Genomic DNA, 144179 nt, shown 5'->3' with positions numbered 1-144179 from the left:
AGGATTAGCCTATGTGCTGAGATAACTGAAGAAGAGATATATGTTGGATTGCAAGCCATTGGAAGTGACAAGGCACCAGGTACAGATGAGTACAATGCTTTCATTGTTAAACATACATGGCAGATAGGGGTGTCAAATGGGCGGGTTGGGTTGAAATTGGAGATTTTAAAATGGGTTGAAATAGAAATCGGGTTGGGTCTTGACCCACCCAAGTTTACTTTGGGCTCAAATGGGTTGGGTTCAAATGGGCTAAAAAATGGGTTGGGTCTTGACCCACCCAATTTGACTTGATTAATCTCAATAATTTTAACATAGTGATATTTAACTTTTATAATAACAATTCGAATTTCAGCACAAGATTTTTTTTATAAAAAAAGTAACAAATGAATAGATAAATCCTAAAGATGTTAAATAAATAATAATTCATACCTTTAATATATGAACATATCTTAGTAAAGAGTTTTAAAACAAGTTGAAATTGGAGATTGAATTGGGCTTAATTGAGGATTCTCTTAAAATGGTTAGGCTTGAATGTGTTGAGATTGAACCCAATTCAAATTATCTTGAGCCCAACCCTTAAAATTTTGGGCGGGTTATCTACGTTTGGGTTCATTTTTGACACCCCTAATGGCAGACAACAAAGTGCAAAAAGTTTTAACTGCACTTTAGTAACCCTTGTCCCAAAAGTGCAAAGCCCAAAAACTATGAAAGAGTATAGACCTTTTGCATGTTGCACTGTCTAGTATAAAATCATCTCAAAAGTTTTGGCAAAATGACTACATGATGTGATCCTTATTGTCATTTGTGATTGTCAAAATGGATTCATTCCATGGAGGAAAATCTCTGATAACATAGTATTAGCTCGTGAACAGTCACTCCCCGAGGCTACCCCCTTAGAGTAACACATGACCTAGGATCACGTGACCCTAAGCTTACCCTGAATCTGGCATATCATGAACAAAATAAAAATAGCTAAGAATAGCTAAGTAAAACATGTATTATGTGAAAGCTAAAAATAGTGGACATCTGAAATGGGGAAAACCTAACTAGTCTAAATATATAAAATATACTAAGAGTTTAGTGATAACTGAAACAACCTGTAACACCTCGAACTTAAATAGAGGGTTTAGCATGTTAAAACGTCAAGGTGTCACCAGTCAAGGACCAACCAAGGGCCCATGAAGAGGCCCCAAGAAAACTGCCTAAGGTAGTGACCTAGGGCAGGACCCATGCCCCGTGGGTGTGTCCACGCCTCGTGGATGGGGGATCGTGGTTTGAACCAAAGTCCCAGTCACCAAACCACACTTGACTAGGATGGTCCGTGGTTTCATCCACGGCCCGTCAACGTGTCTCATGGATAATTACCTGAAGGCAGTTTTGGTGGTTAAGTTTAGGGGTACTTTGGGGTTTTTCGGTTTTAATTAGGATTAAGTGGTGTCATTTAGACCACCTAAATAGGAAGTTTAGACCCCTTAAATCAAGTCATTTAAGTCATTCTCTCAACTTACCAAAAAGAAACCCAAATCCCTATCAAATATTCTCTCTCTAGAAAGTTGAAGAAGAAGAAGAGGAATCAAGCTAGGTCAAGCCAAGTCTCCAATCTTCCAAGATTTGAGGGCTTTGGAATCAAGGTATGATGGCTCATTCATCCATGGATCCCTATCATCCATGGAACCCCATGATTTCCCCAATTTTGAAGAAGAATTCCCCAAGTCAATTTCGGGTTTCTTCTAATGTTATGGGTTATGATCCAATTGAGTGGATTAGAGTTGTTTATGATTGTTTATGATGGAAGTGCATGATTTTAGTATGATTATACATGTATCCATGCTTAACCTATGATTCTAAGATGAATTTGATATAGATAGGTTTTATGCCATGAAAGGGAAAATTGAGGGCTTAGATCCGATCTTCTAGGATTGATGAATTTCATTATAGATTGTTTGAGATTAGAGTAGATAGATATGAATTGCTTAATATTAAAGAACATAGACATGAATTGAATTAGATTAAAGTATACTTGATTGAATCATGATTAATAGTGCTTGAGATGGAGCCTATATGATGATATATGATAAGAATCGCTTAAGAATGAAACATGTGATTAAAATGTCTTGAGATTAGGCATATGGGATAACTATGACTAAAATTGCTTGAGAATAAGGCTTGTAGATGAGTCCACAAATTGGACTCATTAAGGGCTTTATTTTAATAGAAATAGTGTCCTCAAATGCTTATTTAGCCTAAATATCTGATGAAAACACTTAAGTTTCCGGTATTTGAAGTGTTAGTGGAAGCATGGATACTTAGGCGCAAAAAAGAACAAAAAGGCTGAAAAGAACAGAGAAGCTAAAGCCTGAGCATCACCAAGCATGCTTGGTGATTCGCCGAAGAGACGCACTCCACCCTCTGTTCCAGTATGCGAAGCCCTGAAGGAGAACGATAAAAAAAAAGATGAAAGGAGTAGTCGGCGTTTCGCCGATCAGTTCCGTGAAGCAAAAGTATACAACCCAATGATCCAGAATGCACAGATGTTGAAGACAAAGCAAAAATGGCGATGAACTAGAGAAGGGCGAATCGCCGAGTCATTCGGCATTCGCGACAAACGTCGCCGAGCGATCCGCCAGCACTATTTTCTGAAGTCTATAAATACTAAATTCTTTACTAGTTATTGTATGGAACATCAGAGTAAAAATATAATTGCAATTTTCACTTTAGCTTTCTTATTTTCTCTCAAGTTTGGAGAGGGTTTTTGGGAGACTTGAAAGGAGAAGGAGATCATCTTCCCCAAATTGGAAGTGGGTCTTATCCATTCTTCTTCCTTTGCTTATACTAAGGTTTAATTTCTTATACCCATTTGATTTCTCTATCAGTTTAGGTATAATTTCTTATTTCTTGATGTGTGGCTAAAAACCCCATTCTTAGAGTGTGATTTAGCAAATATGTGTTTATATTATTATTGGGTTTTGCTTGCTGATAGGTTAGACGTATTTTAACGGTGATTTCACCTAGTGGTTGTGGTTTAATTTAATGGGTTTGTAGTTGCAAATACAAAACCACCCATGTGTTTTCGGCTTGCTTGAGAGAGAGGTCGTGAAACCAAGACCGCTAGACTGATGGACTAAGGAGTGGGTCGACATTAGGTTCAGCCTGAGAAGGTGAGAACTAGTCCCATATCGTACTACTCAGCTCGAGAGACTGAGTGGGGTAAGGCGTAGTTTGGCCTTCATGCGGCAAATGGGTGTCCAAGAGGAACCATTTGAAACTAGGTAAGTTGCTCGAGAGAGAACTTATTTACATCTAAAGCTTAGCCTAGTAACTATCAGCTTACAAATTTCCTATTGAAAGCATGTACTCAGCGATTTATATCAATTTATATTGCAGTCACACCCCAAGAACTTCTCCCCATACTTGATCTCCCTTTTAAATTTTGTAGTTTTTATTACATTTGTGACAAAACCCCCAAATCGATATTTGACACTTTTGTGTACCCCTTTAATTTACAATGTTTTAAATTGTTAATATCTTTAGCTACGACTAGATTGAACTAAATTTTATTTTTCTATAAATTCTCAAAACCACTCCCTTTGGACACAACCCCAGTCCTTGGTTGAGTTACTATATTATCGACGATCGTAGCCACTTGAATCGAAAGTAGTGTCGTTGGTCACGATAAGCATCAAAATGGTGCCGCTCTCGGGGAGTGGTGTCACGTGAAGATGTAGATTTCTAGAGTTTTTGTTCTTTTTAGTGTAGTTTTTACTAATTTTACTATTAGTTTTGTTTTTCTTTGTTTATTGTTTGTGTATGCAGGTCCTTTGAGCATGACATATGGAGTGGGTGGCAAGCTAGTTGAGGCAGATCAAGAAGTCGAGGGTGACTTCACACTAGATGCACTGGTATCTCAACTAAATGTCTTGACCACCAAATTTCCGAGGTGGAAAACCAGCGCAAATGCCAAGGGATGTGCATACCTTCTCATGTGCGGAAGAAGTCTAGAGAAGATGAGAAAAGTCGTGTTGAGGACACACTTCAAATCATCAAGATCGAGTGTTGGACAAAATGAGAGAGAATGTTGAAGTGTTGAATCAATTGATTGGATCTCATTTTAGATCAATCTAGCACATTAGATCACTCCTGCTATTTGCAATGCCTCAGCTCCATCCAAATGATATATTGGGGTTACCTAGTGACACTAGGCCTAGCTCCAATAACAGAGAGTGAGGCAGGACCTACGTCGAGCCACCACGTTAAATAAGGCACTTCTTGGGAGTCAACCCAAGGTCATAAATGTAGGATTTTACTTTTATAAATAATAGTGTGTTGTTTGTAAAAATTGAGGAAGGAAAGTGCGTGAAAAGATGTATGGTGCCAAGCAACATGTCCTTTTGGCGGATCGCCGACAAGATCGACGTACCCGACCATTCCCTCCATTTGACTCAATACACCTCAAAGGCCGAGTCTGTAAAACTCGACGGAGTGAGAATTTCATCGGTGTATCGCCAACCTAGTTGGCGATCTCGATGAAGACCGCCGATGTGATGCCCACATGAACTGAAAATCCTAATATATTTGGCGAGGTAATTAGACATTTGGAGGTTCGCTGAGTGATTGAGCGAATTTCACTAACATCGTTGAATAAGCAGAAGCTAGACGACACTAGCCATATGTTTAAAAGTTCCATTTCATTCACTTTCTTTCACTTTGTCCTTTTCCACAAACTCACACTCTCACTCTAGTAGTTACATTTCTTGCACTTTTAGAGTATTTTAAGTGTCGGATTGTGCTCAGATTTGGATCGCATTGCCGCCTAGCACGTCAGTACTATCTAAATCGGCACAAAAGAAATGGCTAGACCAAAAGTCGCAGGGAGAAATGATCCACCTTGGCACATAAGAGCACGAGTGTTTAAAGAGGATGAAAAGAAAGCAGAGCTAGCCAAACAAAGGAAATATACCAAGGAAACCAAGGCAAAGAGACGAATTCCCATCGACCCTAATTTGCCTCCATAGGCTCGAAGTTTAGTTAATGCAATACGGGCCTTCGGAGAAGCTCATGAGATAGATGAGATGATTGCAGCTAATCTTGCTGCAGAGACCAAGGCAAAGATAAACTATTTAGACCAAAACAACAAACTCCGGGGACCATTGTTTTACTTCAGGGAGATGCATCGGGTATTGATGCCCCGACAGATACAGAGACTGCATAGACATGACCTCTCTACTTGTCTTATCTTTCTTCAAATCTGGATACTGTCATTATTTGCATTTGAGGACAAACGCTCGTATTTGTGGTGGGTTGAGGCCCACCTTTTTTTGCTTGTTTCAAATACTTGTATTTTGGTGTATATTTGGGTTTTCTGTTTTTAATTGTGTTATTAAAACTGCTTTGCGATTATTTGAGCTTATGACTCTCTTTTGGGTTTAATTGAAAAATAATTTTGACACTTCCGAAAAATTTTCATTTTTCAAAAATTTTCGCCACCTCTTGTGTTGAAAATGGCTGTTCTTGTACAAATTCTAGTATCGGTTTCGATCAATACCGATGACTTGAATAGTGCTCTCAATCGAACAAACATGTATGTGCGGCTATGACGAGAACAAATGAAGTTGCATAGCCAATATGTGAACTCTTTGCATCTCGTTGTGATTAGCCATTTGTCAAATTGATTCTCTTGTAATGACCGTTGCACACTTGCGAAAGTGTGTAGTGTTGTTTGACTTAAGTGTCGATGCCTTATGTGATGAGCTTACTTTGAACCTTGCATGAATAAAACTAGAGTTTGCCCCGTTAGTCAGATTGATATAGTAAGATGTGCTCTTGAGATGATCTTAGGCAACTTTTAAAGAGTGTGAGCCAATTTGACATATACCTCTTTTGTAGCCTACTCGTGAGCGTGTAAAACTCTCTTGAACACCCTTTGAGTCTTACCTTTCTTTGAAAGAACCTTGATGAAACCTAGACCTTACTTGATCCACTACCTATAAGCCTCTTGATTTGTGGTTTAATGAATAGCCAACTTAGGCAAAAAGCCTAAGTTGGGGGTATGGTGAAAAACGAAAAGGAGAAGTCAAGAAGTGCAAGAAAAGTCTCCCTTAACCCAGGGTGTTGCGGAAAAATGGAAACCTTCCATATAAAAAAAAGGAAAAGAAAAGAAAAAAAAAGAATGAAAAAGAAAAGTTGTGGAATAAAAGTACAAAAGAAATTGGGTTTCCAAGCAATCCATGGAGGTGAATAAAGAGATGACTTAGAAGCACTAGAAAAAGAATTGATAAAGATAAAGAAGGGGATGCCTTGAGAATACCACATCTCATGAGGAAAAAGTCACTGATCCTAAATGACCATAACTTTGCACTCAGCCCCATTACAAGCCTTAGAAAGACCTTTTACATCTTGGGTGAGCTTAACCAAAGATCGATTGGAAAATACAGGCAAGCCTATGGGTGAAAACATGCACTGTTTTCCTGTTTTTGAGTGTGAACATTGCATGTGATTCCTAGTCTTGAATTGATTATCATCTATATATAAATATGGAATCATTCTTTATGTGTGGGCAGTTAGATATTTTTTGTTGAGCTTGAACTTGCACAAGTAGTAAGTATTGTGAGCATGAGAATCTTTGGTATTCGTGTGTCATAGCTTGAATCTTTGAGTACACACTTTGCATGAGTTGTTTGAGTCTTGTTGTGTATGTTCATGATTTAGTCTTGTGTAGCACTATTTGAGACATCCTATTTGAACTACTAAACTTGAGTTTTACTTGAGGACAAGCAAAAGTTGAAGTTGGAGGTGTTGATGAGTCCACCAATTGGACTCATTTGGGGCTTTATTTTAATAAAAATAGTTTCCTCAAATGCTTATTTAGCCTAAATATATGATGAAAACACTTATGTTTCAGGTATTTGAAGTGTTAATGGAAGCATGGACACTTAGGCGCAAAAATGAACAAAAAGGCTGAAAAGAATGAAGAAGCTGAAGCCTGAGCATTGCCAAGCATGCTTAGCGATTCGCCGAAGGGACACACTCCGCCCTTTGTTCCAGTATGCGAAGCCCTGAAGGAGAATGATCAAAATGGCGATGAAAGGAGCATTTGGCGTATCGCCGATCAGTTCTGCGAAGTAGAAGTATACCGCCCAATGATCCAGAACGCATAGATGCTGAAGGCAAAGCAAAAATGGCGATGAACTAGAAAAATGGTGAATCACTGAGTCATTCGACATTCGCAACTAGCCTCATCGAGCGATCTGTCAACACTATTTTTTGAAGACTATAAATACTAAATTCATTACTAGTTTTTGTGTGGAACATTAGAGTAAAAACATAATTGTAATTTCACTTTAGCTTTCTTATTTTCTCTCAAGTTTGGAGAAGATTTTTGGGATACTTGAAGGGACAATGAGTTCATTTTCCCCAAATTGGAAGTGGGTCTTCTCCATTCTTCTTCCGTTGATTATATTAAGGTTTAATTTATTATATCCATTTGATTTCTCTATCATTTTAGGTATAATTTCTTATTTCTTGATGTATGGCTAAAAACCCCCAATCTTGGGGTGTGATTTAGCAAATATGTGTTGATATTATTGTTGGGTTTTGCTTGCTGATAGATTAGATGTATTTTAATGATTGATTTCAACTAGTGGTTGTGGTTTAATTTAATGGGTTTGTAGTTACAAATACAAAACCACCCATGTGTTTTCGGCTTGCTCGAGAGAGAGGTCGCGAAACCAAGACCGCTAGACTGATGGCCTAAGGAGCGGGTCGATATAAGGTTCATCCTGAGAAAGTGAGCCTTAGTCCCATATCCTTACACTCAGCTCGAGAGAGTGAGTGGGGTAAGGCGTAGGCTGGCCTTCATGCGACAAATGGGTGTCCGAGTGGAACCCATTTGAAACGGGGTAAGTAGTTCAAGAGAGAACTTATTTCCATCTAAAGCTTAGCCTAGTCATTATTAGTTTACAAATTTCCTATCGAAAGCATGTACTTAGGGATTTATTTCAATTTATAATGCAGTCACACCCCAAGAACTTCTCCCCATACTTGATCTCCCTTTTAAATTTTGTTGTTTTTATTACACTTGTGACAAAACCCACAAATTGATATTTGACACTTTTGTGTCCCCCTTTAATTTACAATGTTTTTAATCGTTAATATCTTCAGCTACGACTAGTTAGAAGTAAATTTTATTTTTCTATAAATTCTCAAAACCACTCCCTTGGGACACGACCGCAACCCTTCGTTGGGTTACTACATTATCGACGATCGTAGACACTTGAATCAGAAGTAGTATCGTTGGTCATGATAAGCATTAAAATGGCACCGCTGTTGGGGAGTGGTGTCACGTGAAGAAGTAGATTTCTAGAGTTTTTGTTCTTTTTAGTGTAGTTTTAACTAATTTTACTTTTAGTTTTGTTTTTCTTTGTTTATTGTTTGTGTATGCAGGTCCTCTGAGCATGACAGAGGGAGTGGGTGGCAAGCCAGTTGAGGCAGATCAAGAAGTTGAGGGTGACTTCACACTAGCTGTACTAGTATCTCAACTAAATGACTTGACCACCAAAATTTCTAAGGTGGAAAGTCAGTGCAAACGCCAAGGGATGTACATACCTCCTCATGCGCGGAAGAAGTCTAGAGAATATGATAAAAGTCGTGTTGAGGACACACTTCAAATCATTCTCCAAAAGATCACTGATCAAGATTGAGTGTTGGACGAAATGAGAGAGAATGTTGAAGTGTTGAATCAATTGATTGGATGTCATTCTAGATCAATCCAACACATCCGATCACTCCTGATGTTTGCAATGCCTCAACTTCGTCCAAACGATATATTGGGGTTACCTAGTGACACTCGGCCTAGCTCTAATAATAGAGAGTGAGGCAAGACCTTCTCAAGCCACGACGTTAAATAAGGCGCTTCTTGGGAGCCAACATAAGGTCGTAAATGTAGGATTTTACTTTTATAAATAATAGTGTGTTGTTTGTACAGATTGAGGAAGGAAAGTGCTTGAAAAGATGTATGGTGGCAAGAAACATGTCCTTTTGGAGGATTGTCGACAAGATCGGCGTACCCGATCATTCCCTCCCTTTGACTCAATACACCTCAAAGATTGAGTCTGTAAAACTAGGTGTAGTGAGAATTTCATTAGTGTATCGCCAACCCAGTTAGCGATCTCGATGAAGACCGCCGATGTGATGCCCACATGAACTGAAAATCCTAAAAAATTTGGCGAGGTAAGTAGAAATTTGGCGCTTCGTCGAGTGATTGAACGAATTCGACTAACATCGCCGAATAAGCAGAAGTTGGATGGTCACTTGCCACAGGCTTAAAAGTTCCATTTCATTCACTTTCTTTCACTTTGTCCCTTTTCAGAAACTCACACTCGCACTCTAGTAGTTATATTTCTTGCACTTTTAGAGTATTTTAAGTGTCGGATTGTGCTCTGATTTGGATTGCATTGCCTCCTAGCACATCAGTACTATCTAAATAGGCACCAAAGAAATGGCTAGACCAAAAGTCGCACGGAGAAATGATCCACCTTGGCACATAAGAGCACGATAGTTTAAAAATGATGACAAGAAAGCAGAGCTAGCGAGACAATGGAAATATACCAAGTAAGCTAGGGCAAAGAGACGAATTCCCATCGACCCTAATGTTCCTCCAAGGGCTCGAAGTTTAGTTAATGCAATACGGGCCTTTGGAGCAGCTCATGAGATAGATCATATGAGTGCAACTAATTATCTTGCTGCAGATGCTAAGGCAAAGGCAAACAATGAGGACCAAAACAACAATACACCGGGGACCATTATTTTACTTCAGAGAGATGCATCGGGTACTGATGCCCCGACAGATATAGAGATTGCATAGACAAAACCTCTCTCCATGTCTTATCTTTCTTCAACTCTGGATACTGTCATTATTTGCATTTGAGGACAAACGCTCTTATTTGTGGTGGGGTGAGGCCTACCTTGTTTTGCTTGTTTCAGATAATTGTGTTTTGGTGTACATTTGGGTTGTCTGTTATTAATTGTGTTTTTAAAACTGCTTTGCGATTGTTTGAGATTATGGCTCTCTTTTTGGTTTAATTGAAAAATAATTTTGACCCTTCTGAAAAAATTTCATTTTCAAAAATTTTCGCCACCTCTTGTGTTGAAAGTGGTTGTTCTTGTACAAATTCAAGTCTCGGTTTCGATCAATACCGATGACTTGAATAGTGCTCTCAATCGAACAAACATGAATGTGCGGCTATGACAAGAACAAATGAAATTGCATAGGCAATTTGTGAAATCTTTGCATCTCGTTGTGATTAGCCATTTGTCAAATTGATTCTCTTGTAATGACCGTTGAACACTTGTGAAAGTGTGTAGTGTTGTTTGACTTAAGTGTCGATGCCTTGTGTGATGAGCTTACTTTGAATCTTGCATAAATAAACCTAGAGTTTTCCCTGTTAGACTGATTGATTTAGTAAGGTGTGCTCTTGAGATGATCTTAGGCAACTTTTGAAGAGTGTGAGCCAATTTGACATATACCTCTTTTGTGGCCTACCCGTGAGCATGTGAAACTCTCTTGAACACCCTTTGAGCCTTATCTTTCTTTGAAAGAACCTTGATGAACCCTAGACCTTACTTGATCCACTACCTATAAGCCTCTTGATTTGTGGTTTAATGAATAGCCAACTTTGGCCAAAAGCCTAAGTTGGGGGTGTGGTAAAAAACGAAAAGGAGAAGTCAAGAAGTGCAAGAAAAGTCTCCCTTAACCCATGGTGTTGCAGAAAAATGGAAACCCTCCATATAAAGAAAAAGGAAAAGAAAAAAAAAGAAAAGAATGAAAAAGAAAAGTTGTGGAATAAAAGTACAAAAGAAATTGGGTTTCCAAGCAATCCATGGAGGTGAATAAAAAGATGACTTAGAAGCAATAGAAAAAGAATTGATAAAGGAAAAGAAGGGGATGCCTTGAGAATACCACATCTCATGAGGAAAAAGTCACTGAGCCTAAATGACCATACCTTTCCACTCAGCCCTATTACAAGCCTTAGAAAGGCCTTTTTTATCTTGACTGAGCCAAACCGAAGATCGATATGAAAATACGGGCAAGCCTATGGGTGAAAACATGCACTGTGTTCCTCTTTTTGAGTGTGAGCATTACGTCTGATTCCTAGTCTTGTATTGATTAACCTCTGTGTGTGAATATGGAATCATTCTTTATGTGTGGGCATTTTGATACTTTTTCTTAAGCTTGAACTTGCACAAGTAGCAAGTAATGCGAGCATGAGAATCTTTGGTAATGATGTGTCACAACTTGAATCTTTGATTACACACTTTATCTTTGTTTGAGTAATTTGAGTCTTGTTGTGTATGTTCATGATTTTGTCTTGCGTAGCACTGTTTGAGATATCCTATTTGAATTGCTAAACTTTAGCTTTACTTGAGGACAAACAAAAGTTTAAGTTGGGAGTGTTGATGAGTCGACAAATTGGACTCATTTAGGGCTTTATTTTAATAGAAATAGTGTCTTCAAACGCTTATTTTGTCTAAATATCTGATGATAACACTTAAGTTTTAGGTATTTGAAGTGCTACTGGAAGCATGGACACTTAGGCGCAAAAAAGAACAAAATGGCTGAAAAGAACGAAGAAGTTGAAGCCTCAGCGTCGCCAAGCATGCTTGGCGATTCACGGAAGGGACACACTCCGCCCTTGGTTCCAGTACGTGAAGCCCTGAAGGAGAAGGATAAAAAAGGCGATGAAAGGAGTAGTCGGTGTTTCGCCGATCAGTTCTGTGAAGCAGAAGTATACCGCCCAATGATCCAAAATGCATAGATGCTGAAGGCAAAGCAAAAATGGCGATGAACTAGAAGAAGGGCGAATCGCCGAGTCATTCGGCGTTCGCGACTAACCTCGCTGAGCGATCCGCCAGCACTATTTTCTGAAGTCTATAAATACTAAACTCTTTACTAGTTTTTGTGTGGAACATCAGAGTAAAAATATAATTGTAATTTTCACTTTAGCTTTCTTATTTTCTCTCAAGTTTGGAGAGGGTTTTTGGGAGACTTGAAGGGAGAAGGAGTTCATCTTCCCCAAATTGGAAGTGGGTCTTATCCATTCTTCTTCCTTTGCTTATATTAAGGTTTAATTTCTTATACCCATGTGATTTCTCTATCCTTTTAGGTATAATTTCTTATTTCTTGATGTATGCCTAAAAACCGCCATTTTTGGGGTGTGGTTTAGCAAGTATGTGTTGATATTATTGTTGGGTTTTGCTTGCTGATAGGTTAGATGTATTTTAATGGTGATTTCACCTAGTGGTTGTGGTTTAATTTAATGGGTTTGTAGTTGCAAATACAAAACCACCCGTGCCAGCTCAGACACCTCATGTGGACCTTGTTCCACCAATGGTTCCTCTTCCTAGACTTCTGAATAGATTGAAAGGTGATGGTTTGCGAACCATCCTCGAAGAGAAATTGTTATCTACGGAAGGACTAGAGGATAGATACTCCAGTGTGCAGGAAAAACTAAATTGGCACAAGTTTCAAATCTTCACCAGACCCCGTGGCCCCTATTTTCCTTCATTGGTCCGGGAATTCTACAATGCATATGCTATTTTGGTGCCAAAGAGTAAGAAGAAGGTTGGTGAGTTTAGACCGACTAAATCGGTCATGGTACGGGGTGTGGAAGTTGGGTGTTGCACCGATATCATAAATGTTGTTCTTGAGAGAGCTACAGAGTTCGAGCATGATTATGAGGGCCTAGTGACAGCCCAGTCCCTGGATGACTTAAAGGGTTGGCTTGCACCACTTTTATATGATGTCACTCTGAGGTGGATGGATGTAGGAGTACAGATCGAGAAGAAGGATCTAAATGTAGCTGCCCAGTATTGGTTTGGATTCATCAGCAGCTCCATTCTATCCTTCGGCATGCAAAGACATCTCGTCTAGGGTCTATATTAGGAAACAAACGGCTTAACTTGGGACTCATCATTGAACAGGAGATAGCCATGAGGGCCAAACATAGACAGACCTCCTTGCCATTATAACGGAGCTTTGCCGGCATGCTGGAGTACCCCGAGACACTACCAGAGATTTTGATGTTACCCCATCCTCCTCCACTGACATCCGGCATCAAGGCCTAGTGCACCAGAGAGAAAGCTGAAAGGAGGAGGGCACCCCCGGTAGACACCTCCCCGGAGGTGGATGTTGGCTCGTTACCTGCAGAGACACATTTGCCTACTCCAGCCCCCTGGCCTTCAAGTACTTCTTCCTCTACTTCTGCTTCACATGTTCCAGGCACGTCCACTTCTTCCCAGTAGCCCATGATTACTCAGGAGATGATACTGAAGATGGGACCTTGCTCAGTCAGCTGACGTGAGAGCTACTAAACTAGAGAGAGATGTCCCCTTGTATGATTGAAGCTAATATATTTTCTACATTGATGCCCCTACGTACTTCTGTTGATGATCTGACCGCAAGGGTCATAACCTATGAGAGCAGGCAGGGGGAGAGCTCTGAGGTTTTGGCTTTGAAAGCCAATGTAGCATACCTGAGGAAGGACGTAGACTATTTGAAGTCTACTGACTTCACTTCATTGATTCAGACTGCAGATGACGTAGAGGCCCCTGAGACCTTAGGGATTCCTCCGAATACCACCAGAGATATACATAGGGAGGAAGATGTAGTTGATGAGTCAGATACTAAAATCGACAAGAAGCAAATAAAGATGCAGGAGGCAAGCATATACAGAGATCTGCATGCCGTTAGGGAGGCTGAGAGAGACCTTGGAGACATTGATGTACCTGAGGAGATTCTGATAGGTGTCGTTGTGCAGGCCTCCATGGCAGGCACACTTTTTGTTAATCGTAGCGGAGCTGATACTTCTGAGGTGACTCATGGCACTGATGCCCAAGTCCAGATTGATACACCAAGCACTAAAGCCCCGACAGATGGAGAGACTGTATAGACAGGATCCTTTCTTTACCTCCCTCTCTGTCTTACTTTATTTTGACTTTTGGATTTTGTGTCATTTGCATTTGAGGACAAATACTTTTTAATTATAGTGGGGTGAGGCTCACCTTTTGTGTGTTATTTGTGACTCATGTTTTTGTGTAAATATTTGGGTTGTTCTGTTTAAAAAATTGTGTTTATACACTTTTTGTGGAAGGTTTGAGCTTGTGGCTCTGTGTTTTAAATCGCAAAATGATTTTGACCCTTCCGAGAAAAAAATTGCCACCCCTTCTGTGTTGAATATGGTTGTTCCTTCGCAAATTTGAGTATCGGTTCCGATCAATACCGATGACTTGGATAGTGCTTATAATCGAACAAACATGAATGTGCGGCTACAATGAGGCCAAATGAAGTTGCATAGACAATATGTGAACTCTTTGCATCTCGTTGTGACTAGCCAATGATCAAATTGATTCTCTTTTAATGACCGATGTACACTAGCGAAAGTGTGAAGTCTTGTTTGACTTTAGTGTCGATGCCTTCTGTGATGAGCTTACTTGTGAACTATGCATGATGGATCATAGAATTTACCCCGTTGGTCCAGTCAACTAAGTGATGCTATCTCTTGATATGATCTTAGGCAACTTCTAAAAGTGTGAGCCAATTTGACATATACCTCTTTTGTGACCTACCTTGTGAGTGTGTGAACCGTTTTTGAACACCCCTTGAGCCTTACCTTTCTTTGGAAGAAACTTGATGAAAACAATGACCTTTCTTTATCCATGACCCATAATCCTCATGAAGTTGTGGTTAATTGAATAGCCAACTTAGGCCAAAAGCCTAAGTTTGGGGGTGTGGTGAAAAGATAAGAGCAAGTCAAGAAGTGCAAGGAAAGTCTCATCTTACCCATGGTTTTGAGATAAATGGAACCCCTCCATAAAAAAAAAAAGAAAAAAAAAAGAGAAAATAGAAATAAAAAGAAAAAGAATGAAAAAGAAAGTTGTGGAATAAAGTACAAAAGAAATGGAGTTTCCAAACAATTCATGGAAAGTGAATAATAGGATGACTTATGAGCACTAAAGAAAATGATGAAGAAAAAGGAAAGGAAGTGTTGTGAGTACCACATTTCATGAGGAATAAAGTCACTGAGCCTAAATGACCATACCTTTGCATTCATCCCCATTACAAGCCTTAATAAGACCTTATTGATCTTGAGTGAGCTTAAGCAAGTTTTGATTGGAAAATACGGGAAAACCTATGGGTGAAATAATGCATTGTGTTCTTCTTTGTGAGTGTAAGTGTTGCATTTGATTCCGGAACTTTAAATGATTAAACCTTTGTGTGTGAATATGGAATCATTCCTTGTGTGAGGGCATTTGAACACTTTGGTTGAGCTTGAACTTGCATTTGAAGCAAGTATTATGAGCATGATATTCTTTGATATTGGTGAGTCACAACTTGAATCTTTGAGTGCACATTTGATCTTTGCATAAGTAAATTGAGTGTTGTTGTGTGCATTCATGATTGAGTCTTATGTAGCACTGTTAGAGATACCCTTTTTGAACGGTTGAACTTGAGTTTGCTTGAGGACAAGCAAAATTTTAAGTTGGGGGGTGTTTATGAGTCCACAAATTGGACTCATTTAGGGCTATATTTTGAAAGAATTAGTGTCCTCAAATGCATATTTTATCTCAATATTTAATGCAAACCCTTAAGTTTCAGGTATTTGGAGTTTGAGGAAAAGCATACACACTACTTAGCAAAAAAAGAACAAAGGCAGCTGAAAGAATGAAGAAATAAAGATATGAGAATCGCCGAACCTATTCGGCGAGTCACCAAAAGGCCTTATCCTCGCCCTTTTGTTCCAGTGTGCTGAGCCCGAAAAGAAAGGATCAAATCAGCGATGAAAAGAAGCAGTCAGCGTGTCGCCGAGCAGTTCCGTGAAGCAGTACTTTGTCGCCCAATGATCCAAAACACGACGATGCTGAAGGATAGCGCAAGACGGCGATGAAACCTACCAAAGGGCGGATCGTTGAGTTGATCGGCGATCTTGACTAACGACGCCGAATGATCCGCTGCAGCAAAGATTTTTGAAAACTATAAATACTCGTTGAGAGTTGTATTTTAATATTAGATTTTTAATATAGATATTTTTAACATAGAATTTTGAGTTCTATGTTTGGAGAGGAATTTGAAGAACTTGAATATTCAAAAGGTTTCAACTCCAAGAATTTGGACTTAGGTCTTATGGATTCTTCACTCTTTGCTTGTTTTGAGACTTAAATCTTCATACCCATTTGAATGCAAACTCATAGTGGTATAAATTTATATCTCTTTTACATGTCTAGCTAAAACCCCAATTCTTCGGGTGTGATTTTGTGAATAAGGGTTAGATAATCTGTTGGGTCTTGTTTGTTTATGATTATTTGTTGTGTAAATGTGATTTCGTTTAGTAGTTGTGTTGAAACTTAATGAATTGTAGTTGCAAATACTATTTCACCTTTGTATTTTCGGCTTGCTCGGGAGAGGTCGTAAAACTAAGACTACTAAATTGACGGCCGGTGGGATTGGGTCGACATGAGGTTCAAGTCGAGAGAGTGAACCCTAGTCCTTCTCCCACACATGCAGCTCGAGATAGTGAGTGGGCTAAGGCGGAGGCTGTTCTTCATGCGGCAACTCGGTGTTCGAGAGAAACAGAGTTGATTTAGGGTAAGTAGCTCGAGAGAGAACTTACCCCCACTATAGTCTAGCCTAGTCACAAATATTCAACTGATTTATCATCAAAAGCATGTACCCAATAGTTTAGTTTATCCCGTATCCCTACACATCCCAAGAATTCTGTCTCCTTGATTAGTACTCTTTATAGTTTCACTGATTTTTGTTTACTTGTGTCAAACCCCTATTGTTAATTGACATTTTTGTGTCACCCCTTAGATTTAACATGTTCTTATTCGGTAATTTTTTTAGCTATGACTAATTAGAACTTAATTTTATTTTTCTATTAATTCTCAAAACACTCCCTTGGGACTCGACCCCAACCCTTGGTTGGGTTACTTTACTATTGTACAATCGTAGACACTTGCATTGGAAGTTGTGTCTTTATTACGCAAACATCTGGGTACACCCTAGATGTAACATAGCGTATAGGACCCCGTGAGGCCCCATATAAGCCATTTAACATTCATAACATAAGAAATAGAACAAAGGAAATAAAGACAACATTTCGAGTCTAGGATTTTTATAAAAGCAAACAAGACGTCTAATACAATAGATAAAATTGGGCCTAGACCATACATTATTTCCAAAACTGAAAACAATGAAAATATGTCCTCGAAGCATGATGAATCACCAAAGCTCGGAAATCTCACAAATCAACCTCTAGCCACAAAATTGAGAGCCCTGATTGTAAGCCCCTATATTTGGGGAAATGTAGGAAAGAGTATGTGTTAGTACAAAATATGTACCAAGTATGATATCCATGCATATAAAATTTAAATAATGCTAAAATAGGACATTTGCATGAGCATACAATGATCAAGCTAAAAGATGAAACTTGAGAGTTAGAAAACATAAGTCGTAAAACATGATCAATGCAAGTGAATATCATCTTGAAACATACTTATGATACTCCTCGAAGTAACCTTGGTTCATCATAACTTTACTTGTTTGTGGGAAGTAGCCTTAACCAACATATAAGACTATGTGAGCTAGAAACATGGAATCCGGTGTCTACCCTACACCGAAAAGGGATGTCCTACTTGCCACGGTAAGGACATGAACTTCTAGCTATTCTTGATCTACTAGCTAATGTCTATCTAGACAATCCTATCTTGTCACATACTTATGGGACACGGGTAATTTCCACTTGTCCACTCGGTTCTAAATTTAACTTCCATGGAATAGTTTTTGATCCTATTCAGTTTAGCTCATGAAGGAACATGGGTAATCGCCTTTTGTCCTTACATCATGTGCATAGGTAATCGCCTATAGTCTTTCAATTATAGAGCATGTGTAATCGCCTCTTGCCTCATTATTACAATAGCTTCTTAGCATTGGTTCATTTTAGGTGAGAAAGTCTTTCAACCCTAAGAACCCTTATTATGTGAGAAAACCTTTCATAATTCATGCTTACATGTGTATATGAGAAATCCTTTCGACAACACAACCATAACAACATCATTGATACTCCACTCTTAAAGCATCCTTTAAACATTTAAATAAATTTCATAAGAACTTACATAATCTCATAATTCACCTTTCAAGGTTCAAAGCCCACTTTCAATCATCAATGTCTAGAAAACTTAAGTTAGACATGGTTCATACAAATTCATCATAATTTCATATAATTCTATCAATTCATACTTGATTTCATATAATCTTCTTTCATAATCCAAAACCCACATTATAGGATCTAAAATTGGAAAAACATAGGGAATACATGGGTTCATGGGGAATTCATCATAAGAACATGAAATTAACTCTATCCATGCATCATAGATCTTAAATCCATCAATTAGATCAACAATTAGGAGAAATCATAACAAAGAAAAAAAACCTAACTCAATTAGGGAATTCTAACTTTGAAAATAGGAGAATTTGGGAACTCCGTGAATGGATGAAATTCATGGATGAAAACTATCATACCTCAAATCCAATTGTTTATGTTCAATGGAGGAATGGAGACTTAACTTGCAAACCCTAGCTTGGACCTTTCTTCAATTTTTTCTAGACAGAGAAATATTTTAAGAGGAGGACTTGTTCTTCTTTTGTAAATTTGAGAAAATGATTTTCAATTGGGAAATTTTGGAGTTAAAACACTTATATAGGGTTTTTAGTGAAGGATAAAACGACATAGTATTAGGCTAAACTAATTAGGGAAAAGACCCACCTGCCCCTAGGAATAACTGCCACCAGTGACGATGGGTCAGACTGACGGACCGTGGTTTGACCAACGGTCCGTCCTGCACATCCGTTGACTGGCGTCAGAAACAGGAAATTGAGACCCTTGACCACGAAATTCATCCACGGACCGTGGACCAAATGATGGTTTGTTGGTCCAGGCCGTGGTTCCAACCTTCTGAGCAGTTTACCTGGACAATCAACGGACCAATCCCATGGTCCGTGGTTCACTTCACGGGCAATTGTTGGCCTCTGTCGGATGGCACCAGGAACTTCTGAAAACTACTATTTTTCCCTTTCTTGAATTTGAAGTGTTACACATACGGTAAAGAATCCAATTACGAAATAAAATGGTGTTCTAATCGTTTGTAGAAGTAGACATTTTCGAAACAATAAAGTAAATGACAAAGGGTTAACAATTAATGTCAAATGGGGGGATTTGAGTGAACAGTTAACAACTACGAACAAACAAGTAGAGATGGATCCTTGGGAGTGTGATCAATTGGATGCCAATTTCGCTAAATGTGTAGCGACCCTAAAAATAGATAGGTGAAACTAGAGCCTAACGTATGAAATTTTAAAGTTTAAGCATAAATTGGAGTTATGAAATTTTCCAAAATAAAAATTGGACTTTGCCTTAGTTTTATTTGGTAGGTCCATGTAGGCAAGGGGCGTTTTCGTAAATATTAATTTTAGTTAAATTAAAAAGTGGGTATATTTTATATTATTTCTAATTTCTATATATGGTATTAAAACTTTTTAAAAGGTTTGTTTTAATTCATTCTTCAAAAAAAAAAAAGGGTTCTCTCTAGAACACCATTGAAGGCAAAGGTCAAGTTGGAGCTAGGGTTTCGAATTGAAGGTTTCTTGCATCAAATTTTCGTGGGTTTTCTCAATACTAAGGTATGGTAGCTCTTTATCTAAAGCTAGTTTTCGCTTTAGAACCAATTTCAAAGGGTTTTCAAATTCTCAAAAGTTATGAAAAACTTCTATTTGTTACTCTACTCAAGGGTTCTTGCATTAAATGGTTTTAAATGATGGATTGTGATATTTTTGATATTAAATTGATGTTTTCAAGTGAAAAATCTCATGAACCCTTGATTTCACAAATTTCTATATTTGACTTACGAAATGGGTTTGTTGATAATGATTGGGTATTGATGAATTTATGCTTAGAATAGATTGTATTGTTGATGTTTATGATTTTCTATATCTATTGATTAATGTTGAGGATGGCTTTGGAGGATGGTAAGTTGGCTTAATCTCATATTATTGATATAATTGTTCTTGTTTGGTTTGATCCACTTATAGTGGAGGTGTTTAATTATGGATTGTATTATGAATATGGCCTTGAAGGCATTATCTATTGAATTAAAGTGTTATCAAGTTATGAAGTGTTATAGTACTATGTGAAGGTAAATATGTGAAGGTATTTTTATGGTTATAAGGTGATCTTGTACAAAGTGTTATTGTAGGGTAATTGAAAGTATGTTCTCTTTAAATGTCCATATGTGACGATTGTTGTTGGTAGGTTGAATCCACCTTTGGTAGAAGTGTTATATCTTGTTCTTGTGTGGTATTATTGTGAATTGTAGCCATGAAGGCATTGGGGAAGTTGTTGCATAATGTTGGAATATTGTATTATTGTGAATTGAGGCCATGAAGGGCATTATATGAGTGTTATTGTATTGTTATATTATTATATATGAATGAGGCTATATGTAAAGTCCTATATGAAGCTATATGTAAAGTTTTATGTGAAGCTATATGTGTGAAGGTATGATGTGAATGAGTTTATGTGATCTTGTGATGATCATATGTAAAGTGGATAGCATTGTGATTTAAAGTATGATTTTTTCTCATGATGTATATATGAAAAGATGTTGGATTATGAAGTATCCTTAAATGAAAATGTTGTGACTTGGTTGGTAGACTAACGTGTCCCTCCTTGTTACTTAAAGTCTTGAATGCATGAATGTGTGAAGTGGGCTAGAACTAAGAAATGGTGCCCTTTCTATAAATGCTAAAAGAGGAATTCTAGGCCAAGACTTGAATCGGCAGAACTAAGAAATGGTGCCTTTTCATAAGTCTAGCTTTCCTAAGTAAATGTATAACCTTGAAGGATGGGCCTTAGGGCGAAGTTCCCTTCTTGAGTGAGATGATAGACTTAGAGATGGATGGAGCCGGAACGGCATGAAAATCCTTATCTAAGAAAGTCAAATGAGATATCCTTATGAACCTTGATCGGCCATGACTTAGAGATGGGGCCTTTCTTGGGAAGAGGTACTATGAGTTGGTTGAACTAGAAAAGGAACCCTCTCTAAGTACATATGTGATTGAATACTCTATGGGAAACAAGGCTAGCACCGAGTGGATGTGGTTAGGAAGGTGGCCTAGTTGAGTATGAGATTAGGCACAATGAACTTCCTTGGACATCTCCTAAACCATGTGCCTACATGGGTTGCTTATTAGTTCTACCTTTGGCAAGTAGAACACCTTCCACATAGTAGGGTAGACTCCGGATTCCATACCTAGCTAGTATGGTCTATGTTGGTTATGCCTATTCCCATCATGTGGGATGTGCACTCTAGTTATTGGATAGGTTCTACAACGTGTAGGTAGTAGTATGAGATGCTATCTACACATGGCACAAGTAGGCTTTGAAGATACTAAAGTGAGTTCCCTAAGTCTAACGACTATTATATGAAAGTCCCCTTATGTGCTTGAATGTCTCCTAAATGGTTTCTTAAAGAATGTTGGCCTATTGAGGTTATGTTTTAAAGGAAATGTCCTTATCTAAGGTAATCTTGAGGAACTCTTAAGTGTGCTTGAAGAGATTGTATGGGAGGTCACTTCTTGTCTTACTCAAGTGTGTCTTAAGGTTATATTAGGTAGAGGTCCTATGGTAATGAAATGGCATGTGTTCCTTTAAAGTTAAGCATGGGTTGTATATGAATATATGTTGAGTATGTATACGGTTGGCTATGGTTTTATATGTGAACATTGACTTGTATTATGTCTCTTATACTTGTGAAGTGAAGGTTTTATCAAAATGATATGAAAGCATGCATTTCTTGTAAGTGTCCGTTGTGCATATTTTCTTGCATGGTCATCATATTTAGTACTTAATTGTGCTAATTCCATATTTCTCTATTTTCTACAAGTGTAGGTTCCGGAAAGTGAGCGGGTTCTATAGTAAGCTTGGAACTTGAAGTTCTTCCAAGATCTTGTGGTATGTCCTCATATGTCGAGGACAAGACTTTTCTATTCTAGTTTTATGATAAGGTTCTTGTAATAGACTTAATAGACTTCTTTTGATTGTAAAGGGGCGTGTCCCTAGTATGTTTTCACGTTTATGTCTAAGATGGCTAAGAGACTTAGTATTCCGCTTGTGTACTTTGAATGATGTTTTTAAAAGTGACCTTTGAGTCTTATGGGATTTTATTTAAAGAGTTTTTAATTCCGCACTATTTTACATATCTAATGTGATGAATGCTAAGGGCTTGTATGAGACCTCCGATAGGTCGAATACGCATGTTACGACTTGGGGATGCTCTCGGGTCGTGACAAAATGGGTGATTATTATTACTAGAATTCATTGAATATCAGTGGGTAGGCTAGGCTTTAGGTGTAATAGCCATTTCTCAATCAACTATCACTAATCAAGCGAGTTCTCTCGAACCTCGAGAAGCATAACACATGAAAACAACCCAACACCTCAATTAGGCTACTTTTTCAAGCTAGATTAGTAGGATTCAATTTAGATCCACTTTCTCAAGCTAAGTCTACAATAACTCAATCACTACACTCATCCATTAATAGTTTTAACTTTAAAACCTCTTTCTCAAGCAAGATTAGAATGCTAAGCTATAATTGCATTTGCAACTACAGTTCATCAATTAAAACTCAACTATTAATTGGACCCACTTCAAATCAATAATAAAATCAGTAAATACTAAAACCCATAAGGCAATAGAACATTAAATCACATAATCACACCCCCAAGAATGGGGGTTTTAGCCATACATAATAAAGAGTAAGAAATAGTTACCAATTATGTTTTCCATCAGCTTGGGCAACAATCCACAAGTCTTTAAAATGCTCAAATTGAATTTGAAATCAAAATAAACCCTAAATCTCTACTCAAGAAGTTAAAGAACAATGTTTAGAATGTTAGGGATCAAAAAACTAGAACTGGACAACGTGGGAAATCTAAAAAAGCTCCAAAACTCCGTTATCTTCTTTTGAAAATTATATTTATATGTTCCTAGAATTTCAACTTCGGAACCACTCGGTGAAATAATTCGGGCTTCACTGACCAGGTCGGTGATGCACCGAGTGTTCTGTTCCATCGCCTTCTTGGCTTGGCTTGGCTTTTCATCACTTCTTTGTTGTAACTTTAGGCGATCAAAGTCAGCATCGCCAATTCATTTGGTGCGTCGCCAAACCATCCATTTTCTTGCCGAATTGTTCTCGTCCATGTGCTGGCCTACTGTAACTTTTGGCAATCTGAAGAGCCACTCGGCGAGTCGCCGAGTGGCTGTGGCAAGTACCAACCTTGCTTTTTTTCAGCCTTTTCACTTATTTTTGCCTGGTAATGTCCTTAACTTGCCATTTTTCCTTCATTGCTGTAAATTAGCATTTTAATATCAGTTTAGAGCACAAGTCCTAAATGAGTCAAAATCCCCGCCTCATCAACACCCCCAACTTAAATTTTTGTTTGTCGTCAAGTAAAACACAAGATCAATCAGTTCAACAGAGATGTCTAAATAGTGCTACTCAAGACTCAACATGCTTGCACACGAGGTTCAATCTACCCATGCAATGTTTAATTGTGCACTACAAGTTTCAAACTATGACTAGCCATCATCAAATAGAACTCAAGCTCATAATGTTTGCTTCAAATGTGAATTCAAGCTCAACAAAAGTATTTGAATGCCCTCGCATCAAGAATGATTCCATGCCACACAAAGCTCATCAAAATTTAAGAATTAAAGAATCAACAATCAACTATCACACTCTAAAAAATGAACACATGAATAATTCTACCCATAGGCGTGCCTATATTTTCCAATCAACATAACATTAAGCTCAATCAAGATCACTAAGGTCATTCAAGGCTTGTAACGAGGCTGACAGTAAAGGTATGATCATTTTTGCTTAGTGACTTCTACCTTCATGAAGCATGGCTTGCATTTCACTTTTTTTTTCTTCTTTTCTTTCACTCTTTTTTTATTTTCACAAATTTACCCTAAGTTCTTTTGAGCATGATTCAGTGAATACCCCATTTCTTTCATCCATTGCGCAAAATTCATTGCAACATTCTTTTTCAATCTTTTTCAACTTTTGCTTTACTTCTCTCTTTTTTATGGAGGGGTTCCATCTTATTCAACACAACTCATCATAGGTAAATTTTTCACAAACTTCTTGACTTTCCTCATTTTTTACCACATCTTGCCTAAGTTGGCTATTCAAATGGACCAATGCTTCATGAATGTTTTAGGTGATGGGAAAGAGGGCAAATGAGTTCATGTTTCATCCAAAGAAAAGGTTAGGCTCAAATGGTGCCAAGCTAGGTTCACACTCTCACAAGGTGGTCACAAAGAGTTATAATAGAACTTTAGTTCACTCTCCAAAAATTGCCTAAGATCATCTCTATCATTCACCTACATTAGTCTATTGGACCAACATGGCAAGTTCTAGGTATTACCGAGCACATATTTCAAAATAATCTCAATACACATGGCATTCAATACAATCATCAATCAAGATTCCACAAATTTAACTCGCATGCAACGATCATCACAAGATTCATTCCAACAATCAGTCAGTCACAATGAGATGCTAAGAGTTCACACATGACTTATGCAACTCAAATTTGCCTCATTGGAATCGCAGACATATCGTTCAATCAAGAGAACTATTCAAGTCATCGGTATTGATCACAACAGACACATAAATATGCAAGATAACAACCACATTCACAACCATCAAGAGGTGAAATTTAAATTTGGATCAAAAACCAACATTCACATTACAAACCAAAAATCGATAGTCACAAAAAGTAAGTATTCAGAATAAGCTATCAAAAACCAATCATTCACAAAAGTAACCCAAAAGACGTAGGTATGAAGATACCTCGCCCTGCCAAACAAAACTAACCATTGTCCTCAATGCAAAAGAAATAAATAGTCTTAAAATAAAACTAAAAGAGAGTCAAGATCCCCTTGTCAAGCTAAGCCTGAGGTGAACTTTGCACATTCAGGACTCTCTCAATCTGGGCATCAGTGCCCGACTCATCTCCTCCATTCGCTCCAGTAGAGCCCACCATCTGTGTGTTCCAAAGAAAGGCCTCCATGGTTGTCTGTATCATTGCGCCCTCTAGGTCCTCTATAGGTTGAGCTTCTCCTCATCTATCTCGAGAGCATTAGACTTGACATCTCACAAATGGCTAGCAACTCTGTACTTGGAACCTCGAGAAGGTCCACCGTTCCAAAAAAACATAAACAAATCCATGGATTTAAGCTCATCCACATCACCTATCAAACTAGTAACATCGGCTCTCAAAGCTGTAACAACAACTTAATGTATCCATTCTGCTCACATGCATCCACTCGCACTGTAAATGCGTCTAACGCTAAGCCATGTGCAATGATATACTCCCGATTCTCTCTCAACTCAACTCGAATAGAAGCTAAGGCAGCATAAATGGCCCTCTCAATCATTCTGGGGACATCAGCCTCTACCCGGAAAGTACATACGTTAGCAAATTGCGCTAGATGACCCATCTTGAATAGCGGTCGGGCAGTAGTAGTAGTAGTAATAGACGAAGAAGGGACCATAGTAGAGGTGCTAGGAATACCTTAGGGCTCACCGGCTTGAGTAAGAAGGGTTTTTTCTGTCTCTAGCATCTCCACATCAACAATCGGGGAAGTTTCCACCAGTGCTGCTCTCCTCCTCTCAGCTTCTTATCTTGTACTCGGCCTCAACCTGAGCACGCCGGCACAACTCTATGATCAACACAGGGAAAGAAAGTGGAGTCTGACTCTACTTGGCTCTCATGGCCATCTCCTGCTCAATAATCAACTGGAGATTTGGTCTATCCCGATCAATGATGGATCCTAACAAGGCCACCTTAGGATGCCAGTGTATGGACTCATTCTGGGAAGGCATCAATGTGCTGCTAATAAACTTGAACCAATAATACACAGCCACATACAAAAACTTCTTCTCAATTTGAACCCCTGGCTTGATCCACAGCGGTGAGATGTCAGAAATCAGAGGAGTCTACCACACATTTAAGTCAACAAGGGTCTTCTTCTGTATCTGATCCACCAAGAATTGGATCACATTCATCGTACACCCCAGCACCTCATTAATGTATGTGCTGCTGCAATTCACCCTTTTACCACGCACCACCACATGATTAACCGGTGCAAATGAGCTTGCCTTCTTCTTCCCCTTTTGCACCAGCCTCCTATACTCTGTGTAAACTCTTGGACCCAGGAAGGTATGTATCAGCCTCGGGGCTATGTAAATCTTTCAAACCTATGGAACTTGATGGTGTTCTAATCTTCAAGATACCTGTCCACCACTCCATCTATAGACAACCTCTTTTCTTCCAAAATTGTCCTCAACCCGGCAGCCTTGAGTTTGTTCAGCGATCAAGGTACGGGTGCCCGTACCAGGGGCACTAGAGGTACTTGGTAAACCGTCTGTGTTGGAGGTGGAGGAGGTGTAGGAGTGACTGGTAGTCTAGCCAGGTCATGAAGCGCTTTTGAGCGCAACTCAGCTCATCTCCTCTCAAGAGTCTGATCATCCTGCGGCTCGGATACAAATGTTGGTGATCTAGACCCTGAGTTATCCTCACCTTCAGACTCTGAAGTGGTGAGGTGGGTGTTGTAGTTGCCCATGCTATCAGAGTTATCCTTAGTCGGACGTTGCTCCGGAGGACACTTGCATTTTCCTGTGATCCTCCCCCCCTTCAGAGGAAGTTTGGATTGTGTAGCTCGTGGGGGAGCAACACCATCATTGATAACTATACCCTTTGCTTTCTTTCGTGGTGGTAGGTTTCTCCCTGGAACTTTGGGTCTGGCCATATCTGCAAAATAACACATAACAAACCAATATGTTAGAAACAAGTCAACAAAGTATCAAAGTATAAAAATTGTAGAAAAACCTCACCGACTAGTTCGGTGAGTCACCGAACCCATTCGGCGGGCCAATTTGGGCTTGCCAAAAGTTATAGAACAAAATAGAACAAAAATCAGCTCAAGTCGATGAAGTCCAGGGTCACTGGGCGATTGCCGACTTCATCCAGCAAACTAGAAGTAGTTCGCCGAAAGTTACAAAATATTTAACTAAAATTAGGACCGGTAAAGGGTGATCGCAAAGACATTAGGCGAGTTGCCAAGTAAAGTCGAGGAGCTCAAGCATATCACCGAATGTTACATAATCAAACCATCAAATATCAAGAGTAAAATGGCGATCGAGGGGTCACTTGGTGAACCACCGAGTCATTCGGCGAGCTCGACTAAACTCGCCGACTGGTCTCTTGTGCCATTTTTTACCCCAACCTTCAATTTTCAACCCATAGCCCACGATAATGATATTAAAGGACTATTTTATAGAAAATAAACACAGACCCATATCAATATTGACCCTAGAGTACTCAGACTTCCCTCGATTTTTCTAAAATTGGCCAATCAACATCTTTTGCCATTTAGAATGATGTCACCCACTCTATCATTGGGAAAATTCAATTGATCAGTGCAATTCGGGTTACTCAGACTTCACCCTCACTAGACCCAACATATTAGCACTACACACCCACAAGTTCCAGCAATTTAAACACGGATTTTAACAATTATGGGCTAAAACACAAAAGCTTACATGATACTACAATGGCCCTCACTTGAAAATAAATCAAATCTACAAAATTATGCAATAGATCAAACAATATTACGAGCATGTATCACAAACTACTAAAAATCAAGCCAAGTTCGGGACACAAACCTCAAAACTAGACAGAAACAAACGCTAGGCAAGCAAATACAAAAGCAAAATGTAAAATTGCCCCGAGCAAATGATATCCACACGAAAATAACATGTAAAAATATGATCTAACTATGAATCTAAGAGTGCTAGAGTGGGAAAATGTGAAATTAAGGTGAATTTTGAATTTAAAATGGTTAAGGCCCTTTTTGACCCTTCAGCTCGCACCCTAGTTAGCGATGTCACTTATGTTGTTGACCCACTCGGTGTCGCGTAAACTGGTGCTTTTGCCCGCCAAAGTTTACAAAACTCCAGCCATTTAGTTGGTCAAAAAGGCGATCGACATCGAGCTTGCCGACCTATTCGGTGAGTCGCCGAACAGTGCCTAATTGCCTCTTTACCCCAAATTTTGTATTTTTAACCTGCACATCTAACAACCGTTATTCAAGCAACAATATTAAAAACTAAAAACTTGGGCTGTCTCCTAAGAAACTCCTTATTTAACGTTGTGGCACGAAGAAGACACGCTTTCAAGCTTCGTTCTTAACCATTGCATCACTTGGTAATCCTCATTTTGGTCTTGGATTTAAATGAGTCGAGATTCGACCCATCTGTATTTCCAGCTGCTTAATCGATACCGAATGTGAGGTAACTATTTGGTTCAGAGATGATACTTCGTCTTTCATTTCCTTTTAGCACATTGTCCAATACTTCCACTTTGTTAAGAATGCGTGCAAGCATATCTTCATTGCGAAAATTTACAGGATCAGCCCTTTGCTCTTTTGGCTTTTGACGCTCATGGGGAGGTACATATCGTTCTTTATCACCATCCCTCTCTCTCAAATTTGTACCACGGTCACGCCATTCCCTATCACGGTATGTCTAGCCTTTATCGTGATCTCAATTCCAACCTTGATTCCCGTCCGGCCTTGGATAGTTCGAAAGGAAACCTCCTCCCTGATTTGTTAGGAAATGTACTTCCTCATTGTACATAGCTTCAAAATGCGATTCATTAGGATTCACTACACTAACTCTGACCGCATTCATACCCTTAAACTCACTTCCCATGACGTGTTTTGATAATATGTCTATTTGGGTCATCATCTTAGCTATGTTTACATCCCGCTATTGGTCTTTTTCCATTTGTTCCTTTGTCATCCTGAAGCTCAAAGAAGACACTTGATCTTCTCTAGTGTACCAAGCACGGTTGATTTTTGTCATTTCATCAAGAAGAGTAGATGTTATTTCAAACAATTGTTGCATGATTCCTCCTCGAATGAGCTGGTCTGCCACACCCTTGTTGAATGAATCTAGACTTCGGTAGAAGTATTGTACCAACACATTGTTAGGGAGTCATGAGTTGGACATTGGAGCAACAATTTATGAAACATCAACCATGTCTCATGAATTAGTTCACCATCCACTCGCTTAAAGTTCTGAATATTATCTCTCAATGTCACCATTTTCGAGGGAGGGAAAAACCGTACATAAAACACATTAGTGAGCTACTCCCAAGAAGTGATTGAATCACTTGGTAAATCAGCCAACCACTTCGTTGCCTCCGCCATTATGGAAAAGGGAAATAAACAAAGTTGGACCGACTCCTGAGTGATGTTCTTGAAAGAAAATGGCCCACACACATCTACAAAGGTTCAGATGTGATCATGAGGATCCTCAGTAGCTAGACCTCCAAATGTACCCTTCATTTGCAACAGCTACAAGTTTAATGGTGATTTCATCTAGTGGTTGTGGTTTAATTTAATGGGTTTGTAGTTGCAAATACAAAACCACCAATGTGTTTTCGGCTTGCCCGAAAGGGAGGTCGCGAAACTAAGACCACTAGACTGATGGCCTAAGGAGTGGGTCGACATGAGGTTCATCCCTAGAGGGTGAGCCCTAGTCCCATCTCCTAACACTCAGCTCGAAAGAGTGAGTGGGGTAAGGCGAGACTGGTCTTCATGCAGCAAATGGGTATCCGAGAGGAACCCATTTGAAACGGGGTAAGTTGCCCGAGAGGGAACTTATTTCCATCTAAAGCTTAGCCTAGTCACTATTATCTTGCAAATTTCCTATTGAAAGCATGTACCCAACAATTTATCTAAACTTGTATTGCGGTCACACCCCAAGAACATTTCCCCATACTTGAATTTCTTGTTATTTTTTGCTATTTTTACTACTTGTGACAAAACCCCCAATCGATATTTGACACTTTTGTGTCGCCTCCTTTAATTTACCATGCTTTTAATTGTTAATGTCTTCAGCTACGACTAGTTATAGCTTAATTTTATTTTTCTATCAATTCTCAAAACCACTCCTTTGGGACATGACCCCAACCTTTAGTTGGGTTACTACACTATCGACGATTGTAGACACTCATACCGTAGGTTAGTGTCGTTGGTCATGATAAGCATCAAAATGGCGCCGCTGCCGGGCAGTGGTGTTATTTGATAATTTTTAGATTAGTAGAATTTTTGTTCTTCTTAGTTGTAGTTTACTAACATAATTTTTAGTTTTGTTTTGAGTATTTGTGTGCCACAACAAGACATATGAGTGCAAACGGTGAGAATAGTTGCCAAGCAGGCCACTCAAGGGGTGGTGTTTTTCATCGAGATGACATCGATGATGTCAATAGTGTTTATAACTTTGCTGATGTGGGTGAGAAGGGTGAAATTTGCATACCACAAGCTGAAGGAAAAGTAATGTTCGAAGTTACTAGCGCAACACTCCAATTCATACAGACCAGAGGTTTATTTGGAGAGTTAGAACATGAAGACCCACACGAGCATATACGAAGCTTTGTGAAAGTGTGCACCCTTTATCATTCAAGAACCTATCTGAAGAATCCATACGATTTTGCTTATTTTCATTAACATTAACTGAGGGAGCTACTAAATGGTTGGTTGAGCATCCCAACAACTCCATTAAATCATAGGAGGAGCTAGTTATGGCGTTTCACGAAAGATTCTTTCCCCATCAAGAATGATGAAGCTGAGAAATGATATTCAAAATTTCAAGTAAAATGAGGGTGAACCAATTCACGAGTCATGGATAAGGTTTAAGAGATGTTTACATAAGTGTCCAACACATGGACTGCCAGGTGAATTGCTACTCCAATACTTTTACCGTAGTCTGGACTCGGTTAATAAAGGGATAGCTGATCAATTAGTGCAAGGAGGAATAATGTTACAATCATTTGAAGTAGCCACATTTCTCCTAGAAGGTATGACTAAAGTGAACAAGGCATGGTATACCAAAGATGATCAAGTTTCCCCATTATGTTTCCGGTTAATGCAAGAGCAGATCGAAAAAGAAAGGGAGAGGGATGTCAACATCAAGAAGATGTTATCTCAAATGGAAATTCTACAAGAACATATGAATGGGACACGTGGAATATTTCGAGTTTAGGAGGGTTCTTCTTCTGGTTACTCAAGACCGAGAGAGAATCAAGGTTGGAACTCTAGAAGATACGAAGAGGGTTTCCACCCACGCTATCAACGAATGCAAGTAGTCCTACGGTAAATGATTTGTTATCGCGCATACTCGATAAAGTCAAGGGCTCTGATGATTTGGTAAAATGGATGAAAGATGACTTTTTATCATTGAATAGTAAAGTGAATTCTCATGTTGATGCAATCAAAATGCTGGAAGATAAATTGAGTATATTATCAAGTCAATTAACGTCCAAAACACCGATGGACTATAATGAAAAAGAGCTGGTTGTGGTTACCCGTAGCGGTAAAGTGGAAATAGGGAGTGTGATGGGAAATGAGGATCCTCAAAAACATGAAGAGGGCCAAGGTGTGGAGGAACAAGATATACCTATTCGACAAAATCGCACTAAAGAACCACAGGGGGAAGCAGAGCAACAAGTTCAAGTTCCAAAAGTCATACACCTTTTACCTAAGATACATCCACCATTTCCCCAATGTTTGAAAAATAAGAATGAAGATGAGAAGTTCAAGAAATTTTTTTTCAGTTTCAAGAGCTTATCGATTAACCTCCCTCTAGTGGAAGCATTGTTGGAAATGCCGGGATATGCCAAATTTATAAAAGAACTGGTTACAAAGAAAAGGAGCTTGCAATATGAAACGATTGAGATGCCCCATAGTTGAGTGAAATTATGACAAATGATTCAATCACTAAGAGAGAAGATCCTGGAGCATTCACAATCCCGTGCACGATTGGCATGCTCCAATTTGCTAAAGCCTTGTGCGATTTAGGAGCAAGTATCAACTTGATGCCCTATGCAATATACAAGCAACTTGGTTTGGGTGAACCAAAGGCAACCACAATGAGACTCCTCATGGTTGATCTAGAATGTGAGATCGATGCTGAAATTCCCATTGTTTCGGGAAGGCCATTCTTAGCTACCGGGAGAGCATTGGTGGATGTCGAAAGCGAAAAATTGAAGTTCCGTGTGAATGATGATGAAGTGACCTTCAATATTTGTAAGTCCATGAAGCAACCAAGTAACATCCATATGGTGTCCACTGAGGATGTGATAGATAAGGCAATGGCAAGTATGAGTCATTTAATGCGCAAGAATGATCCCATTGAATTTGTGCTTGCTAATTATGATGACTCCAAAGTTCAGGGTTACGAGGAAGTGGTAGCTGCTTTATCAAGATTAGGATCATATTCAAGGAATCCAATCAAATTGGATATCGATTTGAAAAATAGAGAAAGTCCCCCTGCTAAACCATCAACAGAAAAACCACCGAATTTAGAGTTAAAAGCCCTACCCTCTCATCTCAAATATGCCTTCTTAGGAGCCAATAATACTCTACCGGTAATTATCACCGCCAATCTGCTTGAAGGGCAGGTGAAATTGCTCATTAAAGTACTTCGAAAGCATATAAAAGCTATTGGATGGGCAACGATATAGTAAGAATTCCGCCTGGCATCTGTACTCACAAAATCCGACTCGACAATAAATGCAAACCTAGTGTCGAACATCAACGGAGATTAAACCCTCTAATGCAAGAGGTGGTAAAAAGGGAAATCATCAAGTGGCTAGATGCAGGGGTGATATACCCTATTGCAGATAGTAAGTGGGTAAGTCCGATGCAATGTGTACCGAAAAAGGGAGGCATAACCGTAGTCCCGAATACAAAAGGAGAACTTCTGCCAACAAGAACAGTGACTGGGTAGAGAGTATGCATGGACTGGACCGACAAAGACCATTTTTCGATGCCTGTTATGGATCAGATGCTTGATCGGTTATCAGAAAAAGGGTGGTACTATTTTTGGATGGGTACTCCGGCAACAACTAAATCTCTATTGCGCCGAAAGATCAAGAGAAAACCACTTTTACTTGCCCCTATGGAACTTTCGCATTCAAAAAAATGTCATTCGAGCTATGTAATGCCCCAGCAACATTTCAGCATTGCATGTTGTCTATTTTTGCAGATATGGTCGAAGACTCTATGGAGGTGTTCATGGATGACTTCTTAGTCGTAGGGGATACGTTCGAAGAATTCTTGACTCACTTAGGACAGGTACTCCAAAGATGCGTCGAAATGAATCTAGTTATGAATTGGGAGAAATGTCACTTTATGGTAAAAGAAGGTATTGTTCATGGGCATAAGGTGTCACAAAAGGGGCTAGAAGTTGACAAGGAAAAAATTGAGGTCATTGAGAAATTACCCCTGCCGATTTCAGTAAAGGGTGTTCGTAGCTTCTTGGGGCATGCAGGATTTTACAGAAGGTTTATTAAAGACTTCTCAAAGATTGCACTCCCATTGTGCAAACTCTTAGAGAAGGAAGTGAAAATCCACTTTAATGATGCTTGTATGGCTGCATTTCAGTGTTTGAAAGAGAAACTAATATCCACTCCAATCATCATCTACCCTAATTGATCCCAATCTTTTGAGTTAATGTGTGATGCCAGCGGTATGGCACTGGGGTTTTGTTGTGGCAAAAGCGCAACAAACTGTTTCACCCAATCTACTACGCAAGCAAGACTCTAAATAGTGCCCAGCAAAATTATACGGTCACCGAACAAGAGTTGCTTGCAGTAGTCTATGCATTTGAGAAATTCAGGGTGTACTTTCTAGGCACCAAAGTAATCGTACACACTGATCATGCTGCACTCCATTATTTGATGGCAAAGAAAGATGCAAAACCGTGATTGATTAGGTGGGTACTACTATTACAAAATTTTGATTTCGAGGTGAAAGATCGAAAAGGATGCAAAAAACAAGTGGCTGACCATTTATCAAGGCTGGAAGCAAGGGAGAATGTCGAGCATGAGGTTGACATAGATGACTCTTTCCCAGATGAACGGGTGTTTGCAATATCCCTTAAACATACGCCATGGTATGCAGATTTTGCAAATTACATTGTGTGTGGGCTGATGTCGGATGAGTTGACCTTTTACCAACAGAAAAAGTTTCTTGTTCGATGTTAAAAATTGCTTTTGGGACGAGCCATACTTGTTTTGAGAGTGTGTTGACCATGTCATTAGAAGGTGCGTTCCGGAAGAAGAAGTGGTAGAAATTCTTCATGCTTGCCATACACCTCCAGTGGGAGATCACCATGGTGGTGTTTGCACTGCTGCTAAAGTTCTCCAGAGTGGGTATTACTGGCCATCAATCTACAAGGATGCACATGAGTTTGCAAAGAAATGCTCTAAATGTCACCAGCAAGGCAGAGTGTCTAGAAGACACGAATTACCTCTCACTCCTATTTTAGAGGTTGAGCTATTCGATGTATGGGGGTATAGATTTTATGGGACCAATTGTGAGCTCGTTTGGAAATAAATATATTTTAGTGGCTTTATATTATGTCTCCAAATGGGTGGAAGCCATCGCACTTCCAAACAACAAAGGAAAAAACGTTGTCCAATTCCTGAAACGCTACATTTTCACCAGATTTGGCACTCCGAGAGAAATCATAAGCGATGGGGGATCCCACTTCTGCAATATGTGGTTCTCAATGGCACTGAGTAAATATGGGGTGAAACACAAAGTGGCAACCCCGTATCATCCTCAAACAAGTGGCCAAGTCGAAGTGTCGATTCGAGAAATCAAAAACATCTTGGCAAAGACAGTAAATGATAATAGAACTGATTGGTCTAAGAAACTCGATGATGCACTATGGACATATCGAACTGCTTACAAAACACCTATCGGGATATCTCCATATCAGTTGGTTTATGGTAAGGCTTGTCATCTACCCGTTGAGTTAGAACACAAAGCATTGTGGGCATTGAAAGCTTTAAATTTGGACTGGTCAAAAACATCAAGAGTGAGAATAGAACAGTTGAACGAACTGGATGAATTTTAGACTCAGATCATATGAAAGTTCAGCTATCTATAAAGAGAAGATGAAGAAATGGCATGATGCTCGGATACTCAAGCGAGACTTCAAGGTACGAGATTGGGTTCTGCTATACAACTCGCGGCTTAGACTCTTCCCCGGAAAGCTAAAATCCAAATGGTCTGGACTGTTTAGAGTAATGCGAGTGTTCATCAATAGTGTCGTAGAAGTTGAAGATCAGGAAGGACCTCCATTTACAGTGAACGGTAAACATCTGAAATTGTATCTTGAAGATTGTCAAGAGATTTCGTTGGTTGAAGTGGTATATTTGGAAGATGCCTGAAGGCGCTGTTGTGTTGTGCCGCGAAGTTAACTAAGGCACTGTTTGGGAGGCAACCCAAAAATCCCTTTAATTGCTTTATTTTCATTATTGTCAGTACAGTAATAGAATGGTATGTCATTTGTGCAGGTGAAAGTACTAAAATGAATTAAGGATGGCAAACAATAGATCTTGTCGGCGAGTCGCCGAAGGGGTCGGTGAATCTGACCTTATCTGCCGTTTGACTCAAAACATCGTAAACACTTAAGTCATTTACACTCGACGAGATTTGGAGATTATTTACGATTCACCAAAAATTTTGGTGATCTCGATGAAAATTGTCGTTTGGATCTTCACAATGACTGAAGATTCTGTAAAACTCGGCAAGTCGAGTGCTCACTCAGCAAATCGCCAAGAGATTCGGCAATTAGAACTAATATCGCCAAATGAACAAAAAAAATACTGGACGGATGCCATGACAGATGGAGCAACTGCATAATCAGGATCACTTCTTCACCTCTCTGTTTGTCTTACTTGCATTTAGTGTTGGATTCATATTATTTGCATTTGAGGACAAATTACTCTTTATTGGTGGTGGGGTGAGGCTCACCTTTTGTGTGCTATTTGTGATTCGTGTTTTGTATATATTTGGGTTGTTCTGTTTAAAATTGTGTTTACACTGCTTTTTGTGGATGTTTGAGCTCATGGCTCTCTTTTGTTTTTAAATAGCGAATGATTTTGACCCTTCCAAAAAATTTTGAATTTTTCGCACATTTTTGCCACCCTTTGTGAGTTGAATGTTGTTGTTCTTTCGCAAAAAAATTGAGTCTCAGTTTCGATCAATACCGATGACTTGAATAGTGCTCTCAAGTGAACGAACATGAATGTACTGTTACAATAAGGCCAAATAAAGTTGCATAGACAATATGTGAACTTGTTGCATCTCGTTGTGATTAACCATTTATCGAATTTATTCTCTTGTAACGACCGTTGCACACAAGCGAAAATGTGTAGTCTTGTTTAACTTAAGTGTCGATGCCTTGTGTGATTAGCTTGCTTTGAAACTTGCATGAATAAACCTAGAAATTGCCCTGTTAGTCTGATTAATTTAGAAAGGTGTCCTCTTGATATGATCTTAGGCAATTTTAAAGAGTGTAAGCCAAATTTGACATATACCTCTTTTGTGGCCTACCTGTGAGCGTGTGAAACTTTTGAACACCCTTTGAGCCTTACCTTTCTTTGGAAGAACCTTGATGAACCCTAGACCTTACTGAACCACCACCTACAATCCTCTTGAGTTGTGGTTTAGCGAATACCCAACTTAGGCCAAAAGCCTAAGTTGGGGGTGTGGTGAAAAGAAAAAGGAGAAGTCAAGAAGTGCAAGAAAAAGTCCCCCCTAACCCATGGTATTGCATAAGTGGAAACCCCTTCTAAAAAAAATAAAAAAATAAAAAATAAAAATATATATATATATAAAATAAAAAAATTGGGTTTCCAAGAAATCCATGAGGATGAATAAAAAGGTGACTTGAAGCACTAGAAAAAGAATCGATAAAGGAAAAGAAGGGAATACCTTGAGAATACCACATCCCACGAAGAAGAAGCCACTGAGCCTAAATGACCATACCTTTGAACTCATCTCCATTACAAGCCTTAGAAAGACCTTTTTGATCTTCATTAAATCAAATCAAAAGTCGATTGGAAAATAAGGGCAAACCTATGGGTGAAAACATGCATTGTGTTCCTTTTTTAGTGTGAGCGTTGCATCGGATTCCTAATCTTGAATTAATTAACATTTGTGTGTGAATATGGAATCATCCTTCATGTGAGGGCATTTAGATACTTTTTGTTGAGTCGAACTTGCACAAGTAGCAAGTATTGCGAGCATGAGAATCTTTGGTAATAGTGTGTCACAACTTGAATCTTTGAGTACACAATTGATCCTTGCATAAGTAAATTGATTCTTGTTGTGTACACTCATTATTGAGTCTTGTGTAGCACTGTTTGAGGCACCCTTTTTGAACGGCTGAACTCAAGTTTGCTTGAGGACAAGCAAAAGTTTAAGCTGGGGGTGTTGATGAGTCCACAAATTGGACTCATTTATGGCTTTATTTTGATAGAAATAGTGTCCTTGAATGCTTATTTTGTCTCAATATCTGATGAAAACTCTTAAGTTTCAGGTATTTGAAGTTTTAGTGGAAGCATGGACACTTAGGTGCAAAAAGGAACATAAAGGCTGAAAAGAACAAAGAAGCTGAAGCATGAGCATCGCCAAGAACCTTTGGCGATTCGCCGAAAGGACAGACTCCGCCCTGAAGGAAGAAGATCAAAAAGGCGATGAAAGGTGCAGTCGGTGATTCGCCGAATAGTTCCGCGAAGCAGTACTATTCAGTCCAATGGTCCAGAATGTGAAGATGTTGTAGGCAAGCACTCAACGGAGATGAGACAGAAGAAGGGCGAGTCGCCGAGTCATTCGGCGGACTCGACTTACTTTGCCGAACTATCCGCCTGCACTAATTTCTGATGGCTATAAATACTAAACTCTTTATTAATTTTACAAGTTCCGAACCATTATTATAATTTTTCAAAATAGAATAGTACGTTTTTAGATATTTTTCTCTCAAGTTTGGAGAGGGTTTTGTGGGAGACTCGAAGAGAAAAGGATTTCATCTTCCCCAAATTGTAAGTATGTCTTCTCCATTCTTCTTCCTTTGCTTAAATCAAGGTTTAATTTACTATACCCATTTGATTTTAGTATCATTTTAGGTGTATTTTGTTATTTCTAGATGTGTGGCTAAAAATCCCCATTATTGGGGTGTGATTTTGCAAATATGTGTTGATATTGTTGTTGGGTCTTGCTTGCTGATAGGGTAGATGTATTTTAATGGTGATTTCACCTAGTGGTTGTGGTTTAATTTAATGGGTTTGTAGTTGCAAATACAAAACCACCCATGTGTTTTCGGCTTGCCCGAGAGGGAGATCGCGAAACTAAGACCACTAGACTAATGGCCTAAGGAGTGGGTCGACATGAGGTTCAGCCCGAGAGGGTGAACCCTAGTCCCATATCCTAACACTCAGCTCGAGAGAGTGAGTGAGGTAAGGCGTAGGCTGGTCTTCATGCGGCAAATGGGTGTCCGAGAGGAACGCATTTGAAACGGGGTAAGTTGCCCGAGAGGGAACTTATTTCCATCTAAAGCTTAGCCTAGTCACTATTATCTTGCAAATTTCCTATTGAAAGCATGTACCCAACGATTTATCTCAACTTGTATTGCGGTCACACCCCAAGAACATTTCCCCATACTTGATTTTCTTGTTAATTTTTGCTATTTTTACTACTTGTGACAAAACCCCCAATCGATATTTGACACTTTTATATCGCCCCCTTTAATTTATCATGTTTTTAAGTGTTAATGTCTTTAGCTACAACTAGTTAGAACATAATTTTATTTTTCTATCAATTCTCAAAACCACTCCCTTTGTTACTATACTATCGACGATCGTAGACACTCATACCGTAGGTTAGTGTCGTTGGTCACGATAAGCATCACCCTTAGGCACTGTTGAGCTACTCCTCCACTCTAAAACTAGCTCATTAGGAAACTGAAACTTGACTACTTGAGTTCTTTAATCGACTGAGGCATAACAATCATGAAGCCAATCCATACCTAGAATGACATCAAAATCCACCATGTCTAGCTCAACTAAGTCAGTCATGGTGTCTTTGTGATAGACAGATATGGTACAATCACGATAGACTTTTTCTGCTAAAATAGATTCATCAACCGGTGTGGAAAAATTGAAGGGTTCTAGAAGTTATTCGGGTGAAATCTCAAAATTCTTAGCTACAAAAGGAGTCACAAAAGATAAACTCGCACCCGAATCAAGTAAGACATACACATCAATAAAAAGTCTTTAAGCATACCAGTGATAACATTTGGCGAGTTCTTATGATCCTGGTGACTAGCCATAGCATACAGACGGTTTGCTCCTCCGCCTGTCCCTAAAGTAGCTCCTCTCAAGGTGCATTCGTATACTGGACCCACTGAAGAAGATTGAGATCTGTTACCACCATTACCCGGCCTATTCTTAGGGCACTCTCTGATGAAATTACCCATCTGACAACACTTGAAGCAGCCATCAGATCCATCACGACATTCTCCCGGATGGGTTCTACCACACTTAGCACAAGGTGGGCTCCAAACCCCCTGTGCCACCACTACCATGTGACTGAGTACCATGAGCTTTGAAGAACTTTGATTCCTGTGATCATTCCTATTTCTTGGTGCAGGTGCACTAGCTGATAATGGAGCAGGTCTAGATGACCTTTGTTGGAAATATGACCGATGTCTATTCCCAGTCTTTTCCTGGCCAGACTCATGATTTGTTGTCTAAGCCCTCTTGTTGCAGAACTTTTCCCTATCTTTCAGTTTGTCCTCCTCTAGCTGTTGTACATGAATCATAAGCCTAGCTATGTCCATGGCCCCTATAAATATAGTTGCTCTCCCCTCTTTATTAGATAAACAGGATAGCCTAGACACAAACAAACTCATTCTAGTTCTCACATCAACCACCATCTCCAGAGCATAACGGGAAAGTTGAGTGAACGTGAGGCTGTACTCTTGCATACTCATAGACTCCTGCTTTAGATTAAGAAACGCTCTTACCTTTGATTCACTTAGCTCTTGGGAAAAGAAACGCCCCAAGAAACCATATTCCAACATAACCCAACTCAAAGATGGTGCCTCATCTGCCTTATTCTTCTTCCACTGATCATACCATGTCCTAGCAACACCTTTGAGTTGATATGAGGCTAACTCCACATGCTATGTATCAGTAACACGCATGAGCTCAAACATTTTTTAAAGTTCTTCAGATCCTCCGTGACCTTCGATCCGGTGAATTTTGGGGGTTCATCCTCAGAAACTCATGGATCCTAGATGTATCAGCCACATCCTGTCGACCTACAACTTGTTGACCAGCTTGATTTGCAACAACCTGAGTTGACATCTGGAAAGCATTCCTAAACTCAGCATTAGTGACATCACCCTAAGGGGGTTGCACTTCTGGTAGATTAAGAGCTTCTTGACCTTGAGGATTAACATTCCTCCTAGAAGGACATCCTCAAATAGCTCTATGTGGAGGCATGATCTGAAAATACATGTGTAAGCAAGAGTTAGAGGAAACTTTTATAGAGTTGAACTTTATCGCACGAACAGGAGTAACATGAAAGTGAAATGTTCCTAAATGGTGTAGCCTCCCAATTATAGATATGGCACACTTCACACCTATAACTAGGACTCTATAGACACGGCTTCATAGACACCATAGGACTCTTGAACTTTATGCTCTAATACCAAGTTTGTCACGCCCTAAGCCTACACCCTGGACGTGGCCGACACTCGAGAACCATTTCTAATCCCCAAGTGAACCCTTGGCCTGGCTGACTGTTTAGAAGAAGACTTACTCAAGGATAAAAAATCTCTAAAAATAAAATTTATAATATTCAAACTCAAGTAAATACTTAACGCAACTGTTTGAAAAATACTTAAGTGCAATAATAATAATACTTTGAAAAACAATCTCAAAACGTCTCAAATAAAAAGGGAAATATTGAGAGACTCATCAACTCTAACTATATATGAAGCCTCTTGAACTAGGATAGAAGTCGGTACAAGACTCACGACAACTCAACAATAATATGAAAGTAAATTACGAAATCCTCCGAAAAGCAAGGAGGCTCACAAAAGATGTCTGAAGCACAAAGTGATCTCAACGGAACGCTTATTGATGATCATGAACACTTGTATCTGCATCATAAAACATACAGGTCGAATGAAATCAGAACATTGAATGTACGAGTATGTAATATAGTTGAATAACGAACAACTCAAAGAAAGAGGTTGCAATAGATGTAGATATATACTCAACTAAAGGTAAAGAAATAAGGAAGTGAAATCATTAAAACTTTACAAAAAAATACTTTCTCATTCTCTTATCTTTAGCATAATAAGTGATATGTAAAAATACACTTTAACTCTATTGGGAGAATTTCTAACCGACAACCATCACTATGAGCTAAGTGATGATACAACGTCTTATCCATGCTGCCAGAACTGTCCTACATCGTGTCGGAATATAGAACACCTCAACTAAGTGGATCCACTAAGTTATGCCGAAGGCTCTAAGGATTCATCTAAAAAGTATGATCCTATACCCATGTTGGCAAGACATGGTTTATGAGGGTTGTGAGTTGTCTGAACTCTCCCTCATATCGGTGCTCAATACTACTCACAATAATATTTACCTTTATTCAATGTATAAAAACATTACTCTTTCTCTGGTTGAGATAATTGCCCAACACTGCTCTGAATTAACTCTGAACTCATTACTTCTTTAGAAATCAAAGTTTCTCTTTTCTCACTGTAAAAATGATAAATTTGGCAGTCAATAATTCCCTTAAGCTTTGCTCAAAATGCCTCTTTAAACTTTCCTCAAAAACTCCTTTTACCTTATGAGAAAATCAATTTAAGATAATTATTTGGTTAAATGATTCTCATCAATAACTCAACAAATACTTCATATAATAGGGTTCATCCTGAAAAATAGGCATGAATAATCAACTCAAGAATCTCAATACATAATATATAGCAACTCGAGAATTAGGAATAACAACTCGGAATTCAACAAAGAACTCATCTCAACAATTATCAAAACTAAGGATGTAACCCTAGATTATTCTTTACTGATAGAAAGTAAATGTAGGGCATGAGGACAAACTCACTCCATCACTATGACAGTCTTACATACCTAGGAAGAACAAAGTTCTTGGCGAAATCGATGGAATTCGAAGAACTATAGAAGACCTTAGATTTTCTCCTCATCAATTCTTGTTCTAAGTCTTTGAAGTGTTAAAGAACGTAAAATAATGTTTTAGCACTATTTAGACCTTAAGTAGGTGAAAAAAGTCGTGGGTTAGGCTTTGAAAGGATGGGAAAAGACTAAACTATCCTTTTTAAAAAGTTGTCAAAAATTGTCCGCAGGACTATCTACGAGTCGTGGTTTGAACCACGGACCGTTGATCCAATCTGTGGATTCTATATTGAGTTTCTAAGGCTCAAAAGTCCATTTACAGGTCTAAACGATGACCAATAGGTCCACCTACAGACCGTCGATTGGGTCCAAAAATTTGACCCCTAGTAATCTATCGATGACTTGACAGGATGGGTCATCGTTCAAACCATGGTCTGCCGGTTAGAGATGTCATTCACAGATTCAGAAAACTCTGGTTTGACACTTTTTGGTAAAACGGTCATAACGTTTTACTCCGATCATGAAATGAGGCAAACTTGGTGGTATTGGAAAGAGGATTCAAAGACATTTAATTTAATAGGTCATAGTTCACCTAATAATTATGTGCCTAGGGGGATATGATCATTTGAAGTTGACCTAAGTAGAATCTTATGTCAAAACTTAATCGGAAATGAAGATTTCAACTCAACTTTGTGCTAGGGGGTTCTTGTGACCTTAAATCATATCCAAATCCATTCGAACACCAAAAAAATGACATTTACACGTATTAGTAACTTAAGAATCACACAATTCAATTTTATAAGCAATTAAAGAGTGGTTCGGGCCTTAGCTTAGAAATTTTTGGGGTGTTACAACTAAGTTATCTGCATTTATGTTATTGATATTTTGAATTTCATCATTTCTATCCTCATGTGTTTTGGTTTTATAATGACTTCTCTTGGTGGGATAAGACGAGTGTCATCACACCCATTTTTCATTTGACAACTTTGGTATTCATAATCTACAAAAATTCTTATTATTATTATTATTATTATTATTATTGATGATATTATTTATTTATTGCTCTTTACTTTTATCAGTTCTTAATTTGAAATAAAGATTTCATTCTTTCAAATTTGACGTACCTATTTAGTATATAATATGTACAATATAATGTGGTGTATCTCTTTTATATGAAAAGATACTATCATTCATTTAAGGTTTTTAATATGTGTAGTAATTTTTAATTAGATAATAATATGTTTTCCTCTAAACTATTTAAGTCCTAGATCTTTCTATCTAATTTTGTTCAATTCAAACCTAATTAATCAATTAGCCCAACATAAAATTTTAACCCCAACTTTTAATCCTAAACGTCCATCTTATCTAGATCAACAAATCTTTTACCCTTCCCTATTTTATTCATCCAAAACCTAAATCACTTTTCATCTTTATCCTCTGTTGAAGACGAGCCGCCCCACACCCTCCCTATCCTCTCCCCAACCGCTGCTACACTGTAAAAATACCATGAAGAGCCTCCGGCTCCAGCAAAACCACAACATCTCCCTTCTCCTCATTTTCCTCATACGCGAACCACTGGAGAACAGGCACCAAAAGATTGCCGCACCTTGAAAACATGATGTTTTGGTTATAAGTCTTTTTTAATTGATGATTTTTAGAGGCGTTGATATTAGGTTCCTTGATAAAAAGGTACATTTCTTACGCTCACTTTTAAATTTATTTAATCTTTCTTATTTGGGGAATGTTTCAATCAATTTAATCTTAGATCTGTGATATCAAGTCTTAGCTTTATTTTTATTATCTTAGTGTATTTACTGATGAATTTATGATAAGACTCATTGAATTTCTGGAGTTGGATTTGAAATGCTTAAGAATATTAATTATTAATGCTATATGTGATCATAGACTAAAAATTAATAGTATTAGCAATATTGAAATATGAAGTTCATGTTAAATCTTGTCACTATAATAGTTACTTGATTTAGTTTATTAAGTATTGGTTTACATGAAGTTATTAGGTTGTGTAACATAAATTTTGATAAAATTTTAAGGTCCACTCAATTTAATTGTGAGAAAAAGTGAAATGAGATATTAATTTATTTCGGATCGTCTTATGTGGTTAGTTTGATATGCTTACTCATTTTAAACTTTTTATTATTATTATGAGCTTATCTTGATTAAGAATCTTTATTACCTTATCATTTAATTTTTGTTTGATTAGTTAAATCTTAAGAACAAACATACTCTCGCCTCTTTGAATATTGTTACATGTACATCATAATGAAATGAAGTTGTTTGGAGTTCAACCACGATTAATGGAGAATCCAACGCGTGAAGCAAAACTCAAGTGGAATCATCACCCCGATGGAGGCTATGTACGTTTGGTTAATGATGAAAAATGACAGTCTATAGTTGACTTCTTATATGAAGAAAACATATAACTTTATGAAAATAAAACAACTCCTAATTTACTTATAGCGTGTTTTGTATCGTTGTTTTGCCTATTTTACCATATCTTTTTTTAATTAATGACATTGTTTCGCCACACGCTTCGCGCTGATAAGAAGGAAGTATCCGCTAAAGTACGATGCTAGTAGTGATAGGAGAACATGATAAACAGATAATCTAGTTCATAATAATCTAATATGAATTTAATCAATTATGAATATGAAAGGTATCTAACACCTTCCATTCAAGGTAACTTGAATCCTTGCTGATATATAGTTTTGCAAACCTTTTAAATTAAATTATTTGTTTGTTTTGTGCAGAATTGTATCGAAACGCGCTTCTAATTCTTTAGGCGGTGTCTTTTCTCTTTTTTAAAACTTTAAAAATAATTTTCACTTTGTTTGCCCGTCTTTCGCAAGAAAGTTGGGGTGTGATAATTGTCATGTAGGGCCCCACCTTCACAACAAGTTCTCTTTGTTGTGGCAGATAGGAATGTGCATTAGATTTTTTCAGTTTATTTTTGTGTTATTCAATTTGACTTTTTTGATTTTTTGTTTTGGAAAAGTATAATCCAATTCAAACCAAAATAAATTTTGTTTGGTTTGGTTTTTCTCTTTTCAGTTTGACTTTTATTTTGCTAGACTATCTCATTTATTAATACTATAATCAAAGTTATAATTGAAATTTGAAAAAAAAAAAAAATATATATATATATAGAGAGAAAAGTATATAATTGAATTTCTTAATTATACTATCTAATATAACTCACAAGTTAAACTTAAAACACAATAATTAAAAGTATACCAAATATAGATTTTCAAAGAAAAAATATATAAACTAAATCATAATGAAAGACAAAAACTAAAAAGGGGCGAAAGTGATTAACTCCAACTTAATTCTAAAACTAAATATTATAAATGTAATTATAGATATAATTGATTTTTTCAGTTTTTTTATTATTTTTTAAATCCGAAATCAAACAAAAAAATCAAACAAAGTAAATTCTTAATAAAAAAATCAAACCAATCTAAATTAGAATTCCGTTCAATATGATTTGGTGTTTTGGTTTAATCCGAACAGTGCACACCCTTAGTGTAAGATATAATGAAAATAAAATCAATAGGAGAAAGGTATTAGAAATATTGCAAGGAAGGTTGTCCACAACATACATGATTTATGAATAAAAATTGATTCATCTTGTTGAATAGACCCTTAAATTGAAACTAGAGTCTTGTTTACCTTACAGCTCAGTTGTCTTTGAAATGTTATTGCTTACTGATCACCATGTAGAATAGATCAGATTATATCTCAAAATTTGCAGATATTACAAGAACACAAAGATGAAGTATATTTTTTTTGAATTTTCTAATATAATAATGAGAAGTACATAGCCTCATTATCGGTTGATTGTTTGGTTATTAAATGGGAGGTTATATGCTTGAAGCACCTATCTTCTGGTTACTAAGAACTGATACGCTCAAATTACACCTCCCTACAGAAGTATAAGTGATTGTTATCAAGTACAGAACCCAACTTGTAGGTTGGGGTTGATCCCACGAGGAAAATGATTTAGACTTTACTTTAACCAACAATTATATTCAATTAGTCAAATTACTTCCAGAAACAGGTAATAAAAAGAGGGGTTTTGTTTGTGTGAAACAAATAGTAAGAATTTAATAAGTAATCAGTAATCAAAACTCAACTTTGGTTGTTATCAAAAGACAAGAGAAATAACTAGGGTATATGTGTTCCCCACAAGCTCATAACGCAGTAATCCTAATAATAGCAATCATTTCCTAGTGTATTACATGCAAAGTGATAAGTTAGGTATCTCTAAATCCTTGGTTCGGCATCTAGAGAATTTCACCCCGCACCTTGGTCCAGCTACGTGTGTATAATTTACTAACCCTTATCTTTACCTAATATTAGACATCATAATCAATGTTTGGCTTACTTATTACTTCGCACCAATCGACACTGGCCTATTAGATAGTATCACACTAAATCTATGTTGATAATTCTTTTCTTGTTGATTACCTCCTTGGTCCGGCAAGTAGCAACAAGGCAAGTTCTAACGCGTGCACTCGTTAAAAAGACTTCTAAACGAAAGAATTAACAATGCATGTAAAAAACACTATTCCAGAATTGCTTATTTACTATTCATACTTTGTTAATCGTTCATGGTTCCCACAACCCTAGTTGTGGATTTAGTTACCCATATTAGCAAGAACACAATTCATAATTGTAGATGAAGAAATCATGAACTTACGTAAATAGAATAATGAACCCAGAAATTTAACTTGAATTGCAAAGCCAAAATCTTCAAAACGAACTTAGGAAATCAATAATTGCTAGGGTTGCAAATAAAATATCCAAAGTCACAATGTAAAACTAGAATAATAATGTCTCACCCCCAAAAACGAGGTTTACATGCCCTATTTATAGAAAACAAATCCTAAATTAAAAGGCAAACAAATTAAGGAAAGTTTGCTCAAGCACGTGTCTTCATTCCACGAGACTATCTTACGGACCGTCGATGGATCTACGGTCCGTAAGTCCCTTCCGTCAGCCAGGACTTAGAAAATATTTTAGCTTCCAAAAATCAGCTTCTCTGAAGCAAACGACGGACTTACAGTACGGACCGTAGATACGGTCCGTCAATCCCCTCCGTAGCTTTACACTTAGAATCTTCAAAAATCAAGTACTGGAACCCTCGCAGTATCATTCTACGGATCAATCAGTACGGTCCGTAGATCAATGTACGGATCGTCAATGGCCACCGTGGTTCCACACTTGGTCAGATTTTCCTGATTTGTCATCCATACCTTGCCTGCTGATCTACGGCCATCACCCACGGACTGTCAATAGACCTACGGTCCGTAGATCACCTCCGTAAATGCCCTTTTTCTGCATTTCTCTCATCTGCCTATATCCCTCTGCGCCTGAACATCTTTCCTGCAAAATACAATAAAAACACATAAAAACCAATACAAAAAGGCCCTAGACACACACAACTTGTAAGTGAAACATATTAGAAATACCGTAAACTCACGGTATATCAACACCCTCAACTTAAATTCGTTGTTTGTCCTCAAGCGACGCACTACGACTCTAAACGACACTTGTATAGAAGCAAGCATTTCAGGCCCAAGCAATCACATGACTCTATACCCCCCTCACTTTTCAGGTGCAATTTCGTTCTCTTAGACTCGACAAGCTAATCTATGCGGATCAAACAATGACACAGATCGACCAACTGACACACAACATACACCTTCTCACTGTCACCAAGGCACCAACTTTCCGACAATGTAACTAGTGCCCTTACTTCAAACGAAATCCCTTTTTCACAAAAAAATGCATGTCATTCATGGTACAAGAATTTATTCAACACTCACACTCAGAAGTAATTTCAAGTACAATTAGTGCTTAATACCATAAGCTTGCCCTTATTTTCACTGCTTAGACTCTCCCAACTAGATTCTAGGACCACTATAGGACTTTATTGGCTTGTAACGTAGGCTCAGGGTCAGGTGTGGTACATTTGGGTACTGCTTAGTGACTTTCTGCCCTCCTTGACATTACACTAGGTTTTTAACCTCTTTTTGCCCTATTTATGTCATTACTATTGTTTTACCTTCTTTCCCTTCATTTTCTTCAACCACGGATATGACTTTAGACTTTGTAGCTCTTTTTACTTTTATTTTTATTTTTATTTTGTCTTTCGACAAGTCACATCCTTTCCTCCCGTTTTCTCTTCTTTTTTTTTCACATCACTCTTTTTTTATACCCATTTTTCTTTCAGTTTCCTCTTTCATAGCCACCCTCAACTTGTGGATTAAGTTACTCTTTTTACATTAGCCACCCTCAACTTAGGCTTTTGGCCTAAGTCGAAGTGCACATGTCCAAGGAAGGACCGGGGCCAACATAGTAGATTATGGGAAGGTGAGTTCGGGGTTTGGAAAGAAAGGTTTACTTTTAGGCTCAAAGTTGGATCAAAGGGAGCAGTTATTTCATTTGGTTGGATCCTTCTTTTAGGCAATTTGTGGACTTTTCAGAACAATGGTTTATGATCACTTCCTAACCTCTAGATTGAATTGTCTTAGCAGGACTAACCGAGCAAGTTCTAGTTTGCACAAAAACTGTTTGAACACTCAACGATTCTCACCCACTCTTGGCACATAGTTTCATTATCAGATCATCAGATTAACTCAGTTCAAGTTTCAGCTCAAATCATGCCATCGAGTTGATTCGTTATTATGTCATACTCAGAGACAACATATTCAACTAATCGTAGCCTACAACTTCTAGCGTACATCCCAAAATCTGACGGGTATCATTTTTTATAAGCCATCATACTTCTTTCTTTATCATGCTGCTACACATACAATCCTAAGACATGCCGGTTCAACAAAAATTAAACAGTCCCTTGGGGGAAAAGAACACAGGCAAGAAAACCCCAAGAGAGGATTCATGAGTTGGGTTATTCAGACTTCACCCTATCACCCACAATCCATTTACCCCACCCCCAACAAAAATAGATGTAGTTGTCCCCAATGCATACAAAAACAGTGAAAGAAAATGGATTGGGTAAAGCAAACATGTGGGGCAAAGCGCCGGCAAATCATCAACAAGCAGGGGGTCCGGTTTCTCGAACCTGCTGGAACAACAGTGGGGGCACCCTCAGTAGTGTCCACATCAGCAATCATAGCACCCTTAGTAGTGCTCTCTATCAATTTCTCCGCACCATCAGTGGAGCTCACAACGTCCCCCAAAACAGGCTGGGCCGCTATCACTGGGGAGAGCTCGATGCCCCTACAACTCTCTCACGCACTCTCTGCTGGCGCAGCTCTTCATCTACAATCAAGGCCCTCCTTGCATCCTTCTCCTGCCTACGCTGTCTCTTGAGAGCTTTCTTCACCTCAGTGCAATGAGACCGGTGCCGCTTGCTTTGGCATGTGTAGAGGCAAGCTCCTCCTCGGCGGTCCCACTGAATAGAGCATCTAGCACTGTATCATCAACCAGTGCAGTAGGTGCAACCTGAGGCTCAACTGAAGGTGCGGCAAGGATGGCATCAACGTCAGTCTGGAGGCTGGCTAAGTCAGCCTGCAAAGCAATAGATCTATGGCCGGGGCTGATCGCTCGAGGACTTGCAGTTCAAAGGCATCAAGGCGCTTATTAACGGCCTGGACCTTCCGATCCATCATCCCCTCATCCTACGCTCCATTCTAGCCTCGGACTCGGCTATCAATTTTGCATCCACGGTTGGATGTGATGCAGCAGGGTGGCCATCTGAGCTTCCAACTTCTGTACTCTGGACAATGGGATACAGTAGCTCCTAACTGAGGTGTGGACCGGGAAGAACTAGGAGCCATACTAGTTGCCTGAGATGAGGAGCCCGAGACAGTGTCAGCGTGATCTGGGATGCTGGGGTCACCGCCTTGTGCCTGCCCCACTGTGTCTGCAAGTTGATACCGAAGGGAGGTACCTCAACCTGAGGCTCTCTGCGAGGCGCTGCCACATTTGTCTCATCTCAAATAAGGCCGATGTCCATGCCCCTATAGGGTGGACTAACTTGTCACAATGCCAGATCGGCACTCCAGAGTTCCTGCACATATGAAAATTAGACATGGAAAGGGTAAGTAGTGGAGGTCCTGAATGCCCTCTCGTAATCTCAGGCAAAGTCAATCTCCACTCCTGCTACCAATGTTGCGACCATGACCGCTCTATCCCACATGACTTGATTGTCTGCTTTAGTAGGTGACACCCTGTTACGCACTAGCAGCCAGAAGAACTTTGCCACAAAATTTTTGTGGCCTTCCGGATCCCCAACTGTGGAGCGGCTACCCATTTCGCACGCTCGCCATCTGCAGCTATATACCTGGCCAACCATAGTGGAACAGCCTCTCGCTGCTCAGCGTTCCTCTAGAAAGCGCCACTCCGCACGATGTCCCATCTGTAGTCAAACTTTGCTGTGTTGAGAGACCAAGATGACCCGTGGTAGGACCATAGAGAAAACGTCTGATCGTGGCAGGTGATATGTCCACCAGACAACCTCAAACCAAAGTGAAAGTGAGAGGATCCTGAGCTAGGGGCTTTGACCGCTTGGAAATTGAACCGCGGAGAGTGGCAGCATAGGAAGCATAGAATTCCCGCACAATCTCCTCGCTATACGTCCCTGGGTCACGAGCCATCCAGTCACACTTGTGAAGGTTAAACAGCCGCTGAATATCTGAAACAGTGTGCAAGCTCCGCGTAAGGACTCTACACTCTTCTGTAATTAGTCGAACCATCTTCTGTTTGTCGTTTCCCATCTTGGCATCCCGATAAATTTGCCATTGGCCTTCTACACACCACCTATTTAGCTTGCCGGCTACAGGAGTGGGGTCATCATTCCGTGGTGCAGGTATGGACTCCGAGCTAGTTGTCTCATCAGACGTGGTTGCTTGGTCATCCTCACCAGACCCTGTGGCTGATTTAGCATTAGACCCTTCAGCATGGGCAGACTCGGAGCCTGAAGCATGGAGAGACTTGGACCCGGACATAGACCCCTCTTAACTGGAAGCAGCCCCAATTGGTGCCCGATCAGTGTGTGCTCCTCATCAGACTGGGAGACAGTGACTATGTCGGGAAGCACCTTTCGGGGGTGCCTCTGGTGCCTCGAGTGCCGTGCGAGAAGTCTAGTGTTGAGAGGAACATATGTTGGATCTGTGTCGGTGTCTATGTCCTCATCGATTAACCGGAAACTAGGGGCAACAGATTTTGACTTGCCCCGTTTGGAGTAGGTGACCAGCTTTTCGGTGCCATTGTACCTGTGGGAGAGATATTAGTGCCCAAGACTAACCATAACTATACTAAGAAGAAGTTGAGAACTATAAACGAACAGTAACAAAGTCCAAAAAAATTTCAGACATAGGCACAGTGGTCATCCACGAGGGTATCTACGGTCCGTAGACTGATCTACGGTCCGTGGAGCTCTTCCGTGGATCAGGGAGCCAACTATATAAGTTGCAGATGGAAACCACAGATGTGCAGAACGGTCCGTAGATTTAATCTACGGACCGTAGTCCACGTCCGTGGTTTTACACTTGGTAATTTTTTTGTGTGCATCCAGTGACGATCCTCATCTACGGTCCTTAGATTGATCTACGTTCAGTAGACGGGATCGTGGATGCCATCTGTGCCAGGTTCACCATATTTTTCTGATCAATCATATTTGGCCTTATTTTCAACATTAACAAAGCCTCATCATGCATTTGAACATTCAATTATGCTAGTTCTTCATTCTTAAGATTCCGACTGGTCATTTTACCAAACAATTTGACAAGTTTTAGAACCCTAAGTCGAAACTTACATATAGACTTACAATCACATACAATAAAGCTACACAATCACTATCTATCATTCCAAGGCATTGTAATTATCAAGTTTATCATGCAATTTTATCTAACAACTACCCAAGGTCAAGACCCAACTCCCGACTTTCTATATTCAATCTATGAATCGAAATTCAAAGTGAGGGGAAAGTCTATTACCTTACAAGCAATGAGGAGTGGGGTGATTGCATGACGCCACTAAGCTTAGCCAGACCAATGAATCACCTCTTCGCTACTGACCAAACACCGGACCCTTTTGTGGAATATGGAATGGGTTGTAATTGAAATGGAAGGGGATTTGGGAATTTATGGAAGGGATGATATTATGGGGGAGTTATGGAGTGATTTAGGGAATTTAAGGGATGGGGGAAAAGGTTTTGGGAGTAATGGAGGGAAGGGGAATGGTTTAGAACACGGGAGTTTTTTTTTTTTAAATAGGGGGTCCGGGTCGGGTCAGACAGCCTTAGGTTTGGACTCACGAGACCCCGTTACGATCCGTGAGTCGATCTACGGTCCGTAGATCACTATTTCACTTAGAAAAATTTAGGGGCTTACCGGGATCTACGGACACCATTTACGGTCCGTTGATGAATCGACGGACCGTCAATGGGGTCCTAGACCTCTGCACCAGACCATTTTCTGCAGATTTATTTTGTGGTGTACCTACACATGTAGCAACCATTAGGCTATTATTTTTTTACATTTTCTGGACACTTTTTAGACACGGACCCTATACTAATTCTAGCCAACACTAAGAACTACAACACTAAACAGTGAAAGCTAAACTACTAAATGGGAAACAGAACCCTATCGTTGGCTAGATTGTACATCTTGGGTTGCCTCCCAAGAAGCGCTTGATTTAACGTCGCGGCACGACGCAAGTGTCTTGATTACTCAGACTTCATCAAGATTGTAGGCCTCAATCACTTCTTGCACAGTTTCAGCATTTCCCAGGTAGATCTTGATCCTTTGCCCGTTTACCATGAACCTTGTTCCATCCCTATTTTCAAGCTCAACCGCTCCATGAGGGAGCACTTTCGTGAGCAAAAATGGCCTGGTCCATTTGGACTTGAGTTTGCCTGGAAACAGGCGCACCTAGAGTTGAATAGCAGCACAAGATCGCCAACCACAAATTCTCGCTTTCAATTCTTTGATCATGATACCTCTTCATCTTCTCTTTGTACAAGGCTGAACTTTCATAAGCTTTAGGTGAAACTCATCAAGCATATTCAAGTCATTCATCCTTTGATTAGATGCGCGCCCCAATCCAAATTTAACTTCTTCATTGCCCACATAGCCTTATGCTCTAGCTCTACTGGTAAATGACAAGACTTCCCATATACAAGTTGGTAAGGGGACATACCTATGGGGGTCTTGTATGCAGTGCGATATGCCCATAGAGCATCATCAAGCTTCCTTGACCAATCCGTTCTATTAGCATTCACAGTCTTTGCCAATATCTGTTTGATCTCTCTGTTGGATACTTCAACTTGACCGCTAGTCTGTGGATGGTAAGGAGTGGCTACATTGTGACGGACACCATATTTTTCAAGTAGTACCTTGAACAACTTATTACAAAAGTGAGAACCTCCATCGCTAATAATAGCCCTCGGTGTACCAAATCTGGAGAAGATATTTTTTTCAAGAATGCGGTGACACTTTTACCTTCATTGTTGGAGAGCGCAATTGCTTCCACCCACTTCGATACATAATCAACCGCAACAAGAATATACTTCATCCCATATGAACTCACAAATGGACCCATAAAATCAATGCCCCATACATCAAACAACTCTATCACCAATATAGGATTCATTGGGAGCTCTTGCCTCTTTGAAATCCCGTCTTCTCTTTGGCAACGATCACAAGACTTGGCGAAATCATGAGCATCTTGGTGGATGGTAGGCCAGTAGTACCCACATTGCAAAATCTTATGTGCAGTCCGAATACCACTATGATGCCCACCAACAGGTGATGAATGGCATGCTTCAAGTACACTCAACATCTCAACCTCGGGCACACAGCGACGAATAATCCATCAGCACAACTACGATACAAGTAAGGCTCATCCCAAAAAAATCTCTTCACATCATGCATAAACTTTTTCCTTTGGTGAAAAGGCAAATCGGAGGCACAATATCGCTTGCCAAATAATTAGCAAAGTCTGCGAACCAAGGAATCAAATCATGAGAAGCAGCCAATACATGTTCATCTGGAAACGCATCATTAATTTCAGCCCTATCTCCAAGCTTTAGCATGCCTCTTCCTCTAATCTGGACAAGTGATCGGCAACTTGATTTTCGGTCCCTTTCTATCTTTTACTACAAAATCAAACTCTTGCAGCAACAATACCCATCTAATCAATCTCGGTTTTGCATCCTTTTTCGCCATCAAATACCTCAATGCAGAATGGTCAGTATGCACTATGACCTTAGTACCAAGTAAGTAGGATCGAAATTTCTCGAATGCAAAAACCACCGCAAGAAGTTCTTGTTCGGTCACCGTATAGTTCTTCTGAGCCACATTTAGAGTTTTGCTAGCATAGTAAATAGGGTGAAGAATTTTCTCTCGCCTTTGTCCCAATACTACACCAAGCGCCAATCCACTCGCATCGCACATTACCTCAAACGGTTGTCCCCAATCCGGTGAAATAATGTTTGGTGTTGTAACCAACTTTTTCTTCAACTCTCCAAATGCTCTAAGACAATCATCATCAAAATAGAACTTACACTCCTTCTTGAGCAGTTTGCACAACGGATGTGCAATTTTGGAGAAATCTTTGATGAATCTCCTATAAAAACCGGCATGCCCAAGAAAACTTCTAACACCTTTTACAGAGATGGGTGGTGGAAGCTTTTTATTACCTCAACTTTAGCTCTATCAACCTCGATACCTTTCTCTGAAATTCGATGACCCAACACTATACCTTCTTTAACCATGAAATGACATTTCTCCCAATTCAACACCAAGTTGCAGTCTTCACACCTTTTAAGCACCTCGGCAGATGATCTAGACAACGATCAAAAGAATCACCTACAACTGAAAAATCATCCATGAACACTTCAATAGTATCCTCACCATATCAGAAAATATCGACATCATACACCGCTAGAAAGTTGTTGGAGCATTGCACAACCCAAATGGCATCTGTTTGAAAGCAAAAGTCCCATATGGGCAAGTGAAGGTGGTCTTCTCTTGGTCTTCTGGAGCTATAGAAATTTGATTGTAGCCCGAATACCCATCAAGAAAACAATACCAACCCTTTCCTGCAAGTCTATCCAACATCTGGTCCATGAATGGCATGGGAAAGTGGTCTTTTTCAGTCCATGCATTCAACTTCCGGTAATCCATACAAACTCTCCATCCAGTAACGGCCTTATTGGAACAACTCATTTCTTTCATTTGGAACCACAGTCATACCTCCATTTTTAGGCACACACTGCACAGGACATACCCAACTACTATCTGCAATGAGATAGATGACTCATGCATCCAGCCACTTGATGATTCCTTTTTAACTACTTCTTGCATAGGTGGATTTAATCTTCTCTGGTGCTCAATACTGGGCTTATGATCTGGCATGAGTTGGATTTTGTAAGAGAAATACCGGGGGGATCCCAATAATATCTGCAATAGTCCACCCAATAGCTCGCTTGAACCTCTTTAATACAGTCACCAAGCACTCTACTTGCCTTGCATTCAAATCTGCTGCAATGATGACCGGCAAAGTATTCTCTTCGCCCAAGTATACATACCTCAAGTGCGGTGGTAGAGCCTTAAGCTCCAATTTCGGTGCCTCCACAATAGATAGTCTTGTGGGTGGGGACTCACGATTATTCATGTCTAGCTCATACTTCTTTGGTTTGGACCGATATTCACACTTATCAAGTGTGGCTACCAACTCATCATACTCTTCAATACCATCACTATCGAAATTCATCATGACTGCTGCTAGTGCCTCAACACCTAGTCGCTCTTCAATTTGCACTTCTGACCCACTCTCCACTCTGTAAGTTATAGCAGATACTGTTTCGAGCTCACCATTCTGCTTCATGGACCTACAGATATTGAAAGTTCTTCTTCATTATTCAGTCTGAACTTCATCTGCCCCTTTTCCATATCAACCAACGCACGCCTGTGGCAAGAAATGGTCTCCCAAGGATGATGGGAACCTCAAAATCAACCTCACAGTCAAGAATCACAAAATCCGCCAGAAAGATGAAAGACTCTACTTTCACTAGCACATCATAGAGCACACCAATGGGCCTCTTCACAGTTCGATCAGCCATTGTAACCGCATTGAGGTGGGCTTTGGGTCCCCTAGACCCAACTTCTTGTAAATAGACAAAGGCATGAGGTTGATGCTAGCACCAAGATCACACAATGCCTTAGCAAAGTGTAACAACCCTATAGTACATGGGATCGTGAAAGCACCAGGGTCTTCCTTCTTCTGCACCAGAGATCTTGTAGCAATAGCACTACAATGCTACAATCTATCATCATTTTCAAAATCACAGACCTTTTCTTTGTCACCATATCTTTCATGAACTTTGCATACCCAGGCATTTTCTCCAAGGCTTCTATCAAAGGGACATTGATAGAAAGTTGCTTCAACATAGTGATAAACCTGCGATATTTACCATCTTCAGTCTTCTTCACTAACCTCTGTGGAAAAGGTGGTGGAGGTCTAGGTATGGGGACCACTTTCTGAGATATCTCGTTTCTTGCTCTGTCGCAGTCTCAGACTCCTCTCTAACTTCCACCACATCATCTTCTTTTCTAATCTCAGTATCCACCACAGACGGCATAGGTGGATCTATGGTTTGCTTACCCCTCGAGTAGTAATTGCCATACAATGACCATCATCTTTGGATTCTGGATGGTGTTGCAGGAAGAGTGTCCAGGTTGACACGGGTTCACTGTAGTAGACAATTGAGTCATCCGCTGCTCTAGATGCTTTATTGACACTGCATGGGCATCACCTTTTGACCAATACAGACAAGTCGTTTCTCATCTCCTTCACATTCTCATCAGGTACATCAAACCTTCTCATCATCTTCTGCATCATATCTTCAAACGCGCCATATTACCTCCAGCTTCCCTAGCACCAGATTCCTGATTTTGAGGGGGAACATAGGGTCCAACCCGATCATTTCTGTTGCCATAGTTGTTCCTGTTGTAGTTGTTGTCGCGATTGAAGTCCCATCCCGGACATAGTGACCCTCTCGGTTGTAATTTCCATAGTTTCGACCTTGGTTCCCTTGACCTTGGCGCCAATTTTCCGTGTTGGATCCTTGGGCATTTGGTCGGAAACCCCCCGACTGATCATTCACCGCATAGTATCCTCTTCATAGTAACACTCCTCAACTGGTAGTGGAGTTCTAGTTAAGTAGTTTAAAGCATTTACCTTTTCTGCTCATCCGCTCATATGCTTCAGTACCAACCCCAACTTTGTCCTCATCTGGGCCATCTCCTCACGAATATCATCTACAGAGTTGACAATTGTATTATGAACGGCAAATGTGTTTCTCCCAGTATCTGACCTCCTAGTGCTCTATGCTTTATTGTTGCGACAGATCCTCTTCAGTTTTTCAGCAATCTGTGCATATGTACAATCACCATATGAGCCTCCAGCAATAGTGTCAAGAACTGCTTTATTGTTATCATCATGTCCTCCATAGAAATATTCCTTCAGCGACTCATCATCAATACGGTGATTTGGAACACCTCTTACGAATGCAGTGAATCTGTCCCAAGAGCTGCTCACAGACTCTCCAGGTAATGCTACAAAATTGTTGACCCTATCTTTGTGATTGAGCTTCTTGGACACTGGATAATACTTCGCTCAGAACACGTCCGCCAATTGGTCCCATGTAAATATTGAGTTATAAGAAGTTAGTGAACCATACTGCAGCATCGCCTGTCAGTGACAGAGGAAACACTCGTAATCTAATGACATCCAAATCCAAGTCTAGTCTACCTACACAACTTTTGCAAACCACCCTTAGCTTGGCTGAGTAAGCATGTGGATCCTCCGATGGCGATCCTGAGAATAAGCCTCTTGCTGTAAGCATCTGCATCAAACTACTAGTCACCACAAATGTGTGCCCAGGAGGTAGAGGGGGTAAGACAATAGGTCCATCAGAGTTTTCTATATTCATGCTACCCCGATAGTTGTCATGTTGTCGTGGGCCTAGTGGATCTTGTGCCCTCAGCGCATCCCCCAATCGATTTTCAGTTGGAACCTGGTTGTCCCCACCAACTACCCTTTGTTGTTGTAACTCAACTGCATCATCTAGATTTCCTCCGATAGGATCATTGGATCTCTTGGATTGTTCATTTTTCGCAAATCGCGGTTCAGCTCTGGATCGTAAGGAGTAAGTGGTTCACCCTGGCTCCGTGTACTTTGCATACACTAGAGTCAGAACCTGAGAGAGACAAAAACAAAGAGAAAAAGTAAAATTAGGAAATATTTGACTAACGTTCAATAATGTAGTTAAAATAAATCTAAAAGCCAACTTCCCCTGCAGCGGCGCCAAACTTTGATACGCTCAAATTACACCTCCCTACAGAAGTATAAGTGATCGTTATCAAGTACAGACCCAACTTGTAGGTTGGGGTCGATCCCACGAGGAAAATGGTTTAGACTTTACTTTAACCAACAATTATATTCAATTAGTCACATTACTTCCAGAATCAGGTAATAAAAAGGGGAGTTTTGTTTGTGTGAAACAAATAGTAAGAATTTAATAAGTAATCAGTAATCAAAACTCAACTTTGGTTGTTATCAAGATAAGAGAAATATCTAGGGTATACGTGTTCCCCACAAGCTCATAACGTAGTAATCCTAATAATAGCAATCCTTTCCTAGTGTATTACAGGCAAAGTGATAAGTTAGGTATCTCTAAATCCTTGGTTCGACATCTAGAGAATTTCACCCCGCACCTTTGTCCGGCTACGTGTGTATAATTTACTAACCCTTACCTTTACCTCATATTAGACATCATAATCGATGTTTGGCTTAGTTATTACTTCGCACCAATCGACACTAGCCTATTAGATAGTATCACACTAAATCTATGTTGATAATTCTTTTCTTGTTGATTACCTCCTTAGTCCAACAAGTAGCAACAAGGCAAGTTCTAACGCGTGCACTCGTTAAAAAGACTTCTAAACGAAAAAATTATCAATACATGCAAAACACTATTCCAAAATTGCTTATTTACTATTCATACTTTCTTAGTCGCTCATGGTTCCCACAACCCTAGTTGTGGATTTAGTTACCCATATTAGCATAATTCTAGATGAAGAAATCATGAACTTACGTAAATAGAATAATAAACCCAGAAATTTAACTTGAATTGCAAAGCCAAAATCTTCAAAACGAACTTAGGAAATCAATAATTGCTAGGGTTGCAAATAAAATCTCCAAAGTCACAAAGTAAAACTAGAATAATAATGTCTAACCCCCAAAAACGAGGTTTACATGCCCTATTTATAGAAAACAAATCCTAAATTAAAAGGGAAACAAATTAAGGAAAGTTTGTTCAGGCACGCGTCTTCATTCCACGAGACTGACTTACGGACCATCGATGGATCTACGGTCCGTAAGTCCCTTCCGTCAGCGAGGACCTAGAAAATATTTTACCTTCCAAAAATCAGCTTCTCTGAAGCAAACGACGGACTTACAGTACGGACCGTAGATACGGTCCGTCAATCCCCTTCGTAGCTTTACACTTAGAATCTTCAAAAATCAAGTACTGGAACCCTCGCAGTATCATTCTACGGATCAATCAGTACGGTCCGTAGATCAATCTACGGATCGTCAATGGCCACCGTGGTTCCACACTTGGTCAGATTTCCCTGATTTGTCATCCATACCTTGCCTGCTGATCTACGGCCATCACCCACGGACCGTCAATAGACCTACGGTCCGTAGATCACCTCCGTAAATGCCTTTTTTCTGCATTTCTCTCATCTGCCTATATCCCTCTGCGCCTGAACATCTTTCCTGCAAAATACAATAAAAACACATAAAAACCAATACAAAAAGGCCCTAGACACACACAACTTGTAAGTGAAATGTATTAGAAATACCGTAAACTCACGGTATATCAAGAACCCATGCCATTTATAACATGACTCCCTGAGGAAAATAAGCTTCTCATTTATGGAGTAGAGAAGGTTATTCGGTTGTGGGATGTAAACTCTAGTTAATGTATAGATATAAATAGTGAAGTTTTTGGAACCCAAAAATCCATCTTGAATACAAATTCTTAGCCATATATAAAGGGAATAAACTAGAACGCTTTTTTGTACAGTCTTTCTTTAGTCCTAGATCAAGATTTCATTGCCAGTGGAATTGAGGATTCGCAGGTATATGACACCAGAATTCTCACTCCCACTGGCAATGAAAACTTTATCTAGTCCACCAAAGTAAGCCCGTACAATAAATTGTTCTAACTTATGCCCTTGATATGTGGCTACAAATTTCACGTTCCCTTATATACTCCAAAGCTTAATTTCTTAATTCCAAAGTCTTACATATATATATATATATATATATATATATATATATATATATTCACCAGAGTTCACATCCCATAGTCGAACAACCTCCTCTACTTCATAAGTGAGAAGCTTATTGTAATCAGGGTCGTATGATATAAATGACACAAGTTCCTCTCGACCAGATAATTATTGCTTCAACCATTACCTCTCATATAATAACTAAAAAATAAGCAAATGACGAGGCTAATTACTCCCCATTATGAGAGAACTGCAAAAATCATACATCATCTTTGTGTTCTTGTTATATTTGCATATTTTGAGATGGAATTCGATCAATTTCACACAGTGATCAGTAAGCAATGAGATCTCAGTAATCATGAAATAAACAAGACTCTGGTTACAATTCAAGTTCCTATTCAACAAGATGGGTCAATGTTTTTCTTTAGAATCATGATTGTTGCAGGAAACCGTCTTTGCAATTCTTTTAGTAGCTTTGCCCAATTGATTTTTATTTTCATTAAATCTGACAACCCAGAGACATCCCTTGTGAAGGTGGGGTCCCACATGACAATTCACAGAAGATACGCTCGAACTAATTTGTATATGCCACGTGTCTACTTGTTCAATTTTATGCAGGTTTATGTGACACCTCAGAAATTTTTTGAGCTAAGACTCGAACCATTCTTCGTAGTGAGTGAGATTTTTGCAAGGAATTTAAAATTTCTTGAGTATTAAGGTTACTAGATGTAGCACCTTGAGTTCTAAGAAGAACTAAAGAGAAAAGCATTCAAGTCATTCTTAAGTTTTCTTAAGTTTTGGGTCAGCTTCAAACGACCATAACTCCTAGTACAAGATGAGTTAGGTGAGCTACAAGATAGAAAATTAAATCCCTTCGAGTCCTCTTTCCAACTCTACCGAGTTTGCTAAATTTCGAGCACTGAGTAAAACTTTATGACTGATTTACTAACGATGCACAAACCTGGCAGCAACTCCGCGATGGCTCTGCGTTACGAAGCCAATACGGACCTCACTGCCTGGTGAAAAATTATTCCAACTCTCAGCTCGTTTTAATTATTTCTTTAAGGGTATTTTAGTCCTAAAATCCCTTAGGAGTTCATCTAAATTTCCCTAAATGTGTAGAAAACCAGTTTTTCATAAATCAAACCCTCTCATCCACTCCAAAATTCTACGCTCAAGGAATTCATGCTAAGGCTAGGGTTCATCTTTCAAGACTTTCCTTCAAGTTGCTTCAAGAAAATGGTTCTTTCAGGTATGTAAGCTTCCATTGTGTTGGGTTTATTCACCCACACGCCAATCATGTTAATTTCAGCGTTAAATTCGTTCTAGAAAGTTGAAAGTATGATGTTCTTGAAATTGACTTTAGTTCTTGAGTTTAGATGAAATTATTTAGTTCTTGATGAAATCATGTCGATTTTACAGTTTTTTATGAGTAGGCTTTTGTGTTCATGTGCTGGGTATCTAAATCTAAAGAGGAATTCAGAAAAAGAACCGAGATTAGGTGAATTGGGGTTAGAAAATGAAAAAGGAAAAAGTCGAGAAAATCTGGCACCTTGCTCTGCATCGCGGACCTGCCTCCTTATTTCATGAAGTTTGTTTTCGCATCGCAGAGAGGTCACAGACCTCTCTGCCTCAAAAGTTAATTTGTGACTCATCTCCGCGTTGCGGACTTGCTTCCAGACAGTGATTTCTTGATCATTTTTCATGTTTAACTATCTAAAAACACTCATAAACATCACGAGATCATTCCTATCACAAATTACAACCTTGAATTCATAAAACACATTCAAAGTGGAGTTGAGAGTCAAGTCTTGAGAGTTCTCTCAAACATTTTTGAGAAAGTCCCTTTGAGTCCTTTCAGGAGTCGTCTACAACTTCTAATAACTTGTTTCAAGACTCGAGTAAGTGAGCATGAGAGTGAGGAGAATGTATTCATGAGTCTACACTATCACCTAGATCTTTCATATCATGAACCATAACCCTTGATTTCATAATTCATATTCAAGAGAGAGTTAAGAGTAGAGTTCAAGAAGTCTTTTGAGTTCAATTGTGAATCCTTTGAGATCCACCATCGATTTGAGTTAAGTTTTGAGAAGTAAGTATGAGAATGAGAAGAGTCGTATACATGAGTTCCTTATTGATATTTTTACCCTTGAGACAAGTCGTTCATGCCCATAACTTCCGCATGAACTCCATAAGTTTAGTATCTTTGAAAGGAGTAGTATCTTCAAGTTCTCAGTCTTGAGTATTGAGTTCCTAACCCTTCCGAGATTATAATCCTAATCATAGGACTACTACCTATTACCCATGAAGTCCATGAGTTGAGTTGTTCATGCCCATAATTCTGCATGAACATTATAAGTCAAACAATCTTGAGATGAGAAGTATATTTGAGTCCTTGAGTTGAGTAGTTCATGCTCATAATTCCGCATGAACCCTCTTAATTGAGCATTCTTGAAATCTCTTAATTGAGCATTCTTGAAATTAGTAGTATCATTGAAGTTCTTGACTTCCAAGTATTTGAGTTCTATCTATGGTTATTGAAAACCTTGCATTGAGTCGTTCAAGTCCATAATTCAGCGTGAACCATATTTTAAGAAGTCTTTTACACATGTTTAAACTTTGTTTTAAGACTTAAGCTTTGAAGTTGAGTAAAGAGTAAGAGTAAAGTTCATTCTCTTTAAAATGATATATGGGAACTAAGTATTCCTAAGAGTAAATGTTTTCACATTTAAGATGAGAGGAAACTGAGATTTCCTAAAGAGTTTTGAACAAGAAAGGGAACATCGATTCCAAGAGAGCTTTTAAGCTAAGTTTATGAGTAATTATCTCAAACTAAAGAGAGATTTTTGTTTTTACAATATATGAGCTAAGTATATTTTGGGAGTAGTATTGAGCACCGATATGGGGGCGAGTTTAAGTTCAGATAACTCACCTCTCCATAAACCATGTAGCCATCATGGGTAGTAAACGATCATACTTTTTAAATGACTCCTTAAGATGCTTTTAGCATAAGCTAGTGGATCCACTAAGTTAAGCGTTCTATATGACGACAAAGTATAAGACAGTTCTGGCAGCGTGGGCAAGACGTTGTATCACCACTTGGGCTCATAGTGTGGTTGTCAGTTAGAGAAACTCCCACATAAACTATATTACTTTATTATATAAGTAAAGTTGAGTTTGTTATTGCATTTTCTTTAACGAACTAAGTTGTTTTTACTGTTTTATAAAGCTTTCCATATATTGCATGTGTATTGTTGCTTTATATTGAGTTGATTATCCAGAGTTGAGTACCCAAAGTCGAATATCATATCTTTGAGTTGAGTATCTTATCTCTAAGTTTGAGTAGTTTTGAGTATCCTTGAGTTGAGTAAGTTTGTGAAGAGGTAAGTATGTTTCCTTTTTATCAAGTTTCAAATTTATGCTTATGTTTTAGAATTCCCCTTACATGCTCGTACATTCCACGTACTGAGCCATTTGGCTTGCATCTTTTCATGATGCAGACACATGTATTCGGGATCATCAACAGGAGATTCGTTGATACATCCGGGATTTCGAGTTAGCTATGGTGAGCCTCCTTGTTTTCAGAGGATTTCATTTACTTTTCAGTTTAGTTAGGATGTTGTGGGTCTTGTCCCGACTTCCATCTTTATCAGTTAGAGGCTTCATAGATAGTTAGTATAGTTGAGAAGTCTGTATTATTCATTTATTTTATTAAATGTTGTAAAGACTTCAGTTGCCTATTTTATGGTGAGTTGTATATATTATTTTTATTCTAAGTTGTTCATTTGAGTTAAAGTTTTGAAAAGTTAAGTTTATTGAATTTTATTAAGTTTTTACTCTTTTGCATGCTTAAGTTAGTCTTCCGCTGGTAGTCAGCCATGATGAAGGTTCGCTTGGGGACCAGCAATGGTTCTTGAGTGTCTGCCATTTCTAAGATGTAGACTTGGGTCGTGACAGTTTAAGTGTGTGATTGTGTACACCCAAACTTGGAGGGTATATATGTAGATGAGGCTAATGACATTTCAGTGAATATTGAGTTATAAATTAAACAAGAATGTTGTTGCAATTGAGGAATCATAACACTTGCAGGAAGTAGACTTTGTAGTTTTTCTAGTTGAAATGATGTTGCTACTATTATTTTATAATGTAGGTGCAATTAGACTCTAGAACTTCAGAGCATGGCTAAAAAATTATAACTCTTATCCTACTTAATATTTGGTCAATATTGGTGTAGTTATTTGTTGACTATTGTGTCTTTCTTGCCATTTTTTTTTCAAACGATCTTTAACAAAGATAATTTTGGGGGCTATGTCCAACAGTTGATCTTATTATATGCTATGTAATGTTTAATTTTGGTAATGAGAATAATTAGTTACCTAAAAGAATTTAGTATCTTCAATTTTCCTCTCATCGGTATGAGTTCGATATCTTCAACTTATTCTTTGACTTGGATAGAAAACTATAACTTTATTTTTTGTCTTTCATGATCAGATAGCTGAACAGAATGAAACCATGAGAAAACTTCATCAATTTGAGAATAAGAACAAAATATATAAAATGAAAAGCATAAAGTTTTTTTGCCCTGAAAATTTCTAAGCTAAGACCCTGAAAATTTCTAAGCTAAGGCCCAAACCATTTTTTATTTGCGTGTAACGTCATATCGGGTGATTCTTAAATTTTTCTTAGGCTCTAAGGTGAATTCTTTATTTTTGGAATGGTCTTGGATATGAATGAATATCACAAGAATTCTCTAGCACAAAGTTGAGTTTAAAGCTTCCTTACCGATTAAGTTTTGACATAAGATTCTACTTAGGTCAACTTATAACAATCGTATCTCTCAGTACATAATGAATTAGGTGGATTGACCTATAAAACTGAAGTTTTATGAGTCATCTTTCCAATGCCACCATGTTTCCCTCATTTTGAGTTCGGAATAAAAAGTTATGAGTGTTTTACCAGACACTCCCACAGTAGAGTTTTCTAAGTCACTAACTATGACCTGTACTATCCAACTCATGGAAAACTTCAGAAAGTCAAATTTTGGGTTCGGATTCCTACGAATCCATCTACGAGTGATAGAAACTTCTACGGACCAAAGTTTGGAACCGTAGAATGAACATTTGAGCCTTAAAATTCAAGATGAATTCTACAGATTGGATCTACGGTCCATAGAATTTCTTCGAGTAATAGTTTGGACTCGCAAAATGAAATTATTATCCTTAGAATTCAATATGAATCTACAAATTGGATCTGCGGTCTATAAAAACTTCTATCGAGCATAGTTTGGACCCGTAGATTTAAATTATGAGCCTTAAAATTCATTATGAATTTCAAGGATAGAGCTATGGTTAGTCAATCAAACCATGTAATGTAGATGGGTCCGTGGAAGATTTTTCAACATCTCTTTAAGAGGTGTAGTTCATTCTTTTCCCACTCCTTCTTAGCCTAAACCCTGACATTTTTACACCTAAGTATGGTTTGAAATAGTATTAATTGACCCTATTACTCTCATTAACGCTTCCAAGTCTTAGAACAAGGATCCAAGAGGAGAAAGCTAGGGTTTTCAAGCGTTCTTCCAGTTTATCAGATAACTTTGTTATTCCAGGTATGTAAGGCTAATCATAGTGATGGATAGAGTTCGTCCTCTCACCCTACATCTAAATTCAATTAGTAAAAGTTTAATCTAGGGTTAGACTCTTAGTTTTGAGAATTCTTGAGATAAGTTATACTATTGATTCTGAGTTCTAAATTCTTGACTATGAATTTTCATATATTATGCATTTATATCTTTGAGTTGTTGTTCATATTTATATTCCCACGTAAACCCCATTTACTTAGTTTTTTGTTGAGAATCTTTCGATCAAACATTTTTGGTGAAATTGATTTTGAGAAGTTAAATGTGAGTTTAAGAGTAAAGTTTAAATTATTATATTTTAGTAGAGTTTAAGGTTACTAAATGACTTCCAAATGTATCATTTTTACATTGAGAAAGATAGAAATAATTTCATAAAAGTATAAGAGTTTTTCAGAGTTTTCAGACAGAGTTATTATAGAGTAGTTACCTCTTAAAGAGACCCTTTTGAAAACTTATCTCAACCCAGAGAGAGTATTTTTACTTGAGTATTGAGTAATATATTTTAGGAGTAGTTTTGAGCACCGATATGGGGAAGAGTTAATACAACTCACATTCTCCATAAACCACGTAGCCAACATGGGTTAGGATCGCACTGACTTTCAGTCGAATCTTCAGTGCCTTTGAGGAGACCTTTTAGGGGATCTGTGAGTTGGGTTTGTTCTATACCCCGTCAAGGTATATGATAGTTCTGGTAGTGTTGGAGAGAGATTATATTATCACGAGACTCATAGTGATGGTTATTCATTAGAGAAACTCCATTGTAAAGCAAAGAGTACTTTTATTTTATTTCTGTTATACTTTTACATATAGTTCTGTGAGTTATCATCTCTTTACTTGTGAAGTTTTGAATGATCTTATCTTTGTTTATGCTTTGCATTCAGCTAAGTATTATTTCAGTCTCTTCACTTCAGTTATTTTGTTTAGACTGCATACTCATACATTTAATGTGCTGATGTAATTCAACTTGCATCTTTTTATGATGTAGATACAGGTGTTCAGGATCATCACAGGCAATTTGTTAAGATGACTTTGCACTCCTTGACAGCTTTTGGAGAGTCCTCATTACATTCTGGGGGACTCCTTTTTTTCTTTCAATTTAGTAGTTTTGAGGAGTCACTGGTCTTGTCCCGACATCCATATTGAACTATAAAGGCTTCATAGGTAGATAGTGATGATGATTCTTTTAGTATTTCAGTTCCGAACCGTTTTGGCAAACTATTATTGTTTTTTCAGATTATTTCGGATAGTTTGAGAATAGAAGTTTTGAGACTATTAATTGAAATTATTTTTTAAAGCTTATATATGCTTGAGTCAGTCTTCTACTAAGTAGTTATCCAAGGCAAGAGTTCGCTTAGGGACCAGCAAATGATTCTTGAGTGTTGGTCACGTCTAGGGTGTAGGCTTGAGGCATGACAAACTTGGTATTAGAGCCTAGTGTTCAAGTGTCAGGGTATCTATGAAGCCTTATCTTGTAAATTCCTTCATATCGGTATAAAAAGAGCCACAACTATAATAGAGAAGCTATAGGATATTAGGATTTTTCTCTTTTCTTCATAATCTTGTACATGTAATAAATTTTAACTCTATGAGAGTTTTTTCTAATTTGTGCTTACGCGTATGTGTTCAGATCATGCCTCTACGAAGAAATGTTGGAGGGCGTCCTGCTAGGAAGAATGTGAATCCTCAAGAACCACTAGTCTAAGCTGGACCAAAGTGTTCCAATGCAACATGAGTGCAACCCCCTCAGGATGATGTCACTAATGTTTAGTTTCAAAACAATATTTTAATGTTGCCACGGGTTGTGATAACACAACTTGGTCTCGAAGGAGTGGGTCGTCAGGATGAGGCTGATACTTCCAGAGTTTGAGAGTTTTTGAGAATGAATCCCCCATATTTAACTAGGTTAAAAGTTAACGAGGTTCCAAAAAACTTTGTGGAAGAGCTTTAAAAAGTGTTTGCTTTCATGCAGGTTGCTGATACACAACATATGGAGTTGGCTTCCCATCAAGTCAAAGGAATTGCCATGAATCTGGTACGACCAATGGAAGAAGACAAGGGAAGAAGGAGCACCACCCTTAGGCTGGGCTGTGTTTGAGAATGCATTCTTGGGGAATTTCTTTCCCCAAAAGCTAAGAGAAGAGAAATTGAGGGAGTTCTCAATCTAAAGTAGGAGACTATGAGTGTGCAAGAATACAAACTCAAATTCACCTAGGTATCCCACTATGCTCTAGATATGGTGGCTGATATGAGGTGCAGAATGAGTTTATTTATGTCTGAACTCTCCCTCTATTCAAATAAGGAAGGTAAGATGGTTATGTTTATAAGGGACATAAACATAGCTAGGCTTATGATTCATGTATAGCAGGTGGAGGAGAATAAGTTGAATTACATGAAAGAGTTTCGCAATAATAGGGCTCAGACAACAAATCATGAATCTGGCTCGCAAAACACTGGAAATGGGAATCGATCATCTGGACCTGCTCCATCATCAGCTAGTGTGCCTACACCAAGAAACAAGAATGATCACAGGATTCCAAATTCCTAAAATTTTAGAGCCCAAGGAACTCAATCTCAAGGTAGTGTGACACAAGGAGCTACTTGGACCCCACTTGTATTAGGTGTTGCAGGAACCATCCAGGAGAGTGATATGAAGGAATGAGTGGTTGCTTCAAATGTGGTCATACAGATCACTTTATGAAAGATTTCTCAAAGGGGAGGTAAGGTAATAGGGGAAATAGAGCCCAATCTTCTTTAGTAGCTCTAGTAAACAGAGCTGCTCTAAGGGAAGCTACTTCAGGGACAGGCGGAGGTGAAAATTGTATGTATGTTATTGCTAGTCACCAGGATTAGGAGAACTCGCTAGATGTTTTCACTGGTGTGATCAAAGTCTTTTCTTTTGATGTTTATACCTTACCTGACCTAGGTGTGAGTTTATCTTTTGTAACTCGTTATATAGCCAAGAGGTTCAGGACTTGCCCCGACCAAATTCTTGATCCTTTGACTATTTCTACACCTGTTGGTGAGTCTATTCTACTAGAAAGAATCTATCATAATTGTACCATCTTTGTCTATCATAAAGACACTAGGCTGATTTAGTTAAATTAGACATGGTGGATGTTGATGTTATTTTAGGCTTTCACTAACTTTATGCATGTTATGTCTTAGTCGATTGTAGAACTCGAGTAGTCAAGTTTCAATTTCCAAATGAGCTAGTTTTAGAGTGAAGGAGTAATTCAGCAATGCCTAATGGTCGTTTCATTTTATACCTTAGGGATAGAAATTTAGTCTCTAAGGGGTGCATATATCACTTAGTCTGAGTTAATGACTTTAGTTTTGAGACACCACATCTTCATTCAGTCCCAGTCATAGTGAGTTCCCAAAGGTCTTTCTAGAAGATCTTCCCGGAGTCCCTCCTAAAAAGAAAGAAGACTTCGAAATAGATACCCTTCCAAATACTCAACCCATTTTATTCAACCATATAGAATGGCTCCAGCTATTTTAAAAAAGTTGAAAGAGAAATTAATAGATCTTCTTGATAAGGGTTTCATCCGACCATTGTCTTATCTTGGAGCATTTTGGTCTTATTCATGAGAAGAAAGATGGTTCCCTTAGGATTTGTATTAATTACCGTCAGTTGAATTAGGTCACCATAAAGAATAATCATCCCCTTCCTAGAATTGACGACATTTTTTACCAACTCCAGGGTGCCACTTTTTCTAAGATATATCTCAAATTTGGCTATCACCATTTGAAAGTGAGAAAAAGTGATCCCGAAGACATCATTCATGACACATTATGGTCAGTTTGAGTTCCTTGTTATATCCTTTGTTTGACTAATGATCCTACAACATTCATGGATCTCATTAACAAAGTATTTAAATAGTATCTGGATATATTTGTTATTGTATATATCGATGACATCATGATCTACTCGAGGAATGAAAAGGATCTTGTCAGTCCTCTCAGAATAGTCCTCTAAACCCTTAAAGATCGGAAGTTATATGCCAACTTTTCTAAGTGTGAGTTCAGGTTGAATCCATAGCATTCTTAGGCCACATCGTGTCGGGCAAAGGAATTAGAGTCCATACTCAGATTATTGAGGAAGTACAGAATTTACCCAGACCCATATCCCCAACTGATATAAGGAGTTTCAAGGTGTTGGTAAGTTACTATAGAAGACTAGTTGAAGGGTTTTCATCTATTTCATTTGACTCAAAAGACAGCTAAGTTTCAATGGTCTGAAGCTATTGAGAAACTCTTTCAGGAATTGAAAACTCGGTTAACTACTGCTTTATTATTGACTCTCAAAGAGGGTACAGAGGATTTTGTCGTCTATTGTGATGCATCAAGAGTGGGGCTTGGTTGTGTGTTAATGCAGAATAGTAAGGTTATACAATATACCTCTAGGCAACTTAAGATTCATGAGAGGAGCTACCCGAATCATGATCTCGAGTTGGGATCAGTAGTTTTTGCACTCAAGATATGGCGTCTCTATCTCTATAGTGTTCATTTGGATGTGCTCATTGACCAAAAGAGTCTCCAGTATGTTTTCAGTTAGAAGGAACTTAATCTCAGACAAAGGGATGGTTAGAGTGACTCAAGGATTACGAGATTAGTATTCTCTATCACCCAAGTAAGGCTAACATTGTTGTTGATGCCTTGAGGAGGTTGTCTATGGGAAGTACTGCTTATGTCGAGGAAGGCAAGAAAGAGTTGGCTAAGGAAGTGCACAAACTTACATATTTGGGAGTCTGTTTGTAAGATTCCAGTAAAGGTGGAGTCGTTGTGATGAGTGGGGCTGAATCGTCATTAGTGTCAGAAGTGAAGCAGAAGCAAGACAAATACCCCACCTTACTTGGACTAATGGAAAATGTTCATAAGAAGAAAATAATGACTTTTGAACAAGGGGGAGATGGTATGTTGAGATATCAAGGTAGATTGTGTGTTCCAAAGGTGGATGAGTTCCAAGAGAGGATCATGACAGAAGCTGATAGTTCCAGATATTCGATCCATCAGGGTTCCATAAAGATGTACCATGACTTGAGAAAAGTCCATTTGGGGAATAGTGTGAAGATGTGTATCGCAAATTTTGTTGCTAAGGGCCTAAATTGTCAGCAAGTCAAGGATGAACACCAAAGGCCATGTGGTGTGGCTCAGAGCATAGCTCTTCCAGAATGGAAGTTGGAGATGATTGATATGGAATTCATTATTGGCTTGCCACAAACTCGTATGAAGCATAATTCGCTTTGGGTGACTATAGATCGGATGACTAAATTATCCCATCTCTTACAAGTGAAGACTATCAATTCAACAAAAGATTATGCCAGTTTATACATTTGTGAGATAGTTCGATTTCATGGATTCCCGTTGTCCATCATTTCAGATATGGGTGCATAAGTCACCGCTCAGTTTTGGAAGTCATTTCAGAAAGGTTTGGGTTCAAAGGTAAGCCTTAGTACTCATTTTCTTCCTCAAACAGATGGTCAAGAGGAGTACACTATTCAGACCTTAGTGGATATGTTGACAACATGTGTGTTGGATTTCAAAGGGAATTGAAATGAGCACTTGCCTCTAATAGTGTTTGCACCAATATTCAGATGGCTTCTTATGAGGATCTTTATGAGAGAAGATGTAGATCTCCTATTGGTTGGTTTGAGGTTGGTGAAGCTGAGTTGATAGGGCCAGAGTTGGTTCATCAATCCATGGAGAAGGTGAAGATAATTCAAGAGAGGTTGAGGATAGCGCAGAGTTGTCAAAAATCCTATACATATGTTAGAAATAGAGACTTGGAATTTGAGGTTGATGATTGGGTATATTTGAGAATTTTACCCATAAAGAGTGTTATGAGATTTGGTAAGAAAGGAAAGCTCAGTCTCTGATACATTGGTCCTTACAGAATATCTAATATGATTGGTAATGATACTTATGAGTTAGAGCTACCACAAGAGTTAGCAACAGTACATTGATATTTCATATTTTCATGCTAAAGAAGTGTTTGGGCGATCCTTCCCTTATTGTTCCTACCGAGAATATTGGTATCAAGGAAAGTCTATTTTATGAGGAGATTCTCATTTGGATCCTTGATCGTTAGGTTCACAAGTTGAGAACCAAAGAGGTTTCATCAATTAAAGTCTTGTGGAAAAATTAGTTTGTTGAGGAGGGTACATGGGAGGCCAAGGAAGATATGAAGAAGAGATACCCTCATCAATTTTCCTCCAATTTAGTTCCAGTCTAAGGTATTAACTATTCCTAAAGTAATCATTCAAGTCAGTCCCTCCTTCAGTGTTTTGAGTTCATGAGTTTTATGTGTATTTTGCATTAAATTGGGTTGTTAAACATTTCCCTACCCTTTCCATTCTTAGTTCATCCAACATTCGAGGACGAATGATTCCAAGGAGGAGATATTGTAACGCCCCAAAAATTTCTAAGCTAAGGTTCAAACCATTCTTTATTTATCTTAGGTGAAAAGTTCAATTCCTTAGTGTGGGAATGTAGTTGGATATGAATTAAGGTCACAAGAACCCCCTAGCACAAAGTTTAGTTGAAAGTTTCCTTACGAATTAAGTTTTGACATAAGATTCTACTTAGGTCAACTTGAAACGATCCTATCTCCTAGCAAGAAACTAATTAGGTAACCTATCACTTATCAAAATGAAGCTCTATCATTCCTCCTTCCAACACCACCAATTTTTTCTCATTTCACTTTTGGAGTAAATAATTATGACTATTTTATCATAGACTACAACACTAGAGTTTGCTGAGTCAATTCCTACGAATTGCTTCTATGAACCGTAGAAATTTCGATGATTGTACTGTAAATTGGTAGAATACTTCACAGAAGTCAAATTCTGGGGTCGCATTCCAACGAATTCATCTACAACTCATACAAAATCCTACGGGTCATAGTTTGGACCCGTCGAATAAGTTTTTGAGCCTTAAATTAAATATGAATTACACGGATGGGGCCTATGGTCCATAGAATAAACCACAAACAGTAGATGAACCCATAAAATGTTTTTGTTAGTTTTTAAGAGGGATAGCTCAGTCTTTTCCCACTCCTTCTAATCCTAAACCACAATGTTTTTACACCTAGTTAAGGGTTCAAACAGTGTTAATCAATCTTTTTACGTTCATTAACACTCCCCAAGTCTTAGAGCAAGGATCCAATAAGAGAAAGCTAGGGTTTTAAAGTTGATCTCTAAGTTTCCCCCAAGAACATCATTCTTCTAGGTATGTAAGGCTACTCATAGTGATGAATTGAATCCTTCCTCACGCCCTACGTCTGCTTTCTATCAGTAAAGCATAATTTAGGGTTACATTCTTGGTTTTGATTATTTTTTAGATGAGTTTTGTTGTTGAGTTATGAGTAATATTTCTGATTTTTGAGTTGATATATCTTGCATTGACATTCTTGAGTTGATTTTTTTCGGCATGAACTCTATTATTGAGTTATTATTGAGAATACTTTAACCAAACTATTTTTTCTTAAATTGTTTTTCATAAAGTAGTGATGAGTTTTGAGTAGAGTTTAAAGAATAATTTGGAGTAGAGTATTAGGGGACTAATTGATTCCAAAATATATTGTTTTTACATAAAGAATGAGAACTTTTATTTTCATAAAGAGTTAAAAGAGTTATTAGAGATAATTGAGACATTGCATCTTAAAGAGGAGCTTTTGAGTAATTACCTCAAAACAGAGAAAGAGTATTTTTACTTGAGCATGAGTATATATTTATTGGGAGTAGTATTGAGCACCGATATGAGGATGAGTTCAGAAAATTCACATTCCTCATAAACCATCTAGCCAACATGGGTTAAGGATGTACTTTTTAGAAGACTCTTTATTTCTTTCGAGCATAGCTTGAGTTGATCCACTTAATTGAGATGTTCTATATCTCAACAAGGTATAGGACATTTCTAGCAGTGTGGACAAGACATTATATCATTACGTTGCTCATAGTGATGGTTGTTAGTTGCAGAATCTCCCAAAAAGAGTTTAAAATGTATTTTTTTTATCATATCACTTAATATGTTGAGTAGATGAGTAAGTATTGGTATAGTTTAAATGATTTCACTCCTTTATTTCTTTACATTCTGTTTAGTATATATCTATATCGATTGCAACCCTTTTATTCAATCATTTTGCTTTGACTATGTTACATACTCATGCCTTCAGTGTACTGGTGTCATTCAACCTACATCTTTTTATCATGTGTTCATGATCATCAACATGTGCTTCATTGAGATCAATTTGCACTCCTAGTTAGTTTTTGATGAGCCTCCTTGATTTCTGGAGGTCTTCGCTTTTTTGTTTTAGTTAGTTTCTTTGAAGTGTCGTGGGTCTTGTCCCGACATCCGTCTTTAACAATAGAGGCTTCATAGATAGTTGGTTTTGAGTATGTTTCTGGTATTCCTTTGTTAAAATGTTTTTCAACTATTGTTGTTTTTAGAGTATTTTGAGACAGTTGAGTACTTTGAGATTAAATGGTTTAATTTTGTTTTAAAGCCTAATTTGGGTTGAGTTACTCTTCCGCTAAGTAGTTAGCCAGGCCAAGGGTTCACTTGGGGATCAACAATGGTTCTCAAGTGGCGGCCATGTCCAAGGCATAGGCTCAGGTTGTAACATTTTCTTACCAATGTTAGTACATAAATTCGAGCTCTTTTTTTTAAATATTTTCCATCCGGTGTCCAGCACCCAGATTGGTGCCCCTCTAAATTTGAATTCATGCCGAAAAATCCTACATTAAGGGGTAAAGTGTTCCCTAACGAAGGAGACTCCATTCTCGGGGGGACTCGAACCTGAGAGCTCTGGTTAAGGATGAAAGATTACTTATCACTCTACCACAAACTCTTTTTCTTGATGCTACTCCCACACCAACTCCAATATTGCCTGCCATGGCACATTGCCCTAATGACTAGGATCCAAGTTGTGGAGGATGATACAAGCTTCGAAATTGCATAAGTCTCCAATATTCCCGATAAGTTTTGTTCCTTACAGTTATTCCATTCTAAAGTTTTGTCCTTTTTTTTTTTAGAAAAACGATTCTTTTCTTATTCATCTATTTTGTATTCTTTATCATATTACTTATTTCATCCATTGCTAGTTCTCTTTTCTCATTTTTTGATAGGAATACATTCATCAGGATATATTTTAAATTTTAAAAATATAGTAATACTATAATATTTATTTTACTAATTAAGTTTTCTTGTAAAAATTCATTGATGGGTTTCCTTTAATTTTATCTATTTGTGGAGTTCATATTTACATGGCATAAAAGTAAATTTTGTTTAACTATGTCAATTTTCTTAATGATAAATTTAGTTGAGTGATTTTATTGATACAAAACAAAGTTCGATGACTTTTCTAGATAAACTCTCAAGTTGAGTGACCTTACATACCTTTTCAGATATTAACCAACTACATTGGTGATATTTAGACATACACTAGCTTTTCGCACACATTCAAAATTATTCTTGGAAAATAAGAGTCATTTTGAATAGGTTAATTGATAAGGATCAAAGGTATATAGTTTATATATTTCATTCGTTTATTGGTTTGTAACCTATACCTGCTTGATTTAGTGAAGTTTTTAATCTAAAATTTAAACTTGATTCTTCAGTACTAAAATAACATGTTTGACCTCATAAAAGAAATTTGTGGAGATAGAGAATTGATCAATTAATAGAAGAGTTTATTACTCAATGGCTCTTTTGGTCAATTCAAATTCTCTTCAATTAAAGAAATGCTAATTGTGTTGGACTAATTCTTTGCACTTGATGTGTCATTTTAAGTATCCATCTTATAAATTAATTAAGCAAACATCCAAAGTAATCCTTGAACATACATGTGTAATGCACGTGAAGACAAATTTATAGACAAAACTTTTATTTTTTATTAAATTTTGTGACTAGTCAAACATGTCCAATAAGTTAAATTTTCTATGTCAAGTACATACCATGAGTTTCCAATTTTCTCATTGTTGCAGAAATACAAATGGCAGAAGGCAAATACGGTTGGAAAAAAAGTGACAAGTGGAATGGGTCTTGTCAATACTTTTACAAATGTAATTATCATTGCAAGCACTACTATGGAGCTAATTATGACATCGGTAAGAAGTACAAACCATGGGGTCACAAATATTACTGGGCAAAATATGTTTGCTACTGCTACTCACCTTGCCACTACTAAGACACTTCCACTATCTCATGGCATGGCTTTGACTAAGAAGCTATCTATTTTATGTGTGTAGCAATATAATAAGGCTGATTTATGTGTGTAAACTATTTTGGCCATGATTTGCGTTATGAACAGTTGTATTGTTTGCTTTTCTATGATATTAATTGATGTGAACTAAGGTATTTTTTATATCAATATTTAGTGTGTATAGTATCATGCAGGGCTAACCTAAAATGTGTAATAACTATATGACTCGACATACATGTGTAAGGCACGTGAAGACAAATTTATAGACAAACATTGGGATGATAGCAAAAGTCGGATAGATTAGAAAATTTTGAAAATATCTAATTTCAAAATATTTTTCGTGTGAATAAGTGATTCATGCTAGTAACTAGAAGAAAAAAGGGAACCGCTTCTTTTGGAGATATTTTAAAGCAAGTATAACACCCTACAATTTTTAAGGAAAGATTAAAACCATTCTTCATATACGTAAAGGCCATATCCAATTATTTATTATTTTTATGGGTATGCCAAGGCACATTCCATAGTGTGGGAAGTGTAACTATGTGGTTGAGGGTCACAAGGGACTTCTTGCACTAAGTCGAGTTCAAAACCTTTCTACTGATTAAGTTTTTTGCATGAGATCACACAAGAATAAACTACAAACGACCATAACTCTGAGATAGACTAATTTACCAAAGACGCTCCAACCTGAAATGTGTGATGGATAGAGTGACGGCCCATCACAAGTGTAACGACCCGTCACACTTGACCAGTAGTGTCATTGTTTTGCAAGTTTTGATTATATGTTTTAAATACTCATCTATTAAAGCTTCTGTGTATCCTATTGAGTTGTATGTACCATAGCCAGCTAGGCCAAGGGTTCGCTTGGGGACCAGCAATGGTTCTCGAGTGTCGATCATGTCCAGGGTGTAGGCCCCGGGCGTGACACAAAATCATGTCAAGAACTAATAAGAATGACAATAAAAAAACTTGCTAAACATAAAAAGGAAATACAACAATCAAAATACATAATCATGAGTAAGTAATTCAAGAAATCATGCAATTGGATCATAAAAATGGCAAAATTGGAAGTGGGTTTAAAAACCCTAATTATGGAACTAAATTCATAAACATTTAGAAGTTTTGGACATGAGGATGAAAGAAATTGTTCATTGGTGTCCTACATACCTTAGTAGAGAAGCTTGATGGAAGAATTTTGGTAGAAGAACCGCAACCTTGGTATTTTATGAAGTTCTTCAGCATAGAATTTTAGGAGTAAATGAGAGGACTTAATTATGAAAAACTAATTTGCTACACGTTTATGGCCATTTAGATATACTTAAAGATTTTTAGGACAAAAATACCCCAAATATTACATAATTGGAGCTGCCCGACGAAATTTTATTCAAGTGGGCAGTGAGGTCCCCTTTCTCTCCATATCGAGGAGCCATCGCGGAACGGTTGTCAGGTTAAAGCATCTCTAGTAAATCAGTCATAATATCTTGCTCTAAACTCGAATTGATGCAATCTTAGCGGCGTTGAAAAGAATAGTCATAGACCTTTAGGGCTCGTTTGGTGTGAGGGATAAGCATAAATAGTCCTGGAATAAAATTTAGATGTCTTGTTTGGTTGACATGTTTGGGATAACTTATCCCACCATTTATAGCATAGTGATGGGATAAGTTATCCCATATACATGGTGGGATAAGTTATCCCAGGATAACTAATCCCAGGATAGTTAATCTTGGGATAACTAGTTCCCAACTAAACGACCCCTTAGTTTCATACATTATGAGTCACTTAACTCTTTATAATCTAAAATATATAGTCATTTGAAGTTACTCTTACATGAACTCATGCGAAAACTTAGCCGATAGAAATGCATTGAACTGTGATTGGTGTTTGAGGTACCTTAGAACCCTAAACTACATACGATACACTTAATACACTTAATAGAGGACCTTAAAATAATGTAAAACTTAAAAATCATCAGATTCAGACTTATATGCATACGGAGGATGATTCGAATCTCTGCAAAGAAGTTGTGGGGCTTTACAAATTCCTTAACTACCAATTACAACTAAGTAACACACTTGTGATATGATATCATTTTATTGTTGCCAAAACAAGCCAATGATAAATGAAAATACGATTTTATATGTGTTAATTTTATAATCTATAACTTAACTATATGTTCTAACCTACTATACAACTTTATATTACAATTTGCCTTCGTAATAATAATATTTATATCAAATGCTAATCCATTAAAATGTAGTAATACTAATTTTGTAATAATTTACATGAAATATATATTAGCAATAATACAAATTTTATAATATTGTTTATATAAAAGTGAATGATTTTCTTACTTTTCAATTGGTGTCCACATAATAAGACAAGATCACCCATACTAATAAAACAGATTCAAATGTATGAATTATGAAAACTCAAAACACATACTACTACTTGAAAATATAACTAGATTACACAAAAGAAAGTGAAAACTAAAATGTAGTGAAATTATGAAGTTTGGTAAATTTGTTTCCAAATTTAGAGAGGGAATGCAGCAAATGACCATATCCGGCAACAGATTTAACACAAAGTCACCTAACAACGAAAGCTCCACATTGAAAGAAGACACCTCCAAAATTCATATTCATAATTCACAGACATCTGATCAATATTCCTCCGAAATTTCATAGCTACACAGTGAAAGAAGATATCAAAAGTTATAAGCATATTTCCTGACAATTATTTTCACTATGCATTCAGAAATTATGACATAGTTTTGAGTTTCATTATATAATCATCTCATACAAAAATAATTTAAACTTTCATATAACAAAGGTTGATCATTCATATTCTACATAAATTTAAGAAATTACTAAATTCAAAATTTACCAGTCTAAGCTATTTATGAACTCGATTATCTAAAAATATATAACCATATCCACTAATTAACTAGGGAAAGTGGGTAAACTGAACAAAATTTGTAGAGAAAACATGATAGTGTGTACAAGTTTTAAACTTTTATCAACTCTATTTTAAAAATATTTTTCTATATAACTAAACATAGATACATGAGAAACTACCTCAAGTTCTAAATTTTGGGAAACATAATGTCATTGGAACGATCTTTCCTCTGTAATAACTCCTCTATAATTTTCTTGCTATATAGTGAAATAAGATATTAAAAGTTGTAAGAATATTTACTGAAAAATATTTTAATTATGTATTAACAAGTTTTGATATAGTTACAAGTTTTGTTACTAAAAAATCTTATACAACATAAATTTAACATTATTTAACAGAGGTCAATTATTTGTCTATAAAAATGTTAGTAATGTAATTAAAAATTTACCGATCAAATTATTTTTTAACTCGTTTACTTTCAAATATGCTACCATCGCCACTAGTTGACCAGTGGAGGGAAAATTGGTAAAAGATAGACAGAGAAAAGAAAAATAATAGTGTGTACAATTTTTCTTATTCTCAACTTTGTAAATATAGTTATTGAATATAGTTTATGTTGGTTTAGCATTTTAATATTACTATTTTAATATATTAATTTGCTTTACTTTGAGTTAAAAGAGTGTTAGTGGGCATTCTTACATTGCATCCGTTGGTGAGGCATATATGACATTACTCACCTATCAATGCACATAGGCATTATTGCCCATTATTTTTTGGTTACAAAAATGTTCCACTGAACGTTGGGTCAACACCTTGGGCAGTTTTGCATTTGCACGTTGGTGCATTTGTTGCCCACACAATTACTTCTCCAAATTATTCCTCCATTACACCTTGTAACCTATGTAACTCCTAAGATCATTATCTTCACTATTTATTACACCATTATCTTCCTATTCATTGCTAGGAAGACTTCTTCTAGTATAGATAGTGGTGGTCTTCGTTTGGTTTGGTACACACAACACATAAGAAAAATATAGAGTGAAAGAGTTAGTCAAAAACAGAGTTCTTATTAGTTGAAGAGAGGTGTTCCTTTTTGTGGAGCTTTGGACTCAACTCTTGTCCAGAGTTGTTGAGTTATACTTTGTGAAGGTTGTTGTATCCTGGAGGGGACAAGTCAAAAGGACTACTACTGAACCAGTGAAAACATTTGTTGCAGTGGGCCTGAATCACTTTTAAAGAGAGTGAGATATCCGCGTCTCAGCCTGAAGAGATTTATTTTCTTCATATTTATTTTCAATTGTAATATTGTATTTTTGTTATCTTGTAAGTTTTCACTAACAATTTTAAGGAGATTTCATCATGGCTACAATTGAAAAAAATGCGGATGTCAAGATGGGAGACCTTAACAAGCCATTTCGGTTCAATGGTAATCATTTTAAGAGATGGAAAGGTAAAGTACTTTTCTACTTAAGTCTTCTCAATGTTTCTTATGTGTTAACTGAGACGAATCCTAATAAAGTAGACATCACCTCTATGAATGATGATGAAACTATTTCTCATCTAGAGAAAGTGGAAAAGTACGATGGTGATTTCTATAAGTGTTGGTATTATATTCTTAATTGTCTATCTGATAATTTTTATGATTATTATGATAGAACTAACTCTAGTGCAAAGAAAATTTGGAAAGCATTGCAGAGTAAGTATGATACCGAAGAGGCTGGAGCGAAAAAATATGCAGCTAGTAGATTTTTTCGTTTCCAAATGGTGGACAACAAATCAGTGGTAGACCAAGCTCAAGACTTTATAATGATTGTTGATGAGGTAAGGTCTGAGGAGGTAAAAATTGGAGATAACCTTATTGTTTGTGGCATAGTAGATAAACTTCCACCTTCTTGGAAGGAATTTCAAAAAACTATGCGCCACAAACAAAAGGAAACCTCCCTTGAAACCTTGATAATGAAAATCCGCATGGAAGAAGAGGCTAGGGGACAAGATGCACTTTTACAAATAGAAGAGAGCAACATCACAACGAAGGTAAATTTAATTACTTCAAATAATGCTACTCCTGAATCTCACAAAAATACATCTTTGAAGCCTAAGAAGAAAAATTCAAGAAAAATAATAGTAGACCTCCCAAGAAAAATAATGGTGAAAATAACCAAGTACAAAATCAACAAGCTCAAGACAAAGGACCATGCTTTGTTTGTGGCAAGAGTGGGCATATTGCTCGATTTTGCAGATTCCGGAAACGTGGTCCTAACCCTCAGGCAAACTTTACCGAAGAACCTTTTGTGGCGGTGATTACCGACATAAACATGGTTGAGAATGTTGATGGATGGTGGGCTGATTTTGGTGCAAATCATCATGTCTGACAAAGACTGGTTTAAGAAATATACTCATTTTGAGGAGCCCAAAACCATCATGCTTGGTGATGCTCACACTACTCAAGTGCTTGAAAAGGGAGATGTCGAATTGTGTTTTAGTTTTTGAAGGGTATTAACTTTGAAAGATGTACTTTATACTCCTTCTATGAGGAAAAATTTGATGTCTAGTTTTCTTCTTAATAAAGCAGGCTTTAAACAAATTATTGAATCTGATCAATATGTAACAGTGTAAAAGGATATTTTTGTGGGGAAGGGGTATGCTTGTGATGGGATGTTTAAACTGAATGTTGAAATAAATAAAGTTTCTACTTCTGTTTATATGCTTTCTTCTACCAATTTTTGGCATGCTCGTTTGTGTCATATTAATGATCGTTATGTTGGAATCATGAGTAGTTTAGGATTAATTCCAATGATTAAAAAGAATTTTGAAAAGTGTGAGACTTGTAGTAAAGCCAAAATCACTAAAAGGCCTCATTTTCAAGTTGAAAGAAAAACTGATTTGTTAGAATTAGTTCATACCGATATTTGTGAACTTGGTGGAATTTTAACTCGTGGAGGTAATAGATATTTTATCACTTTCATTGATGATTTTTCTAAGTTTACATATGTTTACTTGATGAAAAATAAAAGTGATGCTTTTGAAAATTTCAAAACTTATCTCCATGAGGTTGAAAATCAGTTTGGATGAAAAATAAAAAGAATTAGAAGTGATAGAGGCCGTGAATATGAGTCAAATGAGTTTAATTCTTTTGTTAGATCATTGGGAATAATTCGTGAAACTACTCCTCCTTACTCTCCTTCATCTAATGGAGTAGCGGAAAGGAAAAATAGAACTTTGGTTGAATTGACTAATGTCATGCTTATTGAGTCACATGCACCTTTAATTTTTGGGATGAAGCTATTTTAACTGCTTGTTATGTGTTGAATCGTGTGCCTCATAAAAAAACTAAATTGACACCTTTTGAATTGTGGAAAGGTGACAAGCCAAGTTTGGGATATCTAAGAGTTTGGGGTTGTCTAGCCTTTGTGAGGCAAATGGATCCCAAGATTACAAAATTGGGTAAGAAAGTTACTACTTGTGCTTTTCTTGGTTATGCTTCAAATAGTACAGCCTATAGATTTTTTAATCTTGAAGATAATATTGTGATAGAATCAGGTAATGCTATTTTTCATGAAAATAAGTTTCATTTTGATTCTAAAAATAGTGGGGGTCAAAAGATTGAACAAAATATTTTGTCACTACCTAGTTCTTCTACTTCTACTTTAAAAAATAAAGAAACTGATTATTTTGAGTTAAGAAGAAGTAAAAGAACTAGAGTAGAAAAAGATTTTGGTCCTGATTTTTATGTGTTTAATGTTGGAGATGACCCTCTCACTTTGAAAAAAACATTATCTTCACATGATTCTATATTTTGGAAAGAGGCTGTAAATGATGAAATGGAATCACTGATTTCTAATAAAACTAGGAGGTTAGTTGATTTATCACCGGGTTGTAAAACTATTGGTTGCAAATGGGTCTTAAGAAAAAAGTTGAAACCGGATGGATCTATTGATAAATACAAGGCTAGGCTAGTTGCAAAAGATTTTAAACAACTAGAAGGCCTAGAATTTTTTGATACTTTTTCACTGGTAACAAGAATTACATCCATAAGACTTTTAATTGCTATGGCTGCAATTTTTTATTTGCAAATTCATCAAATGGATGTAAAAACTTTTTTTTAAAATGGAGACCTAAATGAGGAAATTTATATGGATCAACCCAAGTCTTTTGTTGAAGCAGTCCAAGAAAGCAAAGTATGTAAACTTACTAAATCCCTATATGGCTTGAAACAGGCACCTAAGCAATGGCATGAAAAGTTTGATTCTTGCATGATTGAAAATGGTTTTAAAACAAATGAGTGTGATAAGTGTATATATCATAAGTCTTGGAATAATTCACATGTGATTATTTGTCTATATGTTGATGATTTATTGATCTTTGGCTCTAACATGAATGTTATTGATGAAGCTAAAAGTATTATTAGAAGCCATTTTGATATGAAAGATCTTGGTGAGGCAAATTTTATTTTTGGAATAAAAATAACAAGAACACGTGATGAAATTTTCCTTGACCAGTCACATTATGTTGAGAAAATTTTGAAAAAATATAACTTTTTTGCAAGCATGTTGCTACTCCTTTTGATTCAAGTGTTCACTTATTTCCGGTTGAAAGTGAAAATGATGTAATAAATCAAAAGGAATATGCTAGCATAATCAGAAGTTTGAGATATGTGACTGATTGTACTAGGCATGATATTGCATATGCAGTAGGAGTACTTGGCAGGTTTACAAGCAAGCCAGGTAATGAACATTGACATGCTGTAACAAGAGTTATGAGATATTTAATTGGAAAGAAAAATTGTGGTTTGTTTTATAAAAAATATCCTGTTGTACTTGAAGGCTTTTTGTGATGCAGATTGGAACACTTTATCAGGTGATTCATGTTCTACCACTGGTTATGTCTTTACTTTAGGTGGTGGTGCTGTTTGTTGGAGATCAAAAAAGCAAACTATAATTGTTAACTCTACCATGGAGGTTGAACTAATTGTTTTAGCTTCAACTAGTGAGGAAGCGAATTGGTTAAGAGATTTATTATTTCAAATACTTTATTTTGAAAAACCAATTCCTCCTATTTTAATTCATTGTGATAGCACCGCTGCGATTGGTAGAGTTCAAAACCGTTATTACAACGGTAAATCCAGACCTATAAAGAGGAAACACAGTAATGTAAGATCATATTTGACAAATGGTACCATTAATGTTGATTATGTCAAATCTTGTGATAATCCTGCAGATCCTCTTACTAAGGCCTTAACAAGAGAAAAGGTCTGGAGCACATGGAGGGGGATGGGATTGAAGCCTACAAATCCTTGAGTCATATATGAAGAAACCCAACGTGGGGACTAGAGATCCTATAACCAGTTTCAAAGGGAAAAACTAATCATATGATGATTTGTTGTGAAAAAAATGCACTATCTTTTTATTTCCCTCCCTATGATGTGAGTGCATTGTTTCCTGTAGTTTGTGAAGGTTGAGTTGATAAAAATCTTAATGAATATTTGTAGCCCGTATGGGTAGAGTGTTAAGCTTATAGGAGCACTCTCGACAGATTTCACCTATGTGATGTGTGGAAGTAGGTCGCTTCCTATGAGAATTGGGCTTATTCTCAAAAGCACTCATGAAACCGGGATAGCACATGGACATAACATGCTGGCTTTAAAGCTCATGTCAACACCTTGATTATTATGTGTGAGCAGTGATATTTTATTTTCCTTAAGCAGTCATAGTTCAAGTCTGAGACCACTACGACTCTGGAATAAAAGTTATTGTTTCACTAAGTGGAGGTTCAATGCAGAGCACACCTTCATTATGCATAGTAGTCTTCATTCAGCTGATAGACTCTCTTGATTAATATTATGAGTGGGGGATTGTTGGTTTAGCATTTTAATATTACTATTTTAATATATTAATTTGCTTTACTTTGAGTTAAAAGAGTGTTAGTGGGCATTCTTACATTGCATCCGTTGGTGAGGCATATATGACATTACTCACCTATCAATGCACATAGGCATTATTGCCCATTATTTTTTGGTTACAAAAACGTTCCACTGACCGTTGGGTCAACACCTTGGGCAGTTTTGCATTTGCACGTTGGTGCATTTGTTGCCCACACAATTACTTTTCCAAATTATTCCTCCATTACACCTTGTAACCTATGTAACTCCTAAGACCATTATCTTCACTATTTACTACATCATTATCTTCCTATTCATTGCTAGGAAGACTTCTTCTAGTATAAATAGTGGTGGTCTTCATTTGGTTTGGTACACACAACACATAAGAAAAATATAGAGTGAAAGAGTTAGTCAAAAAGAGAGTTCTTATTAGTTGAAGGGAGGTGTTCTTTTTTGTGGAGCTTTGGACTCAACTCTTGTCCAGAGTTGTTGAGTTATACTTTGTGAAGGTTGTTGTATCCTGGAGGGGACAAGTCAAAAGGACTACTGCTGGACCGGTGAAAACATTTGCTGCAGTGGGCTTGAATCTCCTTAAAGAGAGCGAGATATCCGCGTCTCAGCCTGAAGAGATTTATTTTCTTCATATTTATTTTCAATTGTAATATTGTATTTTTGTTATCTTGTAAGTTTTCACTAACAGTATACTATTACTGGAGATAAGTAGATGAAAATTACCTGAGGTTCCAAATCCGCAAAAGAATTACAGAGACTGAATGGACTTTTTTCTACAGTAATATCACCATGATTGTTTTGCTACATAGTTAAATAAGACACCAAAAGTTGTAAGTACATTTCATGAAAAAAAAAATCACACAATTTATTCACAAGTTACTATATATAATTTTGATATTTAAATTTGGATTATCTTACTCAATACATATTTAACTAGTCATATAATAAAAGTTGGGCATTTGTACAGTACAAAAAGGTAAGTAAAAATTAATTAATCAAAATTATTCCAAAATTCTTTCACCTCAAAATACAATCATCTCAACTAATTAACTAGAGTAATGAAAGTGGGTGGAAAGAACAGAGTTGTTCGGACGGTAACCATCACTCGAATATTACTAATGAAAAGAAAAATGACAGTGTGCGCAAAAATTCTTAATTAATAAAACTTTATGATAAGAACATTTTTAGAACATAATGCTCTATTATCAAACATAGGTCTATGAGAAACTACCTCAAGCTCTGGATGTGAAGGATTACAGTTGAGTTGGAAGGATCCTTCCTCTGTAGTAATACCTCTGTGATTGTCTTGCTACACATTGAAATAAAACTCTAAAAGTTGTAAGCATAGTTATCGTCAATTATCGCTATATATTCACAGTAATGATATAGTTTGTAGTTTCTTTATCAAATTATTCTATGCATCACAAAATTAACCTTTCATATAACAAAAGTTGATCATATGTTTTCTACAATAATTTAAGTAATAATTAAATAAAAAATTAACCAATCAAATTACAACATTTTTATTTCTCTCAACTTTGCAAGTATATTTTTAAATTATATTAATCTATGACCAAACATATGGATATGAAAATTTACCTGAGGTTCTGAATTTGGGAGAACATCACAGAGATTGAACAATATTTCATCTACAGTAATATCACCATAATTGTTTTGCTACATAGTGAAATAAGACACCAAAATTGTAAGAGCGTTTCATAAATAACAACTAGTGAACCAAAAAATAATAGTGTTTACAAATATTCTTAATTAATAGAAGTTTATTGTAATTAAATTTTCTGAACATAATCCACTATTATCAAACATAGGTAAAATCTCCCTAATTTTCTTGCTACACATTGAAATAAGATATCAAAAGTTATAAGTATGCTTACTGATAATTATTTGCACTATGTATTTACAGGTTATGTCATTATTGAATTATTTTATCTATCATAAAATTAATGATTTTCATATAACAAGAGCCGTTCATATATGTTTTACAAAAAATTAAGAAATAAAATTAAAAATTAACCAGTCAAATTGCTTGGGAACCCTTTCACCTCGAACAAATATCTTAAATTTATGCTCTGAAACATCTAAGAACAACTAAATTGAAGTTAATATGCCAAACTGTTAGGAAAATGCATTTATCTCAAAATATAAAATCATCTCTACTAATCAATTGGGGAGGAAAAGTTGTTAAAAGGATAATAGAGTGAAGAGAAAAATGATAGTTATACAAACTTTATTAATTTTTTTTTATTTAGTGAATTATATATTCAAAGTATAATATTCGTTGACTAGACATAAATATATCAAAAGCTACCTCAAATTCCAAATAGGGGGAGAGGTATTGGTGCTGGGACGATATTTCCTCTGTAATAACATCATAATTTTTTTCCTATACAACAAAATAAGACATCAAAAGTAATAAGTACATCCAGTTAAGTTATTTGTGAACTTGTTTACCTCAAATGCACTATTATCTTCACAAATTAATTGGTGGAGGAAAAGTGGGTGAAATGAACAATAAATGATGAAGAGAAAAATAATAGTGTGTACAATCTATGTTTATTCTCTCAACTCTATAAGTATATTTTTAGGATATAGTATTTTATGACCAAATATATGTATATAAAAATCTATATGAGGTTCTAAACTCGAGAAAAGTCACAAATTATTATAACCCGATAAAAAAAGAGTAATAACAGGTCCCCGTACATCAGAGTGAACTAACTCAAATAGTACACTACAATGACAAGATCCTTCAGCTACAGTAATACCATTGTAGTTATTTTGCTAGATAGTGAAATCAGTTGTAGGTACATTTCATAAAACTATTTTCACACTATTTATTGCAAGTTAGGATGTAATTTTAATATTTAATTTTAAATTATTTTATCCAACACATATTTAACCACCCATATAACAAAAGTTGATCATTTGTACTCTACAAAAGGATAAGAAAAAAGTAATTGAAAGTTGATCATTCATATTATTTAGAAACTTTATCACCACAAAGTATACATTCATCTCAACTAATTAACTAGATGAGTGAAAGTTGATAAAAGCAACTAGTAAAGAGAAAGTTGATAGTATGCCTAAAATTATTAATTCTTAGAATTTAGTCGTAAATACATTTTTGAAGTTGTGAGTGCTATTCTAAAATATTGGTATATGTGAAACTACCTCTACTTCTTGATTTAAGGGACTATAGTGAAGTTGGAAGGATCTTTCTGTAGTAAAATCTATATAATTTTCTTGCTACACATTAAAATAAGATATCAAAACTATCAAGCATATTTACTGATAATAATTTTTGCATTATGTATTCATAAGTTATGGTATAACTTTGAGTTTCATTATCGAATTAACTTATACATCACAAAATTTACCTTTCATATAATAAAAGTCGATCATGTGTGTTCTACAACAATTTAAGAAATAATTAAATTAAAAATTAACAAGTCAAATTGCTTAGTAATTTTTTTTATTTCACTTCAAAATATACAATTATCTCCATAATTAATTGAAGGACCGAAAAAGAATAAAAAGGACAGATAATGAAGAGGAAGAGAAAGATGATAGTGAGTATAATTTCTATTATTTCAATTATATCTTTAGAATAAAATATTCTACTTCTAGACATTGATATATAAGAAAAATACCTCAAATTCTGAATTTAGAGGAACATTATGCAGATGGAGTGGTCTATCCTCTGCCGCAATACATGTGTAATTTTCTTGCTGTATAATAAAATTGAACATTAGAAGTTGTAAGCATATTTACAAAATTACATTTTCAAGATATGTATTCACGGTTTATGATATAGTTTAATTCTCGTTTTGAATTGTCTTTATTTCATACATGTTTGATCATTCCATTATCAAAAGTTGATTAATTTTATTTTATAAAAACATAAGAAATTACTTATTGAAATTTAGCCTGCCAAATTAAATCCTTTCACTTAAAAATATACAATCATCTTCACTCATTAACTAGAGGGAGGCAAAAAGTTTTAAAAGAGAGTATAAAACCATGAAGAGAAAAATGATAATATGTACAAGCTTGATTAATTTGTTCAACTATAAGAAATGCTTCTTCAAAACATAATGTCCTATAATCAAACAAGCAAATGTATATGAAAAACTACCTCCAGCTCTTTATGAAAAATACTATGGAGGAATGAAGAGTCTTCTGCAGTAAAACATCCATAATCTCCTTGCTGCATAGTAAAATAAGACATCAGAAGTAGTAAGAATTTATACCGAAAGTGATATAGTTTTATATTTCATTATTTTATACAATAATAATTTAATATTTTATATATAAAAAAAATTGGAACTTATGTTCTACAAAAATTAACATGCCAAACTATTTGAGAAATCTTTTCATCTCAAAATATAAAATCATCTCTACAAATTAATCGGGGAAGAAACTTAGGTAAAAGAATCGTAGAATGCAGAGAAAAATAATACTGTGGACAAACATATTTAATTTTCTTTAACTCTATAAATTATATATTTAAGATACAATGATCGTTGACTTTACATAACAAAAAAAAAAAAACTACCTCAAATTTTGAACTGGGGAAAATGTTTTGGTGTCGAAACGATGTAGCTTGAATTATTTGTGAATTCATTTACCTCAAAATGTATCATTATCTTCACAATTAACTAGTGGAGGAAAAGTGGGTGCAACGAACAGTACGTAGATAATGAAGATAAATATAATTGTGTGTACAATTTTTGTTTATTCTCTCAATTCTATAAGTATATTTTTAGATATAGTATTTTATGACCAAATATAAGTATACAACAAAATTACCTGAGGTTCTGAACTCGAGAGAACATTACAAAAACTGAACGATCTTTCATCTGAAGTAATATCATTGTAATTGTTTTGCTATATAGTAAAATAAACACCAAAAGTTGTAAGTATATTTCATGAAAACTATTTTCACACTATTTTTTCACAAGTTAATTTTGATATTCAATTTCGAATTATCTTATTCAACACATATATAAACACTCATTTAACAAAAGGAGTTCATTTTTACACTACAAAAAGGTAAGAAAAAAGTAAATTAAAAATTAATCAATCATAGTATTTAGAAACTTTGTCACCTCAAAATACACGATCATCTCAACTAATTAACTAGAGGAGTGAAAGTGGATAAATAGAATAACAAGTAAAGAGTAAAATAATAGTGTATACAAAGATTCTTAATTTTAGAACTTCATCATAAATGTATTTTCAGAATATAATATGCTATTATCAAACATTGGCATAAGTGAAACTACCTCAACTTCTGAATTTGAGGAATTATAAATAGTTAAGTTGGAAGGACCTATATAATTTTCATGCTACACATTGAACTAAGGCATCAAAAATTATAAGCATATTTACTAATTATAATTTTTGCTCTATGTGTTCATAAGTTATGGTGTAGTTTTGAGTTTTATTATCGAATTATCTTATACATCACAAAATTTACCTTTCATACAATAAAAGCCGATCATCTGTGTTCTACTAAAATTTAATAAATAATTGAATTAAAAATAACTAATTAAATTTTTTGGAAACCTTTTCACCTCAAAACATAATAGTGTGTAAAACAACTTTGTTTATTCTCTCAACTCTATAAGTATATTTTTAGAGTGTATTATTCTATGATAAAAAAATAGTCAGATTAAAAAATGTTTGAGGTTTTATATTCGATACAAAAATTGAAGGATTTTTCATCTTCAGTAATATCACAATAAGTTTTTTGGTACATAGAAAAATAAGTTACCAGAGATTACAAATATTGTTAATTCATTTAGTTTTATAATTGTATTTTCAAAATTAAATGTTCTATTTTCAAATATAAATATACAAGAAATTATCTCATGTTTCAAATTTGGGAAATCATAATAGAGTTGAAATGATACTTTCTCTAAAGTAACTTGGAACAATTCTTCCTTTGTAGTAACACCTCCATAATTTCTTAGCTATGCATTGAAATAAGACAATAAAAGTTATAAAAATATTTACTGATAATTATTTACACTATGTATTTATAAGTTATGATCTAATTTTTGAGTCATTATTAAATTATTTTATACAACACAAATTTAATTTTTTATATAAAAAAACTCAATCATTTGTGTTCTACAAAAATATAAGAAATGATTAAATTTAAAATTAACCAGGCAAATTACTTGAAAATCCTTTCACCCCGACCAAAATATGTACAATCATCTCATTATATAACTTGGGGAGAAGAAGAGGGTAAAGTGGAAAGATAATGAAGAGAAAAATGAAAGTATGTATAAACTTTATTATTTTGGTTAACTCTAAAATTATAATAAAATATTCTATTAAAAACAAAGGTATATGAAAAATTACATCAGGTTCCGAATTTGGAAGAACATTACGGAGATCGAATGGTCGTTTCTCTAATGTAATACCTTCATAATTTTCTTGCTACATATAAATATAAGACACCAAAAATTGTAAGTAAATTTAGTGATAGTTATTTTAACACTTTATTCGCAACTTATGATATAATTTTAATCGTCAATGTTGAATTATCTTATTAACGATATGTTTATTCTTTCATTAAACAAAATCCAATTATTTATGTTCTAAAATATATAAGAAACAAGTAATTAAAAGTTATCCAATCATATATTTACAATCCTTTAACCTCAAACTATATTATCATCACCATTAATCAACTAGGCAAGGAAACGTAGGTAATAGGAATAATAGTGAAGAGAAAAATGATACTGTGTACAAACTTTCTTAATATGCTTAACTCATTAAATCACATTTTTAGAATATACTTCTATATGAAAAAATGTAGGTATAGAAAATATTACTCCAAGTTTTGAATGTAGTAGAATCATAATGGAGCAGGAACTATATTTCCTCTTTAGTAACACCTTCAAATTTTTCCTATTACATAGTGAAATAAGACAATGAATTGTTAAACAAATTTACGAATAATTATTTTCACTATGTATTCATATGTTATGATATAACTTTTAGCTTCTTTAATGGATTATCTTATACAAGTGTGGCCTTTCATATAACTAAAGTCAGTAGTTTGTGTAGTAAAAAAAAAAAAAAAAGAAACAAATCAATTGAAAATTAACTAGCCAAATTATTTGAGAATACGTCAACCTTAAAATATATAACCATCTATACAAATTAATAGCTAGGAGAACGGAAGGAGGTAAAAATATAGAAGTGGAGAAAAATGATAGTTTGTATAAATTTTCTTATTTTTCTTAAATCTGTAATTATATTTTTTAGAATAAAATATTCTATGACCAAATATAGGCATATGAAAAATCACCACAGATTTCATTTTCAAAGAAATATTATGGAGACACGACGATTTTTACTTGTAGTAATAGCGCCATAATTTGTTTGTACCCAATAAAATAAGACATCAAAAATTTTAAGAACATTTACAAAATATTTTTACAACATGTATTCGCATGCTATGTTATAGTTTGATTTTCATTGTTGAGATTATCATAATTCCATACATTTTTAACCTTTTCTATAATAAAAGTTGATTATTTTATTCTACAAAAATGTAAGAAATGACTGTTGAAAATTAACAAGATAAATTGAACCATTTCACCTTAAAGTATACAATCATCTAACTCATTCATTAACTCGAGGGAGGAAAATGTTTTAAAAGAATATGAAGTGAAGAGAAAAATTATAATATATATGAAGCTGCTTAACATTCAATTCTAAAAATTGCACTTTCAAAACATAATGCTTTATGATCAAACAAACACATGTATATGAGAAACTACCTCAAATTCTTGATTCAGAAAAATATTTTGGAGAAATGAACATTCCTCTTTAATAGAACTTCCATAATCTCCTTGTTGCACAGTAAAATAAGACATCAAAAGTTGTAAGCATTTTTATTGACAATTATTTTAAATATTTTCTTGTAGGTTATGGTATAACTTTTATTTTCATTATTGGATTATTTCAGTGCAAATTTAACTTTGCATGCATATAACGAAAATCGATCATTTATGTTCTGAAAAAATGTAAGAAATTACAAAATTAAAATTAATAATTAAAATTTTTAAGAACCCTTTGACCTCAAAGTATACCACCATCTCTACTCCTTGATCGGAGGAAGGGAAAGTGGAAAAAATAACAGAAAGTAAAGCAAAACAAAATGATTGTATGTTTGAATTGCTTAATTCGCTTTAAAATTTTAAACTGCATTTTCAGAACATAATGTTTAATGATAAAACACAAGTATATAGTAAAGTCTTGATGGTAAAATTAAGATGACATACTCTAAACTAGTGTAGGTCTAGTCCATGAAAAAAGACTTGTAGGTCTAGTCCATAAATTAAGCAAAGAATTATTTTCATCTCATTCTTGTTTTGCTTCAATGTGTTTAGTTTGTGGAGTAAATTGTACACTAAAAATCATCAAATTAATGCTTTAGAAAGATTGCAAACTTCTTGAACTTAAAGAATACCAGAAAATAAATACGAACAAATCTAAAAAATAAAAAAACGTACCATATTAGAAGATTGAACATTCAGTTGGCTTCCAGAAATAATTGGAGTAAGTTCGGTTGAATGTGGTATAGAATAAACATTGTCCAACATAGCAAAGCCATCTACTGTAGTACTAGTTCCTCCGTTTCTAGTACTTTCATAACTCTCTTGTAAAGTGGATAACTCTACTGAAGCCTCTCCAAATCCAATATGATGAGACTTTTGATTTACATGACGGCACAATATTCTTGCCAATTCTTTCTCCCTTTGACTAAACTGGGAGACTTGATGATCAACCTCTATAGCATGATCAACAAAATTCGAATTTTCTATCATAAGTTGTTGAACTCTAGTTGAAATATTGTCAGTTGCTTTCCTTGTGGATAATTCGTTAGCATTACTAAATGTGATTTTACTCACATTTGAAACCAACTCTGAACTATTGTTCTTTTCCAAGCCCATACGATATTTCTACAAAGTTTGTAAGCACGAGAATGATTACTTTGTTCTAACAATAAAAAAAATAATTATACAATTTTTTTCTTTATGTAAATTTCTATACAATGTTTATCTGACTTTGAAAATTTATTTTATCATGGAATTTCTAACATGAGCATAAATTAATATAACCAGAACTTTCAAATTTCATAGCTTTTATTCAAGAAAATGCTTAATATCTCATATATATGGATACTTGAGTTCCATTTAAGAGAAGTTACAATATTCAATGGATTGAAAATAATACACACTTCAAACTTTGATTTAGATATCAAACATCCCCTAAACTTTGCATAATAGACATTCTCTAACCACCACCTCACCTTTATTTCATGTCATCTCTATTTTACCCTCAACATTTCAATAATTCATTTATGTAATATTTCTCATATACAAAATCTAAGGCTACTCATTTATGATTGCTATTTTAATATAATATTGCATGCATTAAATATATGTTCTATCGTTGTGGTAGTCCTCAAAATTTATTTAATTAGATGGAATTTGTCGGGATGAGATTAGATGAAAATTTCCGATTATAATAGTTTTTAGCAAAAAATAATATGTTATAGGGTTTGAGAGTCATTTGTGATTCTTTAGTTGAGGTTTGATTGTTTTGATCCTCGATTATATTAATTAGTGGGAGGGGTTAGTGAGCGATAAAAACTTTCGAAATGAAAGTTAGATTAAGGGTGTGTTTGGTATGAAGGAAAACATTTCCAATTTTCTCATGCTTGGTTGGGCTAAATGTTTTGGAAAATGTTTTCCAAATCAACTCATTTTCCTCAAATTTAATGAAAATGACTTCCCTTCTAAACTTAAGGAAAACATTTTCCAAAACTCTCTTCCAACTTCAAATTATAATTATTTTTTTGTTGAAAAAATCAATTTATTTTGTCTCTACCCTCCAACCACCCCCTCCCCCCCCCAAAAAAAAAATAAAAATAAAATTTTAAAGCTTGTTTTTAAATTCAATTTTTTTACCCCACCCTCACCCCTACCCCCACCCCCTCCCAAAAAAATATTAAAAATTGTTTTTAAAAGATATTTCTAATTTCAATTTTTTATTTTTTTACCCCCCACCCATTGCCCTCGCCCCCCATCAACCCCCTATCATCCCCCAACCCCCTTCAAAAAGAAAAAAAAATTAAGTTTGTTTTTAAAAAATATTTTCAACTTCAAATTTTTATTTTTTCATCCCGATCCTCGATCACCCACCCCCCTCTCCGGTCACCCCCCCCCTCCCCAAAAAAAAAATTGAGTTTGTTTTTAAAAAATATTTACAAATTCAAAATTTCATTTTTTCACCCTACCCTCGACCCGCCACCACCTCCTACCCAGCCCCCACCCACCCACCCCTACCCCTCCCCCTCCCCCTCCCCCCAAAAAAAATTTAAGTTTGTTTTAAAAATATATTCTCAACTTCAAAATTTCATTTTTTCATCCTACCCTTGACCCCTCCCCCCCCCCCACCCAACACCACCAGCCCCCCTCCCCCCCCCCCCACAAAAAAATTATGTTTGTTTTTAAAATATATTTTCAACTTCAAAATTTTATTTTTTCAGCCCAACCTTCAACCCCCCCAGCCACCCCCTACCAGCCCCCCACCCCTCCAAAAAAAAAATTAAGTTTGTTTTTAAAAAATATTTTCAACTTCAAACATTCAATTTTTCACCCCTACCCTCGACCCCCCCTACCACCCCCACCCCTCCAAAAAAAATTAAGTTTGTTTTTAAAAACTATTTTCAATTTCAAAAATTATTTTCTACTCTAGTAAAAATAAAAGATATTTCTCAAAAATATTTTTCATTCATAAATCAAACACTAAAAATCTTTTCCGGAAAATATTTTCTACTCATCAACCAAACATGAGAAAATAAGTCAAAAATCAACTTGTTTTCCAGGAAAACATTTTCTAGGAAAACATTTTCCATGGAAAACATTTTCCTTCATACCAAACACACCCTAATAGAACTCACGTTATAGCAACTTTTGATGTGGGATATGCTTGTATCATCTAAGAAATCTTTAGTGCATTGTGAAATGGGGTGTATGGAAGAACTTTAGAAAAATCATTACTAAACTTCATCATAGTGAGACCCCATCGCTCTAGCAGAACGAACCGATACAGAAAATTGTTCTATCATATCATAGAGGCCCTGCAGGGGACCACTATAGAGGTCAGTTGGCCCACCATAGCGAACATGACATAGAAGGAAAGCCTGTTGTAGAAGACTTCAACAGATTTTATATCCAACACACTTTTAGACGTCATTTTCTCTCCAATTCCCAAAGACTCGTTCCTAAGCTTGAGAGATGCAATTTTTAACCTTCTAGGGTTTTTTCTATCATCAAGGTAAGTTCATTACACCCTTCTAACATCATTTAATTTGTTAGAACATACTTAGATTTATGTATATATGTATATACTTTTGAGCAAATTGCTTATTGATTGGTCTTTATACATGCTTGCTAGTGATGATTTATATGTATGTATGTATGTATCGAAGGTTGGGTACCCTGATATATGAACGAAGCTGGTCCCTGCAAATCATGGCTATTGACATAAATAAATCCCTTAACATTTATGTATACTTTGTTTATTTTTGTGTAGGTTAATGGTTCATTGAGCATGGTATTGTTGAATGACTTATTATTGATAACCTTGTGATGATTATATTTAATAATTGTGAATTTTTTATTTGTTCAAGTCTAATCTACTTGTTATTTGGTTTATGTGTTACTTTTTTTTAAAAATTTGAGTCAGTCTATGATGCCCACCAGTACATAGTAATACTAACATCTACTCTTCTTTTGTTGAGTGCAAATCTTATTCATGGGGTTCCTCCAAAACCCCATCTCTAGCGTAGACTGCATTTTTTTTATCACAGGGTGGTGTTCAGGCTACCAAGGATCATCTTACAATTCATGTCCATGTTTCATACACGGGGACATTCAATCTTAATTTTTAGTTGTTAGACATTTTAGTGGAATTGACTTAGTTAGGGGGGTTGTTAAATAAGATTTTAACTTATTTATGAAGTTTATTTATTTATAAAACTTTGTTAGACATAATATTGTTGATTTGATGGATTGATTTTAATTTGCTAAGTTTAAGTCTTAAGGGTTTCTCCATTGGAGGGCTAGTGAGTGACACACTCACGACCCCAATGTGCATGCATGCTAGTGTGTATATGTATGTTTCACATTTTTCTTATTATCTATTGTCTATATAGATAAATAATTTTTATTTATTGGCAGGAATGAAATATTTTTCTAAATTATAATTTCAAATTCATTATTGTATAATAGATAATTTTTTAGAAATTTATCATAAAAATATACCTCTATTTTAATTAATTCGTTTTTGTGTTACCTACTCTGAAATATATTTATAAAGTTATGACTTAGTTTTATTTTCTTACTTTTGTGTAATAAACATTAGAGTTTTGATTATTATAAAAAATAAAATTCCTCGCTATGCTCATTTATGTTATTATAGAATATCATTAACTCTATACTCAATTAGTATTTCTTATTGATGAGTTAACTGTAGTATACCTGCAAATGACTTGCCACATGTATTCTAGTCAATTCAGGAGTATCCATGAGGTCAAGAATTTTCCTTGGATGAGCTTCTGCAGAAAAAAAAAATAAAAAAATCAACCAAATCTAATGTAGTTTACATATAGATAACTAATTTTATGTGATCTCATATTTTTCAATATATAATGTTTGAGAAGACTTACTCTTCATGCCAAGTTTTGAAACGACTTCAACGAATTTGTCATGAAGGGGATCTGTCCAAACAACTCTACTCTTCTTTGACGGTGGAGATGAACTCTGTTCGCTTTCAGTCTCTCCACATTTTCTCACGGACTTGTCCCTCTCACTGTTCGACGATGAAGATTCAATATGAATTACTTCATGGGGGATTCTTTCATTGGTATTGTCTTGATTCTGTTGATTAATAACATGTTTGCCTTTATGATTCTTCTTTCCCACGGTAGCATAATTCCACAAATAATTAATATTGTTTTGTGATATGGGCTTCCCCATAAACAAAATAACTCCAGTACTCTCAAGCCCTTTCATAATTGTACTTTCTTTTTCATCAGCTGACAAAACTGGTCACATTCAATAATACAAATTTAAGTCATAGTAAAAACTAAATAAAAGGGACGAGGTTATATGAAAATAGCAAAAGCAAGCCTTTATATTTGGGGTGGGGTTAATTTAATTTCTTTCCATCAATCATCAACAATGCTCTTAGGGTGAGTTATTTTATATATAAATATGTTATTGATCGAGAGTTATCAATAAGAAACTATTTTTTCTCTTATAGACATCTATTATACAACATAATTTCAATTCTAAGAAGAATATAAAGAATTATAAACTCACAAGCAACAGGAATGATAAATTCTTTGGCTATTTCTTGTTGAAGTTGAAAGCCATTCATTTCGGGCATGTGGACTTCTGTGACCACAAGATCAAATGAGAGGCCACTGCCACGAAGAACACCCAAAGCATCTTTTGCACTCTTCACTGTCACAACTGAATTAAACCAAGAAATTATATTATTGTAAAACATATAAAAAGCTAAAATTATTGATAATACATATAGAAAATTTTCCAAAATCAGTTGATGAGAAAAAGAAGAAACTAAAAGAAACTAATTAGGTGAATTGATGACTAGGTTTGACTTATATAAATCTCGATCGACATAAATCTCAAATCAAAATATGATAACATGAAAAGAATAAAAAATATACTTTATTTTAAGATGATACAAGTGTCATCACAATATTAGATTTTAAACACTCATAAAATTTAGTAAAATGAAAAACTAAAGTTAAGTACCTTCAAATTTGGATTTCTTGAGAAAAGTAGCAGTAATGAGAAGACAAGTGACATCAACATCTACCACCAGACATCTGATTATTTCAAAGAGTTGATTGTTTTGTTCCTCCATTATTTCTTCTGGAATTTTTTTTTGATAACACTGATTTGTTTTAGATGTTTTTTTGTTGAAAGAAAACACAAAGTTAAACAGATAAGAACAAAAATGAAAGAGAACATTTTCTAATTATTATGTATACAAGTATTTGAGTCTATCTTGTTGCACCAAAAGTCTATATTAGATTTGCTTACCAAGTTTTACCACTTCCTTTTAGTAGCTTATTTATTTTCTTCACATTTTTATTTATTTATTTATTTTACCTTCTTTTTTTTTTCCTAAATAAACAACATCACAGTAAGAAGCTACACCAACTTACCATAAATTTGTATATATCCACAGTCTAATTCATGATATATATAATTAATATTCCATATATGTACTTCTAAATTTTTTTGAATTCTCACGGTCAAAGCTATATATTATCTTATCATATAAATATTTCTTTTAGAAGAAAAAAATATCTTCTTACTTTTTTCTTCACCTGCACAATATCTATCTTCAAGAATTTAATTATTAATATTCCATATATGTACTTCTAAATTTTTTAAATTCTCACGTTCAAAGCTATATATTATTTTATCCATAAATATATTTCTTTTAAAATATCTTCCTACTTTTTTTCTTGCACCTGCACAATATCTATCTTCAAGAATTTAATTATTTTTGAATTGATAACTATCGGCCTATCGTTTTCAATTTATTTATGAGTTATTATTATGAAATGGAAAAAAGAAAAGTTCAGAAATTATTTTTAAAAAAGTTCACTGCTGATATAGGGAAAAGATGTTATCGTATAAATTAAAAAATTGTTAAAGGAAGGAAATAGTTATTTTAGAAGAAGGAATTAATTGTCTTAAATTTAAACAAATCAAATAGTTGAGTAGTGATGAGAAAAATCTCAAAAATTAATTAAATATACTATTAAGTAAAATTCTGTAATATTATAGAGCAATGACACTCGATTAAAAGAGCTCCAATATTATACTACATCACAACAATGTGGACATCTTTTCCTTCATTGATCACTTGTCAAAATTGTCTTAAAAATTGCCAACTCAAATAAATAAAAGATGCAAGAATCCTGAATTGCAAATCTACCTGCACAAACATAATTATCTTTCCTCTCATGTGAGTAAAAAATATTCACAATATATAAATATCAATATTCTTTATGATATTTATATATATATAAGAAAATATATTATTATCTTTATTGTCATTGATGCACCAATTCAGAAAGTATCATACACTATTAATTGAAAAGAGAAGCATGTTTATTAGTAACCATGTGAAAATAAATACAAATCACAAGTGCTCCTAGGACTTCTTAGTTCTATATCCACTTCAAGCAAGGAGAATTTTTCAGTGAAGAGATGTCAGCATAAGAAATAAAGCACAAACGATACAAAATACTTCTTATATCACAAAATAAAATACCTTCTAAGGGTTTTTTTTCAATCTTCATAGAAAAATGCAAATGTTGATGTTCAAAAGTTAGTGTCACACCCTGAGCCTATACCCTAGATGTGACCGGCACTCGAGAGTCCCCAAGCGAACTCTTGGTCTGGCTAACTACTTAGTGGAAGACTGACCCAAGCAGATATAAGCTTTAAAAACAGAAGTAAATCATTGTCTCAAAAATAATCAACTCAGATAATTTAAAAGCAATAATAGTTTAAAGAAAATATTGAAAGAATCATCAACACTCTCTATCTATGAAGCCTCTATAGTTCAACATGGATGTCTAGACAGGATCTACGACACCTCAAAACAATTAAACAGAAAGATGAATAAAATGGGGTCCCCCAAAATGCCAGGTGGGGGTCACCAAAAGCGGTCAAGGAATACAAAGTGATCTAGACGAAGTGTCTGTTGATGATCCTGAGTACCTGTAATTTTAAGATGCAGGTCGAATGACATTAGTGCATTATATGTGCGAGTATGTAATATACCCGAAGTGAAATAATTGAACATAATGAGGGTGACTGTAACACCTTGGAAATTGGAAAGTTGGATTAAAAAGAAAAAATTCAGTTTTGGGCACTGATGGTGTGACCTACTAGTCTCATCTACGGACCATAAGAGGTTCTATGGGACGTAGAAGTTGAGTCATAGAACTTAAGTTGAGTTTTGGAAAAAAAAATTAAGTTTCTGATGTTTGACCTAATTGAACAAGACAAATCATAGAAAGTTTGGCAGGTCATAGGACTGACCTGTAGAATGATTAAGAGTAATTGGTTTAAGACCTCAGTCTACTAGAAGGGTTTGATGGGTCGTAGATGGTTCTATGGGACATAGGAGGGCTTCGTAGAAGTTCGTTATAAAACCTCAGAAGTTGAAAAGTCAAAAAGGAAAGAAAAATGCAGAAATTTGACTAAAGCGAGTTTCTACAAGTCCAGCCTATGGACCGTAGAAAGGAAGTCGTAGACCGAGAGTTGAGTTTTGGAAAATTAAGTTTCTGAAGATTGGACCTACGACTTGACATGACGAACCGTAGAAAATTTTACGGGTAGTAGGACTGACTCGTAAGATTGATTCCAAAATTTGATTTAGGTTCTCAGGTCTATGGATAATTTTGACGATTCGTAGTTGGTTCAACTAACCGTAAGAAGATTCTGTAGAAAGGTTCCAGACCTAGTGAAATTTTGGAGTGAAAGTTGAGTTCTACTGATAGGGTCTACAAACCGTAAGAATTTTGACAGACCGTAGAATGGTCTCGTAGGAAATGATTGAATATTTGGGTTTCTGAAGTTGGTTCTACGGTTGACCAGGACATAGATTCAAAGCATTTTTAAACTCTAATTTATTTTATCCTAGGAGTTTTGTTTTGATATAAACATTTTCTAAATGATTTTCTCGCGAATTGTAAGCTAATCAAATCAATATGACTGGTGGAATATGGTACTGTAGCTATTGGTTGGTAAGCTTGCAATCAAGTTATTGCTATCTTACGAGCAGCTTGCTATACTCTATTAGTGCCTTTCTCTGGTCTATCATAAGCAATCGAGCGGAAGTAGGTTTCTCTCTTTCTATTTACTTAATATGCAAACTCGCTTCGAGCCGAGTCAATGTTGGGGTTGGGTTGGTTGATCGCCCAAAATATGATTGAAATTCCTATGGACTGTAGGTCACAATTGTAGGTCTGTCCGACAGTTACTTTTAAAGTGTATTTGGGTCTTTTCCTATGCACTTAATGCTTATACTAGGCCGTTTTGACCCTAATTCTAAGTCCTATAACTACCCTTCACCCTTAGAAATTTTACAACTCCTTCATTCAATCAAATTCCAAAATTCTCTCTAAGGTTCTCTCCAAAATTTTCTCTCTAGACAAGGAAGAAGAAAATAGGGTTCTTTAAGGTCAAGTCTTCTTTTTCATCATTGATTCTAGGGATTCAAGGTCAAGGTATGTAGGGAGTTCATCAATGGGTTCCATTTACCTATTGAGTCCCTAAAGACTCTTCAATTCTCTAATTCAATGCCAACCAAATTGATTAAGGTTTTCATTGAATTATCATGGGTTCTATTTATGTTAATTAAATTTATTGAATTTGATCTTATTATGATTGCTTTGACTCAATTACATGCTTTCCAATTGAAATCACATGAACTCATGCATTGATCATGATTTTGACTATGAACCCTAATTTGCATAAATTTGAAGAAAAGCAATGAATCAATGAATGATGTTTTCATAAACTTATGCATGATTTATGAAAAGGAATAAATTATGATCTAGGTTGATTTAAGATGAACATCGATGAAATTGTGAAAGGTTTTCTCACATATGCATGAATTGTGAAAGATTTTCTCACATACTTAAGAAATCATGAATGGTGAAAGATTTTCTCACACATGGTTTAAGGAGCTACTCTATGATGTTATTAGCTTGGATTAGTAACTTAATTGTATTTTTCCATGAATGATTATATGCTTATATTTATGACTGTTCTGTTGCGATTTTTACTTAGCACCAGGAAGATATTGAGATGGAGGCTCACCCGTTAGTAGAGGTCGGGTCTCTACTATCAATCTTCTTGTCCCTAACTACCCCCCCTCCCCTCCAAAGGTTGTCTTAAGTGACATAGCTAGTAGATCTGCCTAAGCTATAAGTTTCAGGTTGTTGTCTTGGCAAGCAATGCCATCTCTTTTTTGTGTGGGAGCAAGACATCGGATTTCATGTTGTAGCACACATGGTCTATGTTGGTGAATAGTAAATATCCCACAAAATGAACTAAGTTACTTTCAAGGTTTTATGAAGTTTTCCTCATAATTGTTAGATGCATTAACCATGTTCATGATTATGATTCTTCTTTAAAGATTTACTTTATTTAGCTTGGTCATACCTATCATGTTATCGTTTATGTCCTCTTATGGTCATGTCACATGTTTTTATTGCATTCCCCTCATACTTAAAGCAGTCCATGTACTAATGCATACTTGTGCCTATTTTATTTCACTAATATGGGGCTTGACGATTCATCTCTCTTCTTTCATGGCTAGTTGATCTTATTGACGATCAAGAGTTGGTTTTGAGTCCTCATGTTTCGAGGACCATGATACTTTTATTGCTTTCCTTATGTTTCGGTTTCCAGACTTTGTATATGGTGTACGCGTTACGTTCCGACCACTCTTTTGATGTAATAGATGGCTTTTCAAGACTTTGATGTACTTCCGCTTTTTTGTCAAACTCTTTACATTTTTATGAGATTTCTTTATTTTCTCTATTATGTCGTGTATATGTATGTCAAGTTGCTAGTGTAGGGCCTTTTGGGGTCTTATATGTCATGTCACATCTAGGATGTACTTTGGGTCATGATAAACTTGGTATTCAGAGCACAATGGTTTAGAAATAGGTCATAGGAAGTCTGACAAGTTGCTTCATGAATGTGAAGCTCACCACATTTATAAATAGAAGGCTATAAAGTGTTTAGAAAACTCCGCTTCTTTCATTACTCTAAAGTCGTGTCATAGAGTCTATCTCTATAAAGAACCAAATCCTAAATTGGGTTTGATCCTTTTCAGGATATGGCCCCTCAAAGAGCTTATATGAGAAGGAATGCGGATGAGAATGTGGAGTCGGAGGTTCCTCAATTCTGGTTAACCTTTTGGCCGAGCAAGTGACTCATGCTGAATTACGAGTCGCTTTCCAAGTGTTGTCTCAAGCGTTGAAGGCTCAAGCTAATAGAAAGGCATTGAATGCTCTCGTGAACCCAAATGTGGGTACGACGACATCAAAGATAAGGGATTTCACAAGGATGAATCCTCTGAAATTTCATGGGTCTAAGGTTGACGAGGATCCTCAAGAGTTCATTGATGAGGTTTACAAGATAAGGTATTATGTGATTGACTACGGTTGAGAAGGAGGAGTTGGCCGCTTATCAACTCAAGGGTGTTGCTCAAGTGTGGTTTGAACAATGGAAAAGTGAGAGGGCGATTTATGTGGGTCCTCTTGATTGAGAGAAGTTTAAGGGTGCTTTTATTGATCATTTCTTTTGTCTTGAAATGAGAGAAGAAAAAGTGTTTGAGTTCATTAACCTCCGACTGGGAAATATGAGTGTGAAGGAGTATGCTTTGATGTTCACTCAATAGGCTAAGTATACTCCAACTAAGTAAGGTCTCACATTTTCTTTCTCAAAAGGAATGTACTCCTCCACTTTCTCATATTTCCATGAACAATGATATGATGTATGAGGATGAATACATCACAACACATACAACACAAGGCATAATCGATCCATCAAGGATTTCAAGTAGTATCAAGTTCCCAAACCTTGTAAGTCATGAAACGCGTTCTCAAATGATAGGGATAATGGAGGGATCCATTTGAAATCATGTTTACCACTTAGAAAGCATTTCCTTCATTTTAAAGTATTTCAAAAATCAACTCAAGCTCCTAACTCGGACATCTCAATGTCATATAAAAAGATAGACCACACAATCCCTCGCTCGGGCAATTACTCAACTATCACAGTTTTCAGCAACAAATAAATGTATCACACAAGCCCTCATACAGGCTAAGCATCACAAATAGGTATCATACGAAATAAATAAGGAGTTCAACACCTACCAACTTCTAAGACTCATACTACTACTCATTTCACAGTTAACTTCCTAAGAAAGGTTAATTACTCATCTCAGTCTAAAATAGGGATAGTCAAACGTACCTCGAAGGTCAAAACTTCACTCAAACAACTCTATCGAAGCACTTCCTCAACCACACGAATCTCCAACAATCAAGAATGGATAGAGTTCATCAAAAGGAGTCCAAATATACCCATATTAATTGGATTAGAAATGGGGATAAATTAGTCCAAAAATCACTTCGAAAATTGAAAGGATAAAATCAGATTTTTAGTTGAAAATCAAGTTCTACAAGTCAAGGGGGATTCATGGTTGAAAATTTCATTAAAATCGATCAAGCAACGAGCTCCAAATTAAGAAAATTACAATTTTCTAACTTTGGGGGAAAATCCCCAAAACCCACATTGAAATCAAGAATTAAAAGTTGTTTTGGATGATAAAAAATAAAGAAAATGATAAGGGGTTGGTAGGGGAACTTACCCCCACGAATATCACCAAGAAAAACTTTCAAGAATCGTCTCTCCTAAGCTCAAATCGAGTGAAAATTGGGAAGAATCCTAAATTTAATTTTTTTCCAGGTGAAATTGGTCATCGCGATTGCAAGCCACTAATTCTCGCGATCGCGAACGGCATGAAAGATTACATCGCGATCGTGAAGGCTAAGGGAGAGAAAGGTTCATCGCAAGCCTAAGGGCCGCGATCACGAAGGTCAAAATGACATGCACCAGAAATTGAAAGCCAACAACTCAACACAAGGAAAAATGCCCCATAATGGACACTCGAAAATCGTTCGGAGTCTGATAAAAATAAATTGGACATGCTACTCCACTAAATTCAACTTTCTGGACTCAACGGAATCGTCAAATTTATGAAAATATGTCAAATAACGGAATTACCCTTTCGAACCACTCTTAAGGTTTAAAACTTGACTTCTTACCCAAACGCCCAAAACTCATCCTAAGGCCTCGAAAACCTTACCAACCACTTCACTAACTTTAATTCGATGTTCCGGACGCAATGGAACTGACGAAATTCTCATCCGACACTCGAAACTAAAAATATTAAACAAAGTCAACCCTATCATGAATTCTCAACTCAAGAGAGGTCAAATCACCAAAAATACACCCGATCGCATCAGAGACAACACCAATCATTCCCGAAACACAAATTAAGCATGAAAATGCTAAGGGAAGGGAATAATGACCATTTCACAATTAAAAACAATTCACAAAAAATGGGACATTACAACCAAGCTACTGCTATAAAATGCACGAGTTTCATCCATTAGTTCCGCCCCAACGTGATTGAGGATGGGTTTTTGAAGACGATATTCCACTACTTCCAAATAGAATGTGACTATCATCTGAGACTAAGGCGTAATAATAGTAGTACTTCTTGTAGTAGTAGTATCGAACAATTAGCATAGATATACACTTTAAGAAATGACAAAATGTGAGTGATGAAGTGGTAAATATGCAAGTGCTTATGCTATTATTTTCAAATGCAGATGTTATTCATGCCACTATATAATATCAAGAATAATTTAAACAATCAGATTATAGAACTTCAAAGAATATATGTCTTCTCGAGTAGCTATGAATAAGTTTAAGTCTTTATTTTTGAATTCTAATTATGATAAATGCCAGAGATATTTTCCTAATTAAAGGTTTTTTATTTCTCTTTTTTTACACAGATGGAATGATGCTTTTGTCGAGAACTTTGAAGTCACTTGTAGGTTTTATTACCATCCTTTACTGGATATTTTGATTAGGGGTGTTCGTCAGTTGATTTGATATGATTTTGAGACATTGTGTTTCTGTATTTTGTTGTATTCAATTTTTCTCTGGTCTTTTTTTTTTATTTTTTACCATCCCTAGGAGCTCCCACCCCTTTTGCTCCCTTGGAGGCTCGAACTCGCAACCTTCGGGTTGGAAGTGAGGGGTGCTTACCATCCGAGCAATTCCTTCCCTCTGGTCAGTTTCAGTTAAATAACTTCAATTTGTTTGCATTGCTTACTTTGTTTTATATACATGAGTTTCTGGATACGTGTCCCATGTAATTTTTTTTTATATAGATTTGTTAGAACTATGTAAATTTTATAACAACATGCATAAGTAATAAAATGTAACAATTATAAATAAAGCTTAAAATGTGACAAGAAATTTCTTCCATTTTAGTAATACGTGATGATATTAATATTCAACTCTTTTTCTTCTCATATTACTGTTTTATTATACTTTGACTAAATCTCCTGTTTAACTTAAGTTAGTTGTAGTCCATGTATTTAATGCTTGACCAAGCCACACCAACAATGATACATCGATTTCGCACATGTAGTTCGATCCCAGCGGACAAGACAGATTTACCCTTGGAAATAGGCAGTCATGGTGATTTCCGTGGATATGCAGTGTTTTCTCTTTTGTAATGCATCATGTATTATATTAGACATGCTCCTCATATAAGGATCAACCAAAAATAAGCTAATTAGACCTGATAATCTTAAATTTTATGTACAACTCTAATAATGCATCAGAAAAATAGACTAAAAGGACAACATAAGCAACATGCTCAAACAAAAATGCTAAGTACCAAGTGATGATGACATCTCACCTCCTTCTATGCCCCTCTCTAGTATGAAACACAACCTTTTAATTTCTAGAATATTAAACAGCCATACAGACGATGCTTAGAATATGTACCTCACACGACAACATGGATACTGCTTGGAGTAGCCTGACATATGGTATCATAACATTTTCTAATCCCCCATTAATTATTGTTTAAAACATCTATCAATCCATGAATGCGCTTTCCGGTGAAAGTATAGAAAAGAAAGAAACAACTTCATTAACCACTTCAACTGAAGAATAATCAAAATGTTACAATTTGAGAACGTACGTCATCTATATATATATATATATATATATATATTACCTTCATGGGAAAACAAGTTCCAATGTTTTTCAATTGACCTTTAAAGACCAAAAGACAATAGCAGATTTACCTTATACTAGAAGTTGTTAAATTACATGTTGCACTCCCACGTAAGTCACATAGTTAAGGGATCCAGTGTTGCATCTCACAACTGTAACATTGTTCAACACATCATGAACGGATTTATCAGGTAAACACTAACTTGCAGCATCCACGAACGACCTCACACACAAAAATCAAACAGTTAAAAGAATATTAGCTAGCTTGCATTGGGTGATCAATCAAGAGAGAAAAGTGTACTAGTGACGATTCTTGAACAGACACATACATATGTTGCATGGCATACACACATGACACATGATTCCTTAATAGGCACATGCATATGCTATCAAGCTTAACACGAATCCCTAGTAAAATACCGTGTTGAAAACCATCTATAGACACCAAGAGGGAAACAATAATTTCAATGTTAAGGTGGATCATAAGTAAATTGCAACAACTGCGAGACTGCAATGCATTTAGTTTCTCACTTAAGCAAGAAACTTGCCAGCTTCTCACTAAAGCAAGAAACTAAGTTGCCACAATTTCTAATTACCAATCATCATATCATATATTACTAAAATTGGGAAAAAAGTTGAAAGTTGATATACCAAAATAACCCTATAAACTGAGATACTACAATAATAATTAATATATATATATATATATATATATATAGTAAAATTTAAGTTGCATTTTAATTTCAACATTGAATGTTACTTCAGTTATTTTAATTATTGGTTACCAATGAAAGAATAATAAATTAAAAAGCTTTTGATTTACTTATGTTACCAATTTAACTAGATAATGAATAATCTTATTTGTTATCTTAAATTTTTCTCACTAATCAGCTTATTATAAATGGAATATTCAACCCCTTCTTGACGCCTCGTTAGAAGAAATAATAGAGACAAGTTGAAGATTTCTAATAAAGGTATGTTCATTTTATTTGGTTATTTTCTTTGAATGTTTATGAAAATATATATCCCTTTTCGTGTATTTTTTAAGCACTATCCAATTTTTCTTTTATTGTACTTCTTTGTCTTTGTCAGATAATTATAATGGGCTCAATTTCTATGATGAGGAACCTCAAAAATCATTGCCAAGGATCCTTCCTCTTACATAAGCTTTTAGATTTCCCAAACGAATCTATATGTTGCACCTAATAATATGAAAGTAGTTATAAGAACTTGAAAGAAAAGAGGAACAAAGTTGGACCATCAAGTTTCTCCAAAGCAACATCTCTTAAATGATGACTCTTGAGTCATGACTAGCAAATTTAGACAACTGGAGCTTAGAGGATGAGAAGTACCCCATTCAGAATTATCTCGTGAAATTGGACAATTGGAGATTTAAAAAAAATATCCCACTCAAATTATCTCGCAAATTTGGATAGCTGGAACTTAGAGAAAATAAAAACATCCCATTTAGAGGCCATATTTAGAAAAGAAAAACCACAACAAACTGAATCCAAAGCATCCTAACTACATCAAGATGCTAATACCTCCATCAATTTCAAAAATAGTACACTCACATCTATATTGTTGTTTTATAAGTAAGCCATCCAAATTAGAAAATACAACAAATACTTTAAAACCAGGAGTCAGACATTATCAAAACCATTGTAGATGACTATAATAGACTGCTTCTTAGAAACCCAGTAAGCTTGTCCCTTCTCGTGTTTGGTGCATGAACCCACCTAACTAATTGTGTGCATAACACAATATCACTGTGCAACTAATACTTGCTCATGGTAGATAACACACAAAAATTCCACTACTCTAGCACATGTACTCCATTTAAAGATTCTAGGTAGATAAAGAAAACCAGAAAACTAGGGATGGAAACCTCTTCGTGTTGAATGAGCTAATTGCCCAACAACATGGGATACAGAGAGAAACATCTACAAGGGAAGACTCTAAAACTTCTGCTGAAGAGTCTTCCAGAGGAGAAGATGCAAGAAAAGACGATCTGCTGCAGGTACCAGAGATGAGGTTTACTTCATTACAAAGATTATTGACATCCAACAATAGAAACTGCATGGTCTATACCCTTATCATCATTAGCTCGTGTAGAACAAAAAAGAAATTGGCATAACCTAAACATGAAGTCCTTGGATGCCTCAAGAAACCAACAGAAGTGAGAGTTTACAGCAAAGTCAAATTTCAAAATATATCTGCAAACCTAGAAAGAGATTCCCTGCACCATAAGCTCACCATACCATTTGAATCTCACTTCCAAAACAGGAGACCAAGCATTCCGACACAGGAGACCAAGCATTCTGCCAGACTTCATTTCTGCAATTGACAGGTCTTCTCATTCCATAACTATATAGCAAAATCAGAGGACTTAGAGATATAACAACAACAACAAATCCATACAAATCCGATTCTTTAAATACCCAAAAATCATCAACCGTCTCCGGTCATCAGGAAAATGAACACACAAGACTAGTTGCATTATGGCAGAAACCTAAAAACAAATCCTTGACCCTGCCACCCCAACTTCCAAATGCCATAACCAAAGAGCAGAAAACTGCATCAGGGAAAAAATTAAAGCCTACCAGATCATATAAGACAATCGGCAGGAGAAAAGAACTTGAGTTGCCAGCCCTTCCCATTGTAACCAAGCAGGGATATTTATAGAGGGTAGCGGGATGGAATAATTGACTACAAGATTAAGTAGAGATATCAACTCCAAACCACCAAAGACAGTTGCAGCTTTGTGAAAAATGTAAGATCATGTCATCAAAATCGACAGCTCTACTCCCATTTGGAGGAAGGGGAGAAAGAAGATAGGTCTAACCGAAACCTGATTACACGGAAAATTCCAAGAGAACTCCTAGATTCATGGAAAATCTTCCAAACTTGCACGATGATAAAAATGGCAACTTCAACCATATGAAGAAAATTAGTACAAAGCTCAACTCGAAAGAGTATTTACAAGAACAAGAATCATTCAAAAACTTCCCAACTTGCACGTTGATCTAATATGTAATGGATTTACTAGGATATCTCATGAGAAGATCTTTTACACAAAAAAAAATAGGTACCTTTATGTTGATATAGATAGCATAAAGAGTGTACATGACCTGTTACACAAAAGATGAGCCAAGTTTTATACTTGATATATTCCAGATTCAATGAATTCCTCCCTCTTCGGTGCAAAGATTGTTCAAGTGGCAATGCCTTATGGAGAAAAAAAGTGTGATATAGCTCTCTTTTTATATTAAAGTTTTACAGAATAGTTAACTATCTGAAGCAACTCCTCAAATGATTGGATACCTAAACATAGTGTACACATGTTTCCAAAAAAAAGGTACAGGAGAGATCTTCAAAAATAAAAAAAGTTTTCATTTACCTAACAACAATTAATATGAAAATGATAGTGATTATGGCTGCAAATAGTGTGCCCAATAAATAAACCACAAATTAAATGAGAGAGAGTCGAAGTTAGATGGTGTCGGTACGTGTAACGACCCGAACCATCGTTAATTAAGAAGGAAAAATGTCGGGAAAAATTGGGTCTCTCGGCCCTCCAGAGCGGGCCAAATGCCGCCAGGGCGGCGACGCTCTAGCGGGATAAGTGGCCACCAGAGCGGGATGGGCAAGACAGAATGTAAATAAAGCGAAGTCTGATTTTCTCCTTTTTCCAAAAAACACCAAAAAAAGGCGAGGATCACCCCAGAAACCCTCAAAAGGCTGCTCTAGGCTTGGGAAGAAAGGAGAAAGAGATTTCTAGCATAAAGAGTTTGATAGATTGCGGACTTCCGGTCAAGATTCACCGTCCTGTCATCCGGAAACCAGATTTCGAGCTATAATCCCTCTGTGAATGCTTGGCGCCCAGGTAGGTTAGGTTTATTAGTTAAGTAGTTATAAATCCGTGACTCGCTGCGTAGTATATTGGTAATTGACGGTAGAATTCATGTGTAGGCTTTTGTGCACTGAAAAAAAATGATTATACGTATTTTCCTAGCTGTTACATCAGACGTATACCATAGGAGGAAGCCCTATCCCATGAACTAGGGTTATGTGATGGTTTGATTTTCTGTTGTGTGATATAAACTTGTTAATGGTTTCGTGATATGCATACGTGTATGGGATTAGAGATATTAAGGATTGTACCTAATGAAAAGACTGAATATGTACAATTGCATGCCATGAACCTAATACTTGATTGTATGGCCATAAGTATATGTGTTATAGATGTGATTGTGATTGTGATTGTGCTGATTGGACTGGGTATCACGTACAGACACACTAACATGCATTGGATCGGGTGTCATGTACCGATACACTAATATGCATTGGATCAGGTGTCACGTTCTGGCACACTAACATACATTATATCGGGTATCACGTACTGACACATATACATGCATTGGATTGGGTGTCACGTTCCGGCACACTAACAGTTTGGACGTGGGTTTCGTGAGAGGACCACTTGTGATTGATATCTTTATATATGCTTGTTATTGATAATGTGGATATGCATGTTGTTCTCAAACTAATAATTGGATTGCGCATTATATATATATATATATATACATACATGGACTGTTGGTGTCGTATGATAATTGGGTATATCTGGCTAATGTAAATGAACAATGAATGGCCAGGCCCAAATCGGGAGGTGGTATGGTAAATGGGGACCAAGGGTCCCGATGTTATCATTCGTTATTTAGATAGGTGGTGATGTGTATTGTCATTAAGAATTGGGGTGGGCTATGCCGTCAATATTAATAGTTGGGTTGAAACGGTTAACAAGCCTTGATAGAACGTACTATGGGGTCAAGGGTTGAGTGGTGACATGGAAGAAGTATGGGTGTGTCGTGAGTGGTCGGCCGGGTTGGTAGTGGTTACATCCGGAAACTCCTATAAGAGATAGAATGGTTAAGCTAGGATCAATGATGGATCGAGTAAGGGGTTAGAGTCCAGTGTACTAGTATATGTTTAAGTCTCACGAAAATATAAAGGTGGAGGAATGAACAGTCTTATTGCATGTTTCTTGCTAGTCGATTTCTTATATTATGCGTTGGGCATCAGGTTGACCGATGATGCCTACTAGTACGTGTGGTTGTACTGATATTACTCTTGCTATGCCTTTTTGGCATAGTCTGGTTGCAGGGTCAGTGATGTTTCATAGGTGAAGACGAAGGCAATCTCCAACAGCTTCTATTTTTCCTTCCATGTGGTGGGAGCTGCGTCATTTATAATTTTGATATACCTTGTACTCTTAGTAGCTCTTGTAACTATTTAAACTAGATCCGTGGGGTGTTAATTACTTTACAGGCCTTAACTTTGAATTGTGTAAAACTCTTATTTTATGGAAATCTACATGAATTTATTTCTATTCTTAGTTTTCTTAATATTCTGCATGTTTTTAACTGTTGGGATTCGAGGGTTCTCCTACTTAGGAGTTAGAGTAGGTGCCCGCACTGCCCGGTAGGTTGGGTTGTGACAGTATGGTCAGTGGAAAAATTAGAACAACACATCAAAGGGAAGAATCAGATGCCAACTTTGACCATTTTTGCCACTATAAATATGTTGTCACCATTACGTCAATTATTGAAATCCAAAATCAATTTTTTTGTTCTCTAATTTCAATTGGCCAGATTTATGACCATTTATTTAGGTAATAATGAGCAAATTCTGGGTTTTGCTTACTCATCTCCATGCTGCTCTTGCCGGGTACAAATTATTAATTGACTCTTCCATTTCTCAACCAGGGTTTAATTAATCATTTTCGTTTAACATGATCAATAATTTCTGATATTCCCTTTTATCTAAAAACATGCAGGCCATTGGTGATGTCTACCCTCTGTAAGTAATTCATCTGTTGAGTTCTTAAAAGATTTGTTCTATACATAATCGTGTATGAAAAGTTTAATTATCCAGTATCCTTAATCTTTTTCTTTTTTTGGTTATTGTGTAGATATGGATCAGTAGTATGGTCATGACCATGTACTGTAACCACCACTGACATGTAAAATTTTCAGTTAAGCTAACTACTAGAAGAGCACCATTTCAAGGAGAGAGTGGTAAGAAAAGATCATACTGATTAGTCAAGATAATAAAACTGAAAATCAGAAAATTGGACACACACAGGAGCTTGAACCAAACGAAACCTCAACAAAAATCAACAAACAAAGGCTGCTCCACGAAAAGAAGAAATTTACTTAAAGAGACCATAACTGCAAGCACAAAAAGAAGGAAAAGTTAATGCAAAACTGGCAAAAACCAAACTACTTGGGAAATCACTAGAAATGACATCGACAATATTTACAAACCTCATTTTTCTCAAAGCCCTAACGATATCCAGATTGCAGTGCAAGCACCTATGCTACCAGCTTACTGAACAACACTAACCTTTTAAATTCCAATACTATTCACTATGTGGTATATACACCACCTTCCTTCCAACAGTAAAAACTCAAACTGGTGTGATGAGCAAAAAAGAAAATGGAAGCAGAGAAAATAAGCAGAAAGAACACAAACCTAGATGAGCACTTCACGGGGCTATGAAAAGATCCAGAAATGAGTTAGTACTTACTAGATGCCCGCACCCATAAGAGACCTGGATCTGAAAAAATAAAAGCATCTGGACCCAAAACTGAAAATGCACTTGTGGAAAGACAAAACTTTTGACAATGAGACAAAGGAATCTCTATGACCAAGGAAGAAGACTAAATCGAAGAGCTAGATACTAATACAAAGCCTGAACTACGGAAACCTCAACACAAAGACAAACAAGGCTGCTTCATGAAAGGAAGACTTCATGGATATTTTAAGACCCAACAATAGCTGACACAAAAAGAAGGGAACAGTGAAAGTGCAAGCTGCGAAACCCATGCCATATAGGAGAGATCACAAGATGAGATTCCAGACAAGACTGCATAAATCCCTTGCCAGTGCCTGGGGATATCCACATTGTAGTGCAAGCGCAAGAACCAATATGGCAAAGAAACAGGGTGCAAAAGGAGAGGACACACTGAAACCAAACTTTGAAACTACCAAATCTAATTCGAACTTCGAAATTACCAAATCTGATCCCCTCACGGGTCACCATGTGGTCTACAAACATGCATCCAAACAAACAAAATCAAGTGGCATGATACACATAAGAAAATAGAAACAGAGACTATAAGTAGCAATAATACCACAGTGGACGAGATCTTAGGTCCATAAGAAAATCTAAAGTTGAGTTTGGATACTTCTCAGGTGTCTATAACAATCACCGATCTCGTCATATTGATCATTCAAGAAAATAATCATCTAGACTAAAAACTTTATGGCTACAGAGGACAACATACGTTAGTGGAAAATATCCATGTTGGGCACTTCCACTAGGTTTGACAAAGACAAAAGGGACCCACTGATTAGAAAGGAACTACATTGAAGTTCATGCTCTGGGAGACCCAAACAGTTACATGTACAAAAAGAACGTTACAGTTAATGGGACCCCATACCACGTAGGAGAGATCACTAGAGATGCCAAACAAGGCAAAGCGCCCTTTGCTTGATGCCTGATGATATCCAATATCCAAATTGCAGTGTAAGCACCAAAATGGCAACAAACATGGTCCTCAAGGATGCACACCGAAACCAAACTACAAAATTTCCAAATCTTATCCTTTTACTACCACCATGTGGCCTACGAACATTCATCCAACCAAACTTAATCAACTGGTAGGCTAAACGAAATCAGAGGAGGTAAGTACAGAGAACACGAAAAGTAGAGGAGTGTGTTACCGGGACATCAAAAGATCCACGATTGAGTTTGAATACACTTATCATGAATTGTCGATAGCCATGGAGATCTCATTAGTATCAGTTGAATCACCAATGAACATAAACATCTGGATTATTAAAAAACAAACTTGGTAACAAAATAAACACCAGTGAAGCTGTTTGACAACAGAGAAGGACACCATTCTGATTAGGCAAGAAAACTGAATTGAAGATCTCAATAATCAGTAGAAGCATCAACCAAAAAATGATAATTCAACTTTTAACTTTATTTCTTCCATCTTTAGTAATACATGATGATATTAATATTTAACTCCTCTCCTTCTCATATTACTATTTTATTATACTCTGACTAAATCTCCTGATGTTGGAGATAACAGTTTAACTTTAACTTAGGTTAGTTGTAGTTCATGTATTTAATGCTGCTGTAGTTTCGATATGATTATCTTTTGCCTCCTTCCCATCTCAATCTTTATACAAGTGACCGCAAAACTTATTCTGAAGCATGAGAAACACAGGGATTTAACATGAGGTCACCTGAAAGAGAATCTAGCAATCAATGGCTAATATTCATAATTCAGTCACTTGTAAAACTCAACCTTGCAACAACCTAAAGAGGTAAATTTCCAATGGAGGAGAATCTCGAAAATATTCATAATTCACAGTCACCTCATCAAGTTTATTACCCCAACATGCCATGGTCAGTTAGCAAGGTGAGTACACTATTTTGCACTGAAGTACTCCTACACATCCACCACATGTTGATTCCAAAAAGATCATTATAATTGCAAGAAAATGCATATGATGATGAGTAACTTTGATAGCTTGAGCTAATATTATTATTGGACTTAGTACCTTGGTACTGCAAAGATACAAGAGAACATAAGGATGAGTAATTACCTTGAAACATAAAAATGTAAAGCTACCAAATCAAGTTTATGAAATTCCATATGTCGAGAACAATTCAAAAATGTGTGGTGTGAAGTTGAGCTCAATTCAGAAATGTGTAGAGTGTGTTGACCAAGCCACACCAACACTAATACATCGATCTCCCACATGTAGTTCAATCCTAGGGACAAGACAGAACTACCCTTGGAGAAAGCCAGTCATGATGATTTCCATGGATATTCACAAAGATGCAAATGTTTTTCTTCTTTTGTAAGACATCATGTGATGTATTAGACATGCTCCTCATATAAGGATCAACCAAAAATAAGCTATTTTGATGAATTAGACCTGAAAATCTTACTTGTGTAGAACTCTAGTAATGCATCAGAAAAAGAGACTAACAGGACATCATAAGCAACTTGCTCAAATAAAAATGCTAAGTATCATGTGATGATGAGATCTAACCTCCTTCTATTACCCTCTCTAGTATGAAACGCAACTTATTAATTTTTGGAATAAAAGACCATACAGACACTGCTTAGAGTATGCCTCTCACATGAAAACATGGATACTGCTTAGAGTAGCCTGACATATGGTATCACAATATTTTTTAATCCCCATTAATTATTGTTTGAAACATATATCAACATGAATGTGCTTCCCGGCGAAAGCACAGAAAAGAAAGAAACAACTTCACTAACCACTTCAGCTAAAGAATCATCAAAATGTTACAACTTGAGAACGACATCTATATACCTTCCTGAGGACCTTAAACTAGAGGTTGTTAAATTACTTGTTGCATTCCCACGGTAAGTCACATAGTATAAGGGAGCTCCTACATCCAGTGTTGCATCTCACAGCTATAACATTTTTTGACATAGGAAGTTACATGAACGGACTAATTTGGTAAACACTAACTTGCAGCATCCATGAACGACCTCACAAACAAAAAGCAAATAGTTAAAAGAATATTAGCTTGCAATGGGTGATTAGTCAGGAGAGGAAACCGTAGTGACGATTCTTGAACAGACACATACATATGCTTCATGGCACACACATGACACATGATTCCTGTATAGGCACATGCATATGCTGTCAAGCATAACACGAATCCCTAGTTGAATACCGTGTTGAAATCCATCTATAGACACCAAGAGGGAAACAATAATTCCAATGTTAAGGTGGATCATAAGTAAATTGCAACAGCTGCAAGACTGCAATGCATTTAGTTTCTCACTTAAGCAAGAAACTTGCCAGCTTCTCACTGAAGCAAGAAACTAAGTTGCCACAATTTCTAATTACCAATCATCATATCATATATTACTAAAATTGGGAAAAACGTTGAAAGTTGATATACCAAAATAACCCTATAAACTGAGATACTACAATAATAATTAATAATTAATAACCCTATATATATATATAGTAAAATTTAAGTTGCATTTTAATTTCAACATTGAATGTTACTTCTGTTATTTTAATTATTGGTTACCAATGAAAGAATAATAAATTAAAAAGCTTTTGATTGCCTTATGTTACCAATTTAACTAGATAATGAATAATCTTATTTGTTATCTTAATTTTTTTCTCACTAATCAACTTATTATAAATGGAATAATCAACCCCTTCTAGACTCCTCGTTAGAAGAAATAATAGAGACAAGTTGAAGATTTCTAATAAAGGTATGTTCATTTATTTGATTATTTTCTTTGATTGTTTATGAAAATATATATTCTTTTTTGTGTATTTTCTAAACACCTAACCACTCAGGTTGAGAAGCCCCTAAGGCATATCTTTACATTTCATCTAACAGCTATGTACATTACTGATAAGTGATAATTGTAATTAGAGATTCCATAAGAGAAAGAGAATTACACTGACTAAAGGAGCACCTGTTCATTTTGGATTGCTCAAGACACAGATAAGGAGAAACGGTCATAGGCACTCCAGAAATATTTCTTCTAATTAAAAAAAAGAAGACAATTAATTGCAAACTAAAACACCTTCCCTCCTCCTAGTCCGGTCTTGGGACCTGGATTTAACAGGTGGAGTTACAAGGGTCACCTAACCACACAATGTAGCAACAAATAAACCATCACTACTATGAGAAATATTGTGAAAGAATATTATTGAATTGTTGTTTCTACAGTATTACAGAGAGACCCTATATATAGACACTACAATAAACACCTCTTCCAACTAGAACAGTACTACAATACAGTCCTTTTCTAAGTAGGACACTATATATCATATTATTATTTCTATTCTTATTCCTATTCTAAGTAGGATTGTATATACCTATTACTATTCTAACACTCCCCCTTAAGCTAGTGCATACAAATCATATGTACCTAGCTTGTTATAAATATAATTAATCAGGGACCGATGAGGGGCGTGGTGAGATATCTGCAAGTTGATCACTTGACTTCACAAAATTGAAAGTCAATCTCAATGTGCTTAGTTTTCTCATGAAATACTGAATTTGATACATAATGTCAGTCAATCTCAATGTTCTTGGTCTTCTCATGAAATACTGAATTTAATGCATAATGTTGATAAAACACAGAGTGATAAAATTACTGTGTTGACCTTCTCAAACCAAGCTCGCAAAGACTGTTTCAGACCATAGAGTGACTTATGTAATTGACATACAAGGCTACTAAAACTCCCCCTGAGCAACAAAATTAGGTGGTTGCTCCATATAAAGCTCTTCACAATATAGCGGTTGTCGGAAGTGCTCAAAATCTATTATAGAGTATATGGATCATGTTAGAATCAATAGACGAGTCAATATTAAACAAGAAAGTCACCAAATATTGGTCAAAACATGCTGATATGCTAGAGTATTGGTCACAATCTAACCAATAATATTATATGGGTATGATCAAAATGATAGCACGACCCAACTAGAAAATAGAAATTATATAGAAAAGATCGGATTGACTGCACGATCCTATTGAAAAAGAGAAATAATAGGAGTAGGGTCGGAATGATGGCCCAACCCTACGCAAATCAGATTTGAGGAGTCATCGAAAAGATGAATGGAATGCAAATCAAATCTGAGAAGTCACCGAAAAGACACACGGTGCTATGCAACTCAGATATGAGAAAGTAGTTTGGAAAAATCCACGGTACTATGTAAATTAAATATGAAAAGTAGCCCAAAAAATGGATGGTGCTACGCAAATCAGATATGAAAAAATAAAAGTAGTCACCGAAAGGATGGTACGGTACTACACAAATCAAATATGAAAACGGTGCTACACAAATTAAATATGAAAAAAAGTAGCCACCGAAAAAATGGCACGGTGGTACACAAATTAGATATAAGAAAGTAGTCACAGGAATGATGGCATGGTGCTACACATATTAGATCAGAGAAAATAGTCACATGAAAGATACATGGTGACCCCACTTTTGCTAACATAATCATTAGCAAGACGGGCATATATGAGTAATAGCCACCCACCGGAAGTGGAAGCTCTTTGATTCTCTACCAAATTGTAGATGCTCTTATACCATATAAGAAATATCAAAAAAGAATATTATTAAATTGTTGTTTCTACATTTATACAAAGAGACTCTATTTATAGACACTACAATAGACACCTTTTCTAACTAGAACACTACAATACAATCCTTCTCTAAGTAGGACACTATTCATATTACTAGTACTATTCATATTCCTATTTTAAGTAGGATTGTATATACCTATTACTATTCTAGGACCCGTTTGGCCATAGATTTCCCAAGTAATATTTGGAGAAAAATTTGGCAAATAGTGTTTGTCCATACAATTTACCATTATTTAGCAAATATTTTTGACAATTATTCCAAATTCCCAAAGACTAGTTTTTTCTGGTATTTGGACCAAATCTCATTATTTGAGATCTTTTAAAAATTGAAATTTTACACCAAACTTTTATCTTTTACAAAAACACCCTCTATCGTAGTTGTTTTTTATTGTATTAACATAATTTTTTATGTGAATGCCGAAGTAGTGATGAAATATTCAATGAAAATGAAAGTGATGATATGGTTATTGATGAAAATGATGAACAATCAGCTCAAGGTAATAAATTCATGTGTTTTGTCTATTTCACGATATCAGTATGGAATGATGCTTGTTGCACTCACTCCAAACTACCACATTGGTCCAGTGTCATGGACACTACTTGTTATTTATTGCAACGAAAATCCAATTGACTTGTAATACAAACTTATGGTTAGTTTTGATAGGTTTTAAAATTTATGGGTATAAATCATATTTTTCTACAAAAGTGAAATATGTTTTCCAAATACTATTGCCAAACACATGGTGAAATTTCACCCAAATTTTCACCAAAATAATATTTGCCAAAAATATTTGGAAATCTATGGTCAAACGCTAGCTAAGAACTACTACAAAAGAAACTGCATGGAGAATTACTATTGGTGCCGAAACAGTACGAGACCAAATAGAACTAACAAAGTAAACTTCAATAAAATTTCATCAAACACAAAGAATAGAGTCAGGGAACAACTTTGAAATAAAAACCGGGAGGAACTGACTGTGAAGTGACCTCCAAGGTCTATCTGAAAAGTCTTTCTGCCCCTCAAAGTTAAGAGGTAAGGTCTACTTACTTCCTACCCTCCCAGACCCCACTTATGCGATCACTTGTGGAATTGCACTGAGTATATCCGTATTGTTGTTGTTGTACAAGTAGACTGGGTTGGGCAGTTAAAGTGGTGGACTTGGCACTGCCCTTCAAGGAAATAAGTGAAGAAGAAAATTACACGTCAAAACCGAAATTCTTAGTCGTGTGCTAGAAAAGTACTGTATTCCATTATCTTCCAAAATTCTCAACTTAAAATTGGAGAACCGAACAGACTCATAGTGCTGGTACGTTGTTGCAAACCTCATTGAAGAAAAGTCTCTGTTAGAATACTTGGAACATTCTCACAACTTAATTTGGAGACTGTTGTGCTAAACAAATAATGAAATTCTCCCATATATGTTTTGATGTCACGTGATAAACAACTTTTGGGCCCTGACTAGCAAAACATGACCTTCAAATGACAAGATACTACTTGGAAGATACATAACAACTAAAAAGTAAAAATGTCAAGACAACTTTTGAGCCCTGGCTAGTGCAAAACATGACTTCAAATGACAAGATATTACTTCATAGATGCATACCATATGAAAAATAAATTTCATGGCTCCCAACTGGTCCTAGTTTTGTTATGAGATTGCCCAAGGGGTAATTGTGCAATGGAAGAACCGCTGGACCAGAACGTGAAAATCAATTCTATCTTACAACTCAACATACATCTCATACCATGAAGAAGTTGCATTTATGAACTCCACAATTTCATAGCACCACTAAAAATGTATATGTAATATCTAGAAAGCAGATTCTCCAGTTCTGGGACTACAAAGTATCTTCACAAAGAGAGAACAATATGTACCCTTAAATCAACTTTTTGCACCAGTTCTAATGCTACACATGGAATCTTGGTCCTTCCATGTTCTCGCATCTGCCAAATTCCGAGATGTTTCGTCAAATGCTTCTTCCAGAGTTAAACTTCCATTAGTCCATGTTTTGAGAAAAAATATCAACTTGTTTCCCCTGAACTCATAGCTTTATCACATCCAAGATACTAACCGACAGATACCAATCCCAAATCAAAAGAGAACAAATAAGCTTGTGAAATAAGAAACCCAAAACATAAGCTGCTTCTCACATATACTCATTAGAAAAATACATATACACCACCTACATTCAGTATCTGCATTCCATACAGGTGATAGGAGACAATAATTTTGAGAACATTCAGTTCTTACTCGATAGTTAAACTCGATCACCGACACTGCTGCTTGGTTAGAACACTCATCCTCCATAAACTGCAACGAGCATATAGATTGATAAATACTACACGTTATAGGAGAAAGCACATTAGATTAGTACCGAGTGACCAGAACACTCAAGTGTAATTGAACACACACTCACATAAAATAACCAGAAGCCCTTGTAACGTTGATCCAAAATAGATATTCAGATACTTCAAAACATCCAAAAAAATAGGTCAATGTATAAACAGAAATCCAAGTGATCATACCAGGACCTTGTCCTGATTAAGATGCTTCAAAGTCCACATCATACCACGACCTTTTTCTGTTAACATGTTCCACAACAACGGATCACCATCCTCCCAACTTCTCACCTCTTCTGGAGGGAACTAAATTTGTGTATTTTAACCTAAAAAGTATGTCCTTTAATCCTAGCGATATCAAAGTAGCTACAAGAACTTGAGAAAAAAAGACAAATACATCATTCAGTGGCCATATTTAGAAAAGAAAAACCACGACAAATTAAATCCAAAGCATACTAGCTACTTCAAGATAATACCTTCCTCAACTTCAAAAACAGTACACTCACATCTGTAGTGTTGTTCTACAGGTAAGTGATCCAAATTTTACAAGTAAGCGATCCAAATCAGCAAATACAACAAACACTAAAATAGGAGTCGAACATTATCAAAACCACTGTAAATGACTATAATAGACTCCTACCTAGAAACTCCTTAATCTTGTTCCTTCTCATGTTTGGTGCATGAACCCCGGACATTACCAAAACCACTGTAAATGCCTATAACAGACCGCTACCTTGAAACTCCTTAATCTTGTTCCTTTTCATGTTTGGTGCATGAACCCACCTAACTAATTGTGTGGAAAACACACTATCACTATGCAACTAATACTTGCTCATGGTAGATAACACACAAAAATTCCACTACTCTAGCACACGTACTCCATTTAGACCTTCTGGGTAGACAAAAGAAAACCAGACTACTTGGGATGGAGACCTCTTCATGTTGAATGTGCTAATCGCCTAACAACATGAAATACAGAGAGCAACATCTACAAGGGAAGACTCAGAAACTTCTACTGAATAGTGTTCCAAAGGAGAAGATGCAAGAAAAGACAATATGTTGCATGTATCACATATGAGGCTTACTTCATTACTGTTACAGAATATGTATAATAATATAGATAGATAATAGAGTTGATTCTTAGGGATTAGAATATGTGAGAAATATAAGAAAAGAATATTATTGAATTGTTGTCGTTATTTACATTATTACATTGAGACTCGATTTATAGACCCTAAAATACAATCTTGTACCAAGTAGGATACTATTTAGTATTCCTATTTCTATTTGTATTACTATTCCTATTCTAATAGAATTGTATAAACCTATTCTTATTCTAATAGCATTGTATAAACCTATTCCTATTCTAATAGGATTATATAAACCTATTCCTATTCTAATAGGATTGTATAAACCTATTCCTATTCTAACACTCCCCCTCAAGCTAGTGCATACAATTCATGTACCTAGCTTGTTACAAATGTAATTAACATGAGGACCGATGAGGGGCTTGGTGAGATATCTGCAAGTTGATCACTCGACTTCACAAAATTGACAATCAATCTCAATGTACTTGGTCTTCTTATGAAATACTAAATTTGATGCATAATGCCGATAAAACACAGAGTGATAAAATTACAGTGTTGGAACTTCCCAAACCAAGCTTGGAAAGACTGTTTCAGGCCATAGAGTGACTTACGTAATTAACTTACAAGGCTACAAAACTCCCTTTGAGCAACAAAATTAGGTGGTTGCTCCATATAGACTTCTTCACAATGCAGCGGTCGCTGGAAGTGCTCAAAATCTAGTACAAATTATGTGGATCATGATGGAATCAATAAACGAGTCGATATTAAACAAGTCACCGAAAAACTGGTGGAACATGCTCATATGCCAAAGTATTAGATTTGATGACTAAAAGTGGTCACAATCTAAGAAATAAAATTATATGGGTAGGGTCGAAATGATGTCACGACCCAACTAGAAAATAGAAATTATATAGGATAGATTGAATTGATGGAACGACCCCATTCAAAAAGAGAAATAATATGGGTAGGGTCGGAATGATAGAACGACCCTGCTGAAAAAGAAAAATTATACAGGTAGGGTTGGAATGATGGCACAACCCTACGCAAATGAGATTTGAGGAGTCACCGGGAAGACGAATGGAACTATGCAAATCAAATCTGAGGATTCACTGAGAAGACACATAATGCTATGCAACTCATATATGAGCAAATAGTTTGGAAAAATTCATGGTACTACACAAATTAAATATAAAAAGTAGTCCGGAGAGATGCACGGTGCTACATAAATAAGACTTGCAAAAAAGAGGTAGTCACCATAAGAATGGCATGGTGCTACACAAATAAAATATGAAAAAGTAGTCACCGGAATTATGGCACGGTGCTACACAAATTAAATATGAAAAAGTAGTCACCGGAATGATGGTACAGTGCTACACAAATTAGATATAAGTAAGTAGTCACCGGAATGACGGCACGATGCTACACAAATTAGATATGAGAAAATAGTCATCGGAAAGATACACGGTGACCCAACTTTTGCTAAAATAATTGTTGGCCGGATGGGCTACATATATGGATAATAGCCGCCCGCTGGCAGCGGAAGCTCTTTGATTGTTTACCAAGATCGTAGAGGCTCTGACACCATGTGAGAAATATAGGAAAATAATATTATTGAATTGTTGTCGTTGTTTACATTATTATATTGAGACCCGATTTATAGACCCTAGAATACAATCCTGTACCAAGTAGGATACTATTTAGTATTCCTATTTCTATTTCTATTAGTATTCCTATTCTAATAAAATTGTATAAACTTATTCTTATTCTAATAGGATTGTATAAACCTATTCCTATTCTAATAGGATTGTATAAACTTATTCCTATTCTAACAGAATATTTAGTTACCATAGTTAGCTTATTCTCTCCATGTATTTATATCATTGTTCTCTTTGAGTAATAAACAAGTTATTCTCAATAAGTTATAACTTACATGGTATCAGAGCTAATGTCTGAGTTGGTATTTTGTCTTCACCGGAAGTCACTGTGACTTCGCCGGCAACTATAGTTTCATCGGAAGTGATTGACAGTTCCAAAATATCTGTCACCACCCACTTAGGAAGAAGATACTTCCCACGATCTTAAACCCCTAGATCTCGAAGGCTAGAAGTTACTCGTGTGAGCCTCATGTTCCATCAGAACCCTTTCCAGTGAGACTGCAGTAGTGGTGTTGCATCCGAAATTTATGCGTGCTGCATCAGAAATTCAATCTGCTTGTTGTTCCAATGTCACAGTGACATTTTCAGCAAGGATTTGGTGGTTGTTTGTTCAGCAGACCAAGATTTGAGAGAGTTTCTCATTTCTGACTAATAATCTGGTGGTCTCTCTCTGTGTCGAGAAACATCTGGTAGTATGTTGACATCCTTTTTCTAGTGATTTCTGCTAATATTTGACGTTACGATTTCACTCTTGTCTTACAATTTTTAGCATTGGGATTTTGCTATAGCATCATCGGGTTTTGCTCTTCAATCAACACTTTTACTTGGATCTTTATTTGATGATTTTTTGATTTATCAGGAGTTATTTTTGGGTCTCTAATTAGTTGGATAGCTAGCCTTGAGTGGAATTGGGGTGGGGAAGAACAATTACTTTGTTTATTGTTCCAAAATAGGTTATTGTTTATCTTGGGTATTGTCTGATTTTAGGATATAATCTGGTTGGACTTGTTGGAAAAATGACCTCAGAGAATTCAAAGGTCTAAAGTTGTTGGTGCTTGTAGTCCATTATCTGACAAAATGGTCCTAATTTTAGCGGAGGAGTTTGCTAAATTCTCTCAATACCAGAAAATCTTGAAGGAATCCACTTCAGTTAATTCCTTTGTTGAATCAAATAAAACATGTCTTATCACCTCTTCAAATAAATGGGTGATTGATTCAGGTGCCACAAATCACATGACAGGTAATCCTCATATTTTTTCTTGGTTTCAAGCACATAAAGAACTCTCTCCGGTTACTGTAGCTGATGGATCAACTTGTAACAGTGTTGGATATAGGACGGTTAAACCAACCTCTTCTATTACTCTGCCATCTATATTAAGTCTACCAAAGTTGGCCTTTAATTTGATTTCTGTTAGCAAAGTTACCATAGATCTTAATTGTTATATTTCGTTCTTTCCCGATCATTGTTTATTTCGTGATCTTAAGACGAATCAGGTTATTGGTAAAGGACATGTATCTAACAATCTTTACATCCTTGATGAATGGGAGCCTCGATTTGTTGTCTGCTCTGGTGTTGTGTCTCCATTTGAAGCACATTGTCGATTGGGACATCCTTCTCTACCTCTATTAAAGAAGTTGTGTCCTGAATTCCAGATTATTTCTTCATTAGAATTTGAGTCATGTCGATTTGCAAAACATCATTCTAGCTCATTAAGTCCAAGGGTTAATAAGCGAGCTGAATCACCTTTTGAGTTAGTTCATTCTGATGTTTGGGATCGTGTCCCCTTTTTTCAAAAACTGGGCATAAGTACTTTGTTACTTTTGTGGATGATTTTTCTCGGATGACTTGGATTTATTTTATGAAGATTTGTTCAGAAGTATTTACTTACTTTTGTGCCTTCTGTGATGAAGTCAAGACACAATTCAATGCTTTAGTACGTATTCTGAGGAGTGACAATGCTAAAGAATATATGTCAGAATTATTTCAGTCGTATATGAGACAACATGGTATGCTCCATCAGTCTTCTTGCATCGATACAACTTCTCAAAATGGAGTTGCTGAGAGGAAGAATAGACACTTACTTGAGACAGCTCGAGCACTTTTGTTCCAAATGAAGGTTCCTAAACAATTTTGGGCAGATACGGTCTCTACAACTTGTTTTCTGATTAATCGCATGCCATCTATTGTGATTGTTGGTAATGTGCCCTACAATGTTATGTTTTCAAACAAGTCTCTATTTCCGGTGGAACTTAAGATATTTGGAAGCACATGCTATGTTCGAGATGTTCGACCATCTGTTACCAAGTTGGATCCCAAGGCATTGAAGTGTGTAATTTTGGGCTATTCTCGCCTCCAAAAGGGGTATCAGTGTTATTCTGTCAAATTTGATTTGGTGTCAACATATGTGTTATTTTCAGAGACTACACCATTCTTCTATGCACCTCTGATTTCTACAAGTCAGAGAGAAGAAGATGAGTGGCTAGTCTATCAGGTCACCCGTGTTTTGACAAAAGAATCAGATGTTTTCCCTCCATCTCAGTTCTTCTATTGAGGACTAATCGACTATTGTATCAGAAGCTCTTTCTCCATCTAATGTGGCAAGACCGCCAATTGTTTAAGTTTACTCGAGGAGGCGAGAGGCTAATGATACAAGTCCTGCACCAGTTCCTTTGTAATTAGATCCTCATTCTTCTGATCCTCCTCAAGATCTTGACCTCCCAATTGCTCTTCGCAAAGGTACACGTAGTTGCAAATCCTTATATTCCATTAGTAATTTTTTTTTCATGTGGCCACTTATCCTCTACGTCTAGACCTTTGATTACTTCTCTAGACTCTGTTTCTGTACCCAAAATAGTGAAAGAGGCCTTGAATCATCCTGGGTGGTCTGATGCAATGCTTGATAAAATACATGCCTTAGAGGAAAACCACACGTGGTATTTAGTGGATTAACCCAAGGGAAAGAAATCGGTGGGATGTAAATGGGTCTTCACAGTTAAAGTTAATCCAGATGGATATATAGCGAGACTTAAAGCCAGACTTGTAGCTAAAGGGTATGCTCAAACATATGGGGTAGATTATTCAGACACATTTTCCCCGGTTGCCAAACTCACATCTGTCCATTTGTTCATTTCTTTAGCTGCTTCCAAGAATTGGCCTTTACATCAGTTAGATATCAAGAATGCATTCCTTCATGGTGATTTTCAAGAAGAAGTGTATATGGAGCAACCACCTGGTTTTATTGCTCAGAGGGAGTATGTAAAAGTTTGTTATTTGAAGAAGTCCTTGTATGAATTGAAATAGAGTCCCCGAGCTAGGTTTGGCAAGGTCAGTGAGATAGTTCAAAATTTTGTGATGAAAATGAGAAAATGTGATCACTCAGTCTTTTACCGGCAATCAACATCTGGAACTAACTTCCTTGTTGTATATGTTGATGACATTGTCATCACAGAAAGTGATTATATGGGAATCTCTTCCCTCAAAACTTTCTTGCATACTAGGTTTCATACAAGGTACTTGGGTCTGTTGAAATACTTTTTGGGAGTAGAAGTAAATAGAAGCAACAAGGGATTTTTTCTGTCTGAGAGAAAGTATATTCTTGACCTGCTTGCAGATACCGAAAAGTTAGCAGCCAAATCGTGTAGTACTTCAATGGTTCCCAATGTGCACCTTCTGAAAGATGATGGTGATCATTTTGATGATCTAGAGAAATTTAGAAGGTTGGTTGGGAAGTTAAACTACCTTATTGTGACTCGTCCGGCTATTGCTTTTGCGATAAGTGTTGTTAGCCAGTTCATGAGTGCACCTACGGTCAAACATTGGGAAGCTTTGGAACAAATCCAATGTTAATTGAAAGGAGCTCCTGGACTTGGCATATTGTATAGTAATCACGGTCATACTCATATTGAGTATTTTGTAGAGGCTGACTGGGCTGGATCCAAGATTAATAGAAGATCTACTACAGGCTATTGTGTTTTTGTTGGAGGCAACCTAGTATCATGGAGGAGTAAGAAGCAAGGTGTTGTATCTCGATCCAGTGCAGAATCCAAGTATAGAGTTATGTCACAGTCTACATGTGAGATTATGCGAAAGAAATTGGCATAGCCTAAACAGGAAGTCCTTGGATTCCTTAAGAAACCAACAAAAGTGAGAATTTACAGTAATGTCAAACTTCAAAATATATCTACAAACCTAGAAAGAGATTCCCTGCGCCATAAGCTCACCCTTCGGATCTCACTTCCAGCACATGAGGCCAAGCATTTTTTCAGACTTTTTTTCTGCAATTTACAGATCTCCCTCATTCTATACTTACATAGAAAATTTAGAAAGCTTATGGATGCAATTGTACCAACAAATCCAAACATATCAAATTTTGTAAATACCCGAAAATCATCAACGTCTCTGGTCATCAGGACAATGAACACACAAGACTAGTTGCACTATGGAAGAAACCTAAAAAAAAAAAACCAAAGAGCAGATAAGACAAATGGCAGGAGAAAAGAACTAGAGTTACCAGCCCTCCTATTACAACCAAGCAGAGATGCTTATAGAGGGCAGCAAGATGGAACAGTTGACTACAAGACTAAGTAGAGATATCAACTCCAAACCACCAAAGACAGTTGCAGCTTTGTGAAAACATGTAATATCATGTCATCAAAAATCGACAGCTCTACCTCTACTAGGGGGAGGGGGAGAAAGTAAATAGGTCTAACCGAAACCAGATTACACGGAGAATTCCAAGAGAACTCCTAAGAACTTGAACACCTGAAGTCATGATCAGATGCCTCTTAACAAAATATCATTTTCTAAGATTATAGCTGGTAGTAGAACATGACAAGAACAAAGTAACGAAACCACCAGTGAAGGATCTGTGAAGTGACAATTGCCTGAACAAATTATCTGTTTAGCGACATTTTATGAAGTATACCGTGTGTTAAGTGACATTGACTAAATATATATCAACGATATAGCAAGAAAACAGAGAATGACAGAACAAAACTTGCCTATAATCAATGGCAGTTTCAACTGTGTTAAGAAATCAGTACAAAGCTTAACACTATTAGAAGAACAAGATTCATGGAAAACTTCCAAACTTGCATGATGATCAAAAGAGCAACTTCAACCATATTATGAAAATTAGTACAAAGCTTAACTCAAAAGAATATTTACAAGAACAAGATTCATCGAAAAACTTCCCCAACTTGCATATTTATCTAATATGTAATGAATTTAGAAGGGTATCTCATGAGAAGATATTTTACACACAAAAAAATAGGTACCATTGCGTATTAGCATAAAGAGTGTACATGACCTGTTACACAAAATATGAGCCAAGTTTTATACTTGATATGTTCCAAATTGAGTGAATTCATTGGTGCAAAGACTGTTCAAAATGGCAATGTTTTATGGATAAAAAGAGAGTGCAAGAGCTCTCTCTTTATATTTAAGTTTTACATAATAGCTAACTGTCTGAAGCAACTCCTCAAATGATTGGATGTCTGAACATAATGTACACATGTTTCCAAAAATAAAGGTACGGGATAGATCTCCAAAAAGAAAGGTACGGGATAGATCTCCAAAAAGAAAGAGAGATTTCATTTACCTAATAAGCAACAAATTTATAGGGATCACAGCAGATCTATATGAATCACTCTTTATTTCTTTCCTTAGTTAGCACCTTATGAATTGTATTTATTCATTGTTCACCTACTGGAATAAGACATGATCTTCCATTCAATTACATGGTATCGGAGCTTATAGGCTCGTTTTGTTTTGGTTGTATTACAGAAGAAGTTTGGATTTCTATTCCACTGATTTAAAGTGGTCAGTCTGTTATCACCACCACAGAAGGAGGCGGAGTATATATTCTGGCCAAACCAATCTTCACCGGCATCTAGTTGTGAAGCGAGTGGTTGTCACACATCGCTCATACAGTGTTTTTGTTCATCACGCACCGGCACGTGAAGGTGTTTGTCTAGCTGAATTGATTGGGTTTTAAATTTCCGACATCGGTGCGTATTTCTAGCGATTCTCAAGTCTGTTCTGGTGTTAAAATACAATCTAGAAACGTATTTCTGGCGAATGTCAGGTCTGTTCTGGTGTTAAAATATGATCTAGAAAGTCTGTTCGTCACTTCTCAGGTTTGTTCTGGTGTTAAAATACAATCTGGAAAGTTTGTTTGTCACTTCCTGGTTCGTTTCTATTGCGACACTGAATCTGGTTTGATTTGTGGTTATGTGGCTGCTAGCTTCTACTTCAGTACAGATAATTGGCGTTGTTTGATCATAAGTTGCGGTTCAGGATTTCTTTCTCTGAACTACTTGCTTGGGTATTTAATTGTTCACTACGTGCTCCTGTCTACTGGTAAAGTACTCAGTTCCTTTATTTTGGGTGGACAATTGGTTTCTTAGTTGATAAAATCACTTTTAGACTTTGTTCATCTGTGTTTGTGGGGTCACGTACATGCTTCTGGTTATATTTTTTGTTGATGAGTTCTTGTGCTGCTAAAATATTTAGAGAGAATGACTGAAATTGTGGCTCCTATGTCTTAGGATAAAAGAATTTTGGTTTTGACGGAAGAGTTTGCAAATTCTCACAATATCAAATATTACAAAAAGAATCTATTTCAGTTACTACCTTAGTTGAGTTAGGAAAAACATGTCTTATATCCTCTTCGAATAGATGGGTGATCTATTCAGGTGCCACTGATCACATGACAGGTAATTCTCACATATATTCTAGCTTTCGATCACATGGAGCACTCTCTCTTGTGACGGTTCCTGATTGTCAATCTGTAATATTATAGGATCTGGGACTATAAAACCAACTTCTTCCATTACCTTGTCATCTGTATTAGGTCTACCAAAGTTAGCCTTTAATTTGATGTCTGTTAGTAAGCTTACCAAAGACCTAAGCTATTATATGTCATTCATTCCCGATCATTGTTTGTTTCGTGATCTGAAGACAAATAAAGTTATTGGTAAAGGACATGTATATGATAGTCTCTACATTTTTGATGAATATTGGGAGCCTTGATTTGCTGCCTACTCTTGTGTCGTGTCTCCATTTGAGGCACATTGTCGATTAGGACATCCTTCTTTGCCTATGTTGAAGAAGCTCTGTCCTCAGTTTCAGAATATTCCTTCACTAGATTGTGAGTCATGTCAATTTTCCAAACACCATCGTAGCTAAAGAAATCCAAGGGTTAATAAGCGGGTGGAGTCAATTTTTGAGTTAGTTCATTATGATATTTGGGGACCATGTCCTATTGTTTCCAAATCTGGACAAAAGTATTTTGTCACATTTGTGGATGATTTCTCTCGAATGACTTGTATTTACTTTATGAAGAGTCGTTCTGAAGTGCTTACTCACTTTTGTGCTTTTTGTGCTGAAGTCAAAACTCAGTTCAATACTTCAGTGCGTATTCTAAGGAGTGATAATGCTAAAAAATATATGTCAGAATCATTTTAGTCCTACATGAGACAACATAGTATTCTCCATCAAATTTCATGTGTTGATACACCCTCTCAAAATGGAGTTGTTGAGAGAAAGAATAGGCATCTACTTGAGACAACTCGAGCACTTTTGTTCCAAATGAAGGTTCCTAAACAATTTTGGGCTGATGCAGTCTCTACAACTTTCTTTTTGATTAACCGCATGCCATCAACTGTTCTTGTTGGTAATAAGCCTTACAATGTTCTTTTTCCAAACAAGTCACTATTTCTTGTGGAGCCTAAGGAATTTGGAAGCACGTGTTATGTTCGAGATGTTCGGCCATCTATTACCAAGTTGGATCCTAAGGCATTAAAGTGTGTTTTCTTGGGTTATTCACGCCTTCAGAATGGGTATCGATGTTATTCTACTGAGCTTGGTAAATACTTGATGTCAAATGATGTGGTATTTTCAGAGACTACACTATTCTTCTTTGCACCTCCCATTTCTACAACTCAAGAGGAGGAAGATGAGTGGTTAGTTATTCAGGTTACTCGGGTTGTGATAGAACAATCAAATCATGTTCTTCAATCTCCTAGTTCCCCTGTTGAACACCAATTGACTATTGGGCCTACAAGTTCTACTCCAGCAAGACCGCCAATTGTTCAAGTTTATTCGAGGATACGAGAGATCAATGATACAAGTTCTGCACCGGTTCCTCTGTTATCAAATCTTTATTCACCCGATCCTTCAAAGAATTTGGATCTCCCTATTGCTCTTCGCAAAGGTAAAAGGACTTGTCAATCCACATATCCCATTGTTATTTTTGTTTCCTATGACCGCTTATCCTATATGTCGAGGTCCTTGGTTGCTTCTGTAGACTTCATCTCTATACCCAAAACAGTGAAGGAAGCTTTGAACCATCCTGGATGGTATGATGCGATGCTTGAGGAAATACATGCCTTAGAGGACAATCACACGTGGTATTTGGTGGATTTACCTAGCACGAAGAAACCATTGGGATGTAAGTGGGTGATCACAATTAAAGTTAATCCAGATGGTTCTGTGGCAAGACTTAAGGCCAGGCTTGTGGCTAAAGGGTATGCTCAAACTTATAGAGTGGATTATTCAGATACTTTCTCTCCAGTTGCCAAACTTACTTCCGTCCGCTTGTTCATTTCTTTAGCTGCTTCTGAGAATTGGCCTTTACATCAGTTGGATATCAAAAATGCATTCCTTCATGGTTATCTTCAAGAGGAAGTATATATGGAGCAACCACCTAGTTTTGTTCCTCAGGGGGAGTATGGGAGAGTCTGTTATTTGAAGAAGTCTTTGTATGGCTTGAAACAGAGTCCCCGAGCTTGATTTGGGAAGTTCAGTGAGGTAGTCCTGGAGTTTGGGATGAAAATGAGCAAATGTGATCACTCAGTCTTCTATCGACAATCAACAGTTGGCACTATCCTGCTGGTTGATTATGTTGATGACATTGTCAGCACAGGAAGTGATTATGCAGGGATCTCTTACCTCAAATCCTTCTTACATACTAGGTGTCATACGAAAGACTTGGGTCAGTTGAAATACTTTTTGGGTATAGAGGTGAATAGAAACAAGAAGGGAATTCTTTTGTCTCAGAGAAAGTATATTCTTGATCTTCTTGCAGACACTGGAAAGTTAGCAGCTAAACTTTGCAGTACTCCAATGGCTCCCAATGTGTAGCTTATGAAAGATGACGGTGACCCCTTTGATGATCCTGAGAGATACAAAAGGTTAGTTGGGAAGTTAAACTACCTTGTTGTGACTCATCCAGAAATTGCTTTTGCTGTAAGTGTTGTTAGCCAATTTATGTCCTCGCCTACAATCAAACACTGGGTAGCTTTGGAACATATTTTATGTTACTTGAAAGGATCCCTTGGACTTGGGATATTATATAGCAATCACGGTCATACTCGTGTTGAGTGTTTTGCAGATGTTGACTATGCGAGTTCCAAAATTGATAGGAGATCGACTACAGGCTATTGTGTCTTTGTTGGAGGGAACCTAGTTTCATGGAGGAGTAAGAAGCAAAGTGTTGTATCTCGATCTAGTGCAAAATCTGAGTACAGAGCTATGTCACAGTCTACATGTGTGATTATGTGGATACATCATCTTCTAACTGAAATTGGATTGGAACATCATACACCATCAAAACTTTGGTGTGATAATCAAACTGCCCTGTATATTGCCTCAAATCCAGTGTATCATGAAAGAACTATACACATTGAGGTTGACTGTCATTTTATTCGTGAGAAAATTCATGAAAACTTGATTTCCACAAGCTACGTGAAGACAGGAGAGCAAGTAGCTGATTTTCTCACAAAGGCATTGAATGGAACTCGAGTTGATTATCTTTGTAACAAGCTGGGCATGATCAACATATATGCTCCAGCTTGATGGGGAGTGTTATAGAATTTATATAGACTTAATCTTAGTAATATACATAGCAATATATAACCAACATATTTATAGGGATCACTGCAGATCTATAGGAATCACTCTTGATTTCTTTCCTTAGTTTGCACCTTATGTATTGTATTTATTCATTGTTCACCTACTGGAATAAGATAGGATCTTCGATTCAATTACACTCTGAAAATCGTAGTGATTATGGCTGCAGATAAGTTCACCCAATAAATGAACCACAAATTAAAAGAGAGAGAGAGTCGTTAGATGGTGTCTGTATGTAAAGCTACAGTTGGTCGATGGAAAAAAACTAGAACACCACATCAAAGGGAAGAATCAGATGCCAACTTTTACCATTTTTGCAACTATAAATATGTTGTCACCATCAAGTCATTATTGAAATCCAAAATCAATTTTTTTTGTTCTCTAATTTCAATTGGCTAGATCTATGACCATAATTATTTAAGTAATAATGAGCAAATTCTGGGCTTTCCTTACTCATCTCCATCCTGCTCTTATCGGGTACTAATTATTAATTACATCTTCCATTTCTCAACCAGGGCTTAATTAATCTTTTTCATTTAACATGATCAATAATTTATGATATTCCTTTTCATCTAATAAACATGCAGGCCGTTGTGATGCTACTCTATCCTCTAATTCATCTGTTGACTTCTTAAAACATTTGTTGTATATATAATCGTGCATGAAAAGTTCAATTATCCAGTGTCCTAATCCTTTTTACTTTTTTTTCGTTAGTGTAGATATGCATCAGTAGTACGGGTCATGAGTCATGACCATGTACTATAACCACCACTGAGATTTACAATTTTAAGTTAAGCTAACAACTAGAAGAGCACCACTTCAAGGAGAGAGTGGTGAGAAAAGATCATACTGATTAGTCGAGATAACCAAACTGAAAATCAGAAAATTGGACACACACGGGAGGTTGAACCAAAAGAAACCTCAACAAAAATTAACAAACAAAGGCTCCTCCACGAAAAGAAGAAACTTAGAGAGACCACAACTGTAAGCACAAAAACAAGGAAAAGTTTAAGTGCAAAGCTGGCAAAACCCAAACAACTTGGGAATCACTAGAAATGACATCGACAATATTTACAAACCCTTTTTTTCTCGAAATCCCTAACGATATGCATATGTTAGTGCAAGAACCTAAATTACCATCTTATTGAACACTGACCTTTTAAATTTCCAAGTCGAATCCTCTATTACTGTTTATGTGGTATATACACCACCTTCCTTCCAACAGACAAAACTCAAACTGGTGATGAGCAAAAAGAAAATGGAAGTAGAGAAAATACGCAGAAAGAACACAAATGTAGATGAGCACTTCACGAGGCTATGAAATGATCCAGAATTGAGTACATACAAGATGTCCGCACCCATAAGGGACCTGGATCTGACAAAACAAAAGCATATGGACTAAAAGCTGAAAATGCACTTGTGGAAAGATATTATAGTTGAAAACATGCTTAATAACACTTCTGACAATGAGATAAGGGAATCTCTATGACCAGGGAAGAAAACTGAATCGAAGAGCTAGATATTCTTAACAACACTTCTGACAATGAGATAAGGGAATCTCTATGACCAGGGAAGAAAATTGAATTGAAGAGCTAGATATTAATACAAAGCCTAAACTATGGAAACTTCTACGCAAAGACAAACAAGGCTGCTCCATGAAAGGAAGACTTCATGGATATTGGAAGACCCAACAACAGCTGGGGCACCAAAAGAAGGGAACAGTTAAAGTGTGAGCTGTGAAACCCATTCCACATAGGTGAGATCATTAGAGATGCCAGATAAAACTGCAAAATTCCCTTGCCAGTGCCTGCGGATATCTACATTGCAATGCAAGCACCAATATGGCAAAGAAACAGGGTGCACAAGGAAAGGACACACTGAAACCAAACTTCAAAATTACCAAATCTGACCCCTTCACGGGTCACCAACTGGTCTACAAACATGTATCCAAACAAACAAAATCAAGTGGCATGATAAACATAAGAAAACAGAAGCAGAGATGCTAGTTAGCAAGAACACCACAGTGGAGGAGATCTTAGGTCCATAAGAAATCTAAAATTGAGTTTGGATACTTCTCAGGTGTCCACAACAATGTCCAATGTCCACAACAATCAACGATCATGTCATATGGATCATCCAAGAAGTAATCATCTAGACTAAAAACTTTATGGCTTCAGAGTACAACATATGCTAAAAAAATATCCATGTTGAACACTTCCATTAGTTTTGAAAGAGATAAGGGACCCGTTGATTAGGAGGAACTGCATTGAAGTTCATGTTTTGGAAGACCCGAATAGTTACATGCAAAGAAAGAACATAACAGGTGATGGGAACCCATACCACACAGATCACTCGAGATGCCAAATATAGTAAGATTGCAAAGGGCCCTTTTCTTGATGCCTGATGATATGTAATATCCAAATTGCAGTGTAAGCACCAAAATGGCCACAAATATGGTCCTCAAGAATGCACATCGAAACTAAACTACAAAATTTCCAAATATTATCCTCTTACTACCACCATGTGACCTACGAACATTCATCTAGCCAAACTAAATCAACTGGTAGGATAAATGAAATTAGAGGAAGTGAGTAGAGAGAACACAATAAGTGTTACCAGGCCATCAAAATATCCATTATTGAGTTTGAATACACTTATCATGAATTGTCGATAGCCATGGAGATATCATCAGTATCAGTTGAATCACCAAAGAACATAAGCATTTGGATTGTTAAAAACAAATATGGCAACAAAATAAACACCAGTTAAGCAGTTTGAAAATAGAGAAGGGAACTATTCTGATTAGGCAAGAAAACTGAATTGAAGATCTCAATAATCATTAGAAGCATCAACCAAAAAACCTCAAATAGAAATTGACAAACCAGGCCACTCCATGTATATAAGAATCTATGGGTCTGTAAGACTCAGCGGCTGCAAACACAAAAACAATGGAGCAGTCTAAGCGCAAAGCTGGTGACGCCCATACCACCCCATACAAGAGTAAAAATTACCTTCTTTCAAAGCCTGATAATCTCCAGATAGTAGTGCAAGCACCAACATGGCCACAAGAAACAAGGTGCACAGGAATGCACACTGGACACCAATCTTTTAAGTCTTATACCTCTCAACTGTCACCATACATCCATCCAACAAACAAAATCAAGCTATTAGAATACAAGGAGAAAAAAGCAGAGAAGATGAGCACCGAGAACACCAAATGAGAGGACCATTCTTGAGCATTCAAAAGATCCAAATTTGAGTACAACAATAGTTTTGACAAAGACAAAAGAGTCATTAGGGAAGAAAAACTGAATTGAAAATCATCTCTACTCATAAATGACTGAACTAACGAAACCTCATCACATATGGACAAATATGGTCACTCCATGAAAAGAAGAATTCTTTGATTTGTAAGACCAAATAGCTGAAAACAAAGGAATTTAGGAGAGAGTTGTGTGCAAACCTGACGAAACCTGCAACAAAATGTCACAGACAGATTGCAACACTCGTCTTCTCAAAGAACCCCTCTATCGAAGCATGAAAATATTCAAATTGCAGTGCAAGCACAAAAATTGCAAAGTAAGAGGATGCACAGGAACAAATACCAAATGTCAAAGCCTGATCACATCATCAATCTTCAAACAATTTCAAATTTAATCCTCTCAACTGTCATCGATCCAACAAACACAAGTTGGGGTGATGATACAACAAGAAACAGGAAGTGGAGAGAATACCAAAAGTGAGGGAGTAAGAGGCAACCCACTTAACGGGGCTGTCAAGAGATCCAGGAGTTTTGACTAGTTACCAAGTCTCAATAAGACCATATACACAATTACACATCAAGCACCAGGAATCTCATCAATTGGATCATCTAAGAACATAAGCATCTGGACAAAAACTAAAAAGGGCTGCAGAAAGCAACACCAAAGAATGCAAGAAAACTTATTTTAGTTGGGAACTTCCATCCAATAGTATTTTTTTTTATAAAGAGAGGAAGTAGTTTGATTGGTGAAGAAAATAGAAATGAGAATCTCAGTACTTGTAAAAACTTGAACAAAAGAAACCTCAACATAGTGGCCAAACAATGCCCCTCGATAAATAGAATAATTCATTGCTTTGTAAGACCCAACTACAAGAACAAGAAGAAGGGACCACTTAAGTACAAAGCTGACAAAATCCATATCACCTAATAAATCACTAGATATGCAAGAGACAAGATTGAAAACCCCAATTTTGGTCGAATCCTAACAATAACCATCTTGGAGTTGCAAGCACCAAAAGGACCAAGAAACAAGGTTCACAAGAATGAATACCGGATACAAGCCTTTGAAGTTCCCAAAACTAATCCTCTATTACTATCACCGTGTGGTCCACACATTTATTCACCACTAAACAAAACAAAGTTGTCATGATAACCATGGGAAAATAGCAGAGAAGATCAAGTAGCTAGATCCAGAATTGACTTTTGACTTTATATGATGCCCATAACACCATAAAAGACATTAGGATCATCAAAGAACACGACTATCTGACTGGCAGAAGAACACACTTGTGAAAGAATTATCATAGTTGAGAACTTCTATAACGCACTTGTATTACACACCTGTTTTGACAAAGCTTTGAGAAACTTAAAATCCACTACCTATATAGTCAAAAGACCTGGGAACTGATGTATCTTCCCCAACCACAAACACCAGGGCAAGACACTTCTTCATGTAGAACCACTTGCACCTAGAGGCCCATCCATGTATTGTTGTCAGCTAAGAATGACATCCACTGATGACCAAACCAAATAAGAAGCTAAAAGAAGTTGATGCGAGGAGACACATGATTAGCATTAGAAATAGCATTAAAAATGGAAGTCAAGATATAAAATCCAATCGTATTCTTGATAACTAAGAATGACATCCACTGATGACCTAACCAAATAAGAAGGTAAAAGAAGTTGATGCGAGGAGACACATGATTAACATTAGCATTAAAAATGAAAGTCAAGATATCAAATCCAAACTGATAGATCCATTGTATGGTTGTGACAGATAGGTCTAGAATAGCAGGTCCAAGTAGGCCCTAGAGCCAAATTCCAGTATTCTAATTCAACAAAAGGAAATTTCTAGGTTTTATAGTAAGAAATAGTTAAACAGAACAATGTATACCAACGCATGAATCCTCACAAAAAAAACCTCATACTTCCCAGAACCTGGAAGCAAACATGAAAATGCATGCCCATAACACCATAAAAGAAATCAGGATCATCAAAGAATACGAGCATCATCAAAGAACACGAGCATCTTACTGGCACCAGAACACAGTGGTGAAAGAATTATCATAGTTGATAACTTCTATAACGCACTTTTATAACACACTTGTTTTGACAAAGCTTTGAGAAACTGAAAACCACTACCTATATAGTCACAGACCTGGGAATTGATGCATCTTTCCCAACCACAAACACCGGGGCAAGACACTTTTTTCTTGTAGAACCACTTGCACCTAGATGCCCATCCATGTATTCTTAACAGCTAAGAATGACATCCACTGATGACCAAACCATATAAGAAGCTAAAAGAAGTTGATGCGAGGAGACACGTGATTAGCATTAGCATTAGCATTAGCATTATAAATGGAAGTCAAGATATAAAATCCAAATGTATTCTTGATAGCTAAGAATGAAATCCATTGATGACCAAACCAAATAAGAAGGTAAAAGAAGTTGATACGAGGAGACACATGATTAGCATTAACATTAGCATTAAAAATGGAAGCCAAGATATCAAATCCAAACTGATAGATCCATTGTATGGTTGTGACATATAAGTCTAGAATAGCAGATCCAAGTAGTCCCTGGAGCCAAATTCCAGTATTCTGATTCAACAAAAAGGAAATTGCTAGGTTTTATAGTAGATAAATAGTTAGATAGAAAAATGTACACCAACACATGAATCCTCACAACAAAAATCTCATACTTCCCCAAAACCTGGAAGCAAAAATAAAATTGCATCTATAATGGAACCAGCTTCCAATTTCCAATAACATTGGAAATCAATCAAAAGGATTTCCAATACAAAACTAATCCTCTATTACTATCACCATGTGGTGGTCTACACATTTATTCAACAATACAAAATCAAACTGGTGTAATAACAAAGGAAAAATGGTAGACAAGATAAGTAGTTAGGATAGAAAAAATAGAGAAGTACATTTGACTTCTAACATTTTCTGGTACCCGTAACACCTTAAAAGACAGAAGGATCATCAAAGAACACAACTAAGAACTAAAACTGGCAGCAGAACACAAAATACACACTTGTGTAAAGAAATATCATAATTGAGAACCTCCATATCATACTAGTTTTGATAAAGCTTTGAGAGACTGAAAAATCCAAGACAAATAGTCAAAAGGCCTGGAAACTACTGCATCTTTCCCGACCGATCAGCGAAGCAAGACACTTACTCCAAAGAACTAAAACTAGCAGCAGAACACACAATACACACTACTGAAAAGAAATATCATAGTTGAGAACTTCCAAAGCTTTGAGAGACTGAAAAATCCAAGACTCATAGTCAAAGGCCTAGGAACTACTGCATCTTCCCCGACCAATCAGCGAAGCAAGATACTTACTCATGTAGAACCACTTGCACCTAGATGCCCCATCCATGTATTCATTAAAGACCAAACCAACTAAGAATGTTAAAGAAGTTGATGCGTAGAGACACATGATTAGCATAAAAAATTAGCATTCAAGATGGAACTCAAGATATCAAATCCAAATTGATAGCTTTCATGTATGGTCATGACACATAAGTATACAATATTATATCTAAATAGGCCTGGGGAGCTAAATTTCCAAGTTCTAAGAAAAAATCCACAAAGGTTGACGATAACAGCTAAATACTTTATGCGAGAGGTACAACCCTTGATCATGTAATTATTATCTTCAATATTAAGGGACAATGTAAAACCTTTATTATCTTCAATATTAAGGGACAAGTTAAAACCTTTATAGTAGAGAAAGGAAGAATAGACACATATGGAAGTACCCCACAAAAAATGGTTGTAACTATGAAATAAACTCTTGCTCACAAATATGTTGTCTACTCGTATTCCGAATCAATCAAAAGAATTGCAATGCACTATATAATACACAAGAAACGAGAATCAAAAGGATTGTAATGCACTATACATACCAGTGTCTTGATCAACAACAACTACCCATATAGACAATCAAACACTGAGTACAGAGAACTAAAGCCAAAACAAACAGGAATGGAATAATCACCCATATCTTTGATCAAACAATAATAATCATCCATTATCATGATCCACAATAATTATACATCATCATGTTCATCATACCAATAATTACCCACATATCAAAATCATACAATAAACCCAAATGTTAATCATACAATAAATTACCCGGTATCTTGATCAAACACAACTTATATCTCAAGATATCATCGAAAGAACACCAAATCACAGAAAAAAGTACAACTTGAATGTCAGGACCTAACTAACTAATAAGGAATATAAATTGAAAACTAAACAAAAATTGAACAACACAGGGTTTTTTTGGAACATTTTCTCAATATAATAAGCAACAGTAAACTAGCAGTACAATGAAATTAATCAAAAAATAACTGGTTGAACTACTAAGCCTTCATTATTGACTGATACCTATAGTAGAATAAGAAGATAGATTTAGGATAGGTTGAAGAGAAGAAGAAGGAGAAGAAGAAGAAAAGAGAAGCAGAAAAAAGGGAAGAGATAAAATACCGATTCAATTCGTGCCTTGTCTCTCCTATCAGCTTCGGTTGTAACAGAATTTGCAGCAACAATCTTCAGTCGACATGGAAGCATCACAACCCTTGCTATTCATTTAACTAAGACTAATCTCAGTCGTTAAGTGAGATTCCTTTATTATTCCTATGCTTATAACATTCAAATTTGAATCCTACTCCTCACCTAATTATCCATCTTATTTTAAGGTATGACACTCCCCGACCCTTAGAAAAAATCCTTGACCTTAAGGATTGGAGTCAAAACCTGGAAACTTGGCCTTTATGAAGTAATAATCTTCCCAGGTAGCATCCTCAGGGGGAAGATTTGACCACTGAATCAGTACATTCATAGCCACCGTGTTATTCCTCTTAATCATTTGTCTTTGCAAATAGCTACTTGTTGAACATCAAATTGGCCATCCTCACCCGTGTTAGGTAGCTTAGACTGCACCACCACCTTTGTGGCAACCTTCTTCTTAAGTAGTGACACATGAAACACAGGATGTATTGTAGAAGTAGCAGGCAATTCTAATTTGTAAGCCACATTGCCAATCCTGGCCAGTACCTTATAAGGTCCATAGAACTTAGAACACAACTTAAGATTTCTTCTTAAAGCAATAGATGTTTGTCTGTAGGGCTGTAGTTTTAGATATACCATGTCCCCAACTACAAACTCCCTATCAGTCTTCTTTTTATCAACATAAATTTCATTCTCTCTTGAGCCTGACTCAAATTGTCCTTCAGAAGTTGGAGCAGTTATTGTCTTTTCATCACAGCATCCTCAACAGCTGGAACCATGGTCTCAAGGAATGGACCTAAGGATATGTGAGTAAGAGTGTAACCATATAGGGTTTCAAATGGTGTGCATTTCAAACTAGTGTGGAAGTTTATGTTATACTACCATTCAACTGCAGATAACCAGTACTTCCACTATGTAGGTCTACTAGA

At 36.3% G+C, this 144179-nt stretch overlaps 1 protein-coding gene across 1 annotated transcript; it reads left to right on the top strand.

Annotated features, from left to right (window-relative positions):
- Positions 1-31940: 31940 nt before the first annotated feature.
- Positions 31941-32705, top strand: LOC125823261 (uncharacterized). The gene has a single exon (XM_049502658.1). It carries the CDS (start codon positions 31941-31943, stop codon positions 32703-32705), a length of 765 nt encoding a protein of 254 aa, XP_049358615.1.
- The last annotated feature ends 111474 nt before the right edge of the window (positions 32706-144179 follow it).

The sequence above is a fragment of the Solanum verrucosum genome, unplaced genomic scaffold (assembly GCF_900185275.1).
Source record: "Solanum verrucosum unplaced genomic scaffold, falcon-dt-bn FXZP01000214.1, whole genome shotgun sequence".
Lineage (NCBI taxonomy): Eukaryota > Viridiplantae > Streptophyta > Magnoliopsida > Solanales > Solanaceae > Solanum > Solanum verrucosum.
Note: the sequence above shows the minus strand (reverse complement) of the source record. Positions and strands in the feature narration are given on the sequence as shown.

Bases quoted from the DNA above. Each gene is read 5' to 3' on its own strand.
- LOC125823261 (XM_049502658.1), top strand. From the start codon at position 31,941: ATGACAAATGATTCAATCACTAAGAGAGAAGATCCTGGAGCATTCACA.